The following is a 130,311-nucleotide window of genomic DNA, read 5'->3' on the forward strand; positions in this document are numbered from 1 at the left end:
CATTACCAAGTCCACTGCTCCATGGAAGATGTTGAAGGAAGAATTCCTCAGGGAGATTAGACAGGTCATAGCTTGGGAGGTAAAATAATTCTTGACTTTTACAAAAATAAAGTAATGAGAAGTTCATCGTGCTCTGCACACACAGTGAGCAACTCAGCTTTTAAAGTAGAATTTGTTGTCTTGGTGTCCTTGAGTAAAACCTTCTCAGCATGGCTGTCTCCAGCACACGTCCCATCTCATCTGAGAGGCAGCTTGCTCTGCTCTGGGTGAAGGACACGATGCGGATGGTGCTTGTCCCTGTGGCCATGGCAACCAAATTGTGCAGGGGCAGCTGGCTGTGATGTGCTGAGTCAGCAGAGCCTTGGACACCCTGGGTGTGCATTCCGAATGCTGGCAAAACGGGAAAAGTCAGACAAACTGTGCCACTCTGAGAAAGACCCGAACTTCTTACCCCCAAAATGCTGTGAAAAGCCTACGAAAGACATGAAACATTTCGTTTTCCAAGGAGTGGGCATTATTTAAATATTCAGAAATATGCAAGGAATTTTTTCGGGACTAGAACACACAATATAGACATACAAACAGATTGCTCTGACAGCTTCCCATGTCATAAGCACTCCACCTTTACTGTTCACTTTCATCCCTTGGTAAATGGGAGGTAATTCGAAGATATTTTCATTGCTCTCAGCGCATCGCTTGGGATATCTGTAGAATCACTCAGTGTCACAATTCCAAGAGATCTGCCAGGATTACGTTCTGAAGTTTGCTTTGGATAAAAAAGGCCTCAAAAGGTCCTAGATTATCCCAGGACATATCAAAACATGCATTAAACATTTCCATGTTCTTGAACTCATGGTAGAAGTCAGCCACATTCACTTGGGTTTGTTCAAGTTGAAACTCGAGGGACATTATCACTGGTAGCCAGTGGGGCAGTGCCTCCGGAGGGGGGGAACTGCTCGCGGGGCTCTGCCCGTGCCCTGTCGGAGGGGAAGCCAGCGCCGGAATAGCAGGGGGAGCATTTCGACTATGAAGCACTGGAAACCGCTGGCCCAAAATAGGACTCTGTAGCGCTATAGTGTTAATTAGCACAGAGAAGCAGCTCTTTGGGCATCATTTATAACCTTCCCCTATGGCAGTGGAAATCTGGCAGGAAATTGCTTCGTGTGTGGAGAAGTCAGACGTGCCGCGAGCCCCAGGCCAGGAGAGCAGGTGGTTTGCAAGGACAGCAGTCACCCAGGAGCTGAGCTGGGGGAAGCAGCTGCTATCAGCGCTGTGGGGAAAATGCAGTTTGCTCCAGCTCCGCTTTGCCTCTTGCCTAAAGGGATGAACATTGCAGTGGAGCCGACAGCACCAGCCTCACCCTTTGCTTTAACTTAACAGGATTTCCAGCCTTTTCAACACGTAGCAGATTGCCAAAGGACATTGCTGGTTTCCTTGCTGCCACCTCCTCTTTCTAGCTCTTACATTGGCATAACCTCTTTTCACCAGGAAGGTGAAGGTGATGCGCAGTGGCACGCCGTGGCATGAAGACGCTCCTGTTGTACCTACCAAGTTGGTGTCAGAGGATGCCAGCACAGAAATAGATGTCGCAGCACGTTGTGTGCTGACCACTCATTTAATTGCATCCGTAAACCCTGTCCACCTCTCTGTTTCAGACATGTTGTCAGAGGATCATTTCTAATCACAGAAGAATGGTGTTGAGAGGAAGATGAAATCATCACTGGGCAGAAGGTTACAAGCAACAGCGACAAGATCAGTCAAAGCCCCTTGGCCAAAACTATCTAATAAAGAGAAGTGGGCCAGAACGCCAGCATCGGTGACCCTGAGATTGTTTTGGTTTTTTATCAGCTTAAATAATCTTATCTGGCAACTGTGCTCTAAACAAAAGCAGGGTTTTCATGGCCATCCTCAATGCTTTTGCCTGTACTACAGTGGTAAGTCATGTTTCAGAGGGCCAGTAATGGAAAACAGATGTTTAAATGTGTACAACAAGAAGCAAAAAAGCAAATACTGCGAGCACAAAGACTGACATGAAACGGAGGGTATCTCTGAATTGTAATAACAAAAGACCCATGTTCATGAAACACAGGATTAGATAGAGCGCTATTTTTTAATTGTTGTGCACAGCTACTTTCACGGCTATAAAATCTTAGTCCTTGTCATCTATCTGAATCAGAAGGTTATTTTAGCGTAGCCTGCCCCTAGTTCACATAGGGATAAACTACTGCACAAGCAGTGTTGCAGGAAAGTGCTATGCTGCCAAAAAGACAATACAAGATTAATTATTTGCCCAGCACACTGCTGCCAGGCTATGAAAAATGCTTCTATGTATTCTTTTAATTAAGAAGAGATACTTCCACTGAGTAATGAGGAGACCTACTTTGAAATCTGAGAGATTCCAATATTTCAAAATTAGTTTTCATTCCAAGTTGGATTTCTAAAACATGTCTATTCAGAAAGTTTTTTCAGTAGTGTTACAACATTATGTAATACAAAATATGTATCCTCTGCAATATTTAAGCCATCCATGAACATTTAGAAATGATTACCATGAAAAATAATCCAAGTGAATAATGTTTCTTTTCCTTTAAACATCAATATACCCTCCTGAAGTGCATTACTTTGGACATGCTTCATTTTTGCATAGAAAACTATTTCTTTTTTTTTTTTTAAAAAAAACATCAACAGTAGCAATATCTGTATGAATTTCAGTTTTATTTCTCTTCATCAAAGGAATTTGATGTAAAACATGAAAACAAGTGATTCCCTAAAGTTGTTCTTATGGGATGCACATAAACACGTAGAACTACAGCAAGATGGTTAAAAGAAATATTGGAACTGCTCTATTTGAAATGATAAAGATCATCTTGTTCTTTTTCAGCCTGTCTCCCTGCTATTCTTGGATGAGGAATAAACGGTCTCAAAGTAAATGTTGCATTGAAATCCACTGAGAAAAAATTAAACTTTTATATTATTTAGTGGGAAAAATGATGATTCTGCAAGCTGACGTTAAGGGACAGATTTTCAACATTATTCAGCCATTGAAAATAGCTCCTATTGTTCCCAAGTTCAAAAGCCTCTCTGGTTATTGCAACTTTGTCCTAAATATGTAGCTGAACAGTTGGGCTCAGGCTCTATTTGCAAAAACATGTGACTTGTCCATGCAGTTACCACTTGTCACATGCAGGGATGGTGCTCACATCCCCCAGCGATGCCGCAGACACAGGATTTGTGCTCGTATTTAACAGGACCGTGCTTTGGGCTGCAGCAAGGTTATATGAATCCTCTTCACCCAAAGCTGGACCTTGGCATTTGATCATGTTTCTGATGAGTGTATCAAAAGAAATGTAGCTGCTTTGACAAAGCAGCCGGTGGTCGATATATCTGTTGCTTCGAGGCTCACCAGGAGACTAAAGGTCTAGGCAGAGTGATGCTCTGTAGCTTGAGAACCGGGTCTTGTTGGAGGGGTCCTTCCCCTCAGACCTCGTCTTATCTCCTTGCTCTGTGTTGGCATAGGTCAGGCGGCAGGGCTTGGTCGTGGGGAAGCTGCTGTGGGACCGCAGCCTTTATTGAGACAGCACAAGCTGGGACCCCAAAGAGGAGCAAACCCGCTCCGCAGCGTGGGGCTGGAGGGCTGGAAGAGCCCCCGACCCACCTCAAAGGACATGCAGGAGTCCATGATGGCCACAGCTGTGGCCAGCAATTGTCAGACCCTGGTAAAATTTCACACATGATTTCTCTGTGAAGTGGAAGCAAGAGAAACAGGATTTGGTGTGAATTTAAACATAACACTGGTTATATTATTTGGAACCAAAACTTGCATAATGCTGTGGCAAACAGGACAGCTGTTCGTGCCGGACTGGCAGGCCAAGAGGTGCGTGCTGGCAGTTGGGTCTCCTTCCCCCGTCCCGCACGGTGACACTTGCCCCCGTCCTGGGCATCCCGGGCAAATTTGCTAGCCCCCTCCTCTCTGGTTTCAGAAGTCATCTGCAAATAAATGCTTAAAAGACACGAAATGGATCCCCTGTGCTGCAGAGCCGCTGCTCTTGAATTGAACCGGGGAGGCTGGGTCTGCGCTGCCTCTCGCCTCCCTTCTCGCTCTCTGCCTGCGATAAATGCGCACAGCATGCAAATCCGATTTGCTGTGAGATTAGGGGAGCGTAATCTCATTAATGCTGACAAGCTCCACTGGTCCGCTCTGCTGCCCACTACACATCCCCGCACAGCAAGCAGGGGCTTTGATTAACAGCTTACTGCAAAGATAATGATCCTGCCAGCTACGCTGGCATTGCAGGGAGGCATACCCTGGATGGAGCCTTAGGAGTTGATGGACTTCAGCGCAATCCCACGAGGAGCCAGATCTACTTGTGTGTGGTGTGATGGTTGATTTAGGACTAGGTTTGGTCCAGTCCCCTAGACAACTGTCCCCATAAGTGGTAAAGGTTTCTGAAGGACCAGTCACTGGTTAACCCCCATCCTGGGGATGCTTATGGTCAGCTTTCCTCTGAATGGACCCGTTAGCACCTACCAAAGCTGCTCGGTGATGCGATAGCCTGCATGGGAAGGGTGATTTGGGATTGTCCCAGTCCTAGACAGTGTCCTTTGACACTGTCACACCTCTCCAGCTCACTTATCTCAAAGGGGACTTTCTACCATTAATGCTAGATGACATGCCTGTGTCTCTGTGCACAGAACACCTCCCAAAATATCCCATGGTGTTTTCCTATTATTTTATTTTCATTTTATTTTTATGTGCTAAAATTAAAATCTGGAAGGCAAATAGCTCTGATTTGCATGTGCAAAAGAAAGATTAACATGCAAATGGTGCAGGCACTGGGTCTTACAGGAAAGTGCTTGAGAAGGAAAGCCAGGACCCAAACCGTGTGACAGGTATTACAGGCAAACAGCGCTCTCAGTGACAGCAAAAAGAGAAAACTAATCCTACAGGTTTTCTGGGACTTCAGTTTTATTCACATTCCTTCCCTGGGTATTAGATGGAAATCCTTCTTTAATTAAAAACTGTTCCCAGTCCCCCCGTGTGGCAGGTGCTGGGCTGGGCTGTGCACCATGCTGTGTGCTTGTGCAGCACTGTGCTGCTCTGCACTGCAACGCCATCCTCCTCTTTCTATGAGTCCCGCTACCCTTGCCTCGGGTACAAGCCTCACACAGCCATTTCAGAACATGGGATCCCCTCATATAGACAAGAAAAAAGGCAAGCAGGACAGTTTCCGAGGTGAATGTGCGATCCCCGAGCCACTGAGGGTGCCTCTGCACGCTGCACGCGGCTGTACTCCGATGCTCTGCATTATTTCTTCCCAGAAAAGTTGCTGAAATACTTGCCTGAAATGCAAAATATTTTCGAAGCTAAAGATAGTGCAGCGGAAAGGCAGACATCTAACTGACATTGAGCAAATAAATACAAGTTATGAAGAATTCCTAGTGAAAATAAAACCCTGGAGGAATGGAGCTCGTTACCAAAAACAGGGTAGAAGACCGGGATGGTGGCAGGCTCTGCTGAAAACCATTGGCTCCATGCACAAGATCCATTTTAGGGCTGGGGAGCATCCACAGTTTCTGTTAACATTACTGAAACATGTTGCAGGTGAAGGAAATTGCAATACCGTCAGATGTTGCAATGTACCTGCTCTAGCCGTTACTTGTGAGCAACGCTGGTGGCTTCCACCGAGCAGCATGCATGGTCTGTGCTCTGAGTAGTACCCTGAATGGGGCCAGCTAGAGTTTTGCCTTCCATTCCCTCCCAGTCAAGCATTTCTGGCTGCAGATGGAGCTCAAGTTTCTTTCACAACCAAGACAAGCTGTGGGGCACACCTTTGCAGGGCACCCTCCGGGTCACTTTTTGGTCAGGTTGCTCCTAAAGCCTGGCCCAGCCCTTAGCAGTGTTGTTGCTGTTAAAGATACTTGTGATGGCGCTTTTCCCAACAGAACCAGCCTCGAGGCACTGCCTTCGGGTGTCAGAATTCCTGGGCTTCAATGGAGAAAGCAGCGGACAGAGAATTCACTCTACCCAAGGAATGTGTTTCTCCAGTATCTTTCCTGGCTTGCTCTGTTCTCTAGATTGCAGTGACTGCAGAGCACTAGGACGGAGACTAGTGTCCCTTCTTTAAGCTTTATAGCTATTGAGTGAGGATGTAACAGAATCAGGTGGAATTTCAGGAATAAATTAATACAGTTTGCAGAAATTACTCTTCTTTTAAACATACAAGCTTTTGTGTGCATGTGTGTGTGCCGATACTTTTATCTGCTAACGGAGCTGCACTGGATTGCTGCTGTTGTCACCCATTGATGGTGGTAGGACATTGAGGCTAAGAAGTTGCTTCTAGAAATACTTCTATTGAATTTTATGTATTTAAGAAAACTGTCATCAGACAGTGATTTTCAAGGGATACAAAGCAGAAACTTCAGAAGGGGCGCTGAAGTGTTAGCTGAATCGCCTTCAGCATCTTCACTTCCCAGGAAACTGTCAGGTCTTGCTGGTATTTAACGTGACTATGGTTGGGTATGGAAATACAATATCAGATAAAGAGAACAGAAGAGGAGTGAGAAAAGATACAAAGGCTGAGGAGTGGTTTTGAAGAGTGGGCATCCTCTTGTCTGATGTTTCACTTGTGAGGTAGTTCGGCCTCGTGGGTTGAAGCCTCATTCTTTCATGAGATCACTGCTCGGTTCCCTGCCATGAGGCTGATTTCCTTGCCTCAAGGGGGTCAAAAGCACTGGCTGTTGCTTGCAGGGATATAGATTCGTGGTAGTGTCAAGCTGAAAGCCTGTTTCCACAAACAGTGCAGTTAAGGTGCTTTCCCACCACGTGATGCCGGGGCACTGCACTGAGCCCCCTGGGGTGGATGGCTGCTCCCCTGGGATGGAGAGGCTGTTCCCAGCACACACAGCCTCTGTTTTAGGGAAGAAGGAAAGACTCCTTTTTACAAAGAACTGATGAAATGATGTAAAAGACTGGCACAACCAGAACAGAAAAATTCTCAACAACTTAACAGTGCCGATAGCCGCCGTTGTTTTCATTTCCTCGGCTGAACCAGGGCTGTGTTGCAGAGTGGGAGTAAATCCCATATTGAAATACCACAATGAGTATCGGCTATTGGAAATGCCTTGATAGAAACACTCGATACAGCCACAGCAATCAAGAGAAATATGCCAGAGATGATTTCACTGCTCCAGAAGCTGATGAGCTTGTTAGAGGAACACATTATTATTAGCTTGTGCAGATACTTTCAGCCTGCCTGGTTCAATAAACTCCTGTTTGGTTTCATGGGGCTTGGTTTCCAGCATGGTTTATTGCAGAGCACGGGGCCCACATGGTTTCCACCCCATAATGCCATCCTGCAAAGCCAGGGTAGGCGTCCTGGGGGATGTCAGCTGTGACATGAGCCATGCTGCAGGCTCCCCAGACACCTTCATGCACCCACTTAATCCCTTTAGGCTTCACCTTTCTGCCTCTTTCACCTGATACTGCAAGGGCTGGGGGTTACGTTCAGCTGTGCCCATGGGAAGATGTTGAGAAAAACCTCCTGCAGTCGTTTAATTCCCCAGACACCCCTGGGCTGCTGTTTAAGAGCGCTGTGGCCCCAGCTGTTAATCCAGCCTTTGCAGACCCAATAGCTTCCTGGCTTTACATTCTGGTGAGTCATGAGTGAGCGCTATGGCCATACTGGAGTCATGTCGGTGACATGCAGGTCAGGGAAGTCCACAGGGGTGAGCAGCACCATATGAGGGACATGCTCAGCTGGCAGGCACCGCTGGGCAACTGTCCTGCAATCTTTGACCACGGTTGATTTCAGGGGGGATGTGTATAATGGCTCAGCTCGACTTGAAAGCCCCTGGATGTGAGATCGTTAGCCGCCTCATTTGGGCAAGGTAGGTTCGTTTTTCTTAATGCAGCCAATGTTGCTGGGCAGGGCAGCCAGCAAAATAAGATCAAAGTTTGCCCGATGCCTTTCAAAGTGAAGCAGCGTATCTTCTGATTGGGCTCTTAAATAAAAGCCGCAGAGCTACCCTTTGAAAGTGCAGGGACCTGAGCGTAAACGTTGCATTATGCATGGGAAACCCCAAGAGCAAATGCTTTTATCAGCGAGAGCAATCAGGGCTGGCTATTAGCTTTAGGCAGCACTAAGAGGACAAAAATTGGGCCTGTTGATGGGGTTGAGAGAGGTTATGAGGTGTAATGAGTTTTCCTCTTGGAGAGGCAGGACTAGAGCAGGAACAGGGGCAGCCTCCTCCATGGGCAGCAGAGGTGAAATGGGATTTCCAAAGAGAGCCAGGATGCACAACCCAGCTGGTGTGGCTCAGTTATCCCCAGCACTGTCAGCACATGCTCATTCCAAGTCTGCTGCTGCCTCGTTCCTGCAAGCAGCTTCAAAAGCAAAGATGTGGTGCTCACACCAGCCTGGCCGGAGCCTCGCTTAGTGCCTTAATACAGCCAATACAGCAGAGCCTGAGCACCTGCGCGTGCACCAGAGGATGCTTCCAGCCCTTCGCAGGTCAAATAGTTTGTGTGAAACAGCTTGGCAGCAAAGGGAGCTGCAGCAGCTCTCGAGGCTATGGGAACCAGGAGAGAAGGCTGAGATGTTGGGGAGAAATTGTGGACCTCTGGAGGCTCTTCTTGGCCCTGCTACAGATATGCTGCATGACATTAGCTCTACACTTTTTTTGCTGAAGCAATGATTTTCATTTGCTGAAGATGGGGCTCTTCATCTTTTCTGGCCTGGGTTCTCTCTTGGTAGATGGAAAATGCTTCATTTTCTCTAAGGGGCTCTCAGGATGCATGTCTATTCTTACCGCTGAGGTGCTCACAGACCAAGGTGATGAGAAACCTATAAAAACAAATCCAGCTCTCTCAGAACTGAGGAAAATGAAATGGGAAACAAATGTTCGCCTCAGATTAGAATAAGTGCAGAGGGATCACTCTCTCTGTTAAAAAAAAAAAAAAAAAAGAAAAAAAGAAAAAAAGAGTAATTCCGCACATTTTGGTCTCCATTTGGTGTCGAACTGCACAGCTGTGAGTACTCCGGGGTGAAACGACAATCCATCCCCGAGGTCGCTCTTACGAATACTGCGCCTTCAGAAAGACGACAGTTATAAACAATTTGTTCCTAATTGAAAGAGGTCACATGAGACTGACTTTACAAAGTTTACATAACAAAGAGTAATTCTGTTAAGTAAAATGATTAATTCCTGTCATTGCACATCAAACAGTGCAGTTACAAAACAGTATTGTCTATGCTCGCATTGCATTGAAAGCCATTTTTTCTCCAGTTTCCCTTCCCATAACGCAACCTTTTGACAGAGCCTTAACTCTTTGGTGTTATTCAGCGGAGGAATTTGTGAATGGGAAGCAAGTAGGCTGCCATGGATGTGTGAGATATGTTACACTGGTGTGGTGGCAGGCAAAAGACAACAGCTCTTTAGAGTGGGCCCGGCTTACCCAGGGATACAGCGCGATGAGAAATGCTTGCCAGTACAATGCGTTGGTTGTTGCCCTTCCTCGGCACAATGAGGCATTGAGGGAGAATCACAACCCCAAAACGGCAGATTTTGCCTTTGAAATACTTCCACGGTGTGTTGCACAGATGTGTCAAGGACCCAGAACAGCAAACGGCTAAGGAATTTGGTGCTGGGATTGCCAGGGCAACGTGGGTATCTTCACATCCACCACACTGTGTGCTTACAAGTCTGTGGGGTAGCGTGCTGGCTGTTTAGAGAAACTGCAAAACCCGGGGAGTCCCTGTGTGATATGCACAGATCTGACAGGAAAGCCTTTGGCTTTGGAGCAGTTCCCTGTTACTGCTGTAAGGCTGGGTCCAGCTTCGGAGGGAAGGCTGTATATCCATGTGGCTGCATGCAGACCAGATGCACTACCCAGTGCATGGTAATAGAGGTCCTTTGCTGTCCTCGGGACAAACCTGTGTCTGCAGATGCTGGAAGACACCTTCCTGACTCGCTAGGCAAGGGGATTGTCTTTGCCCCCGCTGCTGCTGAAGAGCATAGGCAGACTGGGAAAAGGTTGGGGTGCACTGGGGCGCACAGTTTTGCTGGAGAACCGTGCTTACAGCTTGGGCTGGCATTAAAGCCCACTGCTGGATTTTAATATGATGTCTTCTGCACACCACAAATTTTTGTGGTACTCCTTTTCTTGCCTGCTTGTCCCTCTGCTCACCTTTTCATCCCAAAGACAGTCTCCTTCTTGCTTGGTAAGAGCCACACAGAAAGAAGGTGCTGACACTGGTGAGGGTATAGGGGACAGGGGACACAAATTAGTGCCTAATCAAGCCGTAGTTCTGCAGCACCTGAAATTCCTTGTTTGTTCAAATAGTTTGGGGTTTGCTTTTGTGTAAATCTACCTTTCCCCAGTCTATGGAGTATAAGTGGCTTTCCTGTAAGAACTTATTCTTGCTCTTTTATTCAATATAGAGTGCTTACTTGTTCCCTTTGTATTTTTTCTCATTACAGTCCCTTTCCTTCCCTTTCTCCAGCCTCCCCTTGGGTCTGTCCTTCCTTGCCTGCATTTCAATTCAAAGCCCTGTTGGAGTTTTCCATTCTCTTCTAGGGCTGAGTCACCAACTTTTGTCAGCCTCCCACCATGGATGGCAAAGGGGAGGGGGAAAAGAAAGAAGAAACAGACAGAAATTGCTTCAACACCAGCCAAAAGCTGCATAAAAAGGCCCAAATGTTATGGCATCTGAAATAAAATCAGGCGCAAGCAAGCCCTGCCAAATCTCCCTTGAAATGCTGGAAATCTGGAAGTGCTCAGCACAGCTGAAGAGCAGCTCTCTAGCCTAAATGCCAGTGGAGGGGTCGGGACACGTATCCTGCTTTGCAGGTGGGGTGTCCGTGCTCTCGGTCCTTTCCAGGCACAGCCAGGCTCTGCATCCCTTCCGTGTTGCAAAGGCATTTGCTTTGCAGAAAGATGATGCCATGACTCTTGCTGCAGTTTGGTGGCCTGATAGCCAACATGCCATAGAGCTTAAGTTGATTCCCGATGAGCACAGAGCAGAGCAGAGCAAAGGATGGCTGCCCACCTAACTCACTGCCAGCCCCAGTCCTGCTCTGGCATTCTGCTCCAGCCAAGGGAAGAAAGGTTTGGGTCTGCTGCTACATCCTAGTGCTGTCTTCAGCCTTGATCATGTGAAGAGTGAACTTTGGGCTCTGACTGCCAGAGAGTCCTCCCAACTTGTGCCCAGGCTCCAAGGCATGCAATACCGATATATCCCCTATACAAATCATCCAGTATGTCTTTCCCCCCATCCCCCTTTTTCATGGCAACTGATCTCGTTTCCAACGACTGAGAAAGCTGCCAAGTCTAATTAATCTGTCTGGGATGATGGCAAGTTTCCCCACGTTGAAATCAGACTCCTTTTTCTAGTAGAATGCCCTGGGCACGCTGAGCATGGCACCCACAGACACAGAGCCCATCTGTTGGCCACGGGCAGCTCTGCACCTCACTAAGCATCAAAATCATGGGTGCAAGAGGTGCTCAGACTTTGAAATCCCCACCCACAGAGCATTCAAAACTCCTGAAGCCACGCCATCGCTGCCCCTGTTCAGGTGGGAATGATGGAGCAAAAGTTCTTCTCCTTCTGTGCCTACAGTAAGACCCACCTCTCCCAGGTCTTTGCCTGGAGAGAGAAGGGTTGAGAGTTGCTCCACAAGGACACTTAAGCTAGATTTTGTCCCTGCCTTTGATTATCTTCTGGAAAAGCCTGCGATTCTCCACTAACTAGATGAGTACAAATTTTCTCACCGTCACACCTCCTACATTAAACACCAGCCCCCTCCGCACCCACCACCTTGCAATGTCTTTTGAAGGCGCCGTGACAGACCTTGCAAGGTTTGCTCTTACGGCACTCAGCTCCGAAAGCTTGCAGAGTAGGTGAAGGTTCACTTCAATGTATGTCCACTAAAATCTACTTCTGCCTTAAAAGGCTATCACTGGCAAGTCCCAGGCATTTTCTACACCTCTTGCTATAAATCTAAGCAATTTTAACTGTATTTACTTATTTATTTGTGCCACCAGCTAATCTTTTCTTTTGGGAAAGCAGATTTTGTGCTGTTTGTCATTTCGGAGACATTTTTCCATCTCTTTCATGTGCTAAATCACAAGCTCTCTAATGTTGCAATCCATTTTTCTCCAAAAAGTGTTTAATAATGATAGATTAGATTGGCCCTTCTGACAGATTAGATAGGTTTTTAGTTTTGTCCTTTGATGAAATTACAAGGGAGAGCACGAGGCAAGTAGTAAAAAATGTCCTCCTAGTGAAAGGCTTGACTTCTTATCTTCATAGATTAGCACCCTGCCTCTGCAAACAGCTTCAAGAAAGCTTAATGAGTCTGTGGGGACTGGCTGTTATCAAGAATAGTTGCTCTCCAGGGACTTGAAGGGCAAGGAGCAGCCACTTTGATTTAATGAGTAAAAATATACTGTGCTGCCCACTGCAAGGGCCATTGAACTAAGGAAACCATGGGCTTTCTTACTGCTGCACGTACGTTGTCTTCTCCCTCTGTCTCTCACATACACTTATTTTAAAACATTTTGAGAAACCCCAGCACAGCCAGTGTAATCAGGACAGGTAACGGCTGGCAGTTTAAGTACCCAGTTCTGCCTGTGGCTGGGCCCAACCAGCCAGGAAAGTGATGACAAGACCTGGAGTCTGGGATAGGACATGAATTGGCAAACCAGTGTGATTTCCATCTGATAAAGACAAGTCTGAGGACATCACCTGTCCATCTGCACCTCTCCCATGATATATATTCATGGCAGACCAACATGGGCTCTCTCTGCTTGTCTCCATGAGCTGGGTAGAAATTTCAGGAGCTGGAAGATGAACACACCTACTGTTGCACCCCATGCCTGTCATGAGCTGTGTTCCGTAGATGTCACTAGTATAAAAGGACACTGGGTACCAGAAGGATACCAGGTCTATGTGAAAGATGAAATCCAAACTCCTTAATGTCCTTTTCAGTTGCAAATGTGTTTTGGAAGGGCCTTAGAGAAAAAGTCCTTGCAGAGAGTCTATGATGCACAAAATATGCTCGGAGAATGACGCAGGGAAAGTGTTCCCAGGAGGAGCAGGGATGTATCTAATGAGCTTGTAGAAGCTGTGGGTGAGGTACCATTTGGAGCAGTTTGTATGATTTTGGTCGCCCATGTTCAAAGGCTTGTGGCTGAAAAGGGTGCATAGGAAGGCTGCATGACTGGGAAGCAATGAGGAGGCTGTCAGAGAAGAAGCTAGGCCAGCTTGTTTAGTCTGGCAAAGATGAAGGGTGAGAGGGTGGTCTCTATAAATATACATTTGCAAAGCAAAGGCCCGTATTTATTTATTTTTTCATTAGATCAGTTTAAAAATGGGAAACTGATTTTGGTTTTTGAAAAATAAATGCAGTAGAGTTCACAGACATTTCCACATCTTGGTATCCTGAAATTTCTTCATTTTACAGAAGTTTTCAAGTTTTCCCACTTAGCTTTTATCTTGTTTTCCAGAGGGCCAAGTTCACAGGTAGCAGGAGGTGGTGGAGGGACCAGAGAGGTGGGTCCTGTCAAGGAGGACCAGTACCCTCAGGAGCTGTGTGGGAAAACACATGGTCCCCAGGTGCAGCCTACGTATCTCGTGCTTTATGGTTGTGTTTGCTCCTTCAGAGCCCAGTTTGGTCACTCATGGGCATCTGGCCATTGCCGGGCCAAAGGAGGGTGTTATCTTCCTGGGTAGCCTTTTCTGATCCCCAAATCTGCCCATTGCTTCCTCCTGCAGCAAGACCATCACAGGGAATATCTCATGGCAGTTCCACCACAGGCTATCACTTTAATTGACTCAGAATGTCCTCGTTTCAATGAATTAAAGCCAAAAGGATGTCCTGGGCCTTTGTATTGTGGCTCAATGCCTTAAGGAACAGCCCTGTCTCGGAGGGGCTGCGGGGCTCCCTTCCCTATAGGGGAGGGGGCCCACGTGCATCTGGCTGTGTGGTGTGGTGCCCTATAGAAGTGCCATAGCCCCGGGGACCTTATATAGGGCTGAGCTGGGCACAGAGCTGCAAACCCCACGGGGGGAGCTTTATAGGGGAGCACTGGGATGTCAAAAGGACTCTTACAAAGCACAGTAGGTGACTTTGCTGAGTGAGGATGCCATCTCCCCATCTTGGGAATGCCAGCGGGGTTTTTTGTTTGTTTGTTTGTTGTTTTGGTTTTTTTTTTACCAAAAGAAAGAGAAGATCAGCATGAAGCATGTGCAGATTTCTGAAGACACTCCTGCCCTGCAGCTCCACCCATGGAAACACATGGGGTGTCAGGGCAGTATCGTTTCGAGGGAAGATGAAACACGTCCTGCTGCAGCAGAGCCCTTGTACATCCCCAGAAAAGGCAGATTCAGCCATCTCTGTACAGAAGTGCTTTTTTTTTTTTTTTTTAATGCAGCTGCTGTGCTGCATCCCTGGTCGATTCCAGCAAAACGACTAGCTGTTTGATTAGCTGGTTGGTGAAAAAAGCAGCTTAATGCCATCACCAAGTCCTTCTCTGAAACAAGCCAGCCTCTGGGTTGCAGGGTCCATTTCACACCCTGGCAGCAGCCCCTGCGGTGTGCGAGCGCTTCGAGGAACCTGGTTGTGAAGAGGGATTTGTGCCCTTCCCTCGTGCTCCCAGATTAATTAGAAAAGGCCTCAAACATCCCAAATGCAATGATTTCCCTGCAATTTTTTTCAAATAAGCAATTTATTTTAGAAATAACACCTCAGCCTCAGGGACCTGTTATCTATGCAACTGTTTTTTATTAACTGCGGAGCAGGAATCCTATGGGGCGAAAACACGAGCTTTTGGAAGATTGTAATACACTGCTAATTTGTACTTATTTATTTATTTTACAAAAGGCATGAAAATTGAAAGGCATCCCAAGGATTATTTTTTAATCTCCTTACCGTACTCTGGGTATTGTTTGTATTCTGGGGAGATCACTTGAAATTTCAGCGCCGTCTTCTCATACAAAGGATATGTTATTAACATGCATATTCTTTGGCAGCGGTTCCACATGTTTTTCGAACCAGGAAGGCATTTTTTATCTTGCTTGCATTTGAAAGGTGGAAAAGCTGTTTTTCCATTAGGGCAGATCATCAAGGGAAATACTTCAGGCTGGAAGAAATCAGTCACGGGAGTGTCAATTCAGCTGCACAGGGCCCCAGAGGAAAGCTCGGAGGAGTTTGGCTCCGTCTGGACTTTATCTAACACGACAGACTGTCCGGGCCTGATGGCTTTTTGGTGTGGAGGGTGATATCCAGGGAGCCTGTGAGGATCTGTGGTGCAGGGTGAGGCTGGTGCGACCGGACTTGGAATGGAGAAAGAGAGACTATAAAGCACCAGCTGTGCCGCTGAGGACTTTTAACTCATGACACGTGCTGGCTTCTCCCGGGCTGCATGAGATGCTTCTGGCAAAGGAAGGGGATCGCTCTCCCTGCCACCTGTAGCCCAGGCTGATACAAGCTCCCTGTAACCCAGGCCAGACCCGCAAAGGTCTGCTCTGCTTGAAGGCTTTAACACACTCAATTTGGGTTAATCTGAATTAATTCAGCTGCTTTCTCTATGTACGAGTCCATGGGCTTTTCTGCAGCCGCAGGAGGATAAGTGTGGGTGGAGGAGCCGTTTTCACCAGCGTGGCTGGATCTGGAAGGGAATTTCTGTTCGCAGGAGGGGTTTGGAGCAGAGATGTCACAGTGAGGTCCCCGCAGCACGGCCGGGCACCCCAGCAGAGGGTTCTGGCAGGGCTCTGCCCTCCCTGCACTCCTGGACACCCCGCTGCATGATTTTATTTTTTGGCCCACAAACGCACGCAGTTCGTTCACCGCTTGCTTTGTGCCGGTAACAAACATGCCTGATAACGCCCCACTCTGATTTTACCAAACCGTTTGCTGGGAGTGATCTCGTACATCATCTTGTACCGTCAACCTCATTTGCAGCCAACAAATTAACGGTCTGGCTGGCTCCATTTCTTTCCCTACAGACGGGGCACGGGTGAGGAGGGAAGGTGCCAGTGAATGGCCAAAATCGGGTGTCCCGGCAGACCCGCCGGAGATGCGTCCCCCTGTCTCTCACAGCGTGCAGGCAGTGCCCTCTAGTGCCGCTGCCTTTGGACATCGCTGGAAATATTAAAGAGAAAAACTGCAAAGGCAAAGCCCTGGTCCGAACTGGCCTGGTAGCACAGACAGCCGGCCATAAATCCCTGAGCCAGCACCCTGGGCATGGGGTGGCCATGGTAGCTCTTCTCCCTGGGGGAGCTGCATTGGTGGTGGCCAGTGGTGAGGAGACGCTGGGACTACTGTGGAGAAGGGAGATACAGAGAAAAGCCTATTTAACACCGGGATTTCCCTCTGAAGTCACAGGAAAAACTGGGATGCGCAGATGATCAGTGGTGGTACTGCAGGGATGTCCTCTCCCGGTGGTCCTCATATCCTCTCCATGGCGGCCAGGATTCCTGCAAGCTTGTGGCATGTTCATGTTGGGAAGCTCCTACACAACCCGTCACACTCTGCTGCCACTAAACCAGCACATTTCAACTAAGAGGTGATGCTTGACACATGCAGCTGAACTCCTGATGAAACAAGTGCCATTGGCATAAATGGAAAGAAAAGTTAAAATTTTGTTGAATTAAGAAAACAGCAACATTAATCTAGAATAGGGACTTCTTTTGTATCTTTCTTCCTTTTCTTTTTTCCTCGAAGATATGTTTTTTATTGTCTTGCAAGCACTAAATGCTTTATTGCTTCATTTCCATTTCTTGATTTCACATTGTTTGCTGATGGCTCCCAGCAAATCAGCTTCACTTTCCAGAAGGGAAAAATGCTTTTTTTCTGGATGCACGTATGTTTAATAAAGAAAAGAAAAAAGGAAAAAAAAAAGCCAAAAACCTCCATGTTACCTCTGGTTTGAAGGAAATTTTCATCAGTACTCTCGGGAGCAGGCGAAAAGCTTTTCTATTAAAACACAATGAGAGAGGAAATTTGATCCATATGATTCACTGCACAGCCTCTTCCTTCTTATTTCTGGCAGCATCCTCAGAGGATGTCTTTTATCTTCATATCATCTTGGCTGACACTAGCCACAATCCATGTACCGCTCTCAACATACTTGAGCACAATCTTGTTGCTGAAAATGCCTCCCATTTCTCAGCAAGGAAGATGTCATTTATTACTTCTACCCCCTTAGTCTCTGGGGACTGAGCAGAACACAGGTTTCTTTTGCATTAGTCACTGTAAATCCATACAATTAAAAAATTGCCTACTACTTCTTACAGATGGAGACGAATGGGAATGAACCTACCCTCGGCAGCAGTCCCTTAGGGCAGAATCAGGGCTGGAGGAGGCACTAGTAGCAGAGCTGTGCCATGGAGGAGCTGTCTCTTCTCTGCCTGTCTCAGCTATGGGCACTGTGAAGGCCACAGCTCCAGCAAATGGCCCCTCCACCCACACCCACACAGAGATGTCACAGGCAGGGCTGGTGGGCCCCAGAAATGTTCTTCTTTGAAAAGTCATGTTCTGAGAAGTGCCTTCATTCTTCTGAATTAACGCAAGCTCAGTGGTCAAGGCTTTTGTCTTCTCCAAGTTCCAGCTGACTAAATTGCCTCCACTGAGAGATCCTTTTTGACGCCAAGAGGACTAGACAACTCTTTGGTTGACATAAATATCCTGGCCTGATGTCAGAAGAACCAGAATCAGGATCTCTCTCCCTGGGATGCAGTGAAAATCTGGGCGCAAGTGTTTTCTGGATTCCTGTTGCAACTGATACCCTGATACTTGATCCCCAGGGTAGATGGTGCCTCATTAACACAAGAGTTTTAAGAGCACATGCCCATGCCAACACCTTCTTTGCACGGCTAGAAAGTAACTCTTCTTCTAGTGAGCTGAAGTTCTTACTTAAGACTCATTTTTCCTTAAATGATATTTCACTGCTACAGTAAATGATCAATTTCTGTTCCTTGTAGCCAAGGTCAGGTGTAAGAGAATAATAGTCTCCTACCCTAGCCTTGCATGCATGTAGAAATGATTTATTGCGTTTCTAAAGGAGGATGCTTGACATTTTGAAAATGCAATGTAGTCCAACAGTAATTAAGCAAAAAGTAGACCGCTGAACAATTGATTGCCACTGTCAGCAAAGCCTGATTAACTCAGATGCTTGAAGAACTGTTTCTGCCACCTATGAATTAAAGGTTAGTAATTAAATTTATGGGCCATGGCCACTGTCTCTGGCTGGTACTTCATTTATAAGGGTCCCAATGAAGAATAATCAGATGGAAAAAATGCAGGTTGTTAACACAAAGGCTTTTTATTGAGAGGCAGGGTGAAAAGTTCCTGAGGACTGTGCCAGCCTACACTCAGCATGATGCAGCAGTATCAGCCATCAGGTGATTTGCCTGAGGTGGCCAGCAAAGGCATGGCTGGCAGGACTGATGCCCTGATGGGGTGATGGAGCCACGTTCAAACTGAGAAGCAGGAGCTTGGCTTGAACAGGAATTTTACTTTGAAAGGGTGAGCATTCGTAATTTATACCCCACTCGTAGCCTTCAGCGTCGGTTCCTGATCCACCAGCCCAACTGCACAACGTTAAGCTTAACACAGAAGTCACAGGCTGAGTGGCGGGAGAGGCCAGAGGGTGACTGCAGGAGCCCTTCTGCAGTGCAAGCTGGTTACAAAACAGCTGGTAACAGGGAGCTTATTTTTGGTGCAAATGTGGTCCACCTCGCCAACGTGCAGAACAGGCGATGGACAGCAGCTGTTAGGAAAAATTGCTGAACTGTAAAGACAAGGGTCATCTCAATGTTACTGAGACCCCTTATTTCAGGTTCTCCCTTGTGCAGGCTGAGCAACTTGAAGGGCTCATGAGGATTTGCCATCCTTTCAAAGACCCAAATTTAGGGCTTAAGGTGTTCAGGGTTTCAGGCCCCGCTTTGGGCTGGGGCTGCCTCATCTGGGACCCACCGACCCCAGTGTAACCAAAAGGCAGAGCTCATACCCAGCCACTGGATTTTACTGCTAAGTGACAAACATCTCCATGAAAACAACACTTTGGGGTTTGGTGAAGCCATCATTTTTGTGCTAGATTCGTGAAAGCTGTGCTTTCACCAGAAAGGTTTACTGTGTGCTTGTTGAGGTTAAGCCTCCCTATTTGGATAAAGATGATACAACTGTGGTTGACAAATACTGACTTATGCAGGTTTGGGTTCCCTCCATCACCCTTCCAGGGGGGGAGCCTGGAGCTGGTTTGTGGTCCAATGCACTGAGAGTTGGTCGCTAAAGCGGGGAGTCTGTGAATAATTCAGTGTGGTGAAAATAAGAAAAATAAACTCATTTACATGTGGCTATCAACAGGAAAAGCTTGTGGCACAAATTTGCTGTTGGCAATAGAAAGCAATAGAAAGGTACTTCTGGAGCTGGTTGCTCAGCGGGGTTTGAGGGGTCTGTGTTGGAGGAGAGGGAGGGTGCTCCTGCTGTGCTGGTGGTGCCGCTGAGCCATGCTGGTGTGTGAGGTCAGGGAGGTTCTCCACCTGCCCCAGCACAATGCAGAGCATCTCAGGGATGTCCCATGCACAGGAGCATCCAGGGATGAGGGACCCAGACAACTGAGTTTGTTTCCACATTTGAGTGCAGATACCCAAATTCCGCCCTTTCAGGCACTGCCAGGAGCCTAAATGAACGTGCAAAAACTACAGCGAAGCACCTGATGGGCAAAACCCGAACCAGGCTTGTGCCCAAATCAGCCGTCCTCCTGCTACCCTCCATCTGCAGGGCATTGTAAAAGCTGATTATTTAAGGATATTTTAGTGGAGGCCTGAAGTTTTGTTCCTGCACAGAACTTAACGGGTGTTATTTGATTGCTTTGACAGTGTTAAGCATTGTTTCTGCAGCTTTTTTTTCCCACCACTGGGCTGTCATTCTTCATGAAAGCAACTTGAATTTAATTGAAAGGCTATGTCGGACTCCTGCAGAAGTGCTTTTTAGCATCATTTTGACATTACAATAAAATAATAATAAAAAAATCAATGCATAATAATTTCTGCAATCTGTCACCCTCTTTGGTCAAACTCATCCATAACAAACTAAATAACAGTAAAAAACCACTGCTTCTATGAAGACCCAACTCTGCTTGTTGCACGTTTAAGATTTCTGCAGCCTTTTCCTCCCATTCCTGCCAGTCTTGACAGATACATTTTAAATCCTTGCACTTCACTGACAGCAAATGGCTCCTAGTTTCAGCAGCTGAAAAGAGCACAGCGTGATCGAGCTCATGCTGCACCTTGACTATTGTTTTTCCTCACGAACACAGACCTGCAAGCCCTCCTGTGCATTCAGAGGCTGCTTCCAGCACGCACGGTATGTTTCTCAGCATGGTTTGGATTCACACTCCCTTGCTGGTACAAACATGCAGTATCTAAACGTGCCCATTGCCACCAGGTTTGCTCCAACACGAGTCGCCTCTCCCGCTAACCACATCTCTGTAGCTACCAGTGCTGTTTCTCAGCACGGCTGCCAGCAGCTAAGACATGAAGCATTTAAGCTGTTTGCAGGATTTGGGTTGTGTTTGCCCAGTGGCACTGGAAATACCTGTTATTTGTGAAGAGGCTGAGCTCATTCCTGTGTGAGCAGGTCTTTGCTGACATGCTTATATCTGGTTGAAAATAGGGTGGCCAAAACTGGAATCCAGAACTTATTTTTTTCCTGAATTTCAAAGAGGATAGGAGCATTGAAAATCCTGTCCAGAACCCAAAGTACTACTTCCTATGCATCTAAACAGCAGAATTGCTTAATGGGATCTCTTATCTCCAAAACAGCAGAAATCTCATGGGATTTTTGATGTTTTGGGTTTAAATATATTAGGGCAGTTGGGAATCTCATACCGCTGGCTTTCAGACTTGGTCCTTGCACTCTTCCTAACTGAAACCTGCACTGAACTCACCTTTATTCTGCATCCAATTAAGGGGCTGAACCAGTCTCCTTAAATAAAAAAAAAGGTACTTTATGGAAAAGAACAGAAAAGGGACAAGACTTGCCACCATTAACTGAACATGGTATGACTGGTTGTGCCCTAGTAAGTCTAAAGGGTAAGGATGGTTATCACACACAAGTAGTTAGGATAGCAAATATTCCTTAAAGTTTCTTCTTAAAATATATTTGGACATGCCAGGAAAATGAAGCAACGTGACCTGGATTGGGGGGTTTGTAGCTGTTGTCTATAGGATGGTTGAGGTCCATCTTATGGCACCTCCAGGACCACTCTGCCTGGACATATCACTGATGGAGCTTGATGAGGAGCACACACAGCGCTCATCTCACAACACAAGACCATGAAAGTGTCCCCATGGAGCAAACTGGTGGCCAGGGTCACGTGGCTGGGGCAGCAGCATTCACTCATGCAGTCTGAATGGGATAAATAGGCAATGATTCGTATTTCCATGGTTTTGTATATGTTCACACAGCCATACTGAAAGGAGAAGAAAGAGTTATTTATTATGTGTTCTGAAATATAAATTATTTCAAAGTCAAAGCTCAGGGTAATTGCTGCTGAAGTAGATCCAAAGGTTGGCATTATGATTAAATAGCGCTGCTGCCTTTTAGGGGAAATCTAGTTACAGACAAACAACATGGAGGTCAGCAACAAAATATAATTCAATTCTTAGCTATGAATTAATGAATGTGGTTTAGATTAATTTAAATCCACAAAGAGACTTTGTGTTGCAGAAATATTAATTAGGAAGTTTACCAGATTATTCCTCTGGCAGGGGTTCAGCTTTCTGCGCTCCTCCAGGTGAAACCACTTCTTGCAAAGCACAAAGAAAGTGCTGGCTACCCTTACAAAAGGCATCTGTTTCGGTTCTCTGATGCTTTCCCTCCTTTGCAGCTGACCTGTACAATGCCTGCTGTTGCCCACTGCACTCTGAATAGGATGTTTGTGGTGTGCACCAGCAGGATGAGAGACTGGGGGTTGTTTGAGCTCAGCTTGATTCAGCAGCAATGAGATAATGTTGAAATGGAGCAATAAAAAAAAAAAAAAAAAGGTTGGAAAAACCATCCGTAGACCAGTTATCTTTCCACCTTTTGCTCTGGGAGTGTGGCCTCTCTGCAGGAGAGAGCGCAGGCTTCAGTGAGGCTTAAGCATGCCCTTGAATGTTTTCTGGAATAATGAAGCTCTTCCCAAGCAGTGCTTATGGGTGTATGTGCAGGAAATCTTTTGAGGTTATTTGGAACCTCTTTTATGTGATGATAGTCTCTGGCCGCCTTCCTAATCGTGCAAGGAAAAGAGCTGATATAGCCAAGGACCATCCAGGGGAGGAAAATAAAATGCTTTCAGTGGTCACAAGAGGATGGAGTGGGGACAAGTCACACCAGTAGGTTCACAGCCCTGCCAAGGGGTGCTGAGCCTCAGTCCTGCCTCCAGGAATGGTGCTGGAGTGAGAAGGGCCCTCGACCCACTACCCCTTCCCCAGAGGGAGCTGGGTCTGTGGGGACTGTACTGGCAGGACATGAAAGCAGCTCTAACACTGCCTTGGCTTCGCTGTCCCTGTCACGGTGGTGGAGGAGGGAGGGATGGCCAGGCCAGAAGGCCACCCGCTTCCTTCCACCTCCTGTGAACTTAATTTTCTTCTTCCCAGTACTGGAGGGATTTGTGATGTGCCTTTACAGGGGCAGAAGGCTGTGCTTGACATAAGATGGACAAATCCCGCTGTCCTTACTCAGAGCTTCTATGGCTTTGGATTGCAAACCAAACCACAAAGAGTACGTAGGGCACAGGAGAAGAGAATAGCACCTCTCCAGGGTGAAATATTTGGATATTGAGAGCTGGGTCAGCTCACCCCCAAAAATAAACAGCTCTGAGCTTGCTGCCACCAGCTGCAGAGCTGCTGCTAACGGAGATGGGCCATCTGTGCTCAGCCCACGGTACCTGCTCATGGTGTGCCCAAGGGACTTTGGGGGTGGGTGGCTCGGCGGGGTTCGTTAGCTGGAGGGAGCTGGCGCTTCCTCCTTCCACCCAGACCTGCAGAGAGATGCCAAAAGGTGAGTTGTGGGGGTCTCTGGCTGTCCTGCCCCCCCAGGTCCCTGCACACTGAACACACTGCTGCTTTCCTGGGAGAGTTCACCTCCTGCGGCTCATTTGGAGCGATTAGAGTGGGTGGCTTAGGAAGCACCCACAGGAGGCAACTGTGGAGCCAGCCCAGCACCAGGAGAGGCAGACACAGCAGGGTGGGTGCCTGCCTGGACGGTCCCAGCAACGGGAACAACTATCCTCTGACCTGGGCATCCCAGCTGGACTTCTTCATGTTAACCTCTGAGTGTTCAAGTTCTCCTGCTTGCTCTTTTCACTCCTCTAACAGAAGTGGTACGAGAGGTGAAGGTGCTCTGACACCCTCCCTCATGGTTCCTTCTCATTCACCAGCACAGGAACAGCAAATTTAATTTCCTCCAGTCCCCAAATAAGTGAGACTTATTGTCAGATTAAGACACTTTCAACAAACCAAAAGTTATAAATCCTCCTCTGGATATTTCTCACTCTGGAGAAATGGTATTCACCTTTCTCTTTGCCTCCCCATCAGCTCCATCCACTGCATTTGCAGCAATGACAGCCTTTTCCCTCAGCTGTAATCTGGTGTTTGAGCAACGTCGCTTTTTAACTCAAGTACAAATTGTCTGAGCGATTTGCTCTTTGATTTCAGATCAGCTGCTCTTGACAGAAATGCTTTGCTTTTGTCGTACTCCTTGCTTTGTAAAACGTTAGTGGCTGAGGCTATGTGTATGTGTTTTATTTGAACATCTGGATTTTTATGACTTGGCATCCCGCTCTCTAATTAACAGCGATGTAATAGAGCCTTGTGCAGGAACCTCCAACACACAGCTACTGGCCACCACCCACTCTTGCTTGTGACATTGCTCGGTGCTCCCAAAGCACTGCAGGCAAAGCCTGCTTCCACCTCCACCTACCTACTAACATGAAACACTTTACTCCATGTCCTAAACATAGGTTGATCGATTTTTTCTTCAATGCAGTGCTGCTTTTTATGTTGGTTTTTCAGTTTTGTTTGGTTTCGTCTCGTTGGTTTTTTTTTTTAAGCAGAACAACTTTTTTCTTTTCCTGTGGCTTTATATGGTTTGTTTCAGAAAGCTGCCCTAGCCTTGGGTAGCCTCACCCTTCCCAGCCTTCTGCTCCAGATGGGTTTGCTTTCCTGCAACAGCAAGATCTTTGGTCACAGAGGCCGGCATGTAGCAATTCATAAGCTGTTTTTGGCTTCCTTTACCTCACAGTCAGAAACCAGGGTGGAAATGCATTTATTATGGACAAGTTTTAGCTATTAAAAATGGGACTCTGCCTTCCAAGCACCGCGGTAATTTCTCACCCCCAGTTTCTCTCTTTGCTTATAGTAGGGAATCAGCTGCAGCAGTTTAGGATGCTCAGGATGTGGCTTCCTTCACCCTTGTGCATGCTCAGGCTTCAGGGAGCAGGGGGAGACTCTTCCATACTCGTAAAAGGTGATTTCCAGTGATTGCCAATTCAGTCCTGGGGTTTCTGGAAGGCTCTCTCTTGGCTGAATATGGGCTTTTTTTCCAGGCACCATTTACACCATCCCTGAGGCCCCTGTACAGAGGTCACAGGATGGAAACCCCTGTCCTGGGGTAAAGAAGCGGGTGGACTAGGGCATGTGTATTCTTCTTGTATGGGAGCTCTGATAGCTGGAGTTTGAGATGAATGAGATTCATTGCTGGCATGAAATGGTAGAGATCAAATGGACTCAGATAATATCTGCTTGAAATGAGATGCTACTAGTTTCCAAGCAGCAGGAAAAGCAGCTGAACTGTTTGGGTGAAGTTTTTCTTTCTGAAGCACTAAGAAAGCAGCAGAAAGAGGATCGTGAGGGCAAGTCTGCTTATACTGCTCTTGGGGGTAACAGCCCAAATCCTCTCCTTTGAGATTTAATTCAGATTTAATTCAGTCATGAGTCCTAACCTCACTTTTTCTGGGTGCTGGCAATTATTTGTCTGTAACCTTTTTACCAGATTTCCTTTCCTAACCTAAATGCCACGATAGCATTTGAGCTGAGCACCTGTTCCCAGCAGAAGCATTTCACTCCACTTCCTAAACAATAATTTAATATTCTGGCAGTCCCCAGGACAAGTGTGTGTGCCTGTTATCAGCATGTATCTACTATCTATTACCTAAATGTGTTAAAGGGTCAACATATTTGTAACCCTGTCCTCTAACGGGCCCCACGCTGGAAGGAAGGGCCTGTGTTGACAGTGTTGCCAATGACTGAACTAGATGCTTGATTCAAACTGAAATTTCTTAAGACTCCTATAATTCTGAAGAATTTGGGACTAGACCCATACCAAGCAATAGAAAAAAAATCTGTAAGTAAAGTTTAAACCACAGTGAGAGGAAACACCAAGAGCGTGAATAACTTGAAATAAGTGAGTGTGAATACGTGAAATAAGCACCACACCATAGCGGGTTCAGGAAAGAGATGTTCTGGGCTTATGAAAAGTTCTCAAAATCCATAAAATTAATTGAACCAGGAATGATGCTAGTGACTCCAAGAAACAGATGCAGCAGGGAAACCTTGGCTAGTTAGCTGCTGCTATAAAACTGTAGCCCAGCTTCTCTTCTACTCCCAACCCTCTCTGGAGGGCAATCTCCTGGTGTCAGTGTCCCCCCTGCAGCACAGAGGCCACTGTCACCATTACCGAACATTGGATGTTGTGGCTCTTGCAAGTCAGTTAACTGGGAGGTAGAGAGGGAAGCGGAAAGACTGTTCAATGGAAAACATGTCAGTTTGAGACATCTCACCTGCAACCAAAGAATTCCCAAAGTGTTTAGTGTTTTTCTCTCCAAGGCAACTTGGCACCTGGAGACCATGGATGAGATTCACCTCCGCTGCTGCCAGCCCTAGCAGGACTGCACACTTAAATTTTATAGCTTGATTCCTGCATGTTTCAAGGAGACATTTTTATCTTGGATGATAATCAGTCAACTGGATGGGAAAGGCTGAAGCAGCTGCTGGTCCAGGGAGCACATCTGGAGAGCTTGCTAGGCTCTTATCAGCTGCCAGCTCCCCACCTGATCAGGCCATGCTGATGCCTTGGTGCATCCCTCAAAGGGCATCTTGCACTGACTCTGGTATCAGCCTTGGTATCGGGGGGCAATGCCTCCCATTTCTGGAGCCTGAAACTGCCAAATGTTTATTTTCCTTAAACGTAAGGGTTTTTTTTCCAAATTTGCAGATTGTGGGCTGTGTGTGTGTTCACTGACCTCTCCTGGCCAGACCCAGGATGCTCGGCTGGGCTGCACCAAGCATCTTGCAGAAACAGGTGCCCCTGAACACCCACCTGGGGAAGCATTCCCACTGGGCAAGCAGCGATGGGATTGACTTGCAGCTAAAAGGCAAAAAAGCGGCAGAGGCAGACCTTTGGGAAAATTCAGATCTTTAATTAACAAACTAAATGTGTCTGTGATTGTGAGTAGACCACAGCATGCAAGTGGTTATTATTGCAGCAATAAACCACAGTGTAGGACCCCAGACAAGGGAGACCTGGAAACATCCAAAAATCCATCCCAATCCCACATTCCTTACTGTGGAAAAATTAGGAGTGGAACTGGGGGCTGCAAAACCATGCCTGTGAGGAAACTGGGCAACCTTGGAAATAATGAAGAATTAAGTGTAAGGGGAAAAGGAGACTGTCCAGGAGGTTATCACATGTATCGGGGAGGGTGTAATCTGCCAAAGGAATCTGGTAATCTCTTAGCTGCACAGTGTGGGACCATTTGTAAAAACCTGTATGAAAACTACTGTTATTGTGCAGTTGTAGTAAGAGTTCAAATAAGCAGCAGTTATTTTCCTGACAAGATAAACCCAAAATTTCTCTGTTCTTATGGATTTCCACAATTTCCTCTTAACTTAGGTAACCCCCTCAAAATACCTCACTCAGCTGGAGTTTCTCAGCTGAATATTCCAACACCAGCCACCTTGCAGGCAGAGTACCATTGCTGCCAGCTCACGTTTGCTTTCAGGAAAAGGCTGCTGATGAAGTGATGCCTCTTAGGTGGCTCTCCAGCAGCCCCAGGGTACCACTCGCCCCTCTGCAGCTCCCTTGCATACCACTGCTCTGGGTCCAAACAGACCCAAACTTCCCTTCTTAGCCTGCTTCCTTTTTTTTTTTTTTTTTTTTTTTAATTTTCCCTGCTGGAAAACAAGGGGGATCAGCTAAGCCTATAGCTTAAATTTTATAATTAATTGGTGCATTTTGTTGTTTGTTTTGTTGTTTGGTTGTTTTTTTTTTTTATATGCCTTCTGCTGCTATGCTAAAAGTGGGTTTTCTTTGTGTGAGAAAGCCTTTGTTTGCCTGAAACAGGCTTTTCCCACCCCTGCATAAATACCACTTTGAAAAACTGCATCGCAAAACCCGCAGCATTGGGATTTTAGAAAGAGAGCCTGAATGGCTCGCAACTTCACATAGCTCTGCAGCGAGAGCATGGCTTTCATCTGACAGGCTGTTTAAGGATGGTTTGACCTCTCTCTTCCTTTACATGCTCGGAGTTAACTTCTCCTGTAAGTGTCCAGCATAAATTCTTTTAATGCAAATTTCCTTGTCAAAACTACAAACAGACATTTGATCAAAGGTCAGCTCTCCTTTGTGTTCCTGTTTGATATAGAAATTTCTATTTCATCTTTGACTGTCATGGTCAGTTAAGGGAACTGTAGCCTGATGGGAAATTACTCATGCATTTCATGTCATCTCTCCAACTAGGCACTTTCCCCCCCTTTCATATCTTATGGGTGTTTTAATTTGAATATGTTTTCATTTTTTAATGGAATAGTTAAATTAGCTTTGAAAATGTAGCGGTATGACACTGAAAATTGTCTGCTTTTTAAACTGAAGCTCAATTTACTGCTATTTGATACCCTGGGAGCTGATCAAATGATTATTATTCCCTTACTGCTGCCTTTATTTCATGCTTAACTTGTGGATCTTTTTTTATGGGGCAGTGCCTGAAGAAAAGGAATTGCAGCAAACGGAAGGTTTTAGAAAATTTTGTATTTACCTCTTAGGGTTCCTTGGCTTTGGTGGATCCAAGAGAGCATGGGGACCCACGTAGCTGCAGCACTGGAGCCCACTTGGACCTTGGCCAGCACACTGGGCTCAGCGGAGGGGTCAGCGCTACTGGTCCCGTCCTGCCTCAGCATCGGGGGCTTGGGTCCCTGAGCAGGAGACACTGCAGGGAACTGCCACACTGAGATTTGGGATGATGCAGAAAGCAGCTAGGGAATGAATGCAAAGCCCCATTTCTATCCACACTGGCTTTCGCAGGAGGTATTTTCTTCCTTTCTAGAAGCAGTTTCATGGTTTAACTAGTCTACACCGGGTTGTTCGGGCTGTTTGCCTTTCCAGCCTCCCCCAAGCCCATCTGCCTATTGACTTCTGGTCCCTCTTGCCCCATTAGCTTTGCACCTGAGTCCCACGATGAGATTTAACAACAGGGGACCTTTGGGAGGCAGAGAAATTGCAGTTTACAGCTGTGGCCCTCGGGTTAAGTCTCCAGGGATGCAAAAGAATGACTTTCATGAGGCTTCGAGGTGCTGGACCTACGTGATTTGCTCAAAACGGCAAAGGACGTTTTTGCCAAAGCAGGGAATTGAACGCAGCTCTTCCCACACCCCTAGCCAACATCCTAATCCCCATGTATCATCCTCTTGCAATTTTTTTGGAGCTCTTGACAGTGTATAAAGTCAAGCCCATGTCTAAGTCCTTGTAGGAATATACCACTGCTACTGTATCCCTTCATTTATGCCTATGCAAGTACACAGGTGTGTTTGTGTGGCTACGGGGATGGCAAAACCTTGGGGACAAGTGAGACCTGAGGACCAAACCCGCAATTACAATTACCGTACAGCTGTCCAAAACTAAGGCCTCTTTGGGGGTCCCTGCCTGTTGATGAGTTCTGAAACCCAGCCCCTTTGGGGTTTTTGCTAACATGCACCATAATTGCTACTTATAATAAGAACTGGAGCCATAATCACATCTAATGAGCAGGGTGGTATAACTGGTTATCACTGTGCCCCTGGGAAACGTGGACTTAAAGCAGATCTCTGCTGCAGGGGCTGAGACGGACAGCAGCCTGAACGACTGCCTTGGGACTTCCATCTGTGAAGCTGCACAGACCAGCTGCTGGGCCATGCAAAGGCTGTAATGCAGGTGTGCATCACTGCTGAGCAGCCTGCAAGGACAAGTGGGCATCCAGGAGAATAACGTTTAGGATACAGCCTTAAACTTAGCTTTATCGCTACCCCCAGGGGAGATCCTGAAGCATCTCTCTGCAAATCTGTGCCCTGGGTCTGTAATTGCTGGTGAATTGATTCAGCTGCTTTTAGTGCTATGCAGTCCAGCGAGAAGCTGTGGCTTTCCAACCTGTAGACAGCGAAAGGGACCATGGTGAATGAGTCCTTCTACTGCCATCACTTAAAAAATTGATACCTGGGCTTGTTAGCTTGATTCCCTACCAAGCATAATTGTCTTCTGAGGGAATAGGAGGCCACAGGCCCCCTCTCTTGGGATATTACCTGGGTCTTGAGGCATCCAGGAAAGGTGTGACAAGAGGCACAAACATCTCCTTTGTCAGTGATCCCTTTGAAATAAATCACTCCTTCATGTACCAGAAATACTTCTTATAAATCAGAAACACATCACCCCTGCTAGCCTGATTCTTGCCAGGGTTTAGCTCTCAGGAGTACCCAAGACTTAATAAGCAGACAGCTGGCCCTGGGGCCATGGAAACGGATCCCTGGTGATCCCTGGGGCCTGACCCTTCCCCCAGGCCCATCTTGGTGCACAAGGGGTAATTCCTATGGAGAAAGCTCTCACGCTGATGGCAAGTGCAAAGGAGCCTTTTCCCAGATCACCACTATCTATTTTGTTTTCCTGAGATTTAAGCTGATGAAAATATGCACAGCAATGCATCATTGTCAGGAGAAATTGCATGAGACATCTGGAGATGGTCATCTAATTAACACCGCTAATGCCCCCTAGCTGGTTCTGAAATAGCTCGGTGTTGCAGACAGTTGTGTGCATGCTTGCAGGGAGCCACGGTGGAGTGGTGGCACCCAGTGCTGTGTCCAGGCTCCCACAGCTGCATGGCCCTTTGTGTCCACTGTCCCCAGCAGCCAAGCACTGGGCTCAGCCCCAAATGCTATCTTGAACCCAGGCTTCTGCATCCCTGTATGACAAATGCTGCTTTGGCAACCTGGAGTCAGCATTGCACTGGGAAAGGGAAGAAAGCGCGTTTGAAACTTGAACTTGTCATGGTCAGCAAGCTGGGACAAAGGAGGGAGCAGGGCTGGCCCCTAAGACTGCAAAAGTGCAAAGGATATTTGTATGAATGCTGTCTTTTAGTGAGGGAGATGCTGTGGTTGCAGCCTAGGGCTTGTAGGGTACCTGAGGGTTGGCAAACCTGTGTGGACAGACAAAAGATAGATCAGGAAAATGCTGAAAAACAACACCAAATGGCTGTGGAAGAACCATCCTCTCTTCTAAATGGTTCCCCTTCCTCAGAAATGATGCATTTTAGCTTTAAGAGAATGTAGCTTTCATACAGGAGACTACTTAAGACCAAGGCTTGAAAGACCTAATCATGACTGAGCCACTGCATCTTCCTCCCCACATGGCTCCAGTTTGAACTCCCGGAGACTCGACCTTCTCCCTCTGCTCTGGAGCTTTGCAAGCCTTCCCCTTCCATTAGCATTTCCCCGTGGCTCTGCTGGAGCAGGCTGACCACAGCTGCTGATCCATAACTCACACTGCTAGATTAGGTCTCTTCTCAGCAAAAAGCCTTTTAAGCAATTTATCTTCTTTCTTATGACTCCTTCTGTTGGCTTCAAGTACACAAGCTGGTTCCTTTTAGACAGAGATGGACACGAGACTGCTCGGATGTGCAGAGCTGTCCCTTGCCAGGGAAGACTTTGTCCTTCCTCAATGTCTGGGGCCAAGTTACCTCTCGTTTATCCAGCTTGAGTGAACGCAACTTCAGCCTGCAAAGTCCCAGCTCTCCTCCATCGGGTGACAGTGACACCAGATGGCAGCAGTGGCCTTCGGATCCCAGCAGCTCTGCCAGTTCTGAGCAAAGATGCAGGCAAGTGTTTCTCCGCATCCCAGATATTTTGAGGACAGCATCTCTCTGTGCTCTCCTTCGCTGGGGCTCAAGCAGCATCCATATGGGCTGTCAAAATATAATTGCACCGAGTATCTATATGCTGTAGTTTTTTACTATGTCAAAATGACACACAGACTCCAACTTAAAAAGGCAAGGAAGAAAATTTGTATCTTCAGCTGTGCTTTAATTAATCATTTTGTCATGGCTTTGATGGCTTTAGTGCTGCATTGGCAGGTGAAAGCAAAGATCAGGATTTTTGAAGGTCACGGGGATTTTTGAGTGCCTGGTTAAAATGACTGCTAACTTTGATCATCTGTTTGCTGAGGGGCTTCTCGTTGATCACTCAGGACTTGTGGCATCCCATCTTTGACCCTCGCTCTCAAGAGGGTTTGGAAGACATTGGATGGTGCTGGCTGCATCATCGCAGAGCCTCCTGCTTGCTGTGCTACAGCATGGGTCCTGCCACTGCCCGCCCTGCCAGCAAAGTCCTCAGTGTGGTAGCATGAAAACCAGGACAGAGACCAAGGGCTGGCCCAGGAGGCCACAGGCTGTGTCAGGACGTGGGTTTTTGGCCATGCATTCGCCTAGCAAACCTCCTTTGCAGGTGTGAAATATGGGGCCCTGTGCAATGCTCCCCAGGCAGAAATCGCCTCAGCCACTGCAGACCAGGTGGGAGATGGGGTGCGGGGTGCGTGTCCTACGGGAGAGGCCAACTACAAAGCTGTAAAGGGGAGGAGAGATCCTCACAGGTCAGGTAAAGATGGCTTGATTTGGCTGCCTGCATCTCAGGAGAATTTCAGGACATGCGATGAACCATACCAACATGCAGCAAAGCAAAATATTGCTTACTCCACTTTTTTTTTTTTAATAAATAAATCAATTGAAGAAAGTTACATCAATTCTCTGGGCAGCAGTTTATTCTCTCATTTAAAACTACTGTGTTGTAGTGCTTTAATCTCCTGAATGAGTTTTGTTTATGATGACACCCAAATATTTATTGATTTTTTTTGTTGGCCTGGGGGCTATCAATTTACCTGTTAGCCACTGGATTACTCCAGGAATTAGGTTACTAACTGCAAACAGAAAAAGAAAAAAAACCAAACCCAACTTGGCTGATTGATTTTTCAAAAAAACCAAGGCTGTGTGCTTGGGCAGAGAGTGCCAGCAAAGAGAAGGAGCAGAGCTAAATCCCATTGGCAGGGGGAGGACTTGTTTCTGATGGACAAAAATGGAGAAAGCAAAGCGAGTGCTGATGGCAGCCCTGTCTGCACTGGACAGGCTGCCTGGCTGTGCTCGTTCTTTGGATTTCTGAATTACCAAAGCCCAATTAAAATGGTAGTAAGTAATTAGTAAGTAATTCACACTGGCACACTTTAAAATAATGAGTATTTTAAGCAGCCTGGCAGTGAGAAGAATTCCGTTCAACAGTGGAGATGGACTTTTTAGGTTAAATAAGAGAAATACTGAAACAGCGCAGGAATCCTGCTAATACGCTGTCTTCCTTCTCTTAGATACTTATAACTGCATTTTAGCCTCTGCTACTCATGTTGACCTGGTTTGTAAACAGAAATAAACCATTTCAGCTTAATTTATGCAGGGCAGTGACCCTGCAAGTAGCAGGACAGGAGATCTGGGATAAGCTTTCTCTCAACTTGTGGCCAAGAGCTTGGGAAAATTCAGATTTTAAGCAAAACCTCTGCAGTCAGGAAAATCTCAGAAATACCAGTAGTTGCGGATCACAGACTTAGTTTCTTTACCCACTTCCACTACCCCTGAGCAAACCACTGGATTGGCTTCTAGGTGTGCCCATCGCAGCCAGGATGAGCCCGGAGGGGCTGGGATGCACACTTCTCAAAGTGTTATACTGGAACACGAAGCCCCTTCAGAAAGGACTGGCAGTGTCTGCTACACACTAATACCTCGAACACCTGATTAAGCTCACTAGATACCTTTGCCATAGAAATAAACTACCATTTAGAGCAGAGGCCACATTATGGCAGCCAGGCTGAGCCGGCTGAACCCTGCTCTTGAGTTACCAGCACTTACAACTGGCTGTATAACCTGAAAGCAACTGGAAGCACGTGAACAAAATTGTGTGCGTTCCTAACTGAAAGGGGAGCTCGCATTAGCTTTGGATAGCAATAGTGTTTCAGTTTTGCAACTTGGGATGCTAAGAAGGTGCTGTAGCATATTGCCTTGTAATAACATGAAGCAAAAGCTCAGCAAAAAGTCTGTGAACCAGATAAGATTGATTAAACAATTTCTAACCAACGGGGTTGCACATAAAAATTTTATTAAAACCTCAAGTGCTAAATTTATTTCCTGGGTCTGTCACTGCTATTTTTTTTTATTCAGTAGTGATAATTACTACATTAGAAATTAAATGAACCTCATATACTACATCTTTCAGACCTCCTAGGAGAGTTGTGAAAGTGATTTAGGGAAGTGAATGTGCTATTGTGCCTAATCAAGTTACAGTAATTGTCACCTATAATTTTAACTTGACTGCTATGTGTTTAATTGGAAGCTTTACCTTTGGTTTTTTGTAACTGAGCTTCTCTGTGACTGTTTTTCTACTTTCTATCCTCTACCAAAACCCACTGACACAGAACAAATAATTGCATACAGCTGTGCAGTTAAGAGCATTGCTGTTTGCTACCGCATTTGCTTCTTCTTCACCAACCTGATGTGCTGCAGCATCTGATGATTCTCCTTGTGAGACCAGCACCAGGTTGCCTCCCTTGAGATTATAATCACAGCTGTATAGCTATCAGTAGCAATAAAGGGACTTTCTGGCCCTAGCTCCTTAGCAGGACTGCAAGTTTTGCAGTACTCTGGGGATCACAAAGTTAAGCTAAGTCCTGTGACTGTCTTATGTGTGTTGGGGTAAAAGCCAGTGCCCTGCATAGCTGCCAAAATATCTGTAGCTCTTTCTGAGGGTGCTGACTTCCAGCAGCATAGAGCCAGGCTGACATGGCTCTGTGTGGCCCCTGGCTCTGTATGTGTTTGGTCAGAGATGCTCCCCTTATCCTGATGCCCCTAATGAGGCTGCAGCTTGTTTCCGCAGTGAGCTCTGCAGGACAGCAAACTGCCCAGCAAGCCAAAGGGTTTACAGGACAGTACCAGGGGGCCTGCAGGTGAGTGGCAAAGTAAGATGCGCTGGAGCAAAAGGCATACCAGTGCTTCTCAGCAAGACCCCAAGCTACCTAAGGTTGGAAGCTGGGTCAAGGGTAGGCCTGTGGAGGCTGCTAACGCCTCTTCCCAAACACACGCATGGTCTGAGACTTGGGCAATTGCTCTGGTCGCTCAGCTTTAAAACAGGCCTGCTTGTTTATCTTTCCCTTTTCTTGCTAAAGGAATGTGTCTATGTGCATCCATATATGACTTCAGCATGCAAGGAGACAAGGTTTCTTGTGGATTTAGGGAAAATGGTGATGATTATGAGCATGGAAACTCTAAATGGTTCATCTGACTATTGATCTTCAGCCCTCTTGGATGCTTGCCCAATATCAGATTGAAGAATGGGGCTGTTTCTGACCATACCTATTCAACATCATGTAATACTTGCCCCGCTGGAGTCACATAATGCATAAACCCTGTTCAATTTAGATTGGGATCAGGCCCTCCATTTTAACAGAGTCTGCTATGAACCCTTAAAGATCAAGAAAGGCTATGTTATGTTGATGCAATTAATGGATGTTATTTGAAACTATTTTATCGCTGTAACACTCATAGAAATTATTGTGCTTGTGTGGCTTTGCACTCACATTCTGGAGCGACGTGTGTAGAATAGCAGTAACCTTGTCCCTGAATAATTCATGTTGTTTGTCAGCCACTTTTTAAGCCTTTCTGCTTAACCACAGTAGATTAGCATTTTTGTTGCTTTTTTAATCAAAGGTTTGGTGTGAGGGGAAGGGAGAGTGTCGGTTTTCTTTTTAGCTTACTTTAAACACTTCCCCAGGCTTTTCAGTATGCAACTTAGCTATTCAAATTGGGATATTTTGGCCTTAGAAGCATTTTAGCTAGCTCTTAGGGCTGCTACATTATACAACTTTCTAGTAAATCATGAATAAGTTGAAAAGCTATAGAGCTTTCTTCCTAATTTCTCAAGGGTCCTTTTACTACCCAATTTGTTTTCATCCCATGTTATTTACTGACTAGCTCTAATCAACTCTGGTATTGTTCTGGTCCGCAAGTGTGGGAAGGTTTGGCAGGTAATGTGTGGCAACACAGGGAGTTTGAAAGATCCTGGCCTTGAGATGAATATATTGTTTGTTGGAAATTGGACTGCATTCATTACATGCTGGAGTTCTCCTGAGCTTTGTCTTCCAGTAAGGATGCTCCACTGGTGTAAAACAGCAAAGCCCTGTTAGGGTTCTGAAGTGATGCTGAGTTGCACAGCTGCAGTTCAGAAATACTTAGCCTCAAAATCAACAGGATGAAAGTAAAAGCCAAAGGTCTGGCTCAAAGCAAAATGAGAAGGAAATGCCAGCCTTGGCAAAGGCAGGGCTGCGGGAATATTTTCTTTGCTTCTACCCTGGGGTTGTGCAAAGTAGCAGTTGGTTTTTTTTTTTCTTTAAACTAAAAGTGAAAATTTGAATTAGTGATCCCATTAAGCATCCACCCTGTATACCTCAGGAAAAGAGGACAACAGAGGTAAGACGAGGGGTTTGCAATACCACTAGCTGATGGAATGACAGTAGGAGGTAGCCCATTGACATTAGCCTGACACCTTGGCTGGGAGCTCCTTCTGTCTAAGAGGTCACTGAATCAGTGACACAGCTCCTCTGACTGTCTGTGGATCCACACCAGCCCTTTGTGTCTGAGTAAACTAAACCCACTGGCATGCAACAGCAGCCAAGTCCTGTTGGCAAGAGTGTGAAGGGGAGTGTGTTTGGGTTGTCGTGCTGACAGATTTAACAGAGCAGTGTTGACATGTGTGGAGAGCTCTATGGACATATTTGGTGAAGGAGAGGTTGGAGTGAGATCACTACTGTAGGAAACAAAGTCCCTGTCTCCACTGTTGTGTGTGTTCCCTTTATTTTCCATTCTCTTTCTTTCACACTGAATTTCCTCTGACATACCAGGCGAGGTCTGGCAGGGGATGGGGTGACAAGTCAGTACATGGCCACAGCTGTTTGAGTGTGGAGCACTGTGGTGTGACAGTCACAGCTCCTCTGGCACTTAGAATTAGCTTGTCTCCTTTTTGCAACTGTTACTTCTTTTCATTCCTTCTCTACGTCATAACATTTAAGAAACAAAACCAGGATGCTGTTGGAAAACCAAATGGATTTTGAAAGAGACTGCTGTGTTAAATCCCAGACTTTGTAATACAAAGTTTTCCATCAAGCTAATTTTCCAAAATGCTGGCACTGAGTTTCTCTTCCTTCCCTTATTGACACTGTTCAAGCCTCTTCTCCTGGAACTGCAGCTCATTCTGTCATGCACGGTTGCCAAGAGCCAGTCCACAGCTCCCACACTGACATGTGGTTGAAATGACAGCTCCAGCTTTCACACGCTGGTGCACTGTAGTCACTGGGGAGTTTCTCTGTTCCTGTTCCACTATTAGGTTTCAAACCTCCCTGCTGCGTAGCTGTCCTCAAGTCACATCAGGTAAGCTTAGCTATGCATTGAATTCAGAGAGTGGAACTAACCCCACATTTCAGCTTCAGATAGAGGAGAACAATGAGACGGGGAGCTAAGCCTGGCCTCTGCCTGAAAGGTAAGGTTTTTAATTTATTAAAAGAAAAAGGTGCCCAACGGTTGTGTGCTGTATCTAATTCCAGGTCTACTTCTATTTAGCTGAATGCCAGGCCTATATATTTGAGGCAAAGTATGGACAATACATAATGAATTACACATAGGTCTAAATTCTGTGTACTACGTTTAACGTGTATGTTTTGGTTCATTACTTTTGAATAGGAAAGCTATAATGCCAGAATCAATAGTCTGCATATAAATTCAGGAAGCTACAGAAAAATATTACCATTAGCAGACAGGAGCCAACCTCAACAAATACACGCTTTTGCTTTCCCAACTTTCTGTCACTGAAAGAATTAAGTTCTGCCCCCAAGTTTCATCTCCACCACTCTGTGGAGAAGTGACTGGCTCATGGTGAATTTCCCCCCAGCGTTCCCTTTGCCTCAAAGGGGCATTTATATTGACTATGATAGAACAGAGTTTACATTTTTTTTAATGATAAAAAGATGAATCTTTACTCAGATCTGAATTTATAAAATCTTTATTTATAAAGATTTGAATCTTTTAGCTGAAATGAGCGGATATGCTAGCTGCTAAGAATGGTACTTGGTTGTCTTAGAGGTCCCCAAAGTGCACTTGCTATTTTCTTTGGCAACTAGAGGAAAACTTTAATTTCCCCTCATTTGAAATGTAAAAAGAATGGTGAATAAGAGTGACTACCCTGAGATCTTGCCTGCATAGCGCATGCTAGAAATGAGAGCAGTCTCTGCAAGAAGAAAGTGGCGTTAAAATTACTTTCCTTTTTAGCATTTATACTATTGCTATGATTAGTAAAAGAACTGAGCTGAGTGTTCTTCATGCCTAGGATAAGCAAGCATGAAAAATCTGAAAACGGAATGAATGTCCTAACTCATTTTCTCTGCCCTTCAATTCCCATGTTCCTTGCGCTGCTGACAATGCTTTGCCTTCCAGTTCGTTAGCGGGAGCGATGGGCCATCTCCCAGCAGATGGAGGAGCACTTCCCCAAGGCAGGTCTTGGGAGGGATTGATAAACCTGCTCAGGAGCTGCTACACATGGCCTGAAGATTACACAAGGAGCCCATGTGCATGCAGGACCCTAGCTGGCCCAGCCACACCTGCATTCACGTCTGTAGGCTTGCTTTCTGGCTGATCAGCAAGCTCAGTTTTGGAGGCACATTAAGACTTCTAAATATAGTGCAGATGTAGCAGTGATGGATCCTCCACGGTGAATGCTTTCCTCCTCTCCAGTGTGGCTGTCTCAGATTTCCTATGGGAAATGTATGTCCTGTGCTTGCCTTGCAGGTGACTCAGGGCAAAGCCATTTAGTTCATGGTGAGTGCATGCAAAAGGCGGGGAAAAAAGTGGTGAATCAGGCCCTTGGGTCTTCTAGCTGTGCATGTGCTGAATGCCCTGTCCCGGGATGAGGCAAGTAACGCCTGCTGTATGGAGCTTCTGTGCACTGGTGGGCATATGCTATGCAAGTACTTAATGTGATACCACAAAACAAAACAAAAGGCAAGAGAGTCCCCATTAAGAGGGGCAGACTTCTTCAGCTAAGCATCTGACCTAGCACCAAAGGGCTACTTAAAAAAAAAATAATCTGTATGTGTGGTCCTTTGAGATGTAGTCTCTAAAGTAGAGCTTCCCATTCCTCCACATGCCAGATCATCATCTTGGCTCTCCTGCGGTGCAGTCTCTTGGCAGACCTTGCAGTTCCCTTCTTTATGCAACTGATGGATTTTGCAAGTGTCTTTTACCATGTGCTGTCCCAGTAATTGAAACTGGTCACAATCTCATCAAGATATAACTAATTCCAGATTGTTGACTTCTCATTTGTTTCTTACTGTCCTCCTAAGGAGGGCTGAGTGCAAGAACTCGTGTGGTTCAAATAGAAATGGTTGTTTGAAGCTCAAATGAGTGCTAAATACAGAACAAGGGGCTGGGGGGGCACCAGAGCTGGCAGTTTCAGCATTTCAGCACAGCACGGTCCCATCCTGAGCCTGACAAATAAGGATCCTGGTCTTCGACCCCAATGTGGCCTTTGGTAGTTGTTCTTAAATTTGTGTAACAGACCAAAAGGATTACGATTAATATGACTGGATGTTATGGCAGGATAATACAGGTGTCTATATACGAGCCTCTGCTTTTGTTTATATGTCAGTTTACCATCTAATTATCAAACAAGCCTAGGAAATTTCAGTAGTCAAGACAGTGATATTCAGTGTGATTTTTTTACATGGTCAGATAAGTGTTGGAAACCCTTCCCCTTCCCACCCAATAGCAATAAAATTGAATGCCTTGCTAGCTCCAAGTATCATATGAACCATTTTATCTTAACTATTTTTGCTTGGAAAGTTCTTCTTTATTCTATTAGGTTAAAGAGCAGGCATGTTGTCTCAGCACAGTTAAATCCCACAGCTTATTACCATGAAATATGTGAGCTTAGAGGATATGAAAGTGTTCCATCCAAGAGGATATGAAAGTGCTCTGCCCAGAGAGAGTTCAAGGCCTCTTGTATGAGGAACACGGTTCCAGGCTTTAAAGCTGTACCATGTGTCAGGATTTTCAAAAAGGCAGTTCTCAAAATGGCCTTTTAAGCTGGCTATTATTTTCCATATATCATCAAGACAGACTTTTAGAGGAGAAATCAAGACACCAGAAAGAATTCAGTTTGGAAGCGTTCCTCTGCTTCAGAGGTGCAATGGCAGGATGTGCAGGGACAGTCCAGCTAGCTGCAATCTGACTGGCCTAGGGACCCAAGCGCAGCTCAATCATTTGAAGCTTTTGGAGCCTAAATGGAGTGGCTGGTCTGTATTGCAGCCGGCATCACTGCAGCTTTACTGTTGCTAGTATCTCCTCGGGCCAGATTAAAGCTGAGTAACTGCAGTTAGATGTAGTCTTACTTGGCAAAAAAATTAGTGAGCAAAGCCTGTATGACCTTATTTGGGGGACAGTAGGGGTGAAATGGGAGGAAATCCTTACTGTCCATCTTACTGCTTTAGACTCCAGAACAGGTAGTCTTCCTTTTTCTGTTGTAATGCAGTATTTGCAATTTCTAGGAATCCACCTTCTGAGTTCCAGTTATCTGATTTATTCTGTTGCACAGAGTTCAGAGGAAATAACCTTTAATTCTTTCTAATACATAACCGTTAAATACACTTTTATAGTCAATAACAGACTGGCCATTCTCCCTGGACCTCAGCTCAGTGTCCCTCCATTCAATAATAAACCTATTGACCACAATGAGAAAAGAATTTAAAGCCATGAACGGAAAATAAAAATTGCCAGTACTCAGAAATGTATATGAACCGTTTACATAAACAGTCAAATATTCCAAACTGAATCCATAGAATATATATTATGTAATTGAATTTGGGTGGGTCAAGTAAATAAGGGCAAGTAATGAGACATCAGTATCACAGCCTGTTACTTAAAAGATCCCCTAATGATATTATTATGTATTAAACTTATTTCCTTATGAAAACTGACACATTGGGCTTTCCTCTTACAAAAATATTCATGTCATCCATTACCCTTTCAAGGATGTTAAGATTGTTTATGGTTGTTACCTTTCTTCGTTCAGTGAATAGGTTTGTAACACCACACTGTCCCATCTTGTTGTCAGATAGTATTGACTCAAAAATAGCCATTAAAAGTTAGATGTCTGAGACACTTTTTTACTATTTTTTTTTTTAAGCAGTAGGCTGCCTGAGTTATCAAAATGACTCCAGTGTATTAAGCTTCCAGTGTTCTTCAGGCTGAAAGTGTGAAAGGGAGAGATACTTTCCTTCTTGTTGCAGCTCCAGGGATTGTCTTTTCCATATTCAATTTCTTTACAACACAAAATAAGTTACTGAAGAGAGAAAGAACTGAAAAACACAGCAGCTCTGAGTGATGATTTAGGGATGGCCCAGGGATACAGGATGGTGTCGAGTGATTCAAGTTTACTGTACTCTCCCTAAAAAGAAACAAATGTGGCTGCAGCTATGCCAGCTCCCCCAGTTAAGAAGGAAAACTAGTTTGCTCTTAACCTTCTCAGCTTGTTCTAGGCTGAAGAGCTTTATGTTTTGCTCTCCCCTTTCTCTAAACATCTGTGCTCTTTGAGATGTTTCTGTACCTTTCCTGCGGTTGAATCACATTCTGACTAGCGGCTGGATCAGTTTACATCTACATTACCGCTTTAAAGTTCCAGCTCTTAATTGCTGGTTCTGGCTAGGCCATCAGTGACCTTTGGAGGTCTGTTATTTCTTTGGAGGTCTGTATGGGTTTTTCCATGCAAGCTACGAATTTTTAATAATGCACACACACATGTAGGTAGGAGCAGAAATGGTTGGAGGACATAAGGGGCAGCAATAAGTTATTGCACTTCTCTGTTGTTACCTCTTCCACCACTGCAAGGGTCTGTTTGATTTGGGCTGTCTGGAAGTAGAGGCAAGGTAGCCAGAAGGGTTTGGAGATCAGATTAAACTACTGCTGAAATCTAGTTCTGGAGACAAGGTCGGAAACACACCCCTTCCTGCTCTGGATGGGGCATATATTTCCCCTTTGTGTGTGTTGTTTTACAGAGTGGTCAAGAAGCCTGGGGGATATGGGCCATGTTTGCTGGGAATAGGGATTTCAGAGACTCCAGGTCTGACATGCAGTGTTTGTTCCAAATAGCTGGGAAGCTAGTTGTTTTTAAATCGGTGCTTTTAAACACAGCTTTTAGGAATACGAAATTAAACATGCACAGATTTGCATGAAATACCAACAGAAATACTTTACCCGCAAGAGGCTAGAGTTAATTCAGACTCAATGAATGCTCTGATAGTGCCACATTTTCTGTTGGCAACCAGGGCTCTGATGCACACCTCAGTAACACAGCCACGAGAAGCTTAAGGGTCCTGGCGTGTTAAGGAGGGATCATCATAAAAATACGATTAAAGACTTGACACATCGGAAGAGGGCTCATACACTCAGTCTGCTGTAACCCAAACAGGGCTGCTTCCTTCGAGATCACTGTTGAGTTATACCTGCTGAAAAATGAGGTTTCACTGGGATCAAACTCACTGAATCTCCTCTTTCTGTCCCCTGTGTAGAACAGATCTGACAGAGTACAGATTTCTCATCTCTACGCAGGTACCCAAGATTTCTCTGTCAGGCTCCTGGTAATCGCAGACTGCTCTTGCAAAACTTTATGTTGATGGTGGATGAATGGGTATTTTGTTCTAAAGTGTCTGCTCCAGAATACATCACTGTCATATCACCTAAGCAATGCCAGTCGCCCAGATTTTCAGTAGCTGCTGAGACTCGGGGAAAACAGTAGAGCTTGTCATTCTGAGATTAAGGAGGGATTAGCTGCGTGATTTCAGTCAGCCTTAAGAGAAAGGTTAAACACTTTGGGAGGAGGAAGTACATGTGCGTGCATGCACATGTGTCTTCCAAAACAACAGATGGTTTCAATAAAGTTGCTCCTGCTGCTAGGAAGTGGCACTTCTTGACATTAGCAGAGCCATATCTCATCGGGGTTCTTGTTTCTACCAGCCTGTCTCAGCAAGGCCAAATCCACTGTACAGTATGGGGTAATCAGAAAGGCATTCCAGTATCTGCCCCATTAATTGCCCCTTGCCAGTCTTCCCTCTCTTCTGATGTAATGCCCACTGTGCTCAGTGTGGCAGGATCGATTGACTTTGAAGGGCATATTTCCCTAATGATCCGCAATTCCTCCTACTTAAACTGCAGCAAGAACTGTCTTTTTAAAGATTCTGCAAGAAATGTGATTTCTTAGAACTGCTAAACAAAAACCTCTCTGCTTCAATCAATGTATCAATGTATTAAATTATTGTGCAACTGAATTAATGTGCCCCTTGGTGACAGAATTGCAGAAAATGAGCAGTGTTTTATGCATTAAAGACCTACTAGTAAAAGATTGTTTTTCAAGGTTAGATTGTTCCACAGTGAATATCAAGATTTTCCTAATTAAAATATGAAGGGTTTTCAAAATGCAATTGTATCAGCTGCATCACTTCTCACAGATTAAAATACAGTACAAATTAGCATGTACAAATAACTGAAGTATTGTAAATATTAGTAATTGAGATGTATTTGGGAGATAGCAAGTAATATTAATATTTTTACTAGCATTGTATTTAAATTTAATAGTTAAACAATGTTGTTGGAAATTAATGGTTTTTTGTGTTTATTTGGTTTTTTTTTAAGCTCAAGAGATTCATGGAAAAAGTGACCATTCAAAATGTTGCTGTAAAGGACTAAAAAGTCTTGTCAAGCTTCTGCAAACCTTACTTTCTTTGGAGTGTATGGCATGTGTGTGGGTAGGCTGGCCCTTCCTTTCATGTTGCCCTCCATTTTTCAGTGAAAAAACACCACACCGGGAGGGTCAGGAAAAAAAAGGAAAAGAGGCTGCAGCGACCTCTTCCTACAATTTTAAGCTAAACACGATAAACGAAATGAAAATGGAAATATTCACACAGATTAAAAAGTCTTCCCTTCTAAAGCTGCTTGAACAAACCCCTATTCATATTTTTCTTAATTTTTTTTGTCCAGTTGCACTAATTATCCTCATTTTGCTGGCAGGAGAAAACATTGACAGTCTTATCTAACACTGTGTAGCAAGAGCTGGATCCTCCAGAAGTGCCCTGTGCATCATCTCTTGTGTAGCAGGAGCACTGAGGATGGTTCTGACTGTTCCCTACCATATGACCCAAACCAACAATCTGCCAAAGATACGATGCTCTCTTGGTCCCTGTACTGAAGGTAGGTGAACCACAGTTCTCTAATTAACTTGTCCTGTAGGTGTAATGAAGGGAAACATTTTCAATAACTTCATTGTTTGTTCAAACTTTTTTTCTGGTACCTTCTAAGTTCTCAAATATCTGAAAAAGTGTGTATTTTGTTCATTTTCTCCTGAAACTTCTTCCTTCCCCTCTTTTCTTTCTTGGGCTCATGACAAAGACATTCTTTATTCTGAAGGCAAGAATCCCAGAATAAGCAGTGCCAGTTCTGAGTTCATAAGGGGGGCAATGTTTCTAATCACTTATAAAAGACAGACATGGACTCTGTGTTCCTTCTCAGCCCATATTATTTCATTTTTATTTTTGAACCTTTGGAATATCAAATGCGAAAACCCCCACTTTCTCCACCGAGTGTTTTCAGCTGTATGTTTTCAAGCTGTATCTGCAGGAATGATAAATTAGGTGTGAAATTAAACCATAACTGAAAGCATCCCAGTCCCTCAATTACCAGGATGTTTTGGATTCTTGCAAAATCTTAAAATGGTATCATCAGTTTCAGGGCACTGCTGACCAGAAGAATTAAAAAAAAGAAAACAAATTAAAAACATAAATAAAATAAACCCCACCCCCAAACCCCCAAACCACCCTACTAAAAATTATTACAATAAAGATAAAGGAATTTACATCAATATATCTATTCACAGCTCCCCGTGGTCTCCTGGGAAGCCCAAATCCATGAAATAAATTGATCTGATCAACAGCATGCAGTAATTTAGTATCAGCACCAAGCCAAGAAGCCGATTTTCTGACTTCCAGTTCTATGCTCAAATACTGGGCCTGTATTGCTTTCCAGGCAAAACAATGACAGAAGAGAGAAAGAAAAGGATGCAGAAGAAAGGAGCTGGAACTCATTAAGCATCTTGTAATTTCTGAAATAACTGGTTCTAATATTTGTGTGTAATGCAAATGTCATTTATAATACATTTAACATGCTAGGTGACTGCCATGGATTTCAGGGCAACTTGCAGAGGCAACATGCTTCTCATTTTGCACCTGAGAGATCCAGCAAGTAATAAGCAGAGCTGGGTGAAAAAGCCAGGTCCCTGGACTTCCATGGGAATGCTACACTGAGCTAAATACTCTGAGTGCTAGGGAGTGCTGATAAAGGTTTCCAGAGAGGGGAGTGGGTAATGGTGTATTATACTTGAGAGAGACTTCAGACTAAGAGAAAGTGCTGATAACAATGCCTTTTAAAGAATATTTACACCTGATTGTATGGCAATTTACTTGCTTCACCAAAAACCTTACAAAGGTAAGCTATTTCATGAAAAGCTTGCACTCCAAAGTACCGGTTCAATGCGGTATCTATATTAAAAAACGTTCTCCATTTCACTTCTGCATTTTGAACACTAATCCAGCCTGGCCTAAGCATCCATACCAAAGGAAATGAACCGTATCAAGCAATGTCATTTGCTAAAAGGTAAAAGTGGATGCATTCTCCTTCCCTTTGTTTTATATTTCTAGGGACAATTTCACAGGCCGTGCCACTGCTGAACGGGGAAATTGGAAAACTGCAGAATCAATTTGCAGACGTGAAGTTCTATTTTCTTTTACACCTCCTTCATCAGAGTCTCTATTGTTCCTGTGTTGTGTAGCATTATTATCGACAGCAGCCTGGACACCACTGATAATTGCTAAACTAGGGAAAAGCTATGCCTTGCAAGTGAAAGAAAAACCACACAAGCAGTAGTCAGATGATACTGAATGGTACTACTGCCTTTAAACTCATCTACTTTAGGGCATTGGTAATGTACTCACACTACTATTTCTGAGGGAAATGTATTTTTTAAATATTATTTAAATTGGGTTTGGTTGCAGTTTTTTTCTTAACAAAACATCCCAGCTAAAAGCTGCAAAGTTCTATTAAATCTATTTTGATGACAACCAGAAAACTATACTGGACTTCATAGTGCTTCCATTCTTTGCCAATTCTTTTTTCATTAATTGTGTTTCACAAAGAAGAAAAAAACCCCAAACCTCTTCCACAGCAAACTTCTGATGATGACTCAGTCACCAAGAATGAAGCCAGTGGCTGCCTGCTGTAGCAAACTGGAAGAGCTGGTGACTATCAGCCACTTGATCTCCAGGACAGGGAGAGAAGTGTGCTTTGTGATATCAAGAGGCCACTGGCAACAAAATGGCTGCTTGTCTGCTGGAGTCATTCAGCTACTCTCGAAGAAGGACTCCTACGGCTGACCTGGGTGGCCACAGTCTGCTGGCTGGTACAGACACTGGGAAAATAAAGTCTCTCAGCACGACGAGCTTTCAGTCTAATTAGCCGACTACAAATTCTTCATTAAAAGTGAATTCAGCCTTGCACAGCTCTGGGTCTTGCATCCAGACGCTGCCCTGCCCCTGACCGCATCCCCTCAGCATCAGGATCGCGACAGGAATTTTCTTTTCCCCTTTTGCCTGTTTTCCAGCAGTGACCACGGCGGCTGTTCTGCCCGGCCTGCTGCGCACACAGCCTCTGGGGGACAGCTCCCCTTCAGGAGAGTTTGCCCCGGGAGATGCAGGTCAACACGGATGTGAGGGAGGCAGTGCAAGCCCTGATGAAGCAGAAATTTGGGGCGGGGTGGGGAGTTTATTTATGCGGAGAGGCCATTTCTGTTGGGTGCCCCTGCAGAGGAGAGTGCTCCAGGCCAAGGTGCCGAGAACTGCCCACACACCCTTTGCCTCAGGCGCCCAAAATGGCCGCTCCTTCCTGAGGCGCGCCCTGCCCCCCTCGGTTGCTAGGCGACGCCCAGAGCGCGCGCCCCCCAGGTGCCTCCTGGGAGGGCCAACCCCCCCGGTTTCCCGCCCCCGCGGAACTACAGCTCCCAGCATGCCCCTCGAGCTCGGGACGGCACGCCGGCGGCGGGCCCCGCACTACATTTCCCGGCAGGCAGCGGGGGCGGCGGCCAATCCGCGCGTCCCAGGTTGGCCGGTGCGAGGAGCGGGGTTGGCTTCCGCGGTAGTAAGCGGGCCGCGGAGAGGGAGCGGCGCAGGGGAAGCAGCGCCGGTGACATTTCCTTTCGGGTCGCTCCCCCTCCCCTCTCCCGCTGCCGGAGCGGGGCCCCGAGAATGGCAGCGTTAGGAGGTTGGTGCGGCCGGGCCGCCGGGGCGAGGGAATGGGCTGCAGGCGGGGGGCGGTCTGTGGGGTGGGTCGCCCGGGGAGGGGGCGCTGCTGAGGGGTGTTGGGGCCTGTGTGTTGAGCGGTGAGGGGGGCGCGTCGGGCGGGGTGGTGTTGGGGTTTGAGGGGTGTCGGGGTGGGCGCTCCGTGGGGAGCACTGTGGGAGGGAGGGGGCGCTTGGGGTGAGGTGGGCTGAGGTGGCTGTGAGGGGTGGGCCCTAGGAGGCCCGGTGGGGCAGGGGTGCTTGGGTGTGGGGCCTGTAGTGTGGGGTGTCGCTTCCGGCTGGGGAAGGTGATAGAGGAGGGCGCCTGGGTGGTGTCTGTGGGGGATGGGGTCAGGGCTGTGAGGCAAGAAGGCGCCTGAGTGAGGGCCTGTGTGTGGGTAGAGAGCAGCACCGCCTGAGGGGAGGTGTGCGGTGGTGCTGGGCTTTGTTAGGGCGAAAAGGGTTTTGGTGAGGGACACCCCCTACATTCTGGTCTGCGTGAGGGGAGCTGAGCCTAGAGAGAAGTGTAGGATTGTCCCTGATGAAGGACCCCCATGAAGGTGTGTATGTGGGGAGTAGTGGAGAAAGAAAAGGTGTCTGAGAAATTAATGTGGAGAGTATTTTGGGGTGCTATCTAGGAGGAACAGAGTTAAAATTTTGAAGTGCAAGTGAAAGGAATATTAATAGAGGAAAACGATGTTTGGGACAGGAAAGGGAAAAGGAAAGTGATGAAAGTGACTGGGCAGGTTTTATGGGGTGAAAGCGGTAATGTAGGTCGTGCCAAGGATTAAATAAAAAATCTGGAATATAGAGGTGAGTATTCCAGCACTGGAAACTGCCTTCATCGCATGTGCTTATTGCCCAAGTGACTGGCAGGGTCAGAGAAGAACTATTTTACATCCTTTTCACTGTTAGAAAGTAACTTAAACTCTTCTGCAGTGGTAGTTAAATCAAAGTTTTCATGTACATCAAAGCTTTGCTAGGTAGGAAGCCTTGGAACTGATCTATCAAAGTATTATTTACTTGGAATTTGCTCACTAGTGATTAATGTTGTTTCTAAGTAAGTACAAGTACAAATTCCCCCCTTCCCTAATGATTGGTTAGTTTTGAATGCTGGAGCTCAGTTACTATGTTTAAAGTAAACTCTCCTGTTGTAAATACTACCTTTTACGTATTTACCGTTGTATTTGAGGAGGGTGGGGGGAAAGGTGTTTTGAAGACCTTTTTCCTACCAGTATTTTGAAGAGACACTGACATTATTTGGCCCTAAGCCTGCCATGGGAAATGTATGCCCAGCAGCAGATCCCTACTGATTCAATTGTGACTGTGTTCAAACCTGTGTCTGAATTCTGAGTAAGAGAAATTGCAACTGCTGTATGTCACCACGAGTTAGAGTTTAAATCTCCTATTCATCATCAACATTGTTTGTTATCCTCTTTGCCCCTTTGTGTTGCCCAAAATTTGTTGGACTCATTCTCTGTTGCAGTCAGCAGCTTTACCTGATTTGCAGCTCTTACCCCCAATGATTTTTTTTTTTTAGCTCTCCTTTGTTGCTGTTGCGTAAAAATTTTGTTGCTATTACAAAACAGATTTTTGTGCTTGAGATATTGCTCAATTTTCACTTTGGGATTTACTTTGTTAGGCATATCACATGTTACTTAGAAGCATATGCTCCACTTCATGTGTTTTCACAATGATACGTGAGCTCCTTCATACCTGAAAATCTCAAACGGTGATTGTGTTTTATTTGTAAAGAAAACCACGTAAACGCATATACAGATTTATGTGAATTTAAGTTTGCTGCCCGACATACTGCAGGGCTGTTTCTTCATGAGTCTGTGCTATAAACCATCACTTGTGTAAGCTGGGAGCCTTTCTCGATGAAAGTACATACATACAGACTTTTGTAATGGTGATGTAGGTTAGGGGAATATTTTATTCTTCTGCATTCTTTGCTTTTCCCTTTTTTACAAGTCACTAAGCATCATGATTCTTGACTTAATTCCCCCCTCCCCAGTGATATGTCGTAAATATGTGAACTATTTATATGGGTTTTTTTCTTTAAATTAATGGATATAATTTTATAGGTTAATGGTAATCCTACAGGTATATTGGGAAAAGAAAAAAAAAATAAATATTTGAGGTATCTTTATATCTTTAGCCTTGAAAATGTTAGACTTGCTCTTGATGGATGGTGACATTGAGGAAGGTATAGAATAATAATTTGTGCTAATTCTTGTTCACGCATAGATTTTTTTTTTTGGTTTGTGTGGGTTTCCGGGGGCTGGGTTTTTTGTGTTTTGGGGTTTTTTTGGGGGTTGTTTTTTTTTTTTTTGGCTGGCTGGGTTTTGTTATTAAACAATTTCAATTTTACTTTGTAGAACCAAGTAAGTTTTCACAAACACTGAACGGAATTCCTTCTTCAAACACAGTCAGCAGTGGAATGGACCCCTTCCATGCTTGTAGTATTCTTCAACAGCTGAAAACCATGTATGATGAAGGACAACTGACAGATATTGTAGTGGAAGTGGATCATGGGAAAACATTCTCCTGTCATAGGAATGTTCTTGCTGCAATCAGTCCTTATTTCAGGTACAACAGTCCATTGTTCTAGTGGTTATCAAAAGCAGAGCTATAACTTATTTTCATTAAATGAAAATTTTAAAAAATCAAGCCCATACTAATATTCCATGTAACTGACGAGAATATAGTGCACCCAGTAAGTAAAGATTATTGTTCACTTAACGTCAATGAATTATCAGTGTCTGTTTTATCAAAGGAGTGTTTCATTAGAGACTGTCACATGATTTTAAAACCCAAACAAAATATAAATGCTTCCAGTTTTGAGGGTATTTTAAATACAGTAACAGGGTATTTAAACTACTTGTTTTCTTTTATATTTATGAAATAACATATTGAAAGTTGGATATGTCAAGAGCTTTTCTTGTAAACTCTGTGAATTTTAATATGGGGTTAGTGAGATAATTAAGCAAGAAATTCCAGCTTGCCACTTTTCTTTCAGTAAGTATAGAACTGATTTTGAATTTAGGTACCCAAACAGGACAGTGTAAAATCAGTGATAAATGTATTTGTGCTGATATAAGGGTAAAAACTGGGATTAGCTGTGCAATATAATTTCATTTCTTATACCTGTAGTTAGAAGGTAATTACAAATAAACTGCTAAATATTTTTCTTTTGTAGATCTATGTTCACTAGCGGCCTTACAGAGAGTACCCAGAAAGAAGTTCGTATAGTTGGTGTTGAAGCAGAGTCAATGCATTTAGTATTGAACTATGCATATACCTCCAGAGTAATGCTGACAGAGGCCAACGTTCAAGCTTTGTTCACTGCAGCTAGTATCTTCCAGATCCCTTCCATACAAGACCAGTGTGCTAAATATATGATCAGTCATTTGGACCCACAGAACTCCATTGGAGTGTTTATCTTTGCTGATCACTATGGTCATCAGGAACTCAAAGACAGATCACAAGACTACATTCGTAAAAAGTTTCTGAGTGTCACCAAAGAGCAAGAATTTCTTCAGTTAAGAAAAGACCAACTGATAAGTATACTCGACAGTGATGATTTAAATGTGGACAAAGAAGAACATGTTTATGACAGCATTATAAGGTGGTTTGAGCATGAACAAAATAAGAGAGAAGTGCACCTTCCAGAAATATTTGCCAAATGCATCCGTATGCCTCTGTTGGAAGAGACATTTTTAGAGAAAATCCCTCCCGTGTTTGCACAGGCTATGGCCAAAAGCTGTGTACAAAAGGGACAACATAGTGCCAATGGCTATACACAACGGCTTGGAATGACCGCTTCTGAAATGATCATATGCTTTGATGCTGCCCACAAACACTCAGGAAAGAAGCAAACAGTGCCTTGTTTAGATTCGGTCACAGGGAGAGTGTTTAAACTATGCAAGCCACCAAATGACTTGAGGGAGGTTGGAATTCTTGTGTCTCCTGATAATGATATTTATATTGCGGGTGGTTACAGACCAAGCAGCAGCGAGGTCTCCATTGACCACAGAGCAGAGAGTGATTTTTGGATGTACGATCACTCGGGCAATAGGTGGATTCCGAAAGCTCCTTTGTTGCGAGCCAGAATAGGCTGCAAATTGGTTCATTGCTGTGGTAAACTGTATGCAATAGGTGGTCGCGTTTATGAAGGAGATGGGCGAAACTCACTCAAGTCTGTGGAGTGTTATGACAGCCGAGAGAACTGTTGGACGGCTGTCTGTCCAATGCCGGTAGCAATGGAGTTTCATAGTGCTGTGGAATATAAGGATAACATCTATGTTTTACAGGGTAAGGTGATTTGACTGATGATATGGTGTTTTGTCTCAAGTGGGGGTTGTTCAATGTGATTGTCCGTGCTCTCTTAAGCAGCCCAGAAAACCCCAAGTTTCCTGGACATTAAAACAGTGCCCTGGGAGAACAGGGTGGGAGGAAAGCTAGGGAAAGCAGTGGGCGAGGAAGAGTGAGGTTGCTGCTTGAGTTCTCATGCTTTGGGAATGTGTCGCTAAGTTATAGTATTGAGTTATTGCACAAACAGCAATTTTGGTGGTGTTGTAAGTCAACAGTATAGTATTAAATTTTACTGTGAAAATTCTTTATTAAATCTGGGTGAAATGCACTAACATTGAAGAAAATATATTGTCCTATGAAAAAGCACTTTGCATTTTATTTAGCTAAACCAGTGAAAATTCCTGGTGTCTGTGTTCTTGGTGACTTGTAAAAGTCTATTAACCACTGTAAGCCTTTGTTTCCTGCCCTACCCTGCTTTTTGAGGTCATCCTGGTAACTAAGAAAGATGATGTATCTCCTTCTAGTTAGCTTTGTTTCTTTGGCCAGTAATTACAGTGCTACCTTTACATCCTTCTGGTGAATTATGAGACTTATTCTTGTATTAGATACTGATTCTTAAATGAATAAAAACAATGATTATGGGAATGGATCAAATAATTTATTCTTCCCTTTTTTATTTATGAAGTATGTATTTATATGTATGCTTGAGCCAGATAGCAGTCTACAGAAGTGCTGACTGGTCTATGAGGCTGTAGTAAAGAGTCCCAAGAAGTAGAAAGAAAGGAGGAGGTGGTATCTTGGTTATGTTTTGCTAAGGGCCATGTCTGTAAACACCTGCAGAAGTTGGGGTCTTAGATTCATACTAACTCCTCCTCTGGATCACTCTCCATACAAAGCTGGACCACGGGAAGGAAAAGGGATAGAGAATACTGTAAGGTCACTGTTACTTACTGGAAGAAGTCAACCTGATTTCTTGACTTTGCATTCCTGCTACTCAGTAGGGGTGGTGGGCTTCCACGTGATTTGCAGAGAGCTTTCTTCTATTGTTTCTGTGTGAGGTTTGACTCATTGGTTGTGACTTGAGCAAGTTCTCTCCGTCTGTCTCTTCTGTTGGGTCAGACGTCTGCTTTAGGTGGTTAAAAAGGAATGCTGAAGAATATTTGACTTGGTAGACTATTTGTTCATTTTTCTAAACATGTCCTAGAACTGCTAAAAAGTGGGTATTACTACAACCTGTAGAATAGGAGCACATCTTCATTACAACTTCTAGCTGTGCTGATTCTGTGCTTCAGTGGTTTAAACGACAACCTTATGCTCACATAAACAAGCAAGCTACTTTGCTGTGCTAACCAGCAAATTATAAATATTTGTGTTATGGGAAATAAGCAACTCTTCTATTTGAGGTAGATAAAACCTTGATTGAGTTGTGCTGAATTAGTATAAAAAGTTAACTTTCAATAATTTTTCTAGAGAAACCTCATAAGGTTGGGAGTAGTCAATAAGGATTGATGAGAGTGTTAAAATGCCAATGGAATGTAAGCATCAGTCGTAGGATATTACACCGTGGAGCAAAAATGAATAATCAAAAAATGTGTTATCTGTAGGACTTAATCTCTTAAGCTATGTTCCACCCATTTTTCTGTATTATTTCTGTATTCTTTGTTATGTTTGAGGTGCTGAATCACACAGCAGCTTGGTTAAAATTCCTAATACAGCTGTGTGAAATTATATATGATTTGAATTATGCTAATATTTGGCAAATGTTAGGCCTTCCTTCCCCCGGGCTTTACAGAAGACAAGGTGGTCTTTATCCATGTTCTCTTCATCAAGTTTGCGGAGCATGAGCTTTCAGTCATCTGAACTTCCATTATATACAGTCTATAGATCTGTGCAGTCAACAGAAGAGGTGTTTTATAATCTAATTACAAAATGAATGATGAATCAGTAGCTTCATCCAAGTTTTCACCTGGCATCCTTTTAAGCAAATCAGCCTAAACGTGTAACCTGGCCACCTGATAAAAGTAGCTTCAAAATCTGTGTGTAGTACAAGACACAGTTATTTGCTTAGATTTAACAACTTTCAAGCACTGAATTCTGAGACTCCACAGTCTGTAGATGATTCGTTTTGAAGATGTTAAAGAATGAAACAAACACTTCAGACACTTCAAGACTGGAATCTTGAAAGGTTTTGACTCAAATTACTAAGCATGTTTTAGAAGGTAGTAAAGGATAGCTAGGAAATGTGTAAAACACGATTTCTGATATGCTTCAAATGTCCATTTCTTCAGCTGGAGTAGAAACGCAAATTAGTTTTTACTCATACTGTTAATATTTTTGTAATGCATTTGGAAGAAGGCAGGCGATGGTGCTAGGTTTTCTGTTATGGAATCAAGGCTTTTAAAAACTAGTAGACTGCTTCTGTCTGTGGAAGAACATACCTGAAAGTTTAGTGGCTGCACAATTACTGTTCTGGAAATGAAGCATAAGTTATGTTTTGTTTTTCCCTCTCTCTTTTCAGGGGAATTTTTTCTCTGCTATGATCCTCAGAAGGATTACTGGGGATTTTTGACCCCAATGACTGTGCCTAGAATCCAAGGCTTGGCAACTGTATACAATGACTCCATCTACTACATAGCTGGAACCTGTGGAAACCATCAACGTATGTTTACCGTAGAGGCCTATGACATTGAACAAAATAAGTGGACTCGAAAAAAAGACTTTCCATGTGATCAGTCCATTAATCCATATATAAAACTTGTACTCCTCAAAAATAAACTCCATCTCTTTGTCAGAGCTACTCAAGTCACTGTTGAAGAACATGTTTTCAGAACCAGCAGGAAGAATTCACTCTACCAATATGATGAGATTACTGACCAATGGCAAAAAGTATATGAGACTCCAGATAGGCTCTGGGATTTAGGCCGGCATTTTGAATGTGTTGTTGCTAAATTGTATCCGCAGTGTCTTCAGAAAGTTATTTAATTTTTTTTTTTTTTTTCAGTAACAGGCCTTAGTGATTTCAGTGGTAATCTGATGCTAGAGAAAACATGTCTTAAAAGAAAACAAAGAAATTCTGTCAGTATTTATTGTAAGCTGAAACAGACAGTTTTTTGTATGGGGATGGGTGCTCTTTAAAGGTTGCAGTCTGGGGAGGGATTACTGGTTCAGTTTCATATTTTCTGATATTTTCCTGGGAAATGAGAAGGAGGTTACAAAGTGCAATTATCAGCATTTTTTTTCTGGTAAACACTTAATCATGTCATACTAGAGGGGTGTTTTTGAGAGCAAATTAAGTGGAAGAGCCAGGATAACTATGCACTACAGTAAAAGAAAATCTAGCGTTAATAGCTAAGGATGTCCAAGATGTTTTGAAGTGACTTTTCTTTTTTTTCCTCTCTCTTTTTTTTTTTTTTTTTTAATACGGGTAAAATTTGAGGCAATATCACTAAGGTGTTTTTTTTTATATGTTTTAGATTGAAAGTACATACAGGAATGATAGATCCTGATTCATAATGATTTTTTTGTACTGTTTTTGAAATCTGCTAAGATGTTTATAATGATGTTTGTGCACTACAATTTGAGAGGAAAAACTCAAGTCAGAATTGGAACATGGAGTACCTTTGTACTGAACAGAGGTCTGTTCAGATCGCTGTACCACTTCCAGTCTGTAGATTTTTGTTGAAATTGAGCTTAATGATGGGGAGGGAAATCCCAACACTATTTTCTGCCACACAGATGTAGTGCTGTAAAAACATTTTTTTTTTTTAAACACTGCTTAAAACCTTTTTTTCATCCCATAAAGGGCTTTAATCCAAAAGTTGATGGTGCTAGTACATTTATACTACTTGTTTGTCTGAAATAGGCTAGCCTTATGCTACTGTTTAAGACTGCCTGTTATTTTTCATGGAGTATGTGTCTGTCTTCAGGCCCTGTCCTGTCATCATATTGTCTTTTTTAACATAACATTTTTACTGCAGTGGTATTCTTGCACAGAATGGTGACAGGATATGGCCTTAATAATACTGATTTTTTTTTTTTTTTTCTTTTGTGTGGACTGTTCATTCTGTCTCCACTGAAGTACAGTGCTATGTGCAGAGTTGGCATGTGCTGTAGTAATTGGGAAAAGTGTGGCTTAACTTTACAAATTATTTTTCTTTTCTCCCCACAATCAAGCCCTCAAATACCTTTTATGTCATTCTAATCTACAATGTGAAAATTTGCACTACTGAGCTGTCTTCATTATCCAGTGTATTACAGAAAAATTGACAATGTGTCCATGGCTTCAGTAATCTTAAATGCAGATACACAATAGGAATCCAATATATTGCAACACTTCTCTGTATGTATTTACCATTTAGCTTATTTTTAAGATTTAAATAAGGTCAAAGTTCAGCCTCTACTACAGTAGTGAAAACTGGATTTAAAAGGGAAAAGATGAATCCTAAAACTGTCAGCTGTAATTTCCCAGGTTTAATTTGTTACAGCTCTAATTTTTGCAGAGCTGTGAGTATGTTATCTTACTCTTCCCTATTTTCTCAAATTGACCTAAGTAAACCAGTTAACTTGAAACGGCAGTGGCCATCACTGGCTGTAAGTGCTTACCATTATCTGGTTTAACAGCTGATACTTCAGTAAGCCAAATATTTAGCTCATTGTTTATCCCCCTGGCATGGCTGAGGATTTGGATAATGTTTGTTTACTGTGTGGTCTTACTGTTCCCAAATGGAATTTTTCTAATACACAAAAAATACTCGCCTGGTTCTATTTCTTAATTCTTGCACAAAATGTTTAAAAGGCAAAAACAAAAAAACTGTGAAATGAATAGGAAAAAAAATATGCCTCTCTGCATTACATACCTCATTTTCCAGAGATTCACCAAACCGCTGCTTTGAAATGCGAGCGCCTGAATTTTTTGTCTGAAGTTGAAGTTGACAATTCTTGCTAAGATTGCATTTTCCAACAGTGTTGAGGTGTGTTGTTTCTTTGTGTAGTTTTCTTCTGGCTACTGATTTATATATAAATTCATAGCCAAGAATAGGAGTTTGTTGTTTGTTTGGTTTTTTTTTTTAAGTACACTAATTTTAGTTTTAAAGTTATCCTTAGTCCTTGGCTAGCTCTCTGCGCTGTTGTAGGCCTCTAGCTGCAAGCTTTCTGAAGCACCCTCCCTAACAGTGTTGCATTTGTGTGTAAAACCATTTTTTTTTGCGAAGTGTTATGTAACTTTTCTTGTTTTTTGTTTTTTTTAAGCTTGGTTGAATATTTACAAGACTTCTTGCTGCTTTTTGACAATCTTCTATATTTATTTAGTAGAACAAATTTCAATATATTACTTGAAACTATGAAATAGGATTGAGTTAGCAATTGACTGGTCATGTGATGTATAGAAGTACAATATGCTGTGGTTAATTCTGCAGTAGGTTTGTTAATTTTGTTTATCTGCACTAAAGTAGGAAGATCTCCATTCTGTTTAACCATTCAAACTGAGGGCGTGATCCAAGTCTGTAATGTGTTTAAAAGCTAAATCCTGGAACTTGCTGTGGGAGTAGAATATACTAAATCTTTTGCATGAGGAGTTTGTTGAGACAGTAATGTAGCTGTGACATTTTGCCAATTCTTACATGCTTTTACATTTTGCTGAAAGTCAGATTCCCGGTAAAGTTTTGCTTTAGAGTCGGGCTTAAGTAAACTTGCACAGCACAAAAAAAAATAATTAAAAATAATTGCACCAAAGGTACTGAGATTTAAAAAGTAATCTGTACACTTTCCCCACTTGATATTTTTTCTGCATTCATTTATTTCCCTTTATTAAATGAATTTCTAGCATTGTAAGGACTTATGTGAGTGTAAATCTTTTTTCCAAAATTATTAGCTTCTTTGAAGGGAAACATTTTGTGATTTCCGCTTGGTTCCATCAGTAAAATTTCTAATAACTAAAAGCAGTTTTGGTGCACCAATCATGCAGCGTGTGTATGTTCTACAAGAAATCGAAGAGCTCCCTATTCGTAAGGCTGTTTAGAAATGGCATCCAACATTCAGTGCTCAGGTATGTTAGTAAGAAGTACTGTAGTCCTATGAGGGCAAATGTGTGGATTTTTAAACATTTTGCCATAATTGCACAATTTTGCATTTTTACTTAATGTCATGTTATGTTTCTTAAAATAAACCTATTGTTGAAATACAATGGAGTTCAACTGCTTTTGTGATAAATCTCTTGCGTGCATTCAGGAGAGTAAATCAGTAAATTCAAGAAAATTAACCCAGTTATATATTTGTTCAGTTCTTCTAGTTCTGCACTTGTCTGTCTTGGCCGTGTGTAATGTCACGGTTGTTGGTGTTTTTTTTTTAAGGCAGCACTATGCCCTTGCTTGAGGTGGAAGGTGCTTTGTTACGCTTTTTTGTCTTGTTCCCTGTGGCTATTCAGGTCTTAACTTCTTACTTGCAACATTGTCTTTCCCCTTCTCTTTCCTCCCTGCCTTTGGCTGGAGCTGACATCCCAGCAGGAATGTCAAGCAGGGCTTTCCAGTCTGGTAATACTGTATATAGGGAAACCCTGAAACACTTTGTACTGAATTTCCAGGCTTGCTTTCTTAGTAGGGAAGTTACTGCCCGGGTGGTAAAAAGGACAGAGAGGGCAGAGTGATGTAAAGGAGTCTGCTGCAGAGCCGAGAATGAGAGGCCTTCTCACCCCTAGCTGTTTAAGCAGAACTCCAGTGTTATATGCGGCTTTTGATGTAGTGATAGCGCTTCGCACATCCGCTTGTAAATTACTTCTTTTTGAGAATGCTTGTTCCCTTTCAGAGACTGTAATGACTTCAGTGGTGACACAAAGTCATGGCAGCCTAGGAAAACATGAAGTTCTCTTGTTTGGAAAGGCGTTCCTGTTGTCAGGTTCTCACAGGCGTTATTTCCACCCTCCCACCCCCTCAGCCCTTCTCCCCCAGCCTGTAGACTTGTCTGGGTGTGATTTGAAGGCTGTTCACCTGGCAGTTTGGTTACAGCAGAAGCAATTCAGGAGTCTGGTATAGTGGTGGTTGTACAACTTCAGATGTGCTCTGCAATGTGTGGTCAGGAAGTCGGAGGGGGCTGGCTGCCAGGGCTGGCCGCGCAGCAGGCTGAGGTGCCAGATGGTGTGGTACCCACCTTTCTGGAGGGTGCTGTATGGTGATACTAACCTGGGGTGAGTTTGTGCAAACGGATCCATGCTCCCGGTTGCTGGTTCAGAATGGTACCTGCCCTCCAGCCAGACTGAATAGCAGCCTGCAGCTCTCCAGTTATGGTGCTCACGGGTCCCAGCCTCTTCGTGTGCTCACTGGTTTATTCTGTGTGATTGTAGCATTGTTCCTTGTATAGTTCTGTTCCTCCAAACTACAGTAACATGTACTGGGCAATCTTGATACCTTTTCTGTTTGCAGCCTTCCATTACTGGCAAGACTTCTCCAGAGAAATTAGCCATCGGAGCGAAGGCTCTGCCTGCCTTCCTGTGTTCCTGACCAGATCTGCAACTGCTCTGTTGAAAACCAGGGATGTGTCCTTTTGAAGACCTACCAGAAAAAGTGAAGCCAGCACCGAGGAGGTAGGCTTGCTGTTTAACTTGCTTTGGTGTGCTGAGTAAATCAACAACACACACTGAACTATATGCATTCTCTGCTTCCTCCTACATCCAAGGACGTGGCTGGGGCTATGTAATAGTAACGGCTGCTGTTAGGCAGATAGGTCTAACTAGATTTGGCTGTATGTTCATGCTGTCTCTGGAGTTTGCTAATAAAAGTGAGAGTCCAAATTGTCCGTCCCTAATATGGAGTCTGTAGTTGTAATTACTGAATACCTGAATGGTAAAAGCATCCTAACCCGAGTCTCCCTGTCTGCTGTCTCCTTTGGAGCACCTTTGCTCTGTCCAAAGCTCTTAAGAACTTTCAAGGGAAGATCCTCTAGTGCCATGTGATGGTTTCGCAACATGCGAGTATGTAATGAACTGTTGGGACTTGAAATCAAGAAAGAGCTGAAGCTGACAAGAATAAAACAGGGAGACCTCCCTCTGTGATCTCCAAGGGGAAAAGTTATATCAAAGTAAAATATTAAGAGACTGCAAGAAAAAAGATAATCAAATTGCATTGGCTTCCTGAGGACAGATCAAATTAACTCAGGGCCTGCAGTTTGGACAAAGCTAAAACTTCAGAAGTGAACTGGCATTATCTCCTTATGAGTTTGTTGGTTTTTGTTTTTTTTTTTTAACCGGAGGGGAAAAGAAACTGAACTGAGCAGTTGTAGCAGAAGCCCCTGTGAGTGCTGCGCTCTCCAGACACAACTGAATGGTTCTTGTGCTTTGCTGCATGGCTCGTGACTTCTTCAAAAAGATGTTGGTGCATCTATGGGTTAAGTAGTAACTGTTATCTGGTTTATAAAAGATGTTTATGGAGATGTCTGCAAACTTTCAGCTAAGTCATCAAAATCATATCTGGAAGGCACTCTGGGTTTATAACTGCCAGGGAGAGGGACCAGAGCCAAAACTGGGACAGGTGTAGTTTGACCATGTTGTTTGATTCTCTTAATTTCTCTTTTGCTCTCATGGCAAAAGAATAGATAAATGAATTGGCCTCCAGTGCCCCAGATTTCCTAGTAGCTCTTGTGAAATTCTCTTACCGCTTGGCATGCACTGTAATGTGAAATAACACACAGCAACGGATGAGATACTTTGCATGGTCAAGGTAACCTATTCAGGTGTCAGGAGGGCTAACAGCTAGGTTTGCTGCAGTTTTGCAAATGATGACACCCTCTGAGCATTCAAGAGGATTTTCCTTCTTTGGATACCAAAGTAAATTCTATGTATTTTTTCAAGAGAGAAGTAGATGGACACTTAAGAGATACTTTCTGTCCTGAGGGGGTGGAATCCTTTTCTGGACATGCTGGTTTTCCTTTCAGATGTCCTTTGGAAAGCAAGGCACGTTATTTTGGAAGCATTTGCTGGAGGAATGGAGCACACACACCTCCCCAAAACAAAGTAAGGTTACTTAAATGAAGTAATCCACCAGGTTTCTCCCATGGCAGTCTGCTTTCATGAACCCATGCTCTACTTCTTCATAACCGCAAAGCTATGAAGAGGTACGCCTGCACATGCTGCATGTGGGGAAATATCTCACAGTTGGGCACTCCTGTGCAGTCAGCAGGTGGAGAAATAACCACCCAGCTGTTGATTTCTCCTTATCTCTTTGCAACACGTACTCCCTTCTGCCTCTCAAAGGGGGAAGAGTTACAGCCTTGGAGTGGAGCTTGAACCTCCACCCTTAATATCTAGTTAAGGGCTCATGTGCCTCACTGCTGATTTATGTATTTCTGTATGCAAATAATAATGCAAACATGCACTGTAAGAGGCAGGTATTTATTAACTTAAGCTTATGTGATCAAGCTATGGTTTAACAAGTCATTTCAGGAGCAGCAAAACTAACTGATAGTGTATCTCTCCATAGTGGATTTTCTGAAGCATAAAAAAGGTTGTGCTTGTCTGCTTTCCCTTACGGGAGGTGGCAGTGGCATTTCTTTCCTTTTTAGCCAACTAATTGCACGTGAAACCTGTACAGGCTCTTTACATCTTTGACAGCTTTGACTCTTCACAAAATGTAATTTATACCAGACGCCATCTCAGAGGTTGAGGTGTGTGCAGTAGTAGGTAGTGAAAGCGACTGAGCACATGTACAAACCCCTAAATATTGTGTTTCCTCGTGGGAAAAAATGGTAAAAAACCCCACTTGGAGAACATTTGTCTGGGTTTGATTGTTTGTGAAGGACTAGGCAGCTTCCTGCATGTGATAAGTTTTGAGTACAGGAGGCATAGATCTGCCTGAAGAGGAACAAAAGGGAAATAATAAAGCGTGATGTCCTACTCCTCATAGTACCTGAGTCGTAGTGAGACTTCCCAGCATAGAAGGACCATTGCTGCATGCAGCTCTATAAAAGAGGGTCACAGGTTTCTCCTGTGTCCTGCCACTTTCTGTAGCTGTGGACCAGGACGCAGCCTGCCCCCACAGTCACACCAGGTTATTGGGACAGGAGTCTGTGTGCCCCGACAGCCTCGCTTACCACCTTTGAAGTGTGGAGTCTGACCTGTTAAAAGACAGTATGTGCTGCTTTAGATCTTTGTGTCACTGATTGCTAGCAATGATAACATACCTGTAAAACATCAACCAAAATAAATCCATTTAAAGGAATGCTCTCTGTGTTCCTGTGTCTCCTTAGACCTGCATGTGACCTCAGCTCTGCAGCTTTTGCTGTCACAGAAAGCTGGCAGTGTCCAGTCCACATGTAAGAAGTATGAACTTTGGTTTGTGCCAACTTTTGATTCTCTTTTTTTCTTTAATGATACCTATATAATTTTTTATTATCTGTTAATCTAACGAAATTTACTTGAGTTAATTATTTTGAACTCAAGATGGTATGTGATCCATCAGGTGCAGAAAAATATTTGCAGATACATTTGGCTTTATACCCTTCCAGTTAAATTTTGTTCATATTTGTTCAGTAACAGATTTCTTTACACATTCTGAAAAGTTCAGGGGCAGGAATATTTGGTGAATATCAAATTACCCTCCTCCCACAGCCAATAAATGAAGTGCTTAAATTGTATTTACTCTGTAAATTGGCATTTTGTTTTTCTTAAACAAAAGGAATAAAAGATGCACCACGTTTTACGTCAGAACTAGTATATGGAGAGCAAGTGTTAAGAAGAAAAAGCCATCTGATTAGTCATTGAAATTCAATTTTTCATAGGCCAATGGAATAGTAAAGGAGAGTTTCTGCTGCTTTTGTCCACCTCAGCCACCGATGGAGGTGACCAAGGTTTTCCAAAGTGAGTTTGAAAAGCAGCCTCATTAGTTTGAATTGCTATTGCATCTGAAGCTCATACAAATGGTCACAGCCCAGCAGCTATCAGCAGAACACCTTTATAATTTAGGTAATTGGTATTAATGCAGAGGTGGAAAGAGGGACAATACAATATAACAAAGGCAAATTCATGTTTTGATTTGATAAAGCATCAGTCTAAAGTGGCTTGGAGCCAAGGGAACTATCAAGTGTCTGCAGGCAAAGAAGCAAGGACATTTTTACTAGAAAAAGACCGGCGGTGTAGAAGCTACTTAATTCTAAAAGTCTAAAGGAATTTCACCTTTTGCAGTGTCATTAAGTTTTTGCAATAACGTTATTCCTAAAGGTGTAGTGTTGAAAGAAATGACTGCCGTGAACTCTATGTCTGGTGTGATTACAGCCTCTTCAACAAGCAGGTTCTGATGACCTCCTATGGGACAGAGCGCAGAGGACCAGGTGCGTCTCGAACAACCTGTAATGAATTCTCATAGCACCTATAACTGCATTTAAGGATTTGCTCCTTTTAGGAGACAGAAAACCACCAGATATGCTTGTTATATTTCTGGTTGTAAAACAATTTGAGAAAATAACTGGTAAAAGTCAAGACCAGTGAGACAGAAAGAAAGAGCTGGACCGTAAGACTGATCGGACCAAGGTGTGTCCAGTTGGCATTCCTTCCCTGTCAGTGAATTAACGGTGGATACTTGGGGAGACAAGAAGAGAGCTAGCTGTCAGTGCTCCCCAGTCTCCAGCAATTTGCAACCTGCAATGCCAGCGGTGGCGTCTTTGTATTTAATAGCTCCTGAAGGACTCTCCCAAGAATTTATCTTGCTGTCTTTTGACTGTTGGAGGCTTTTTTAGCATGCCATTACTGTAGCCTAGTAGAAAATTATTTTAAATGGGAGGTGTGTATTGTGTGTCCTGTGTTTGTGAGAAGAACATCTGAGCTGGCCTGAGTAGCAGCCTTTTTCATTAATGTAGGCGGGGTGCTAGCGTGTGGTTTTAAGCATTTGTTGTGTACTTGCAAGGAAGATAATTTGACTGGGGCAGTGTGAAATAGCGTGGCTGACTGCATGTGGCTACAAGGCAGGAAATACGGGCTACAGTAGATGCTGACTTGCAAAGTTAGCTTGGATGAATCATTTTTCTCTCTGGCTGTTTACCTTTCTGCTGAGTTTTCTACTCGGATTGGATAAGAACATTACCCTGGCCTGCCTACAGCCAGCTTTTCCCCTGTTTTCTCTTGTGCTTAAGGAGTGCGTTGTGGCATCTGGATTATAAACACGGCAGGGGAATGTTTTAAATCCCCCAAATGGGGATTTGCAACATAAGTCTTGTGGAAACATTCCTACTGAAATTGGGTTATATAAACCTCCGCAAAGCGTGGACTTGCATTGCGGACATTGCTCGTTCACTAGTCCAAGTCAACCATTTGGTTACTGGCAAGAAATTCAGGAACTTTCTGTACCCCCTCCCCTCACTTCCAGGGTGACAATTACCCCTTGATAAGTGTTGCCGCAGCCTGTGAATCCCTTCTTTTGTTCTGGAGTGATTAAAATAAAATGGACGTGGGATTTTAGGTGGCCCAGAAGTCATGCAAGAGGATTTCAGCTAGAAGGTTGAAATTGCTATAGCAGGATGGGTAAAGACAGGGGTTCTCTGTGTGGAGATTCCCATGGAGGAGACTGGGAGCAGAGCCTGCAGAAACGTGTAGAAATAATAAGTTAATATGTACAGGGAAGAAAAGGGATATCTGACAAATAATTTATTAACATCCACGGAGATCTGAGAGAGGCCAGCACTCTGAGCACTGCAAATGGGGAGTTTGTCCCTGGTGGGCAAAGGGCCATCCCTGTTCAGGAAAAGTTAGCTAACGTGGGATGGAGTTGCCTTTGGATGTAACTCGAGGGGCTGGGTGGTAGAGGGTGTCGCAAGTTACAGAAAAGTCTTGCATCTGAGGATACAGCCTCTGATCTCAACCTTTGAGCTCGGCTGTGTTGGGGTGGGGGAAGCATTCAGCAGATGGCTTTAAAAGCTGAGCAGGTTGCTGCCAGAGGAGCCAGCAACTGAAGTGCCACAGAGAGGGGGGTGCGAGCGGTACCCCCCTCTGCCGAGGGAAGCGCAGTCCCAACGAATGGCGGTTAGTGAGCTGGTGTATCTGGTGCGTGACGGCTTGCTTGGGTTGGGGGAAACTTGGCACCGGGGAGTCCCTGGATCAATGGGTGAAGCTGCGTTAGACTTGGTTTTGGTTTGTCGTGGTGCTCTCATTTAACAGCAACAACAAAAAACCCCAAACCAACAAAATGAATGTATAATTGTATAGTCCAAGAATAGACCCTAGCTGATTTGGCTTACGGAATGGAGGACTGTAATTGTGTACATTGGTTCCAAAAGACAAAAGCTCAATATATTAAGAAAAGATGTTGGTAATATCAACTGGATTAATATGTAAGGGTCTTGATTGTGCAAGAGACTTGGAATTTCTTTATTTTGATGCTGTTGATAGCCTTAGGCACTTCCCTAAAGACAAGGGAAGAATAGTGGATAAAGAACATTCAGATGTCACCAACAAATAACTAACCCTAAAAAAGAAATAAAGCAGGAAGCCTATAGGGAATGGTGGATGGAGAAATGGGAAGTGCAGACATGTGTAACTTCACAAAAAAGAAATAGAGGTAAAATGATAGAGCCTGTGAACTTGAGTCACACCATGGCTATACAAAGGCAGCTCTCATGATTTTCCTCTGCTGCAATAAAAGGAGAATAAAGAGGTGGGGGTTTTGATGCTCTCTGAGTAAAGCAAAGATAAAACCTGTCAAGGATGGTGTGAGATGGGATGATCTCAAAGAGCTGACAAATGAAATTTCATGCACAATGCAAGTGGAGATCAGCAAATGAAATATGATGTCTTTGTTCATTTAAATATGACCTGGAAAATTATAGGTCTGTAATTTTACTTTGGTGATGTGACAGGGCCTGAACAATATTGAGGGGAAAAAGCAAATGTGGTCCTGGAGGTAAATGGGCATTGACATAAAACAAGGGCTTCCCAGAGGACATCAAACAGTTTAGAGAACGGTTATTAAAAAGGAAAATCAAAATGTAAAAGATTTCCTTGGAGTGGCTATTGGAGAAGGAGCTGCTGTGATGCCATGTGGAAATTAAGAACAAACCTGTAGAGGATGGGGGGGCTGGTGCAGAGAAACTTTCCAGGTGACAAAGACCTGGCTAAGAGGGTGGTAATGGAAGGGGCAGTGCCCCATGAGAGTGGTCCTGAGCCCTCCTGGGTGCTGATGTCCGCACAAACCATGGGGGCACCACAGGAGAAATGAGGGCAGGGTGTGAGTTTCTGTTCCCACGTCTGTTCATTGCTCAGGCTGTTAAACTTTGTTAAAATAAGCCTTAAAGTTCTGTTCCTCAAGTCAGCCTCTGAAAGCCTTGTTTTACAGTCAGGGAAGTAAGAGTCAACTGATGTGATTTTTATTTTTTAGTGTGCACTACATTTTCATATAACTTCAGTTCCTCTCTTTGGTTTTCTGTATTATGGAAGAATTTGCCTTGATATAGAAAAGCTGGACAATGAAGCTGATAACCATAATCTGATTTTATGCTAATGTCTTCTCAATAAATCTCCCATTAAACAGAAAATGAAATTAAATGAACAAATATATTCTTCATGTGAGACTTTTAAAGGTGGTGTACAATTAGTCACAGTTTTATAAGCAGGATGAATTGGTGGCCATAAAAAATAACCTTTTTCTTATTCTCTGAAAATATATTTCAAATTCAGGCTCAACCTTTTTAACGGACTGCCAAAAGAGATTAGGATTTGAGGGGCCTGAGAATTTTTACATATCCTAAAATTTGGTAGATTGTGAATGCCAAACATAATGTTAAATAAGGAAATGTCCTCACTATGTTCATCCCTTAATCAATTTTATTTTGCCTAATTTTGGAACCACTAGGATATGTCAATATGTTTGGGAGATTGGTATCTATTTGAATGGCCTAAATTGGGTAGAATAACCATAAATGAAAGAAACAGTGCAATCAAATGTGTATTTGATAAGTAATAAAAGCTCTTCAACAGCTTGTCAACAGACAATCCTTCCAACATCACCACTCTTACTTATTAGCTTGAGTTTCCTTTTAAAATCCCACCCTACAGCAATGAAGTATAGTTAATGTATTTCTGAAAGACAATTCTTTTTTTTGATGGAAAAACTCAGATGATGGGGGATAATAGATTCAGCATCAGAATAACCTGTTCCATATATTCTGGATGCCTGTAACAGAAAAATAACATACCATGAATTTTTATCAGGCGATTTTATTACTTAATATCAGAGCAGGAGAGAGAAACTTTGCTTGAAATGATGAAGTAGCATCCCTCATAGTGTAACAGGACATTTTCACCATTAATTATGACTTTGTTGTTGTAAAAGACTTAGTTGTTCTTCTTTTGATATAGCAATGAAATCTCAGAAAACCCTACAACTTGCCACCCTGGATGGAATTCAGGTAGAAAAGACAGTTCTTAAAAGACTGGATTGATTAAATATTAGTATTTTGGACTAATGTTTCCTCCAGTTACAATTGGGTTTTGCTCATGTGCTTTAGACAAAGGTCTAGGGCTGTGGGGGGCTTCCCTTATGTTAAGAGTTCAGTAAATACGTGTGCATTTACCAGGCGGGCCTTGGAGCAGCTAAGCGAAGAGTACAGCTGCTCTGGCACACGCAGAGAGCTCTGTCGAGCGTGGGGCAGACAGACATGGGTTGCTCTACCTGCCGTGTCCGTGCACACCAGACAGCGTGCTGGCCGGAGCATAGATGGCTCTTGCGGCTGCACACCTCCTATTCCAGACGTGCACGTGGCACGAGCAGCAGTCATGACTGCTTGGACTGGTCTGCACAGATGTACCTGTGATAATCCCAGACAAGCGAGGGAATAGACGGGCTTTAATTTAAAGGCTAATTAGGCGAAAAGCCTTCTTCCACCATACCTTCCTCTCACTTGCCAGTGAAGGTCCTGGGCTGTCAGTGACAATGAGTCCTGACATGGGTCTCGGTGGAGCGAAGCCTGCAGCCACACGTGCCGTCAGGCTGGTCCTGACCACAAGCCCTCGCCCACAGCGCTGGCAGTGGATGCCAAGGGATGGGACTGAGGATGAGGCTGACGTGTGGTGGCCTTTCTCCAGCGTAACCTCTTGCCCTTTGAGGGCCTCCAGAACCAGCAGAGATGTCTGAGCATGGGTTTACATAAATTTCCTTAAATATAGTGTAAGTGGAGCTGAACAGTCTCGATTGCTTGCAAAAAAGACAGTGAAGAAAGGTTCTGAGAGGAAAAAAAGCAACGATTATCATTTGGGGCAGGGGTAGAAAACTTTCAGTGAAGGTCTGATGAAAAGTATTTTGCAAAGGGATTCCTAACTCATCCCTGCATTTCCTGATGTATCAGGAAATTTCTTCCAAAAGCAATGCAGTATTCCTTTTGGTTTGGGCTGTTTTCTCTTCCACAACCTTCAGCTGCCACTAAAATGATGGGCAGTGTGGACACGGGTAACATGAGGAAGGTAGGCTCTCTTTTCCCGTGGTCCTTGTTAAGGAGAGAGGAAAAAATACAGCTTTACCTAGGTGAAGTAAAGGCTAAAAGGGATATGGTTGCTCTCAGTAAAACCAACAGGGGATAACACCAGGGAAGAGAAGAAAGCCTTTGAGCTGTATAGCACCATCAGCACAGAACAATTATAAAATAGAAGTGGATAAACTTGAGTTAGATGGCATGCTGCTAGCGAGGAGATGTGGGAGGCTCTGGGACAGCATCTTCACGAGAGGAGCAGGGAATAAAGGCTTGCAGCAGTTAGAGTTTACGAAGCGGATCTCATTACATTTATATGGTGTTCTTGAACTGTCTTTCAGCTCCTTGTCTTAAGGCTGTGCGTTCAATTTGCAGTCTGGGGGTGCCCCAGCATGCTGCTGAGGTTGGAGAGGAGATAACATGTCTGTTTACTGTGTGTGCGACAGTTGTCCAGACATAGGGGCAGCTTGAAGCCTGTAGTGTAAGGGCCCCCACGCTGGTGTTACCACTTAACACCTGTAAAAGTAGATGAAAGAAGGCATGAATTCAGGAGTATGTCTATAGGCACATCACGAGCTTTTTTTTTTTCCCCCCCCTTATGGTTCCAGTAGCATCCTCCTCCTTACACTATGAATCCAAACTACAGCTCTCAAGAGGCAATGGACTCTTCAAGAGATGCAAATTACACTGCACTTTTCCTAAGGTGGTTTTTTTTGGTTCCGCCCCCCCCCTCCACCTTGAGATACTCAAAGGTCCCTCTCTCCCCAGCTAGCTGACAGCTGCCTCTAAGGTTCAGCAGAATGTGTCCAGCTGATATCTGTGCCTGTTCCTTCCCATTAGCTCTGACGATGCCCTTTCCTATCAGCTTAACTTCCTTCTGAGTATGCACTTTATAAAGGCAATAAACCACCTTTTATCCGCAAAGATGCACCTACCAGGCACCCTTCCCTGTGGGACCTACTCCTTTCCCCTCTGGTTTAATGCCTTGACCTTGACAGGAGGCTTGTGGGTTAACTCTGGAGAGGCACGGTATGAGTTGTACTGTTTTTTCTTTTTACCTTCATTTTATTTTAATGGCCGGGGAAAATGGGAAGAATGCAAATGAGTGAATGCCCTCTTTGATCTGTGTTGCTTCTGAGTATAATCTCCTAACCTGGCAGGCACTAGGCACAAGTGGAATTGCTGCCCCTGAGTAGAGAAAGACTTCAGCCACTTTGCAAGCCGTCGCTTGCAGTTTGCTTCTTGTCTTGAGGGACGCGAGTGACCAAGAGATCCTTGTCCCCCTGCAGAACAGAGGAGCTGGACACGCTGTGGGGCCGCTTGCCCCACAATGGTAATTATTCTTTTAAACAGGGATAATCTGAAATCGTAAGGTTTTCCACCTGCGTCTGAAAAATACACAATGAAACATTTACCCTAAAAATGGTTTGGCTGCAGCAGATGGTTCTCTTCAGGGGGACTGAGACAGGAGCAACCTCCCAAAGCCATCCTGAGGTGAGACCCCGGAGCTACCGGCTGGGTGTGGGAGAAGAGAGAAAATGGAAGCAGTAACTTCGGCTGTGAATGAAGTTTGTCCCTGAACACAAAGCCGTGCCAGTATTTTGAGGGTATGTATTTAAAATATAGGGGGAAGGGCCAGACTGGATTCTTGGAGAGGGCAGGGTCATTTTGGTTGTGTTTAGATGGGACAACAGGACTGTTAACGGCCAGCAAAAGATCAAGGCTTGAAGAGTGGGTGATCCTCTGTACCTCTATGTTACTTTACTATGCTTTAAAATAATGCCTAATTACATGATACACATATTCTGTAAAAAACCACGTATCCGTTGCTCTGCAGGACACCGCAAAGTGGATTTTCTGTGAAATCCAGGTTGACCATGTCTCCTCCAGTCCCTTCAGACCTGGGCTACGTGCCCCCTGACGGCGGATGGGGGTGGGCAGTGGTGTTTGGAGCTTCCATCTCAGTTGGCTTTGCATATACCTTTCCGAAAGCTTTCACAATCTACTTTAAAGAGCTCCAGGCTGTTTACAGCATCTCCTACAGCCAGATTGCCTGGATAACATCCATCATGTGTGCTACCACCTACGGAGGAGGTAAGTGAAGCAAGACAGTGGTTTTCTTTGGAAAAGAGCAGGTTGGATCTCTACATAAAAAAGGGGAGGGGAAAATATATTTCTTTGAGAAAGTTCTTGGAAAGCTCTAACTGCGAGTTAGGCTTTCTGTTTTCTGATGACGTACATTGGCAAAACAAAACAAATACTGCTGAGTAATTTCTCGATAACTTATATGCCATCAATTCTTGTCATTTCATCACAAGTCTTGCTGTGTGTGGGTGGAGGCTTGGCCATGGTGTAATCATCTGAGTCTTGGACAGTTGTTTCAGCATATTTAGTATTATGTCTTTTGTTCTGTTTCTATTCTTGGCATTCTTTTGGAAACAAAAAATATATTATTTGCACTCATGATTGTAGCGAAGATGCTGGAAACTCAAAACCTGAGTCTGGCTGATGAACAGCCATCGCATACATACACGTAAATCTTGAGATAGTGTGTAAATCTGTTCTTCCCTAATCCTGTTGCTAAAATTTTGTTGCACGTAATTTATTAAGGGATGATGTTTTAGATTTCTCTCTGCAGACGCTTTCTGAAAGAACAAATGTGTCCACCAGTTACTTCAAGTTAAAACGATCATTGGGTACTTGCACCTTGGCTGCAAAAGTCACTGTTGTGCAAAGGTTGTGGGAAGGTGTTGCTTGTCCTCATAACAAAATCATCAAGTGGATATTCTCAGAGGGATGTTTTCCTCAGATACTGATGCCAGGTGTCAGTCTGCCACTTTGATCTGAGTAGCTGGTGTGTATCTTGCTGTTAATGGTTAGTAGAGGACCATTTTGCTTTTAGGTTGCTGCTTCCTGTGAGGTGCGGCTGCTGGAGGTTACTGCGGGGCTCTGAGTTCTTAGCTTGTTTTGCAAGGGTGAGAGGTAAAAGGATTGAAACTTAAGAACACAAGAATAGCCACGCTGACTCACACCTGCCCAAACCTGTATTCTTCCTCAAAGAAGGTCACGAATATACACTTTGGGAAAGACAATTACAAAGAAGTTGGGGATGGAGGGATCCTCTCGGTACCCCATCGCCTTCAAGACAGTGCAGTTTGGGGGCTTCCTGGGTCACGCACACTCATCTCATGTACTTTAGCAACTGGTTTTACATGATAACAAAAAAAAAGAGCTGATTTTTCATCCAATATGGGATGGATGTATTAAGGTGAAAGGAGAAAATTTCTGTAAGGCTCACCTGGCACTCAGGACAGTGATACATGTGCCCTGAGCAATGCCTGTAACTCGGTGGGCAACCTGTGTCTTTACTCTTTTGATAGCTCATGCCTCGTGCTATTGAGCATGCGACGCCCAAGATGACTGTGTGCCTTGCAAAGCTGGCACAGGAGCAAGTGCCTCTTTACTTACCAAATCAAATCCAGCCCTCGTTAAGGGAGACTGGAGGCTCCTACTGCCGCCAAACCAGCAGCCGGTCTCAGCCCAATCCTGGCAGGCAGGTACCGGTGTTGCTCACCCACCGGGGCTGAGGGGCACGCTCGGGGTTTGGGATGTCCGTGACCAGAGAGGTGTGAAGGGTGGCTTCCTCCCCTGCTTGCAGAAGGAGCCTTGCCAGGCCTGGCTGGGGCAGCGAGGAGGCTTCGCTGGGCTGGCTGCGCTCTGGTTTCTGCTGCAGATGGACCAAAATGTTCACCTCCAGGGTTATTAAATCTGCTGAGCACCCATTTCCCCTTGAAACAATGAATGTGTATCCTCTGGCTGCTGTTTGGGTCTGGTGGTTTGATGTCAGGAGCTGAGAAGGGCTGACGGAGTCTGAGCGAGAGACTGAAGAGGGGTTCAGGCTGCGGTGCTGTTAGACTCATTTTCCCAGGTAGTGGCTGTCCAGGGCCTCTGAAAACTGGGTGTCTGGAACTGAGCGCCAAATGTTAGACGTCTCAGACTGGTTGAGATTTCTGGCTTTTCATTCCCTGAGGTAGAGCCCTCGCCACCCAAAGATACAGAGGTGGCTACAGCAAGGGAACAGCTGTCAGTGATCTTGACGGAGAAAGAAGTCATTACAGTATAAAACTTGGGGGTTTCGTTATTGATCTTCCCATCTTTAAATACAGACTTCTATGAAATCTTCTTGCTGCAGAGCTGTCATTATAAACTACAGCCACATGTGCAAGCGCCTGACTTTCCCAGATGTCGCATGTAATGACAGGAGGGTGTCAGCATAAGCAGGAAAATATGAGATGCTGTGAAGCAAGATGACTTTTCCTTTCCAGCATTGCATTTACCTTTACGCAGACTTTGGGCTCAGAACTCAGTGCTGGCAGGGGGGGTCCTGTCCCACCTTTCCTGGTGCTTTCAGACACCTGTGTTCATTGCTGTAAGAGCAACTTTCCTTCCTGGGGGTCTGTCCTGTGGGCTGGTAGCTGTTGCTCTTCACCTCATTCTGTTTTTAGATCACTGTAGCATCTGGGTTAAAAAAACCCCAACAACCAAACAACAAAACCCTATGAAAGAAATAAATCGCAAAAAGAGTCTTAGGAAGAATCCCTATGTAATGATTATAGACTCTTCTATAATTAAGGAAGATCAATTATGTCCTCTGTTCTTGTGAATGATTCATAATTCTAAACATTTCCCTGTCATGTTCTCATCTTTCAGTTGTTGTTTCCAGTAAATGGTGTTGACATCTCCATAGATCTGAAAGCAGCAGCATGCTAATAGTAATAGAAAGGAGAATGGCAATAATAACAGATTTAGGAGTTTCATCTCGGGGAATAAATATCTTTGAGTGCATAAGTAATTGAATACTCAGTTTGATCTTCCTTTCAGCTACACCAGCGTTAAGTCTAAGGCAATTCTGTAGCAGCCAGTGAAGCTGCACGCTGTGTTTGAGGGAGGGGGAAAGCACCAGCAAAACCTGCCCAGAATGGTTGAGGGCCTGCAGGGGCTCTCTTCCAAGAGAATTACACCTTTAAACCTCAACTTTAGTTTTACAACGTTCAGAAATGCTACAGCTAATTGTATACAAAGTTGTCGTTCAGGACAGCATGTGTTTCTGTGCACTAGAGTAATTAACATAAAAAAAAGTTTCAACATTGAATCTTGTTTCTGGGTGAAACTTGGCTTTGCTGAAGTCAGCAGGCACCTTGCCATCACCTTTGTTGGAGCCAGGATTTCATCTTTCAGCTGCAAAGTCTGGTCGTCTGATCTATAGTGCTAGTGGCAGATTTCAGCCCCAAGAGTGGCATTTAGGAAAAGGGGCTGAGAACTGAATGAAACTTTAGAAATTAATTCTGTGCCTGTAAACACTGGGATTCACAAAGTTCTCCGGGAGTGTTAAGTGATGGAGTGCCCTATAAACAAGACCTGCATCTTTGAAGCCTGTCTTATGAGGAGTCGTTTCTGTGGCACTTAGGGGGCTTTTGGGAAGGTCAGTCTGTAAACCCGGGATTACAGCAAGCTTGAGCAAATACTACACTTGGACCAAAAGTCTCCTCTTTTGATCTTGTGGGGTAACATGGATGTACAGTGTCAAAAGTTCAACAAGCTCCTAAAGAACAATCTGTGTAAGGCCTTGAAAGTTAATACTAAAGCATCGTGCTTGATCTGCTGGACAACGGTCAGCCAGAATAGCAAAGCAACACGGAAAATGCAGGCACAGGAGCCCGGCCGAGTTTGCCTACAGTAACACTGTGTATTGCATCACTTTGTGTTAAGGGCACAGACTGAGCAGCCTCGAGTGATGTTACACACAGCTATCCACACCGTGTGATGCAGGAACTAATCTCTTCCCATGTTTGAGTCTGTTCCTTGTTTCCGTGTCATGGCATTTAAGTGAATTTGAAAGGTGATGAAGGAGCTTGCTGGGTTTCCTCCACCCCGCGAAGGGGAGCTGGTTGCACTCAGAGCAGCTGCAGACTGGATCCTGCACTCCTGCTTCGTCACCCGCTGTTTTGCAGTGTCCAGCAGCCACACTGGTGACAAGCTTCTGCTCGGTGCACCCTTGTTCTTGCAGCAGACCAAAGGTGCCCTACATACGTGCAGCAAACAGCAGTATCTGTTGATACTGATGTTGCTACTGAATGCTACAGTCCTAGAGGAAGATTTCTTGGGGGAGCTCACGTCGAGAGCAGAAGCCTCCATGGAGTGATGATCGCTTGTCACAACAGTTCATTTGATGGGGGAAAAAACCCCCAACAAACAACAAAGCCCCAGCTGCCTCCTTATGACAGTTTTCTGTAGCTTGAATTGATTGTCCCTCTAATACTTTAAAACTTGGGTGAGGTGGGGTTAATATTTTTGGAAAATACCTGCGTTATATAAAGGCTCAGGGTACTATGATCTGCAAACAACAGTGTCCCAGAGAGTACCTGCACACCCGTGTGACGTCCTTCTGTTCCCAAGCCACTGACCCTCAATTCAGGCTCAGCCAACATTGTGCAGTTCCAGCTTTTTGCTGTTCTGGAGTGGGAATTGCTCTTCATTGTAGACTTGTAACATCTCTCCTCTCTCAAACATCAGGAGGGTTTAATGAGATCTAAAGCTCTCCACCTTGTTGCAGAGTTATTCAGGCAGCCCTGAGGCAGGTCATCCTTTTCCTCGCCTGTCGGCAGCTACTTGAGAGTTTATTTGTGGCAGGATAGCCTTGGAGATGGGCTGGAGACAGCAGTGGTCTTGTGGACCAGCTGTGTCACAACTGCTTATGGCCATGCCTTGGAGAGGGTGCTTGTGGAGGGCCTCGATGTGTTTGGACCCTGCAGTCACGAATCATTGGGTTAGTTTTGATAGTCTAAGCTGTAGATCTTTTCTAACCTGGTTCCTTTTCCCTGAAGTGAGTAAGGAAACTCTCACAAAAATGTTTCCATCAGCAGCCACAGGAGACCCATGGGCTCAGTGGAGGTGAGCTCAAGCCCACATGCTTGGGTTACAGTGCAAGGTGGGTGCATCCACTACCCAGAAACTCTGTGTTTGTGAGTTGTGACTTTCTGTAGATCAGCTAAATTAATCCAGGGTGAGAAATCTGGTGCAGTAGTTTCATAAGCAAACAGGTGTAAGATATCTAGCAGGCAACATGTGGAGTATATGTTGGGGTAACTCAAGGGAGGGGCAAACACTGCCCTTGCAAACAACTCTGAAGGTTTAGGTGGATTCTGCATTTCTAGTACGTTATCATCATATCACATCTTCTTAAGCGAAGGGATGCACAGGAGCACATGAAAATAATCATTTTAGGTAAAACTGAGATTACGCAGTGACTAAATAAGTTGGCTGAATGTGGCAGAAGATACTCTGGGGTGGAGGAAGCTGCTGACTTGGTCACTGGTGCAACCAAGTACCCCTGGTAGGATCAGCTGCTCTGTGAGAGCACTGGGGATCTGCGAAGTGGTACCTGCGTGGCACAGTTCGTGTCTACCGGGACTTCCCATCCTTGATAGGGCAGAGACATAGGTAATTTTTTTTTTTTGTGTGTGTGTGTGTGCTTTTGCTTCAAAATAAGACAAGCACGTAAGGCAAACTGGAATAAGATGGGCTATAGTGCTGATTTTACTTTGACAACACTGAAGTGCCTTTGTTCATGACAGGTTTACCTTGAGCAAAAATGTATGAACTTGTTATCCTGTGGTAAAACCTCACAGCAAGGAAAGCCAGGCTTGAGCCTGGGAGTGGAGAGCCACAGGGTGGGAAGGCAGAGGTTTCCCTTTGCACACAGTGTCCATCAGTAAAGCGTCCCCTTTGCTTTTGGTACAAATGAAAGAGTGACCTGCTCTGCTCTGGTTAATGTGTAATTACATCTTCAACACAACCTTCTGACCCAGCTGTTTGTTTGCCTCTGTGTGTGTGCACAATCTGAAATGCCACCAGGCTCTGCATTCAGCAGCGTTTGGAAAAAAACACAGCATTTATCCTAATTTTCCATTGTTCAGGGCTTGGCATAGCCAGACTTCTGCTATAAAAGTTAATAGCTGAATTCTTGATGCATCTTTGAGTACTTCAACGGTGTTGTTTTTCCCTTTCTATGGAGTTATTTTCCAAATATAACAGAGAAAGATCCGACTGGGATTAAAATGTAAATGAGACAAAGATACAATAGCAAAGGAATAATTTGTTTTAATTCCCCAGTTAAAACATTCCAGTTATTAGATTTAGATTAATTGTAGCCATCTTTTTACCAACACAAATGTTTTGGTTTGGGCTGCTGATTAAATTCCTGCAACAAGGGAAAAACAGAAGTGATGTCACTGCTCGGTTTCTTTTATCATCTCCAGGAAACCAGCACATCCAGCAGCGATGCTTCATGCACCTGGCTGGTTTGACAGCATGGCCGCAGGGCTGGAGCCATCTAAGAGCTTTGCTGGCTCTGGAGAAGGTTATTTCATGTCCTATGAATCCCTCTGCCTGCCTGGCCTCTGTGCTATTAATACTGGGGTTTAGCAAAAAGCAACTTTGACATTTCATAACTTTCTGTTTTGACCTTCCCTTGACCCCCTTGTAAAACGTTATTTGGTGGAAAGCAGAGCCATGAGGCTCTGCCAGCATCCTAGGTGGTTCCAAGCTGTGCCAGCACTGATGTCCCTTGGCTCTGCGCAGTGTCACCCCATCGCCAAGCACAGGGACATGTGGGGCTGGTGGCTCTGCCCGCAGCAGAGCATCTCACGCAGCGGTGAAGAGGCTGCGTGGAAATTAAAGATGCCCCTGTAATAGCCACAGGGATGTCAAGGGCTGCGGATTGACCATGCGTGACCCACAAGCCCCATTTGGAGCATGTGTGGGTGCCGTGTTGGTGGGGCTGCCCGCATCCCTCCCACTGCTCAGGGCTCTGACAGCTGCCAGGCAGAGTCAGGTTCCCTTTAATTAAAACCTCGAGCATGACTATACTGGTGGTAAATCCCTGAATGCTGGAGGTCTTGTGGCTAGATGTTGAGGAATGTGTCGTATCAGCCCGCTCACGCTCAGCAGCGAGGACAACGTGGGGGTATAAGGGTAATTCTGCACTCGCTGGGGAGGGAACTATCGATCCGTCCCCAGGCTTGTATCTTGTGATTGCATCTGGTTGGGGTCCAGAGCTGAGAATTTTGCTGAATTGAAACCTTTTCCCAAGTAATAACCTATATTAGTATGGATTGATCCCTTGGAAGAAGTTAATATTATTAGGAACATAAATGTGTGGGCCTGTTTTTGGAGAACTGGGATATCTCTCTCTGAAGAAAGATTATATGGAGGAAAGTAACGGTATCACATCCTGGGCCACGGGGTCAGCCCTTCGGTTTGGCAGACAATTGCTAGTTATAATCTCATTCATTAATTCAGAAACTCCATTTTAATTGTGGCTATGGATTAGATTTCACTGCTAGTGCATTTTATGAGCAAATGGCAAATGACAACAGAATGGTTTTGAAAAATATGGGTATGACATGGAAGTGAGAATCACAGATGCTTTAAAGAAGTGCAGTTGCCTCTTCAGATGCTCACTTACCAGATGCTGTTTTCACGCAGCAGAGCTAGGTATGGATTTTTTTTTTTTTTTAATGTGGAAGCAATTTCTAAAGCCTTTAATTCGCTTTCAAAGACTCAATGAAGGAAAAACATTGTTGGGGTTATAGAGTTGTAGCTCCTACCTTTGGCTGCAATCAAATGCCTTGCGTAAAAGGCTTTGAACAAAATTCTTTCCAAATACCAAAGTGGTCCACTAAGAATAGATAGAAATGCTTTCCATTCTCAGAGGAGCCTAAGGTTTTTTTCCTTGCTTTTTTTTCCAGGAAAAGATAAAATACTCAAGTTGTCAACACTGGTCACTTTTTCTTTGTGACGTTATATTCTTTACTGTGAGGGCGGCGAGGCGCTGGCACAGGCTGCCCAGAGCAGCTGTGGGTGCCCCATCCCTGGCAGTGCCCAAGGCCAGGTTGGATGGGGCTGGGAGCAGCCTGGTCTGGTGGAAGGTGTCCCTGCCCATGGCAGGGGGTTGGAACTAGATGGTTTTTAAGTCCCTTCCAACCCGAACCATTCTAGGATTCCATGATTCTAGATATTATTCATTAAACCTCGGGCTTCAGTAAGTGAAGGTCACTAGTTAATTTAATTTAAAAATCATTACTTGAAATATCTATGGGAACTGTCACAGAAAGCTTTGCAAAGATTGGAAACTGGGCCCATTTTGGGGAAAGAGGAAAAATGTCAGATTCTGCCTTGCTCATGGCCCCTTTTCCCTACTTTGCCCCCCTCCTTTCAACAGCTCTGGAGTGGAGCGCTGGGAATACAACAGCAGTCACTTATTTACATGGAGGACTGAGATAGGGAAATGAGTTGTTTGAAAAGGTATTTAGCAATTTTAATCAATTTTGTTGCCGCTTGCCAGCAAATTAAAAAACCTGCCCTGCAGGAAGAGTCTGCTGCTGTGGATGAGTAAGTGGAGCCCGGCCCTGGGGGGAGCCTGTGCTCCCGAAATGGAGGGGGAGCAATCATGTCAGCAGCTCCTGCGAGATGAGCCCAAGCCTCCCCAAATTGCTAGGAAGTCCTTTTTGACCTAGTGAGCCCAGGATTTTACTGTCAGGCCCACCCCCTGCCCTCAGGCTGTCGTGCTTTGCTTGCGAGCATCTCTTCAGAGCAGCAACACGAGGGCAAAGACTAATTGTTTTCAGACATCTTTAGAAATCATTTGTTTGCCCCCAGTATCTCGTGCTGCCGCTGGTTTTCTGTTCCAGTTTTGAGTGTGCCACCAGTTTGTGTGAATGTTTACCCAGAAGGTGTCACACCAGGGTTTGCTGCAGAGGATGGTCTTTAACGTGACACCAAATTTAGTATTTCTGCAGAAGGAAACTCCCTTCTTCCAGCCAAGGTCATGGCTGGAGATGTACCAGCTTCTTCATCCCTCTGCTCCTGCAGGTTTCCATCTGCTCTCCCTGCGTTCCACGCCACTGCTAAGGATGTGCCCAAGTTCTATCTCAGGTGTGTTTATTTAGATTTGGTCCAATTTTTTATTTTTGGCAGAACACAGAAACTACCAACTGAAACAAACTTTGTTCCCGTTTACTAGAAAATCTCCACTAACCCAAACCTCCCACCATGGCAGACCACCCGCCGCTGCACCCTGCACCTTCGTGCTTGCCGTGCTGCACGTTGTAGAAGCGATGGAGTAAGAGCAGGTGCCCTTACGGCACATAAAGCGGGTCTGGGCGGTACCAAAGCACAACATGCCAGGTCACCCCGCTCCTGAGAGTAAAGGTCTTCTGGTCATTTTAAGTTTACTCAGTTTTATAGGAAGAAGGGAGTAGTAGTCATAAAACACCTTACAGACATGCTGTAAGGAGATCTTTAAAGCTCTAAATTAACTGTGCCAGGAAAATTACTGAGCACAGGACTGATTTTTTTTTTTCCCCCCCTCTCCATTATTGCTTAATTGTGTTATGTAGAAAAAATGGGGTTTTTCTACACACAGACACAGGGTCTGTTTGGGAGTGTTGGAGGGAGGGTGGAAACAGCAGGGAGAGGAGCTCCTGCTCATTTCATCAGGTTGATGTATTTGTACCTGAACCAAAAGTGATACTGCTGTTACAGTCGTGGTGTTAATTGGAAATTAGAGAAGGAACAGCAGCCCCCAGCAGCCAGCTTTGTCTCCCCTTTCCGTGGGGAGGGAAGAGCTGTGTACTGGCCCAGCAGCAGCGGCAAAGCCCCTACAGAGCCCCGGGCAAGCACAGGGACTTTTCCCTTCCCGAACTACCTGGGAAGGGCTCCCAGCACCCCCGTGCAGAGGGTGGGGGCAGGCAGGGACCTTCTGCCACAGGCACAGCCCCCCCCCCACCCCCGACATTGCTGCATGCCTGGGGTTTGGCTTGGAAAGAGAAGGAAAGAAAAATGTGTTTAAATGCAGATATCAGCACCAGATGATTTTTAGGCACCTCATTAGTGTGACTTGGTTTTTTGAGCATTAGGCTGTCTCTTTTTGAAAACAGGCTGAATCCAGCTTCAGAAGAGATTAGGAAAGAGTTGGTCTGAGCCTTAACAGGGAAGCCAAGGGGGAATGGAAGCTCTGCTGAGAAGAACAGGGAATGAAAGGCCATACTTGCAATGCAAGTAGTATAATTCATTTGCAGGCATTTTATTTTATTTTATTTTATTGCCAAAATGATTTGTAAAATCTGCCCAAATAACAGAATTGTTTAGGTTGGAAAAGACCTTTAAGATCATAGAGTCCAACCATGAACCCAGGACTGCCAAGTCCACCACCAAACCATGTCCCTAAGTGCCTTCATGGGTACACACAGGAGGAAGGTCACAGTCTTCCCAGAGTCTGGTGGCAGAGCAGGAGGTGACAGGGTGCCGGCACTCACCTGCCATCTCTGTATGAAATTCCCCGAAACTGAGGCCGGGAAGGCAGGTGGCTTTATTCCTCCAAGACCCACGGGGCTGTTCCTTAAGCCAGGGGGAGGCAAGGTTGAGCAAGGGGCATGTCTGGTAGTGAAACTGCAACTTTCCAGCAAAAGCAAACACGGCCAATGCTTCCCCAAACGGACTTCGACGTAAAAACTAGAAAATACAGGGAACGGGGAGCAGCAGCACAAGGGGCAGCAGCACAAGCGTGTGACCGCGTGGCAGTACGGGGCCAGGAGCACCGGCAGCTTTGTAAGGAGGAGAAAAGCGCTGGGATGCTGGTGGAAGCAGAGTGGGGGGGGAAATAATTCTGATTTAAATAACCGAGGATGGTTTAATTAACGCCCGTGGGGTGGCTGGGTGCTGCTGCCTCCCGCAGTGTCTCGGGGGGGGGGGGGGGGGGGAAGGAAAAATAAGGGGGGAAAGGGAAAAGTGGTGAGGGAGGTGGACCCCGGCGAGCTGCGGTCCGCACCGCGGCTGCGGGGGTGGGAGCGGGGCCGGTCCTGCGTGGGGCGGTGCGGACGGCTCCCCCCGCCCCGGCAGCCGCGGGGTGTGTTGCGGGGGGGGGGGGGGGGGGGGCAGTGGCCGCCGGCTCCGCGCTGCAGCAGGTGGGTGCGGGGTCCCACGCGTGGGCGGGGGCTGCAGGGCGGCCCGGGCACGCATGAGTGTTGCGGGTGGGAGCCGCCGTTTTTAATGACACCCACCCCCACGGGGCACTCCTGGCAGCATCCCGCTGTGACGCCCCCAGCCCCAGCCCGGGGACAGCTGCCAGCCGCCTCGTTAAATGGCAGCGCCGCGGCGGGGCGCGCCGTCGGGGCTAACGGGAGGTGGGCGCAGCGCTGCGGAGATGCTGTGGCTGCAGCTGCGGGGCCGCACCGCCGGGACTGACCCTGCGCCTTCGCACTTTGTGTTCCAGGGCTCCTCGGCAGCGCTGGCCACCCGCTCGCCCAGCCCGGCCATGCCACCCCTGGCTAACGCGGGGCGAGCCCCCGGCCCGCCCGACGGCGGCTGGGGCTGGGCAGTGGTCTGTGGCGCTTTCGTTTCTATCGGCTTCGCGTACGCCTTCCCCAAAGGCTTAGCCATCTTCTTCAAAGAAATCCAGGATTTCTTTGGCACCTCCTATAGTGAGGTCGCGTGGGTCTCCTCGATCATGTTGGCCACGACGTACGGCGCAGGTGAGTAAGCCCGCAGCAGCCCCTGCGGTGCGGTGTGCTGTAAAAGCAGAAATAAGCCAGAAATCTCCGCTCTGGGCCGGTGGAGAGGGAAGGTAGCAGTGCCCATCTTCATCGGTGGTATCAAGAGGTTTCTTTTCTGATCATGTTTCCAGTGTTGTTTGGGGAAACAAGTCGTATGTGGAGCCTAAAGGGTCTAAGGGGAAGGTTTTGGAGGTAAGTTGGTGCTGGCTGGGGTTTTCAAATAGGCCAGGCGCTTTCCATGTTTGTCGCTGGATCCAGGCATCTTTTGACCCCTCTGGGTGCCTTTTGGCCCGTGGGGGACTCCACGCACCTTTGAAATTGTGGTCTATGACCAGGTCTGTGCTGCCAATCCCTTTATTTCCAGGTGGGCTTGTAGCACCTTTGTAGCTTTTCAAAACGGGGCTTATTTCAATAATAATGGCACAGTGTTATGCAGGAGCCTTTTTGAAGGACTACAATACCCTCTGTGCACCAGAGGCAGAGCTGCACAGTGTGTCCCATGGCTGCATCCCCTTCCCTGGCCACGCTTCAGCACAGGCTGCGTCAGGGGCTTTCTCTGACACTGCCAACAATGTGTGGCCTTGGCCCTGTCACACAGCACCTCGGTTCCCCCAAGGACAGGCAGCACCAGCCCTGCTGCTTGTATCTGAGTAACGAGGGGATGGGCAAGCTGTTTTGAAGAGACTCTGGCATCCTCCTGCCTTGCTTTGACGTAAGTTGGTAACTGCACCCAAGAGGCTGTGAAGTACTGGCATGGCCCAGACCTGGCATGTTGCTGAGGGCAGCAGTGGTGTTCCCCTACCCAGAAATCAGGTTACCTACAAAAGCTTTCCATGGGCATCAGTGAAAAAGCCCCGAGAATAAGCTGGTGTGAAATAGCTAGGTCTGTGTTTCAGCCAAAGGTGAGCATGTAGTGGAGCAATAAAGGAAGTAGCTGCTTGTTTATTGTGGCAGCTTATAATTACAGCAAGGAAATTGGTAGAGTCAATCATTCTTATAATCTGCAAAGTAGTGCATATAACTTTGCTCTTTTTTATGATTTTGATATCACTTTCATGACAAAATGAAAAACTTGGGCAGACTTTGATTAAATCTGCAGGGGGAGGTAGACAAGAACCACGCCCTGTGATTGGAAGAAACTTCATCAATATTTATCCTGGCAATTAAAGCAATTCTGAAAATATTCTTTGCTTTTAAAAAGGGATTTTTTTTTTTCCTTAATAATGCACTGTAGTGCTTTTTGGAGAGCACAGTTGGTAATGAAAGTAAAGATGCTTTGTAAAGGTTTGTAAAGTGGAAGTGATGCTCGAATCAGAGTCTATTGTAATGCGCTCTATTGTAACTGCTGCAAAGGCTTGGTCCCGCAGAGAGTAGCTCTGCAAGGGCTGAGTACCTATTTGAGAACCCACAAATGTGAGCATTTCGAGGGCAAAACCCAAGCAGTAATTCAGAAAAAGAAATCCTTCTCTTAAGCCAGGGCTGTTGTCCCAGGGCACCCCCTTGCCCTCCCTGACAGGGTACTGAGCCTGAGCCCTGGAGACTGCTGTGGCTTTGGGATTGATTTCCAGTAGGGCTTCTATTAAATGCAGAGAAAAGCACTTTTGTCTCAGCCCCAGCAATAGAAATAAGCAGTCTACAGTGAAAAGGAAACAGTCAGGCACTGTACAGGCTGAACAGGAGCAAGTAGATTGCAGCAGGGAGGCAGGCGAAAGGACTGCTTGTCATTTAAACGCTACTTAAATGCTGTTTTAAAGGTCTGGGGTAAATTATGTGGAAGGTCTCTGAAGCAGTCAGGTGGGAAAAAAGGAAAAGTTGGCAGCCTATGCCTTTGGTGTGTTTGGTTGCTTGCAAATAAGTGTCTAGGAAGCTGCATGGTCTGGAAGTCAAAGAGAGATGGCTAATGTTTGGTACCAAGGCTACGTGAATGAGTGGAGGCTGTTGTAAATCTCGTGGTCTGGTGCTAAAATTAGGACATCACTTGTTGGGAAGGCTGTGGTTGGAGTTTTAATACAGGTGACTGTGCTAAATATGTCCCATGGAGAGCAGGCACTGCAGCTCTCCCCGATGACTGGGTCTCTAACATGTCTCTCCAACTTCTCAGTAGCTCAGGACATCGCACAGTGTGAGCCTTGTTCCTGGGGACATGCTGTTCTTCCATTGCACTCAGTCTTGTGTAGATGTTAGCCAGGGCCGAAGGCACCATGGTGATGATCTTATTTCAACCACCATCATCCACAGTGAAACAGTGGGAAATCCTGTTCTGCCGTGGGATGGTGGGAGACCTTGACGGAGTGGCCCCCAAAATCACGTCCCTTCCACAGATGCCATGTGCTGAAGCAATACCCCATCGCCTGTCCTGTAACGCTGCAATAAATGCACCAACACCTGTAGGTTAGGGTTTCCCTGGTTGCTTCTGTGGGTCATTGCCAGCTCTGCTCTGTCTTTCTACAAAATCGTGTCCCCCACCCTCTGCTATGGAAAGACATGCTTCATGCCTGACCATGACCGAGTGAGGAATGCACTCTGCAGATTAACCCTGCACCTGACAGCATCTGAAGTTGCTCACTGGGGTGTAGTTGGGGGCTTGAGTGCAGGTCATGGCCAACGAGCTGGTGCTGGAGCAGATGAAATGCTGCTCTGGTCACCTCTGCCTTCTGTTCGCAGACTTTCCAACCCACTTTCTTCTCTGTCCAAGTGTTCAAGCCAGTGCCATGTGCCCTGTACCTGGGATATTGTAGTAGACTTTTATCCCAATTAACTGAGCATCTCCTGCGTTTTTGCAAGGAGCTGTAACTTCACCCTCCCTTATGCTGTTATACAGTAATATGGGGGATGACACAGCTGGGCACTGTTAGGCTTAATTGTAGGTGATTGCACCTTTGTACCTTCCCACTTGCTTTGCAGTTGCTGGGAGTTATGTCCATTTAATAGTCCTCCCCTCCTCTGTTCTGCTACCGAATAAGATTTATGCCCGTTTGATCATCCTTTTCTGCAGCGATCTGGGCTGAGACATCGAGTTGCTCAGTGGCTGCAGACGGGGCCGCAGTGGGAGTTAGCAGAACATGGAGCAAATGAAACGCACGTGCCCAAGAGCGTATTTAATACGTCTAATTTGATTGACTGGGCATTTAATGCCAGAGCGGGTTTGACTTATGAACAACTTCAGTGATTCGGAAATTCTCATTAAAGGAACGGGGCGCCGGTTTCCTGTAAGCTGCCAAAGACTTGCTCTGCTGTGGTGCCTGTTAGTGCTGTTAGGATGCCTGTGTGGCAAGGCTTGATTTACTTTGCTGAAAAATGAGAAAATAGTTTAATTCTGAATTTTTGCTCATCTTTCCTGAAAAAAAAATAATTTTCTAAAAATGCTAAAGTAAGCTTTCAATATAGTCCTGAGCAACTGGTAGGGTTACTAAACCAGGTAATTATTGCCATGGCTTGTCCATTCCTTCCCCTCCTTTCCCAAATCCGCGGTGAGGCAGATCTGTTGCAGGCTGGTGGAGGTGCAGCAGGGTGCAGCCTACAGCTGGGTGGGAACCGTGTCAGGGGTGCCGAGCATCTCCTACGTGAGGCATTGGGTCCGTGTCCTGGGGCGCTGGGGGGGCCAAATGGTGCAATTGCTGGTGTCAGGTGCAGGCATCACAGCCACAAAAGGAAAGCCACAAACTTACCTCGCCTCCACTCCTTCCCCCTGCTCCAGCAGCAGTAAAGGGCAGTGATTTGGAGGGTGGCCATGCAGATCAAAAGCTTTCCTCAAACAGGCTCCGCTGTTTGCTCAGTTGGCTTCAGGGAAGGACTGTAGTGTTGCTGTCCCCTCCCTGGTGTTCGGCCATGTCTCTGGGCTGTGCCATGGCTTTTGGAGCCAGGACTCAGGGCAGCGAGGCTGGTGTCCAAGCACAGGGGTGTCCCCCATGAGGAAGGACCTGGCTGGCCGGGTGGGCTCCCTCCATCCCCCGGAGCTGGGGGCAGCCGTGCCACCCGGTGCCTTGGCAAGGGCACGCAGGGTCTGATGCTCTTACTGACAACAGCTTTTGTTTGCAAACATCCTCAGGAAAGAGTCTTTCATTTCCTTGGCATGGTCCTTGGTGTGGGGACTTGTTTTTAGGCTGTGCTGCTTACTGTGTGACAGAGCTGATGTTTGCATTTTGTAAATAATGCAAATTAAGTGTATTTTCTGAAAATACTCACATGAACTAACCCGAATCTCAACTGGAGTAGCTCTATTGACTTTGACAGCATGGATGCAGATTTACAGCGACCACCTGAGGCTTTGGCTTGTAGCACCAGAGCAGTTCCAGTTTTTCAGACTAAAACTGAAAATCGGCAGCCGAGACTGTTTCTGCCCGTCACTTTTTGCTTAATTCCCCTAGGAGGCCGTTTTATATCAGCCGAGGCTCTGGCAATATATATTGCAGAAGTTTTAATGTGTCTTATCCCCCAGTTTCTTAATCTGAACTAGGTTGCAGAAAACAATTCTGTCACTATAATACAAGCAGTAAAACAGATTAGTGTGCAGTAAAGTGGATAGCCTGGACTTTATGATCGGGTACTTGTAGTTCTCGCCAGTGTTCATGTGCAGCAATTCCATGTTTCCAGTTGCAGAGGGCAATCTGGGAGGTTTGTGAGTGAGGAGCATGAGAGAACATAGCTTTTCTCTGACTAAATCCTGCAGGGTGAAACCCTATCAATCCAATAAAGAAGGATTTCTGATTTGCAGTGTTCCTACTTTTTTTATTCATGGGTGAAGAGCTCATTCCTTACCCCAAATGAGAAAAGTATTACAGAGCGGTGTCTTTACAGATGGAAAGAAAAGGAACCAGGATCTGTCCATAAGGGACCAGGCGAGATGTCGTCATCTATCCCTGAAGGTGCTTTCAGCTGCACCTCAGCTCTCAGGTATCGGGCTCTGGGGGTGACAGGGACATGCCAACATTGTCAAGGTGTGGAGCATCGTAGGGCACCTGTTGTGCTGCTGCGTGTCCTTGGCAGGGTTTCCTTTTGCAAACTGCCTCCTTGGACTTTGCTATGCCAACAGAAAACTAAGGTTCCCAAGGTCTTGCCTCACGTACAGGGATGATTTTTGTTCAGGAAGACAATCTTAAATAATATAACTGCAAAAACTAAAGCCTTTGGCCTTGGCACCCCCTGACTTGGGCCATGTGCCCATGTCGTGTTCACACCACCACACTGAGCTGCCCTTCTGCTTTTAAGGGTGACACATTTCAAATGAGGCCACAGATGAGTCCCCAGAGATAACCATTACTCAGGCAAAGCAGGAGGCAGTTGAGCTCCCGGGAAAGAAAAGATAAGCAATATTAATTTGCTAGTAATGTAGTTGCCCTATTCAGCATCAGGGGAAGCAGCCAAACATTCAAAAAATAAGAAATACTGATGCCACTAATTTAATAGCGGCAATGTTCTTGTAGCTATTATGGTCTCCTCTAAGGCTGTAAGAGTGGTAAGGATCGTGGGAACAAGTAATGTCTTTTATTACGGCCAACTGTTAGAGCTTGAACAATGAGCTGGCTTTCTGGCACGTATGCCAGAATAGAGAGAATAATTTAATACCAGGGACAGTATCTGCATTTTCAGTTTGGTGGTGCTTTGTCCTTTTTTTTTTTTTTTTTTTTAATGGTGACTGTGTGGCCAAAATGCTCCCTTCATCATTGTAATGAAACAACAGAAGTCATCTGAGTGAGACTCAGAGACCAGATCCCGACACAGAGTCATTACAGCTGACAGGCTTGAATAGCTGGGGCTAGAGCAGGAGACATCTGACCTTTTTTACCCCCAGTTTTGAAGAATCTCACTCTTTCTTTTGTAATTGCTGTGCAGCTAAGCCTCGTGCATGTGTACAGTTTGTAGATGTAAATATGTGCTGCTTTTGTTGTCCCTTAATACGTAAAAAGCTGAGCTGCATCAGGACCACACATTGTTTTTATTCAGTATGTAGTGCAGTGGAGTCTTGGTCTTGGTCTCGCTATTTGCTGCTGTAATACTCCCTGCAAAATCTCCAGGATGCTGTTCTTACACACCCAAATTTCTGTTAAAATTAGGGAATCACCTTCTGTTTTGCAAAGACGGGAGCAGAGAGCTACCTTTTGCAAACACAAGAAAAATGAGAGCATTTCTGAAGTAAAAGCCTTATCCTGAAGCCAGTCGGTGTTTATTGCCGTGGTTATTTATTATTTATTGTTTTGTAATTGGATGAAAAGTCTGAAGATTTAATTCTGGAGATGCTCCACAACTGAGTCTTTTCTCCAAAGAAACCTTCTCCCAGAGCTTGTAACTGCTTAATAGAGCATCTGCTAAAGCAGCAAGGAAGAGATTGGGAAGTTGAAAGTCGACCATTGACCTTGAACATTTAATCCAAAATTTTATAGCTGTATTTTATTATACTGCTAGCGTGATAAATTGCAGTGACAGGTTTAGAAAGCACCTTACAACATGCAGTGGTGTAAAGCTGTATTAATAATGAGTTCGATTCTGCAGTTTTTAAGTTAATCAAAACTGCCAATGTTCTCTTCTGGTCTGGTCCAAACTTCATCAAAACCTTCTCTGCCTCCAGAAGACCTCAGCCAGGGCTCTCCACCCATCTCAAGTTCTTGCAAATAGTTGCGAAGTACCACAGCACTAAAAGGGGAAACTGAGGCACAGGATGGGAGGTGTGGGTTTTATCAAGGACAGGTAGCAAGTGGGTTAACAAGGTCGTGGCCAAGCCTCAGTTTTGGCTCAGGCATTGCCTGATGGACCAGAAGCACCAGGGCAGGACGTGCCCTGAGGGGTGGAGGCTTTACCTGCTCCAAGCTCGGTGGCAGGAGTGCCTGGCGGAATTGCATGTTGTGCATTGCCCGGCAGTTTGCAGTGGAATTTGTGTGTGTGGAGTCCCCAACGGCTGGGCATCTCCCTCGCTGCGGGAAGAGAGCTGCTTGCACAAGAGCAGGTTGCTGGTGTGGACAGCAGCAGGCTGTCGTCGGGTTTCAGAAATAATCTCTGCGAGGCATGAGTCTTTTTGCACATGCTGTGCTCGCATGCTCTTGCTGCAGTTTTCATCCCTTGCTGCTGAGAAATGAGCTGCCATGGCATGTGCTGGGGCTTGTTCTTGTTCTTCAAGCAGCCCAGAGCCCCAAGACTGTGAATTCCTGCACGAGTGGCTTCGCTTCTAAAAAGCAAAGGGGTTATCCTTGTGCCTTATGCTTGGGTAGGTTCACTGTGGGCTTTCCATCAGTTTCTATAATGTGGGCTTAGCAGCTAAATAAAAGGGTCAGTACCTGGGCACAGTTTGCATTTGGAGATGCTCAGCCCATTCAGTGGCAGCATGGATCTGCCAGATGCTCTCTGGTCTTTCCAGGAAATCCAGCACCTGGGTCCTCTGGGTCCGGTGTTGTGTCTGACCACCCTGGGGGATGCCTCAGTTACCCAAGGGTGTCCAAAATGACATGAGCACCTCCTTATCAGCCCTTGGTGCTGAGCAGGGGTTATGAGAGAGGAGAGGGAGGGGAGGGAAGGACAGGCAATATTTGTGATAAGGTATCATGTCAGCTCTCTCCACTTAGATGCTTTGGTTCAACAAAAGTTCTCAAGCAGGGCTTTCGCTAGGATTTCCCTAGCCATGTGCTTGCCACCTGGATATTTTGTGTAGGCTGAAACAAAAGAGATATCTCTGTTTATCCACAGCGGATATCCAGCACTGTGCCATCGTGGCCGAAGCCCAGGCAGGTGCTCCCTACGTACCCACGGCTCAGCTGCCCAGTGCTGGATTTCATCCTTTTGCTTGTAGTTACCAGCTCTTGGAGTCCCACCAAGAGTCAATCAGCCTCCCCGTGTCATTGAAACAAGATGTCTTCCCATGCTAGGGCGATCCCTGGGGTAGCGGCCCCATTACAGTCATGGATTTTGCTAAGAAAAGTGGATGAGGGATGATTTGATTTCCGTAATGAATGGTGCTGCGGATTCATATACTTCTCCCGACTCTCAAAAAGCACTCAAGCCCTGCAAGGTCACCATGTATGTGCTTATATTTTTTATTTTTTTAAATAGCCCTGTTCTACTTAAAAGCGATAATAGCACTATAGGTTCAGGTGAAATATTTCTGTGTTCGTGGACTTGGTCACAAAGCTTTATCATTTCGCCCTTTGTTGGAGCTAGCAAGGTCACCAGGCAGCAGTAATAGAGATGTGATAGACTTAATAAAACCTGAGATTAATAAGAACTACGAAGAAGAAAGCAACAAGTTTTGGTTGGAGGGCTGTTAATGCTTCCCAGGCAGGTGTTAAGCCCAGGAATAAGTTATAATCCACTCCGCCAAGTGAAGTTCAGACATATGCAAGCTTCTTGCCCTGGTCAGTACCGCGTGCCATCTGCGTGCTGCCGTAGGAAGGAATATGAGAGCTTTGATGCCAGCCTGTCCCACAGCATTGCAGCTTTTCTGCCCCTGGATGGCTCTCCAGCATAACTGGTCTCTCGGTCAAATTATGTAGGGCTTCTAGGAGGTGGACAAAGAAAGCCCTTTGGCCAGCATGGCCAGGTAGGGGCCAGTTTGGTTGTAGAGCAGTGTGCTAAGACCGCTAAGGAAGGGTTGCTGACCTCAGGGAATAGGTGTTTCAGCCCATGCAGAGCTCATATTCTACAGCTGGGCTTGAAATGACGGAAGGGATAAAAGTCTGCAGTCCTGCCAAAGCAAAAGGTTAGCTAAAAATTAAAAAATCATAGGAAAGAAATTAAAAAAATGTGAAGTTGTGACCTTCCGAAGGTCAGCGGCTGTGATCTGCTGTGTGGGTGAGATCCAAACCAGCAGCCTGGGGAAACCACCGGGTGCAGGCAGCCGAGTGCTCAGCACCTGCGACGCCATCTCCTCGCAGGAGCCATTATTTAATTGCCTAAATATGAAGTGACACAAAGGACCTTGGCTCCAGCCCCGGTTTTGGAGCCATTGGCCTGTGGCTTCCCTGCGTGCTGCAGGAGCAGCGCGTGTCAGCTGTGTAATCTGGAAATTGAAATGCTGAAGCACTGATCAGATAAGATTGCTGGATAAGGAACAGAACACTTTGTCTTTCTGAAGCTTGGACCTCATCTGCTTTGTTTTCCTTTTCTTTTTAACATCAGGATGCTGCTGTGGCAGATGCCTGTGTTTCTGATGGGAGGTCAGGGTCCCTGGCTTCCCCAGGAGGTGCCTGGTGGGTGCAGGGGTGGGAGGGCTGCCGCAGCTTGGTTTCTGCAGCAGATCATTACACCCACTGTCTTCTCAGCGGGATGTAGTGCCAATCCTGCCCCAGCAGAGCCAGCACCACAAAGCCCAGACCAGTCTGATGGCCAAGTAATGCGTGTCCACACAGTCTCTCCCGTGCTTGGCTTATGCACCTCGCAGGAGTTGTGCTGGACCTGCAGCCACTGCCCGCTTTAATGTGCAGACCGTTTGCCTCACCTGCCAGGGAGAAAGAGAGGTAGCTTCTGGTGACGGGTTAGCTGTTGGGGCTGCTATTGCATACGCTGGACGTCATCTTCCTTATTTAAAAATGATTATTTGCAGTGCAAGGTAATACTAACAGAAGGCATCAGGGCAGTTTAGGGGGGGGTGGGTCTGTGGAAGCTGCCCTTTGGGGGCTGGCAGAGGAGTGTATGATACCTTGGCTGTCTTCTGGGGTGTTTGCTCACTGCTGCTTGTCCTGCAGCACCAGCGTGCACGGCCATCCCGTGTCCCGCAGCACTGCTTGAGGACACACCAGTGGTGTGGGGGCTCCTCAGCCATCGCAGGTGCAAAATAAACCATGCAAACCCAGCAGCTGAGACTAATAATACGTTATATTAGTAGCAGGTACGACCAGTTCTCTGGTGACCTGGAGCAGGCCTGTGCAGGGCTGTTACCGTGGGTCAGCAGGTGAGCAACAGTTCTCCAAGCCCTGGTGACAAACATTTAAGAGCATGAGCCATCCAGGTCCTGGACCTTGAACTTCTCTTCTAACAAGGCAAAAGACTGAAAGGCTCCAGATTTTAACCCTCTCATTCCTTTCCCTCTGCCTTTGCAACTGTGTCCCATGTTTTCTGAGGCTACCTCCCTTTCGGGCTGAGCATCATTACGGGGTGCTGATGGCTGGCGCTGATCCCCTCCGCCTCGGGAGGCTGGTGGGTTCTGGCAGCGTGTTAATAATGCGGAGGCACTTGCTTTCATTTGCGGGGTAATGAGGAGGTTGCTCTGTTACAATGGGCTGGTACCCTGGTGGATAAATTATGAGGCCAAAGGCAGTGTTGTTATTCCACCGAGGGAATGAGATTATTACCGAGGAAATTGCAGGCCTGCTCCTGCCGTTGTTTTACTACTAGTGTGATAATAGACTTTGTTTTATTAGTATAAATGATTTCCCCCGCTTTCCTCCCAACTGAGTATGCTCCGCTCCTTATGTCCCTGGTGACTCCACATAGTCAATGCCAGTCATGTGCTGAGTTTCTTAGTATTATCTGTGTTTTCACAGCAGTTTGGAAAATATGAACTATCTGGGCAGTTCTTTCGGTGCTGACCAATGTCCCTGTGCAGAAATAGCTCTTTAGAGCCCCTTGTCACTGCAGAAAAGTGGGAAAAACTGAGCTGCATGTTGCAGTGATGCAACTGATGGTCCCAAATCTGTCAGCACTGGGGTCCCTGCAGTGGGCTATTTTAAAGTGTTGCTATTTTATCATCTGCATGGCCATCAAATGGTCTTACCAGCACACATGCACCATTTGCAGTGGCTCTGTGCCACTTTACACTGTCAGAAGGTCAGTCTTGTGAAACCTGGAAAAAACCCACGTTTCACGGAGGCCTCTGGGTTACAGGATCAGTCTTTCAGGGTCTCAGCTGCTTCTCTGAGAGCCCTGCACAGACATGTTTCAGCAGAAATTAATCCAAGCCATGTTCAACCAAAAAGGGGGAAAACTATTTCTGTTAGTATTAGGTTAGGTTAAAAAAAATGACAAACCAAACTTTACAAATAAGGGATATATCTATATCTATAAATATATATATGGTCAGAGGTATCAGAGAGAAGAATGTTTTAGTCCTTGTTAAAGATACATTGGTGTTTTGCACCAACACTGGAAGTTTTGCAGCTCATAAAAAATTCATAAGGCTTGTTGAGGAAAACAGAAAGGCAATTCAGGTGTCTATTTTTTGAGCACTGCCATGCTTGCAAGAGTTTAAGCTAGTCTGGATTGATATTTCTTGTTAAATGCCATCTCTGCGTTATGATCCTCTCTGGATCATAGTTCAGCGGCTCAAAAAGAATAAATGACAAGATGGCCTGGCTTTGTGGAGAAGGAGAGAGGAGAGTCCAGGGTATTTTGCATTTTCTTTATGGTTTTACAATCTCCTCTTCAGGGTCCTTTTCACTTCTGCGAACACAAAACTCAAGGTGAAAAGTAATTGGACAAGCTAAAAAATGAGCCGGGGCTTGCTGTATTTCCCACCGGCGAGTGGCTGTGTTTTGCTTGCCACCAAGATCAGCTTCTCTGACATGGCCTTTCATGTACCAGGTTACAATGAATGGAAATCTGCCACAGGTGTGAGAAAAGAGAGGCTTTATCCAGGACAGGCACTAAACCAGCATGATTTATATAGGCTGAGGATAGTGCTTTGCATTACATCAGTCTTCCAGGAGTGCTGTGATCCTGGCTGCATCTTTGGGGGATATTTGGTGTAAACTGTTGCTTGCCAGACTGTGGAGTTTTAACTGCAGGCAGACCCCCCTTTGGGTGCACCATGCTCTGCAAGGGCTTGGGGTGTAAAGCGTGGCGTTTCTGCACGGGTTTTCCTTGCTCTTACTCAGGGGATGCTGGCAGCTCCACTGGCGAGCGAGTCCCCAGCAGTGCCCTGTGAGCCAGGGGAGGTGCAGAGCCACATGCACTCTCTGGGTGAAGCCAGCAGCAGGATGAGGCTGAGCATCCCCGCTGTGTCCTCCGCTGTCTCGTGTCCCCCTTGCGATGGACAATAAATGATGGCTGCGGCTGGAAGTTCGTCAGGAGGGAGGGAGCCACTTGCTGGGTCGTGGAAGGGGCAGCCTTGTTCCCGAAGGCTGGCTGCGTGGAAACGCCATCCCTTCCCGCAGCGAAGCTACCGCCCCTGTGTCGGCAGCCTTGTCCTTGTAATGTATCGGGGGGCAAGGGGGTGATTAACTTTTACTTCAAATTTCCTTGTTAGAAGTTGCAATGGTGGTGGCGGTGTGAGGACAGCTGGCTAGTGGCACTAGCCCTGGCTGCTCCGGTCCCTGAGAAGCCATACATCAGGGACATGCTCAGCGGCTGAGATGGCTTTTGCTCCTTGCTGTGACTTTTCAGGGACTTAGAATTCATGTGGCTCCTTCTGCAAGGTCAAGCCAGGTAAATGGCAGCTTTGCCAGCTGTTTCTCTTGCCCTGTCCTCACCTGACTCTGTACATGAAGAGGCAAAAATCACCCTGATGCCTGTTAGCTTCTCCTGCCGTTGGCTCACAGGAGGGAAGAATGATTTAGTTTGGATGCCAGGACAGGGAGCCACTGATTCCTGCACGTTCGACCAGGCAGGCATTAGCAAGTGAAGGTGCCTTGGGATCTAAGCTGCACACGTTGTTACCGTAAATGGCTTCTGTGCAGTAATATACAGCATCTTTATTCTTTTCATGCTGGCTGAATAACTGGGAAATGACAGGTCCTGCTTTTCAATTCCACCGTGTTTCCAGGGGCTGTCACACTTTTAATTTTTGCAATAGCTGCAAGCAAAGCAGTAATCGTGTTTTCTATTTCCCACAACTGCGGTGCTGGCTTTGTTATTCCCTCAGCTTAATTCCTCTGCCCTGACTTGAGCTATTTGATGTTTTCTGAAGCTCCCCACAACACTGCTGTTAATGTTATCTAACGTTTGATGGCTGATCAGCCCCCTGTGAGAAGCACGCTGCGGGTGGCATGTGGCAGGGCAGGGTGGGAGAGGTGCAGTTGGGTCTGTTGGGTGTGATGCTGATCACAGGAGACATCTGGGCAGGGTGAAGGGGTATGTGTCCGTGCTTCGTGCACCTGCCCAAACCAGCCGGGTTTGCGTACTGAAGTGTGCACAGCTATGTGACACGTTGTGAGCGCTGGTTTCTGCGGAGAGACGGGACAGCTTTTGAAAGGCTGCTCCATTAAAGCCTATGGACGTTTCTGCAGGTCCAAATGACTTAAGTGGAAGTAATTTTGGGGATGTGATTTTGCATGTGCTTCAGTGCGTTTGAAGGGTCTGCTCAGGACCGTTACAAAACCTTCTGCCTGCGAGCAGCAGCTCAGAGAAGTTTGGTTTTCCAACTGTTTGAAGCCTTGGACTGGATTCTCTGATGTCTCGTAAAGTGTAGATCTGGCTGATACTTTTGCTGCAGGTTGAGTGCTCATCATGGCCTTTGCTGTGGATTCTCTAGTGGCTGAAAGGGTTTAGTCCAGATGCCCTGCTTCTGATTTCTCCTTTAAATGGCTGCACTTAGTATCTCAGAGGTCTCTGACCCTCTGTCCTATGTGGATGAGGCTGGTCAGGGAGATCAAATGCTGTTGCTCACAAGTGCATGCTGTGATCCTGTATGCCATGCTGCTTTAGCAAAGCACGTTCGCAGGGCCTGGACTTAAGGTTTCAGGCTGCGAGGGAGAAAGGCTTGTGCTGCTTCTGAAGATCATCACAGTTCCCTGTGAGCTTGGCACTGCCCAGGCAAGTAACTCCTTTGAGACCACTGCTCTCCCACCCGGACTGGCAAAGAAGTGGGGCTGATTTTCCCCCTGTGAAACTGGTAACGCTGGTTACAGCAGATAAAGGCAGTTTGCTGAAGGTCATGCAGAGCAGATGTAAAACATTGCTGAGAGATTACACAAGGCAAGAACAGGGAACAATTGCAGGCCTGTGGCTTAATAAGTGATGGCTGGGAAACTGGGATGCGGCTGAGGACACTGCGCATCGTGGAGGGTGCCCCAGGGCAAAGGAACGGTCCTCTCATTTGTAAAGCCAGTGGCTGGGATACGAACTTCTGCTTTCATCTGCTTCAGCCTCTACCCCGGGTTGCTCCCACAGCCAGGAGGCAGAGCAGAATTTGTCCCATCCTCACCCCCTTCCAGTTCATCATCTGCTGTTGTGGTCCAAACCCATCCTTACAGATGGGTGAAGTCAATACGGCAGCTGATGGACTGGAGTGAGAGGGACATGGATCCGTAGTTCCCTTCTCCCAAAGTGGATGCTGCAAGAGTGGGACGTATGTGAGCATTTTGTTTCACTTCTCATACCAGGGGCTTCTCTTCCTGGGAGCTGCCCTGAGCCAGAGCAGAAGAGGGGCCTTAGCAGCAATCCTGTGGGGTTTAAATGCTCTGCTCTGTGGTACGACATCCTGTAGTTTTAGGGCTAATGTGAAAGCCTTCTTCCAGCAGGAGAAGGTAATTGAAACCACATTTTCTTAGTTGAGTAATTAGATTGATTCTGGAGAAACGCGGACATGTGGAAAATTGAAAAATGGAAGAGTTGCGTGCCCTTAGGCTGCAGATGAATATATTGTGCCTTTCTGAGGAATGCTGGCTTGATCTATTGAATTACAGGACATGCTGAGACCAGCTCAAGCATGATGCAAGTCCAAGCCCTGACCAGGGGAAACAGTGAGAAAGGGGTCCCTTCCCTGCTGTGCTGATCTGACATAGGTATCTCTTTCCCCAGAGCTTCTCGTTCAATTCTGTAGTGCTCTGTGCAGCAAAAACACGTATGCATGTGAATCCAGTTGCAGGATTAGGAGAAAAAACTCTCCGCATAATTATAGACTCACAGAAATTTGAATTGAATGGTGCATTCGATGGGACCAGGTCACAGATCACACAGTTACAGGGGTGCTGTTAAGACTCTGCTTGTGTGTATTTTATTTATGAGTGTTTTGACCTTAGACATCTAGTGGAAAATATTTTACATGTCACAGATGTAACCATGGGCTTCATTCCTTAGATTAAACCAGTCATACCTACTGTATTTTATATTTGCACATTTTAACAGCTGAGAACTTGTTGGGAAGCTGTCAGCCATGCTGAGGGGATATGGGGTTTTGGGGGGTCTCACTCCTGTGTTCAAGTGTGCTGTGGTTTGCAGGGTCTGAAAAGAGCTCTGGCGCTATTCCTGGCTAAGAAAATTTTAAGCAAAGGTAAATATCCTACCAAATGGCTCTGCGGTGAGGTAGATCCCACAGTCAAACTCTTCAGAGATGCCTGTAAGCTTTAAATACCTGTTTCCAGTAATCTGTGTGTGGATGGTGTGGGCTGTCTGTAACAGCTGGAATGAAGGCAGGCAGGCACTCTGGGCTCCGAAACACCACTGCTGTGTGCTGAGTAGCCCCAGGAACAGGTAAGATAAGATACTAAATGCTGCCTGTATCCCCCTGTCTCATTCCCAGCGTCATTTTTGCAGCATTTTGGTTCAAGGTTTTTGAGTAATACAGACTCTTTTCCTTAAATGTCATAGCTTGACTTCTGGACCACTTTCCTGCTCTGTTTGCTTTCTCTAGTTTTGTCTTCTCAGCCTGATCTAACTTCAGAGTTGGCTTTGCTTTGAGCACGAAGTTGGTCCTGAGATCTTCAAAGTCCCTCCAACATATGTTATTTTTGATTCAGATTCTTACTGGTCCTCCAGCTAGTTGAGACTTCTATACACAAGATCTCCCATCTTTCCTCCTCCACCCAGAGCTAATGGCATGTTTCGCTTCCTCAGATTTCAGTGCTTCCTTTCAACATCCACGGTCTTTCTTAAACCATTTCCCTCTCTCATAATTTTGCACTTTACTGAACCACATCTTTACATAAATGCAAGACTGAACTGGTTCTTTTGAGCTCTGGCTAATCCATCATCCCAACCTGTTTCTACCTACATAGACTGCTATTAAGATTTAATTAACAGCTGTTCTGCTGGAGCTTCAGTCCTGGTCAGCAGTATTGGAATTGCATTAAATAGAAGCATTAAAAATGCAACAGTATTCATGCTATCAGCCTCGTAATATGAACCACTGCTTTGTGTGTATGGTTTAGCATTATAATAAATCAGGAAGCTCCTATGCTGGGATCGTGTGTTCACCTGATTTGTTATTGCCATTTACCTTCTCTGATGACACTTTGAAGTCCTGAGGGCAGGAGCTGTCACTGCGCAGCCACTGCATGGCATGGGACACGCTGCCATCTCTGCACAGTGCGGAGCATCTTTCTCTCTTTTTCTATTTTCTTCCTGAAGTCACCCTAGAAGGTGTCAGCAGCACCTCAAGGGCACCGATATTGCAGTTTTACCTGCTTTGTGTCAAACGTGCCCTTCGGTCAGAAGGTACCTGCCTCAAGGACCATTTTGCACTCTTTCCCCAGGTCCCATTAGCAGTATTTTAGTAAACCGCTATGGCAGCCGACCTGTGGTTATATTCGGAGGCCTGCTGTGTGGCATTGGGATGGTCTCAGCCGCCTTCTGCACCAGCATCCTGCAGCTCTACATCTGCGTGGGCTTCATTACAGGTAAGAAGAAAGCATCTCCTTTCCAGCCGCGCTTGAGGTTAATTTCTGATGGCTTGTGGCATCCACGCTTGGGCACCTCAGCCAAGTGCAATGGGAAGCTGGTGAGTTAAAAAGCTGGTGGGACAACTGCACTGTGTGAACTTTAGCAAATAGCACATCCCCCGCTAAGCCCTGTGCTCCTGGCTGAACATCGCGTGCGTGTGGGACCTTAGCGGGGGGCTGCTCTGTGCAGATGAGTGCCCTCGGCCGGCGGCGATGGTGAGGATGGCCATCGGTGCCCTCAGATCCCACTGATGTGAACACAGATTAACTGCGCTCTGCCCTGGGCAAGGCAAGCCCTTCCAGATACTGGTGTGACTATGAAGAAAGCACCTGTGTTCCTCTATTACTGTGTGTTATCTTCCCTCTATGAGATATAGGAAATGAGATTTCAGGGCTTTGCTTTGGTTTACTTGCCCTTCGCCTGCTTGTGAGGTTAGGAGGTCCTTTATCTGAAAATAGTAACTACTGGAGTTGATTGAAACAATGCACTGTTCTCCCTGTTGAGAAAAAAAACCCACCCTATATTTCCTTATTGAAGTTACAATTTGAATTGTCTGTATTGAAATACGAATTTCCATACTGGAAACTCAAACAGGAGAAGGCATAGGCTCGGTCCAGCATCTTTAAAGCCTGCAGGTGCTGTGCTATTGCTTTTAAAGGTAAATGGATTTGAGTTCTCCACCTGTGTGAGCATAGAAGCTTATTTGTAAGCATTTTTTGTTTATTGTTTTGGCTAAGGTACAGCAAATGTTTCTTTCAGCACAGCTAGGACATCTGCCTGAAAACATGACACAGTAAGTTCAGAATTGGCTTTTGAGGTTGCGAGGTGTATGTTTTAATGAATGTTCCCTATCTCTCTGCCGCTGCATTAAGTGCTGCTGCTTTCTGAACATGAAAAGTGTGAGCTCAACATTTAAAATCAATAAAACCAGCCACTAGCAAAGTAAATTGGGACAGCAAGTTTGTCATCCTGTTCTTCTACACCAATATTGCTTTATTAAATCTGCGCAGCAGCGAATAATTCCCCATGTAGGGATCCTCTCTCTCAAACCTTGCTCTTTCTAAGGAGAGTCACTGTAGTTAGGTGAAACTGTGTTATTACTGATTGAATAGATCTTGCAGATTCCTTGAAAGAAATTCTAGAAACAAAGGGATGAGAAGTAGAAGTAACTGCTGTCTCCCATGGATAAATTAAATATTTATTGATGCATGAGATTGCATAATTCCCTGCTCAACAAATATCCTCTAGCTAGTTGACTAATGCTGGATTAGCACATGGAAACCATAAATCCTTTGCTAAAAATATATGCATTTTGGTGAGCAGAAGGGCTTAGGCAAGGAACAGTGCTGTAGGAAGGCACCAACTCCTATTTTCAAAGGTACTTCTCTAAAAAGGTGGCAGGAGGGAATGTTGTGCCTGACCCCGATGGGCCTAGGATTTATGAAGACCCCACTCTTTTTTGGTCCTGGAATATCTTTGCAAATCTGGTCCATTGCCCACCCCAGCGACCTGATGGTACAAGCTGTGCTCAGTGCACCCGTGTAACCTCATGCCAGCAACAGGGTACAGGGACAAACTGCCCCCATAGCTCCTCGTTGTTAGTGCCATGACGTTTCCTCAGAGCTAAGCACATTTTTTGTGTTGTGTACTTTTTTTCCTCCTGCTTACTGAATGAGGGCAGCTGTATGGATGAGGTCTTAGCTAATAACCCATCATTTCCAGGCACGGTGTGTGTGCTGGGGAAGGAATATTAATTTGACAGAGAAGGGAAGATGCTTGTAATCCTGCTAACATGCTTGATGCCTCTAATTATGCTTGAAGTGCTTTCGCTAGTCAGGCCTAACATGGAGGCATTCAAGTGCAATTATGAAGCTGCCCGCTCGTCACGCGACTGAGACAGCATTACTGTACGAGGAGAGAGACTTCTGTAAAGGAGATTTACAATGACTGTAAAGCAACCTGTAAACATCACACTCTTTCTAGCCTCCTTCCTCCCAGCCTGAAAGGGGAACAGACCGATGTAAAAGACCGTGTTCATGTAATTTGCAGGGGATGGAGGTAAAAACAAGGTAGCTGGTACTAGGAGGTCTCTGCTACAGTCCTGTGCCTTCGGCATATTAATAGAAATCTCTTCAGAGCAGCAGAGCAGGAAGGATCTGTTTACGGTGGAGGGATTAGACACGGCAATCTCAATTGCTTTCTTGATTATGTCTTTTTCCATTTGCATGCAGAGCAGGGACCGGGCTCTGCGTCCGACGCAGCTCTGAAGCTGCTCTGCCCTTGATGGCACGGAGCTGTGGGCTGCACCAGGCACTTTGCCTATGCTGTAAAACCCGTGTTCTCTTCCTCACTTGTCTCCCTATAGCGCTTAGAAAAAGAAATAGGGTTTGCAAGCTGTCGACCTGGATAGATGCCAGCCTGGATGCATTGAATAGGTATTTAAGCATGCAACCTCTTCTTCAAGCCTGAGGTGAAAGCAGCGAATTTCAAAGCTAAATACACAGCAATAACAACTGGTCAGAGTTCAGTTCCATCTGTACCAATTAGACCACCATGAAATAAAATGGGATCTAGGGTGAAGCATGTTGACTAATGAGAGTCTTTGCCTCAGCTGTAAATGTTGAGTATTGAAATACCTGGTAGGATCCTCCCTTGCTAATAAAGTAAGAACAAGATCAATAGCTCCACAGCTCACTCCTGCAGCACCATTTCTTTCCTTTTAATATGAGGGAGATGTATCTAATCTAGGGAAGGATGTTCCTTCTGGCACAGGCTTGCCTCTGTTCATGCAACACCATGAACATCATGCCTCTCTGTCATATCCCTGGGGAGAAAATGTGGTTATTTGAGTAACAATTTCAGCCATGGAAAAGCTGCTGCAGTTTCTGAAAACTGGAATAAAATAGATATAAACATTTCCAACTAAAGTCAGCCAAAAGCTTAAAGTAAATTGAAATTCCAGCCTGTCAATTTGAAACTCTCCAAATTTAATTAATGGGAAGAGCATGAGGTAATATTAAATTAGATTTGTCTGACTGGCAAATTAATGTTCACATAATAAAAAAATTAAGTTGATTATTGTTTAAGTGGGTAGCTGGCATCCAGTCTGATTTTCCTTCTCTGCACGCCATGTGGTAGGTCCCTAATGAAAATGATGCTATGGAAATGATGGTTCAGCTTCTGCCCTTACCTACCAGCCTGGGAAATACGGAGTTAAAGCAAACTCTAATCCACTGTGTTGCATTTCCTCAGGTGAAAAAAGATGAATTCCTATATCTGAGCACCATCAAAGGAGTTCTTTAGCCAAGGCTGTGTTTTGCCTCTGTAGTTCTCAGGTCAGCCCCCTCAAGGGGATGAATTTGATCTCTTATGCGTTATGAGAAGGCTGTGCTTCCCAAAGACGTGCCCCACCAAATATAGGGACTATCCAGAAAAGTTTATGCTGAGAATGTGTTTCCATTTCTATTTATTTTTAATGTGGTAAACTTGCAAGTAATTTTAAAAAAAATGAATCGTGAACTTAGCAAAAATCATAATTTTGTAAAACGGATCAAAATGAAGCTATCCAACGTCAGTTGAATTCTGCTGCCTCAGTTGGATTCTACTTTATCAGCAACTAATGATAGTGTTCCTTAATTAATTTTGAGGACCTTGACCTTTCTAAATTCTCTTCTGTACCTAATTATGTACTGCACAGTTAAACAAACTAATTATATAGACTAATGAACAAGAAAAAATCTGCATGACCCTATTTTCAGGATTCATGTTCTCTGATATAATCACTTCAAGGATTACATTTCTGCTTTGGTCTAATGTGGTTCATTCTTTCCTGATGATAGGGTGGAAAATATGTGGCATGATTTTTAGTCATTTTGATGGAGTTCTGAAAATTTAGCTTCTAAGGGAAGTACTGCATATCGTAGAAATGTTTGAAAAGAAGCCATCATTGTGTTCTAGTGCTCTCAAACAGGACCACAGAAAGTTGAGACCATCTCAGTGTTTGCTATCTCTGCCTTCAGTTTTCACCTGCGCAAGAGAAGCTGGCTAACTGAATTAGCAATGCAGATTTATAATGCCAATTTATATATCTAAATGCAATAAAAATAAATTTTAATTAAAAGAAACACTCTAGGGTCCTGTTTAATGAGCATCCTCAGTAGCTGTTTTGCTGTGTACTTGCAGACCTCTTCATCTTTTGCATCAGACCTGAATTGCTCACACCACCAAATTAGCAGCAGCTGAGAAGGGTGATGCTGTGCTCCACGCAGGTCTGTGTGCTCCACGCAGGTCTGTTTGCCCCGCGGCGGTGGTGGGCGCCCGCCACCCATGGAGGGGGATGCCAGCCCCAGCTGCATCTGAGAAGGATGTGCTTTGGTGGTTAGCACTGTCCAAGCCAGCACAACCCTGCTCGAACTGGGAGTTGTCTTTTCTTTTTATATAGTTCCATCCTCGCCCCCAATACGGCTGCTGTTTCTGGATAAAACCAGCCAGCGTTCACTGCGGGTACAGTTTTGATTTATTCTAAAGCAACCTCTTTGTGCTAGGGTTGGCACCTGAGAGATTTGCAGTGCAAATTCTGACTGGAAGTGTCTTTCTGGGGTCTGGTTACCCAAAGGTGGCAGCCAGAAGCTTAGAGGGATATCTTGAGCAAAGTTTGCATCCAGACTATCATGTTGAAGAGCCACCAGTAGACCAGTTGTCTATGAATTTGCCTTAAACAATGAGCTGAGGATAAATGGGTCCAAAATCTTTGTGTATATCTCAACTGTTTTTCTCTGTTCCAGGATTCGGCCTTGCTCTCAACCTCCAGCCGTCAGTGATAATCATAGGGAAATACTTTTTGAAGAGAAGGCCCATCGCAAATGGCCTTGCTATGGCAGGGAGCCCCGTGATGCTTTGCACCCTGGCTCCTCTCAACCAGTTCCTGTTTGACAATTTTGGCTGGAGGGGAAGCTTTTTAATTCTTGGGGCGATTTTATTACACTGCTGTGTGGCAGGAGCTCTCTTCAGACCCATCGGGGCAGCCACAACGCCAGTCAAACCCCAGGTGACTGGGAAAGGGAAGGATGCTCTGAAAGAAGAGGTCACTGAAGATGCCATGGAAATGGGTAGTCCCACCAAAGTCCCTATGGAGGACAAAGTGGAAGAGGAAGGAGGAAAGGCATGTTGTGAAAAGATCAATCAGTACCTTGATTTTTCCCTCTTTAAGCACAGAGGGTTCTTGATTTACCTGATTGGAAATGTGCTTATGTTCCTGGGGTTTTTTGCCCCCATTGTTTTCCTGGCACCCTATGCAAAGCACATCGGCATTGATGAATATTCAGCTGCTTTCCTCCTTTCGATCCTTGCAATCGTGGATATGATTGCCCGACCTACCACTGGCATCATTGCAAACAGCAAGTGGGTGAGGCCACAGATTCAATACTTTTTCAGCTTCTCCATTGCTTTCAACGGCACCTGCCACCTTCTCTGCCCGCTGGCTTCTGGCTACATGGGACTCGTCATCTATGCCATCTTTTTTGGCTTGGCCTTTGGGATGGTTTGTGCCATGCTCTTTGAAACACTTATGGACCTTGTGGGAGCTGCCCGGTTCACCAGCGCTGTTGGCCTGGTCACCATTGCGGAGTGCTGCACAATATTGCTGGGACCACCTATTGGAGGTGAGTCTTTTCTTCCTCTGCTTCCACTGGGTTATCACTTATATTTAGACTCTTGCAAGCATGGTTTGCAAGAAGGGGTTCTAAATGTGTTTTCTCTGCTTCCCATGCACCATTTTTCCACTAGAAATTGGACAGGGAGGGCAAGTCCTGCATTTCCTCTTTACTCCCTTCTGTGTAGTCCTCCAGTTGAAGTCAGCAGTTTAGGGAGTGGTCTTGTAGTCCCTGATGCCTTCAAGCACTTGAACTGAACTTGCAGTCTGGGACCACCTGCAGCACCAAGAACCTTGCACTTCACACGACTCCTCCTGGAGACTCCTCCTGTTGCAAAAGGCTGGAGCCCACCACAATTTAAGCACAGTACACCACAGCAGTTCTTGTTGATTCAAACCTAAGCCTTGCTATCTGTCTCTAAGGCTCCGAGTACTTCCACTTATGGGGTTCAGTCATCTTAGTGCAACTGATGATTGATAGATTTAAGGCTGTTCCAAAAATACAAAAGAAGGTTTATTTTGGATGGTATGGTTTGAAATAGCAAAAGGTAGAGAGCCTGACAATATTGACAGGGTCCCTGCTGACAATATTGAACCTCTGGCAGGGCTTACAGTCGTCTGAAGATAAGTGGGAGCGGTGATCTGTGATTTTAACAGCCTCCGCTGCTTTCCCTCTATAGCATGTGTTCACTTCTTTTTCTACAAGGAACACCCCACGTCTGGAAGACACCATATTTGAATCTGGAATTTGGCCTAAATATAGTCCTTATCAAATCTGAGTTGGCAATGGATTAAATGACTTTATAGATGACATCCCCTCAGTGTATAGATACCATCCTGCCTATGTGCCCTGCTCTGCAATTTGCATTTCACCTGTATGCAAGCTTGAATAACTGCTTTGGAAACTGGCCCCCTTTAAGTATGCTGAAATATTTAATTAGGTTGTTTGTGATCTCTGTATTCAGATGTATAAAAGTTAAACTCTGCTAATTCTTTTGGACATGACAGTATCATAACATTTAAGGAATGCACAGAAAGGCAGCAGTTTAAACCCATTTCCTGGATTCAAACCGGAGATCTGGCGAATACTCTGCACGGCACATCTTGCTGAGCCATTTAATTCTTTGTATTACCCTGTGGCTCATACAGTGTGACAGAAGCAGCTGTATCCTCTTGCTGTCTTGGAGATTCATTATTTAATTAATGACAAACAAAATAAAATACAATTTTAAAATGACCGTTTTCTGAATTATATAATTTTCTGTGTGGAAGATTAAGTTAATGACCAGAGACTGCTAATGAGGCTAAAACAGTTCTATGTAATAATCAGTAATATTAGTTTTGTAGGGTTTCCCCCACCATTTTAATATGCAGCAAATTTATTGGTTCTTTGGCATTTTAATAACCTACTGCAGGGTTCTGCTTTAATGAACTAAGTAAATTGTTCCCAGTGTGTTTTATGACTTTATCTTACTCTCAAAGGAAAAGAAGAAAGACTGTCCTACTGTTGAATTTTCCAATACTCATTAAAATTCTCATTGAAACCTATTTAGGAGACCTCTAGGTCATCCTGATTAGCAGAGGAGGAAAAAATATTGCAATTAGCATTTGGCTGATGTTTCACCAGTAACGTGAAAAACACAGTGCATTGAAAATGGTGTACCAAGACATCCAGGAATGATTCAGGAAGAACTGCTGAGCAAAACCTGTTAAAAAGCATTTTTTTTGTCATCAAGAAATTTATATATTTGGTGACCATAAACCCCCATGTCAGTGTAATGCAGTGGAATAATTAATCATCAGCTTTTCAGCATTAGGGGTCAGTCAGGAAGTAATTAAAGGTCCCTCTCTTTAAGGAGGAGAACATATTCCAAGAAGTCAGGGAGCTAATGGAAGATGGGCCACTTTCAAGGAGGACTAACTGTACTGCGAAGGCCAGGTTAGGACTGGGTCTTACTTTAATTAGGATCTGGGATGTTAAGAATGGTGTGTTTTGCACCAGTAAATGGGAATTAATGCTCAGGATCATAATCCCAATAAGATTTGCATTACATTTTGACATAATGGAGAACACTGACATTTCAATTAAGCCGTCTCCCTTCAGTTACTCTGTAACTCCGTAGCAGAGGCATTAACCTTTGAGAGGAACCTGTCACATTTGTCTTGGCATTGAAATTGTCTGACATTGACAGCATCATCTTTGCTTTCCCTGGAACGAATGTTTTCCAGTTCCGCGCAGTGCCCTTTCATCTTCAGATCACGAGTATAAATGCAGAAGGGGCAGCGGTGAGCCCCCTCTAATGCTGGTGAGTGAACCGGGGTGGAATCGATTGGAGGGTCTTTGTCAAGAGTCTTGAGATGAGAGCCAGTGGGTAGGTGCCATCGCAGGAAGGTCTTCCTGAAAGTTGTCGCTTCTGTTGGCAGCCTGAGGACTACCAGGTAGAATGGACATCCTTGTAGGTGATCACTGAGTCAGTGCAAAGGCTGTCTGCAGAGTCTCTAATCAGAGGGCTCAGTTTCTGCATGGGAAAAAATAGGTGTGCCTGAAAAGTCCAGACTTTGCAATGTAGGTTCTCTGTTCCCTTCTACTTCACTGTACAAATTATTGGTAGTATCACCAGTATCAATGTTAACTACCCACAGGCTATATGGTGGAGCACATGTGAAGTATTTGCAGGGTCAGAGTATTTGTGGAAGAGATCAAGAGAATGTCTTATTTTATCCTGAAGCCACAGGGGTGTCCTTATGTATTTAGGATCTGAAAACACAATATTCTTGCCTTCATCTCTAAGTTTCTTTTTTTTTTTCTTTTTTTTTTTTTTCTCTAATATATGTTTTACAGGAACTCTTATTGATACCTTTGGGGACTACAAATATATGTTCATTAAATGTGGAGCTGTGATGGTCCTGGCAGGAGCCTTCCTGTTCATCATGAATTATTATAATTATCGTATGCTTGCCAAGGAGGAGAAGGAAAGAAAGGCAAAGGAAGAGAATCCTAAACCTGTAAGGACAGAAAATGAAGGCAGAAATAGCTGGAACAAAGAAACCACACGGGATGGGCCTGAGCTGGAACCTTTGAGCAAGGAACAAGAAGGACTAAAGGAGGAAGTGAATGGCATAAATGAAGTTTAAACCTGTTCTTGTGGACTGAACGGGAAATTGCTTCTGGATTGCTTAAGTGAACACCAGCTGCAAAATCACACTAGGTTTTTAAATTTTGCTCTGTGCTCTGCCATGTGCATCCTCTTCTTTGTTGCAGGAGAAAACTAGAACAGAAACAAGTCTAGCTTCTTATAAAGTGCTGGGACACAGTGCAGTATCCATTTGTATACCAAAGGTCCTGCAAGATTTTTCTTTCCATATTTCCCATTTCCCAGAAGGGGCTGAGTAAGGGTGTAGCTGATACCCTACTTCTATTCCCTCTACTGCAGCTCTACTCAGTGAAAAGGCCAATGGCCATCAGAGTCAATGCAGAGCACTTCCAGCAGCCTGAATGGGCTTTGTATTGAGTACTGTGGTGGCTAGATTTTCTCACTGTGCTATCAAAACTCTTTGACTGCAGTCTCGGAATTATCCCAGGGATTTGGTGCTGCCTTCCACTTGCAGCTGCACTGTGACTTGCACCTCTGTCTCATGGAAATGTAAAATAGACCTTATACTCACCTTAAATACAAGATGAGCGTGCTGCTTGGCAGCAAGGCAGCCTGTCCTTGTGGCTGGAGCATGTTAGGAAGGAACTAACTTGGGGTGGCTCATCATGGCTTGACCAGGGACTTTCTCAGAGAATTCTGCATTTAGCAAAATCTCTTGAGAAAGGTGGCATTATGTGGGGGGCCAGCACAAGGCTGACATGCTATAGGAGCCCTTCTTCCATGTCTTTTGTCTGTGTGAGGCAGAAATTTGGCCTTAAAGGGCTTAAAATTTGGTCTATGTTCAAACACTGCAAATTCTTTAAAATTTTTCTTAGGGGGCTGCAAAGTCCTTATTATCCAACATCTGAGCACCTTACCATTTTTAGTGTGTTTTTTCTTTACAACATCCTGGTGAGGCAGTAACCGTTGTTACTGTTAATTAATTAATTGTACAAATGAAGAACTGAGGCGTGGAGGAGCTATAGGCATCATTGCATCAGAGAATAGAGCTTAGCCGTGCCAGAGCTGAAATGGGATCCTCTGCCCCACATTAGGTGCCTGAAAGCCCTACTGAGCACAGGTATCCCTGTGCTAGAAGACAGAAAATGACATGAATAGTCCTGCATTAACCACAGCCCTCTCTGCAGCACTGCCTGCTTACTTTGTGCTTTATATTACTCAGAATTAATGATTTTAAACACTGTCTCAGAGCTGTGACCTTGTGCCATATTTTTATAATCTGGTTAAGTTGCATACAGCCTGGAGGGAATCCATACCCAGCTGCCTCCCTCTGGTTTGGGCTGGGTTAGGGACCTCCCTGTTGTTGGCACCACAGTACCTGGTGGTCTCATGTCATCTTGTATGAAATAAAGTTTCTGCAAGTCAGTGATGCAGAGCTGGAGCTGAGGCTATGTGAGAGGCTCTCATCCACTAGTGATAATTTTTTTGCTGGGAAGATCTGGACTCTGACAGCAAGCCCTGATGTATTTTATAATAAGCAGCTGTTGCCCAAGAGCCCTGGATGCTGAGCATGGCATCATGCAGTTGAATTATGAGCCTTTTGTGGATTTGGCTCCAAGTGACTAGATAAAAACAAGGACTTTTCAGGCAGATACCCAAATCCAAAGCTAACACCAGTCCAAAGGCTAGGTCTCCTTTTTCTTTGCTTCAATGGTACCATTATGTGATCGGACGGTATTTTTTCATGACTTTGTCACTGAGGAACCATACCAGATTATCACTTATGAAGAATGGCTTGTAAAAATACTTTCGTAAATACACTATCCTCTTAAACTTAGATCATTTGTATCTTCTTGTACAAAACCTTTTCTGTGAAATCTTTTGTTCCACTAAAGAGTAATGATCTTTGGCCATTGACTTCAGTAGGACTTACATTTTATCCTTACAAAGTATCTTGTTTTTTTCTCTGGAAAAAAAAAATATCTAGACAGTATACTTAGGCTTTTGTTGCTGTGTTTTTGTTACTCTGTTAAATACATCTATAGTATTTCAGTAAAAAAGGCATTGATAGAAAGTCCTGAACATTTTCCAATATGCATTCTGGAAACTCTCACATACATAATAATAATCTTTTTAAAAAATGAAATTAGTTTACATTTTTCTATTGTGATCTGTAGGGTAATGCTGCCTTTTTGTTCAGTAAGGAATTTATCCTCATAGGATTTCTAGCCCTGGCTTCATGTACATGGTAACACAACTCTTGGTCTTGCCCTCTTATTCCAGGACACCACCAGGAGCATCTTGCCACACAGTTTCATTGACATTTTTAGTTGTCTGGGCCAGCCTGACTCACATCTCTAGCTGTGTGGACCCACGAGTCCGAAAGCAGCGGAGAATGACCTGGCAAGGATCTAATAAGATGATTTTCATACCTTCCCACCAGGTCGTATCAATTAATTCTAGGAACAGCGACCCAGATCCCCAGCTGTCCTTATGGCAGGAGCTGATGCTAAGGCTCTTTGTCTAGCAGAAACCCAAAGGAGGCTTTTTAAATCATAAAACTTTGTTAATACATTTTCAATAAAAAGGCTTTCTGTTCAGCTGTCTATGAAAATCCTCTGGAAAAGGGACACCTTTGTTAAACTGTCCCTGAGGACAAAAAGTGCTACATTGGATACGAAATTCTTTACAGCTTCAAGAAGTTTTCTAACATTAAGCAGCTACATCATTTAACCTACTCAACCTCCTGTCATAGAAACATATACTGTCTTTAAGATTATGGCACTATTTCTAGCACATAGGAAGCCAGATTATTTTACAAATACAATGCATTTTACAAATACAATTTTGGTGATTATAGCTGGTTTTCAGTGGTGGGTGGCCTGCCTCTTCCCTGTTACCCTGCCTGCTGCCCCCACCAAAGGTTCAAACCTCTGAGCATAGATCTTACTCATCATTGCAGCAAAGCAATGCCAGATAACTGTGTAGTTTTAAGCATGTGAGTAGCCCTAGAAATGCTTTGCTGAATCAAATCCTGTGGATTCAACATCTTGCAGGCTCAAGCTGTAATCCAGGCTTGGAAAAATCTCAAACTTTCCTAAGAACATTTTCAGTTATTAAAAATGACTGGTGCAATATGAAATATCCATTAGAAAAAGCTCTTGTGAAAGAGCAGAAGCTGCCTCTGCATCTAATTTAGTGATTTGTGTGGCAAACTGAACACAATATTCATATTTACATGCATGGTTAAGTCTGGAAAGCACCTGTGTGGGAAAGTCAAGAGATGTGAGTGTTGTACCATAAACACATGCACTAGGCACATGGGGCATATTTGGGATATCAGACATGCAAGGATGATATTTAATAATTGCACTCCAATGGAAGTATTAGCAGTCTTTTATATTTCATTAGCTTGTGACCTTATTAGAAGCAATTGCCCATTGTTTCCAGGGTTGCTTGGACTTCTGCAAGAGCCTGATTTTGGTGCTGAAGCATCATTTCTAACAACCACAGAAGAAGCCACCAGACCATGCAGCAGCACAGCCCTGCCTGCAACCATGGTCTGTGGGTGAGGCACGAGTGCTGTTCGATGGGCAGGTGTGACAAGTACCATGGATTGGATTTAGATGTATTCCACGTGCTCATTTCTTATAGTTCCCCCCACTTTTTCCCTCCCTATGTTTAGCTTTTCTGATTGAAAGGACTGGAAGAGGAATCCAAATATTTCAACGCTTACTCTGAAGTGGCAAAATTTGTACACCTGCCTCCCTCCCTTTGTAGCAGAATGATAAAGCTGTGAGTGTACCACATGATGGAGTGCTACACTACTAAGAGGAGACATCTTTTGGCGTCACACATTGTGCCAGGTGCTGCTTTGCCACACACGGCATTGTCTTGGCCTGGGAAAGGAGCAACACAGACTGCCCGAGAGCAGGGCTGATGGGCAAGGCTGGGGGACACAGCTCTGCGAGGTCAGCTGTAGATTTAAGCTCAAAGAACAGTTTCAGTGCTTTTTATTTTCTACTGTTAATGAAAAACTGTATGAAAACTTTCATGTAGCCACGACAGCACCCATACCCAGCACTTAGGGAAGAGAGTATAAAACCAGGCTGCCTTACGTGAGCACAGGAGGCTGCCGTCTTCAGTCTTGTAACCATTCCTGGTGGGTATTTCTGCTGCTCGGGGCTGTCCTCCACATCTGGCACACGGAGGGGCTGCAAAAGGAAAGGATAGTCACTGGCGGTATGTGCAGCAATAGAGCAAAACATGTCCTTTTCCTAAAGGAATGAACCATGTTCAGAAAGTGCAAAACACACGAGGAGACCAGAGAAGTCTGGAACCACGGATGAGTAGAGGTGACTTGGCAGTACCTGTGTTAAAAACAAGCAAGCAATCAAACAAAAAAATGAAGTGCCAACCTATATGTTTGAAATATGCAATCATTTTAGACAGCGCAAGAGATTATTCAGAAGGACAGTTCCTGTGGCAGCTGACATCAAATTTATTTGGCTGCGTTCAGAAAACACCTGGTAGACAATACAGGTGTATTCAGATTATATTAAGGAATGAATTTATAAGGCGACTTTTCTGCCCTCTGCGGTGACGGTGACATTGACTATAAAATAGTACTATTTAGACTTATCAGAACCCCGTGAGGGTGCTTTGATGAGTGACATTCACAACTGTCAGGAAAGCTTCCCACAACGGCAGTGCAGCTCAGAAACAGAGACATGATCTGCCGTCTGCTTTGGCGCTCACGAAGGTATCGCTGTGCTTGTCTTTGTGTTTGGAGAGAGCCTCGTTTACACCCTGATACCAAAAACCTGAACCTGTATAGGTAAATGGGATCTTCTATGTCACCATGGTCAAGACCCTGCTGTAACAAGTTAACAGCATCATATAATTTTCTTTTAAAAAACGTACAACCCATTGTCCTGTGGATCCAAACACCTGTGACATCTGTGCCTTCCACTTCGGTGTGTCTGCAGAGGGCGAATCTCCACATGTCTAAGAGAGGCTTAGACAGACATAATCCTATGTGGTTTGAGATACCCAAGCCTTTAGCCCATCAATCAAACAGTTAAAGAGGATATGTTTGTAAGGAAAATAAATTATGTTCCCTCCCTCCAAAAAGGCATAAATTTGGATGATATTTAAAAATAACCTGTCTTTTTTTTTTTAGTATTTATTTGTTTGTTTATACGTTACTACTTTCTGAAACATGCTGCACATCTCAACTTTAGTATTACTGATGCGTTTGGACTGAAAATGCTTCCTTTCATGACTTTCCTTCCTTTCCTCTTTTTAACCACCTTATTCAGACACACTAACTTTACACTGAACTTGGCTGTCATAGACTGCATGTTTCCCCCTATTCCAACATTTTTGAAACACTGCAAAGTCATTTAGGAATTGCAGATCATATTTTAGTCGGAAATTCAAGATGCAATTTTCCTGGACAGGCTAAGAAACCTGTTCCAGTGCAAGCCAGACAGGGAAAGCTTCGGAGGAGCAGCAGCATGCCTCTTGCAGCAGGGACCGGGCAATTCATGGACAGTCCAGCCCACACACCGAGGTTTGTACCCTCCAAATATAACAGTCCTTGCCGGTGCTCAAAAGATGCATTTACATTTTGATTTCTCAGAATTCACAGGTAACTCAGTGACAGATATTTGGCCATAAGTGCCCAAGGCTGTCCTGGTCAGCTGTCTTTTGCAAACTGAACACGGCAAAGGATGCCCTCGTCGGTGACTGCGTGTCCAGCACTGCAGGAACTGCTTCTCTGCAAAGGCTTATTAACCTAATCACACCAGAAGCTTTCATTTAGCTGAATTAGTGTTTCCCAGCCGGTGCTGTGGGAAAGGCTAAAGGCAGTCCCAGCAGGCCAGCACATAGGTTAAAGCCTTTTGGTGAATGCAGCTCTGGTTTGTGTCTTACCTATTAAAGCACACGCGGCCAGCAGATTTTAGGAGGGGTAAGAAGGAAATACATCTGCTGCTACAAAGGCAGCTGAGAAGTATCTGGTACTGGAAAGGATGGGGGTGTCCCTCATGCATACACAGGACAGAGTCCTGCACCTTGCCCATAGGAGCTGAAGTCTACTATCAAAGCTTGACTTTCAAAGTTGATAGTCTTCAAACTATCTGATAGTCCTAACAGTGCAAACACCTCAGCTTCTACAGCCCATAATCACACCATGATCACCCCTCTGAATGGTCCATTTTTCACTGCCAACTCTCCAGCCCATGAATTTCTTATCTTTCACACCAGACTACATTCATAGGAAGAGAAACACAGAGAAACGCGGCTTCCCATAGGATCTCCAGAGTTTTTTAGAATTCTGTCGCATAGTGTCCCACCAAAACTGTGTTCCATGAAGAATTTCCCACCTTCTGTGGGAAATTTGCTGTTTCAAGTAGGCACCAAACAAGAAATGTGCTTCTACACTTTCCCAATCAAATCCATCGGCTTCTCTGCAGGGAAAGATATCCATTCGCCAAAGGCATCAGCTTCAAGGTCTAATTCTGACTAATCTTAGACACATCGGATTCCTTATGTATCCCGGATTCCCTTTGATGTGCAAAGCAGAGCCTTTCTGTGCCTGCTGCTAGCGACAGCTGAACTGGTACAACTGAAATGAAATAGGGACAAGCACTTCCCTCGTACTGCAGGGCTTGGCGTTCCCTTTCGGGACGGATGAGATTCTTAAGCAGTTTTTAATCAGTATGTAATCAACCTCAGACATTAGTTATGCCATCTGATCACAAAGCACAACTCCAGAGAGAGATCTTTAGAATATCTAGGAGGATCCATGCATTATTAAGTGAAAAAAACACAGACTCTACCTACCACCCATTAATACTATGTATAATAAGTGCTTGTTGAGCAAACTTGCCAAGTCTAATTGTTCTCCCAGCAGACTGTGGGGTGGGTTTTTTTGGCACTTCTACAAGTCTAATGGAAACCACATCTGGCCTGCTTCTGCATGGGGAAGGAAGTTTCTTTGATGTCCTTCAGAGTTCTGAGATACAATCATAGACTCATAGAATCATTTAGGCTGGAAAAGACCTTGGAGATCATCAAGTCCAACCATTAACCCAGGACTGCCAAGCCCAGTGCTAAACCATGTCACCAAGCACCACATCTGTGCATTTTTTAAATACCCCCAGGGACGGTGACCCCACCATTTCCCTGGGCAGCTCGTTCCAGGGCTTGGCCACCCTTTCCGTGAGGAAATTTTTCTCAATCCCCAACCTGAACCTCCCCTGGCACCACCTGAGGCCATTCCTTCCTGTCCGGTCGCTTGTCACCTGGGAGAAGAGACCGATACCCCCCCACCGCCCCGTCAGGCACCTGCAGAGAGCGATCAGCCCCCCCAGCCCCTCCTCTCCAGGCTGAACCCCCCCAGCTCCCCCCGCCCCCCCTCAGCCTTGTGCCCCAGCCCCTGCCCGGCTCTGGACACGCTCCAGCCCCTCAGGGCCTGGCTGGGGCTGAGGGGCCCAAACCTGAGCCCCGGCTCCGAGGGGCGGCCGCACCAGCGCCCAGCGCAGGGGGACGGGCGCTGCCCTCTCCTGCTGGCCACGCTGCTTCGGACACCGGCCAGGTGCCGCTGGCCGCCTTGGCCGATAGATAGCCCCTACCCTGTGTGCAGGTGCATGCACCGGTGTCCCAGCCTCGCTCCAACAGATTGGAGGGAAAATCCACGAGCTAAAGCCTTGCACACAGAGACTGCATTCCTCGGTGATGTCAGGATCGATGTGTTAAAAGGCTGCGAGTCGCTCAAATCTGGTGGCAAAAGGGATCCTCAAAGCATCTTTGATGGTGCTGGGTGGGTCTTAGCCAGGGGCCAGCCGCAATGTGAAGTGAGAAGGTTGCTCCTTGCAGCGCTCGCTCCGGACCCCAGACCACAGCTGGGGACTGAGGGGGCAGCCCAGCTTGCTCTCCATGGCTGGGCTTTCCTTTTTACTCTTCCAGGCAGGACAACACACACAAAAAGTTTGTTCACAGCTCATGACCTGGGACACAATATATGATGATTCATATTTCTACTTTCTTTGCGTGTTTGGGGTTTTTTTTGAGATGTCTTAGTGTTACTCCCAAAAGTCAACTTAACCCTGAGATTGTAAGTATCTATGTGGAATGATTTTTTGAGCACATGTGCTCCTTCATGAGATGTGTTCTCCAAAAAGTCTGTCAAAAGTCTGTTGGACAACAGTGCTAGTGGGTTGATATGGGCAAGGTGAATGAGTCCTCATGGCTCATCCAAGAAGTTAATAAACTGTGCTAATTAATTAAGACCAGAACCAAAACCTCCCTGCTGCTCAAAGGGTAGGCTACAGCCATGTTGGGCTTTTCCTGCATGGAGTGGAAACGTGTCATCTGTATTATGATACTTAAACAGAGGTCTACAAGGAGGAACCATCATCTCTCTAAGGATAAGCCTCCATTTGGAGACCTCCATCATTGGATTCATTTAGATAATCAAAAATATCCAGAAGGCTGGTGTCTTTCTTACTAAGAGCTGAACGTTTTAGAAAACAGCCTGACTGTTTGGGTTTATCTTTTCTCTTTTTGATAGCAAACCATTGCCAAACTTTTTCTTTCTTTTTTTTTTTTTTAAACAAAAAAGATAGTGAGTGCAGTGGCTAGAAATATATTGAACTACTTTACCCACTAGGGACTTACCTCTTACAGATATCCTTCTAAATACAGTATTGCGTAGTACATTCCAGTATGAAACCTGAGGGTTTAATGAAATCATGATTTCAGCTTTCAGCCAGAGAAGATAGTAATTATACATTGTATAAATAGAAATGCAGCAAAGCAGCTTTGTAATTACAGTGCAACTAAGCTGTAGCTAATTTACTTGTATTCTGAAGTGCATCTGAAGTTAGCAATTAGAGCCAGTACATGATGAAACACTTTTACCTTCACCAATACCAATATATATACCAATATACTTACCTTCACACTGTGCATTATTTTTCACTCGTATCTACCATGAACCTAGATTTTTTCCAGGGATTAATGACAGGCTGCAAGAAGTTGATAGCCTGAAGTTCAGCAGAGAGCCATTAAACTGGCCTGGTCATTAATCCCTAGAAAATACCCTGCACCAAGGTTGTTATAAGGTGAATATGGAAAATAACTTTCCCCTCATGTTGACTTTTGTCTCGGCTGATATGACTTTGACAGTGTGTAGAAACAACACCCCAAATGCAAGTGACTCCCTCTCCCTTGTATTTGGGTGGGCTGGATGGTGACAGGATGAATCCTCCCGAAGTTCACCCTTGCACATCACTGAGGGCTGCCAGTAGAAGACCCTGAAGAGATGGCTGGTATTGCTGCAAGTCTGTCTTAGCCACAGCTGTCTGACAATGCTTGGAGGGTAATTTTAGACTGAGCCTCCATTTTCTGAAATGTGTAGTTCCAGCTTCTCTGAGCTGAGAAACAACACTGGCGGCCAAGTAAAAATATCCATTACCAAGGGAATATGTAAAAACACTGTTTCATCAGTCATCCTGCTCACACGACTCCCTCCCAGAACTGAGGGTGGTAATGAAAGTAATTTAACATACATCTATAATTAATTTACTACATTCTTCCTGCTGATGGCAATCATCTTACCTAGGAAAGTTCATGAAATGGATCTTAATGCATAAAAATGGAGACAGAAAAGTGTTAAAGGCAGCTAAATGTGGTTTACTTCTAAGCATGTCAGCAGTTAAGCGCTGTTTGGAGAAAAGTTTTCGGGCTGATTTAGCAGGAGCTATTACCTGTGAGAAATGATGGCGAGCACAGAAGCTGAGCGGAGCTTTCCCCTCAACTCACGCAGCTTGCGAGCACGGAGCAGAGCAGCAAGTCTTTGCTCCTGGAGGGGCTCCTGTTTTGCATAACGTGAACAGAAACACGAGTGGAGCTTCAAAGAGGCTTTGCAGAAGGGGGCAAAGCTGCTGGCCAGTTAGAGGCAGCACCCGGGACGTGAACTGCACCAGCTCATGGCTGTTAGCCTAGTGCTGTTCTAAGCCATGAGCCCAGGTCCAGTTGGAAAGACAACTTTGGCCAATGTGCAAAGCATCCAGATGTGCAGCTGTGCCCAGGCGCTCTGTGCACCGTGCATACACTTATCTGTGCACACCTTGCATGCATAGAGCAGGTATTATACGTACGTGACAGATCCGATGCACACCAATGAGCCCTACACTCGGATGGGCTGGTGCCTCCTACTCTCCCAATACCTCTGTGCTCCTAGGGCAGCAGAGCACCACTTGGGACTGTCAGCCTGATAGGAACTCATGTCATACGCTTAGCTACAGACCATGATCTGCACTTCTCAGAGACCCTGCTTTAAAATGCAGGTCATGACATTATGGCTTCAATATGAGCTGGAAAACCTAGAAGAGCAGAACCTCATAACAACAAATACTTCAACAGTCCTGCAGCAGCGATATAAATACGCATATAAATAAGTAAGAAGGCTTTTAGGTATATCTTCCATCACTGTGACCTCCAAATGCCTGAGTACAGTAGCCTTACATGGATGGGGGTCAGAGGAGGAAGAGCCATCCCTCCCTTTGGTGCCCCCTGCAAGATGGAGCACAGCCTGTCTTGCCTGCACTGCAAGGGGGAAAGGAAACCCTGCACGGCAAACAACACTGCTCTGGTGGAAGACCCCCAACCAGCACAGAAGTTGGGCAATTCTTCCATTCTGCTATGCTTGCTAATGCAGGAGAGCCCACCGAATGGACACTTGGTCCCTGTAGCCGAGGCTGCTCATTGCAAGTGTGGCTGGAAAAGGAGGATCTCCCAGCAAGGCTCAGCGTGATGCATTTTTTGCTGCTTCCGCCGAGTGCAAAGCTGTTGACTGGCTTCTCCTTAATGGCAGAAAGAGCAGGATGTGTCAGGCCCGTGCTGCCGGAGAGGGGCATGGATCAGCCTACGGGGCCGTACAGACGGCAGCGAGTTGCTGCAGGAGTTTTGTTGCCCATTGACTGTCACGCAGCTCCTCATCACAGGGCAACAAACGCTTTCAGTGCTGGCTGCTGGAGCCATAAGAAGGACAGCCAGTGGCAAAATGTAAAAAAATGGCTCGGAAGCCAGCAGAAAGCATTCAGAGTTGCTTTGAAATGCTGGGGTGTGAGCCCTGAATACCTGCTTTTCACAGTGCGCTGATGGCAGGTGCCTGGGAAAGCGTCTGCCCCACTAAAACCCTAACTGCTCTCCAAGGAGCTACAGGAAAGATGCCAAAATTAGGGAGCTTCCTCTGCATAGGTTTGTGCTCCCAGTTTATGCTGGCATGAGCATGGCTGTTTGCCCTACCCTCCTGGGAGAGCCTCCAGAAGCCCCTGCCCAGCCTGGCCCTGCCCAACTCATGGCATGAACTACTGCATTGGGGAAGACCTGCACACCTTCTTCTCTTTAACACCAAAGTGACATTAAAACCAAAAAAACCCTATAATAAATCCGTTCATTATAGACATTCAGAAAATTTCAGGACACAGGCACCCCATGAAAAGGCTGAGACCTGCCATGGCTTGGGGGTGGATGGGACTTGCCACCCCTCTCTGGAGGAGCAAGGTCTCTTCTTCTCGTAGGTACTTGCCACTAGTGAGGCACTGCTGCAGGGGACAACCCTGCTTTTGCCAACACGGAAATATTTCAGCAAGAGGCAGAAAAAAAGAGATTCTCTGGGCTGGAAGCACAGTCTGAGGAGTATAGCTCTATCTCCATCCAAAATATGGACATTGGCTATGGCCGCACAGAGGTCAGTGAGGAGCACGGGGTGAGCCACTGTCCCTGGCCAAGCTCCACTACCAAGTGAGAGATGCCTTAAGACATGCTAATTACAGAGATTTTCAAATGTGAGGAACATCAGAGGGATTGCACTCACCTAAGAAAGGGGATCTTAATGGTGCGGTTGTTGGGAGGAGAATTATACCAGTGTTGGACACTTAAAGACAAAACCAAACCCTCCCTTTCTATAAAATCCCATATTGCTCAGCTTGGCTCCTTCCCTCTGCATTACGGTTATGTGCTGATTGGGTGTTTCTGTCTTTCCCTGCAGTGGTTGTGGTTTTGGTGATAATATTATTAGCTGTTGTTGTAAGATGCTCGGCCAGGGAATAGATCACGGGGTGTTAGCTGCTGTATGGGCAGAATGAAAATTGCCCAGGATGAGAAGGATGTGATAGGCAAAGCATCTTTGAATGAACTGTGCTAGATCAATCTGAAATATTCTTAATCATATCTTCTTTAATTAAGGAAAGGAAAAAAAGAAGCCTGTTTCAAAGGACAGTGATGGATGAAATAATTTTCTGAAGTTTGTAGACTTTTCTCTCTATATTTACGCAATATTAATCAGCAAATGTTATTAAGCAACGATTGCTAATGTTATTAAGCAACGATTGCTAATGGAACATACAAAAATATACAGCAGTGCTGCGTGTTTTATCAGCTAATAAAAGAAAGCCCTTAGATTAAGGATGTGTGAGCATATATAATCACATAAATGATGCGCTGAATGTGTGGTTTCTGTTTCAGTGACTTGTCAGCATTATGTAGAACACAAATATGTACAGTGATGGAAAAAGCAATAGTATTGTCACTATTAGTCTTGCAGCTTGAGAACAAATTAGTGGGTTTAGGTACAGCACAATCCAGAGGGACATGACTTGCCTGAGAAATCCAATATTATATAGCCCTTTGGAGTACACAATGCTCATCATTTTTGTCTAGTTTGAAATGTGGATTCCATCTTTCCTCCTGGTTCCTATGAGTGATGGCTAAAAGGTGTCTAATTTTCCCAATTGCGCTTTCAAAGACCCTGCCTGAGAAACCAGAAAACATGAACCAGGCACTAACTGACCGGTGCACATTTGAGCAAGAGTTGCTTTGCTTTCTGGCTGATGGCATAAGTGTGTGCTTTGCCTGGCGAGGAGTTGTATTTTCCTATTGGAGAGGAACCATCCTTTTTTCTTCCAAGGAAATAATGTATTTTCTTCTTAATAGCACTGCAAATATTATGCATGAAAGGCCATCACTACTTTTTTTTTTTTTTTTTTTTTGTTAGAACTAGGAAGAAAACGATTTCAAACAAACAGAAATTACTTCACTTCTGGCTTTTACCTCTCCTTTTCCCACCTTTTCTCCTTCCATCAGTCATAGGAAAAACAAGATCGGACGCCACAGAGCAAGTAAAAAGAAAACAGGTATTCAACAGATAATAAAAAAGAAACAATGGCTTTGAACCAGAATCTAAAATATTCTATAACGATCTAAAATCAATGCTTTCCTTTTTAATCCAAACAATTTCACGTTCAGAAACCCAACACTGCTCCAAGAGACGCACAGCAGCGGCTGCTTAGCGAGAGAAAAGACAGGCTGGTGTGTTATTTAAAGGTGTGTGTGTGGGGAAATAGAATCCGGGCAAATTGTCCCCCTGCCGTGGGTGGCGGTGCTGGCAGTGGCACCCCGGGAGGTGCCCCCCCCCACCCCCACCCCCCCCAGCAGGGGTGGGCGCGTTCCGGCAGCAGCCGCTAGAGATCAGCCTTGCCCCGCTCTTGGGCGCCCGCTGCGCCCCTCGGGCTGCCGCCGCCTCGCTCAGCCCCCGCCGACCTCTGCCTTTGCACATCCGACCTGTTCGTTTCTTTCTTTCTTTTGAACATGCATCCTCTTTCCACTGCATTTTCAGGTTCCCCTGTGCTTTCTTTCCCCGTCACTTTCACCTTGGGTGGCACTAATTAGCCAGCTTCACTATAGATGCGGTTTACTTGCAGAGAAATATTATGCGTTTCTCTGCAGCAGAAATGCAGAACTCCCTCTCTTTCCCCAGGCCGTTTGCTTTGGTTTAGCTGTTTCTTGTATACTATGATATAAACTTTTAGAGTTTTGTTTCCCCCCTCTCTTCTTCCCCCCACTCCCTCAACTCCTATCTGTTGTCAGACAACAGCGTTAGTGCTTTGCTTGACATTTTCCTTTCTTAAACGCATGCAGATCTGGGAAGTGGGGATACAAACAGACAAAGAAACAAAATATTTTACTTTTCTGCAAGTGTACTCCCATCCCAACGCACTGCCTGCTCTCTGAGCTTGGAGGCAGCGGGCACCACGACAAGCCCAACGCTACCCTATATTCTTGGGGCAGGGCTGGTGGGGACCTATCGTCCATCCTGCCCTGAGCCCACACCACTTCACTTACACACTGGGGATACTGGGCACAGAGATACTGTGCTGCTCAATAACCAAAGCAGCAAAGCAGTGTGCAGTGGCCCTCCATAAGGAGCAGCTTGGCAGATGATTCCCCTGGAGCAGAGCTCTTCCAGCTCCCGCTTAGTGCCATACACAGGCTTAAAGCTGCAATTAAGCTCATAGTTTCCCTATTTCAGTTTTTCAGAACTTCAGTGATCATCTCTCATTTTGCACCTCTGAAATATTTTGAACGTGATGTGACGATGTAACCAGCTGTGACAAATTGCTGCGTAGACGTGGGAAGCATGTGGAATACAAAAGGATGCCAATTGCCAGGAACTGGGCTTCAGCTTTGTTATAGGACCTTGGTTATAAGTGTGTCTCAGGCAGAACTGTGTTCACCCTTGGGATTTGTCCCAGTGCTTTATCAAACAGCTGACATCATCAACCTAAGTGAAGAGCATCAGAGTTAATGCGTATGCCTGTGTGTGCACATTTATGTTCACGCCTGTGTGATGCACATGCATCTCACATGATATGCATACATTTTGGCTGCATACCTCACTGTTAGAGTGAAGTAGTTAATCCTTAATAAGTGTTTTTAGTTAACTACAGCCTCTTCTGGAAAAAAGTATAGTTCTCATTATGCCACACTGCAAAAACCTACCTATGGGTTGGGTTAAACTGAGGCAGCTGCTCTCCTGAGTCTCCAGCTAAAATGAACAAACTGAAAATGAAAGCTAAAATAAGCAATGTGACAGTGTGGTGTGCTGTGGACAGACGTGGGCTCAGCCTTTTCCTGCTCTAAGCTGGCCAGATGTGGCAGCCCTGGGGAACATGCCTCCCTGAGGTCACTGCTGCTCTGGAATGCAGATGTGCAACTACCTGAATGGATGAATTGGGAAGTGAGACTCTTCAGGAGCTGGGAACTTTCCTCCTCCTGCTCATCTCTGGGAAACAAATTCAGAAAGCATAGGAAGACGGCCAAAATTAATTTATGAATTAATTTTGAAATAATCTGCAGAGATTTTGGTGCTTACAGTTTTCTACAGCTGGTAGTTAGAGTATACGACATCAAATGTCTCTTTTTGTACTAGAAGGACAGTTATTGGCCAGCCAGAAATTCAGATCCCAACACCTACCTCTACCTCAATCCTGAAAGCCTAAAGTGCTAATATCCACAAATTAGACTTGTGATGAGCAGGAAGGCTCTTTGTAAAGTCAAAAGTGAGAGCACCTGTCCGCTGGGTGATGGAGAGCAGACCAGAAGAGGAGCCAGCCATTCTGCAGGAACCACAAGCTGCTAACCCAAAGTGATCCCGGCAAACTGGGACGGGAGCTTGAGTCAGAGGCAGAGTGGGAGGAGAGAAAGCTGAGAGAAGAGGGAACAGTGCAGGAAGTGTCAGTCCAAAATAACCTTCGTGGCTACCCAGACTGAGAAGTTTTTTCTGCTTTCACACATGGTATGTGGGCACATGTTATTCTTCTGCATTCATTTGGTGTCACCAACCCCCTTATGTCTGCAGGGGACAGGAATGGACGTGGCATTATAATATCCATCCCTGCGTGTGCACAGTACATAGGATTCTACAAGAAAGATGGGCAATATCTGAGAACCTAATCTCTTTCAAAGAGAGACAATAACCAGGAAACACTGGAGTGAGTCCCAAAAGAGATGTCACTGCATTTAATGTGTATTTATGCAGCTATTTAGAGGCAAACGAGAAGCAGTGATTATGTATAGAATAAAATGGAACAACAAATTGAGATTGTTTTCACTTCCGCTCTATCTGATTAGTCAGGAAGAACAACAGACTGATACGCTCTGAACAAACAAGAATACGCTAAGCCTAAATGCTCTGGTCCTTGGGGGATTCATTTTTATTTACTGCATGAAACAAAGAGAGAGGGGAAAAAAAAGAAAAAAGAGATTTGTTTCAAATCAGCTGGGAGCCTTGGCAGCCCAGGATGAACCTGTCCTTCTGTGCACCTATGTGCTGCTGGAGTTCATGGGACTTCTCAGTGCCACGTCTCCTCTCCTTGGCTGAGAAGCCCTCAGTTAATTGTAGCACCAACAATTACAGTTTTGCAAGTCAGCCCTGGCTATCTGTGCAAATCATGTCATGGGAAAAGGGCTGCAGCACAAGGTATTCCTCTCTAAAAATATTTAACAGCAGAATATTAGGTTGAATAGCTGAACCTGATGCCTCAAGGTCCCCTGGCTCAGATGTCTGCTCGGTGCTGTGAGACACGAACCAGATGCCAAGAGAATGAAAACCCATTACACATATAGGCAGACAGAACGGACGGTGGTGACTACAGCGATATTTCCAACCCTCACGCACAGCTATCAGGAGCAGTGAATCCCCGAGATGGCTGGCGTGGTCACGACACAAGATGTAACTGGGGAGACTTCCAGTAGCCAGGTTTGAAAGGAGGAAGAAAACTGCAATTAGGCTTGAGGTCCCCACTAGATCTGTAACAGGACATCTCAGAAGGACCAAAATCACCAACACATAACTTTGCTCTGGTGGACCCCTGGCAGGCGCACAAAAGGGATGTGCTTGGGTTGAACAGGGGCTGCTGGATGAGCTCTTTGAAGTTACATTATTTTATTCATCTACCTTTAGCAGATACCGTGGGATCACAAATCGCTAATGAGCATCATTGCTCAGTGCACCAGGTGATGTGATATTACCAAGGCCTAGGAACCACATTAGAAGGGTAACATGTCTCAGAGTAGCAACAGAGTGGCTGGAATAACTAGTTTAGTGGTAAAGGTGAATATTTAGAAGTTTTTTCACGCAGCGAATAAAATCCTACATCAACAAAGTCCTCATAACTTAAGTAATAAGTAACACTACTGGAGCAGGCAATAAGATTGCAAGGAATGAGTCTTTTGTGCACATGCAGCCTTCAAACAAACCTTTTATACAACTGGTATGTAGCTCATACAAGCTCGATCTTGTTTACCTTCCATTCTCTCATAGGGCCACGCTGGTGTGGGCACTCATCAGGGCACGATGCAATACAGCAGCAAGACATCTAATTAATTCATCCCTGCCAGCCATCAGAGCCCTGCTCTGTGGGGAAGCGGTGGTGCTGTGCACGAGATAGGAAGCCTGAGCACACCCTAAAAGCTGCCAAACAACTGAAATATGGCTTAATGATAGATTTTGTTCTCTCTCATCAAAATATAGGACACCGAGTGCTTCACTCTATTGACCTATCCCTGTCTCCTTAAATGTTTTAATAATATTATTTCAGTTTATCCATTATGTTTTATGAGGAATGAGAAAGTGAGGTTTCCCCACAAAACATGTTATGCTATAAGTACCGTTACAGATGTACTTAAGAAATAAACACAGTGATGTAGAATAGGAAGAATTGTTCCTGCTTGGAGTCAATGGTATGATTTTCAACTTGCAAAAAGATCTTGCTAAACATAAAGAAAGGTCAGCAGCATAATTCTTTGTTCCTTTCACCAAAAAGGGACGATTCATCAGAAAAAAAAAATAATCTATGCTTTCTGCAAACACATTTTAACAAATTTCTAAATGAAGAATGGCAATAGTTTTACAAAGCCTGGCATGGAAAAGGTCATTCGTGGAAAGGAGAGCCAGCAATGCAAAACCTCAGTGAAACATAAATGACTTAATAGAATATGTCAGAAAGGACTGTTCAGCTGTGATAATAACAAGGCTCCTGTATTTTACTATTTTTTAGCCTATTTTCCCAAGCAAGTGAGGTTTATGCAATTGTACTCCACGTACCTCTTTGTGTCTGTTCTCACAGAGTAATTTTTGAATCCATGGGTCTGTCTGCACCACATTTGGAAGAGAACAGCAGTTTCAAAAGCAACTGGGATCCTCTAGCTGTCATGAAAACAGGTGCTGCTATCCCTGCTGGTGTAAAAGCTGCAACCAGAGCTCATCCTTGCTCAGCCATAGAAGAGTCCAGACAGGGAAAGATGTTATCAGCACCCCAAACCCAGGAAAATGTTCACCTGGAGTCTGCCTCTTCCTGGCTACCAGAAAAATACAAACTACAAAACTGCAAGAAATTAGCTTTTATTAGTCCCACTGCTGAAGGAACTACTCACTTAAAATTCAACTTTTCTGAGCAAGTTTTGTAAGAAGAAAATTTTTATTTCTGACTTTTATATGCTGATCTTAAGGGCCATGCAATAATTGGTTTAGGCAGCTTGTTGCTGAAAGCCAGATCTGCAGAGGACACTGTGGGAGCGGTACAGGCTGTGAAACAGTTTCTGCGACTCGTGGAGCCCAGGGAGGTGTTTCACCACTTGAGCTCACCGAGCAGACCAGCCCCAGGGAGAGCTGCAGTCCCTCCTGCACCGAGAATTTGGGAACCCAGGATGCCCCTGTGCGACTGTCCCCACGATGCCTTCAGAAAAACTACGAGATGGTCATCCTTTATCTTAAAGGTGTCTGGAAGATTTTGAGCTAGATACTTCATCTCTGTGATGGGGCAAACCTTTGGTGGAGCCAAGGGAAACCCTATCATATGCTAAGCTGGGGGTCAGCGTATGGTGTCTCTTCTAGGCTCCAGGACCCAGGCAACTGTCTTTCAGCATTACGTGGTCTTGCCCTTCACTGGGCAGTCGTTGGTCTTCAGACAGGTATGGACCCTGATTTTGTACGGAGGAAGGATGCTCTAATTTGTGGCTTTGGATAGCTGTGTTCAATTTTCCCTTAAAACATGTCACTTACTGCCCAAGCTTCCTGGCAGATAAACATTTGTATCTCACTTTTATCTGCACTGACACTATTGAAGCTACTCTGCCATTACAGCCAAACCCTGTGATCACTCAGCTTTCTACCACTTGATGCAACTCAAAGTGGAAGGTAAGCTCAAAGCACAGCTGGGGACACACGTCTCCTTCCCAGCGGGCTGCGGCTTTGTGAGCATTTGCAGAGGAGGCTGCGGAGGAGAGGTCCTGGCCTCTCTCCCCCTCGTTCTGAGCATCCCTTCTTTGTTTCACACTTCACAAGCACACAACGTGCCCTTCTCAGCTGATAGCTGAGGGTCTCCACTGTGTGACCCTACATTTCCCCATGCCAGCAGGCTTTGGGGTGTGCAAGAGTTGGATGCTAACAGACAGGTAAAGCAAAGTCTTTCCCTAAAGAGCCTCTGTCTCCATTCCTCAGGTCCCAATCTAACATGTGGGGGTAAACACATGAAAGACAGAGATGTTCAAATACCACAACTCAAAGCAGAGATAAAATAGGTAGACCACAGACCTCAAGCAACTCTGGCCTTAAACCAGTATAAATCCCAGGGCCACGTATGGGAAAGCAAGCGTAGCCTGTCCTGAGAGACCTTACTTCCAGAGCGGAGCCACCCTTTCCACAGGGTGCTGTACAGCCCTATATAAAAGTTCCCATTCAAGTCAGTGCTAGGTTGGGTTTCACGGATATGTCAGGATTTGTTTTATGCTGTGAAGTACAGATATCCCTGACATGGTACACTTCGTCCCGGCTTCAGTGACACCTCACATTGCCCTCCCAGATTTTGGAAGGATGAAGGCAACTATCCTATTAAAGCATGACACTGCTTCTGTACTATCCTCTGCAGGTCAGGGGAGAGGGCTAGGAGTGTTGTTTGGATGGGTAAGGAGGAGGCTGATTGAACTGCAAAGCAGCATTTGTAATATCCATTTGAGGAAATGCCTGTGTTTATCAGGGCATTATACCCCCCATTTATCTGTCATCTCTTCCCCTCTTCAGCTGACCAGTGAGGTTTTACATTGGCCAAATCGGGCAGGCTTTATTTTGTGTATTTACTTTTTCCTTGTCACGCTTGCAAACAAATGCACATACCACACACGGACTAGTTTATCTATATAGCGCACACAGACTATCATCTCTTATGAATGCACCAAAAAGGTCAGAGTATTCAGCTTGCATTGCAAATCAGCACCAGTTATGTACTCTGACAGCACCAGATGTCAGCTCCAAAATGAACTGCATCTGTTCAGCAGTACACGAGGAGCAATGCATGCGAGGATGAGACCAGACTCTGGAATGGCCCCTAGAGCCAGGGCTGTGGGCTTGCATTGCAAATGCAGCAATGAGTTCACCTGCAAAGATAGGTTTGGATTCTCTCCTAGGACTTGTTGCTCTGCTTAAGCTGAGTTGAGAATGAGAACTGCAGGTAAAATGACAGCACTCAGACAAACTGAACTTGGTGCCGGCCTGAGCGAGTCAATTCCCTTCCCTGGCTCTGAGCAGATCAGGTCTCTCTTATTTTTCCACCAGCTGTTTCCTACTCCAAATCCTGCTCCCCACCGGTTAGGTGGTGTTACAAAACACTCCGCATTACATCTGCTGCAGCCCCGTGCTCTACCTGTTGGCTGGAGCAGATGACTTCTCTTGCTGGCCTTTTGGGACAAGGAGGGCTTATCCACCCAAGCTTTCCAACCTACTGTGCAGGTGCCTCATGCCACATCAATGGGTGGCCAGGTCCAGCTGAAGTTCAGAGACATGGTGTGCAGCAGCCTTTCCAGCTCAGATGCTCGTCTCCATAGTCCTGCTCCTCCAGAAGATGGCTGTTTCCTAACAGGCTACTAGAAACATGTTGGAAGGACCAGTCCTAACACAAACACTACTGATAAGCAATCCAGAGCATCTTAGTCCATGGTGCATTTGGGGTCAGGTGGTTGAAGGGGCATGTGGGCTACGCTCTTACTCATGTGCGGGAGTCTGGGCTGGTTTTTGTAGTGCGGAGAACCTTGTTTACACATAGTTTCATGTCTGTTTCAATCAAGAACTGACCTGACTGGGACTACATCAATGGGAGCAGAGCCAGGGTTTTAGGTAGAGCTACAAAGCTCTGTGCTTTGCCAAGTGGCTCCTCCAATTAAAACTTTTCTAGTATATTTACAAGCCGAATAATTAGCACCTTCAGATATCCATAGATTCCCAACGTCTACATTTACAGTAAATTTCTAGAAAATAGGTTAAAGCTACATTCAATGAGCATTTCAGAACAAATGCAGTAGCACAAAAAAGGGAACACATTACCTGTTTTAATGTTCATAAGGATTAAAAAACTTCATGCATTTTAGTAGCTATGACAGGCTTCCTGCTACCCTTCAGAAGAGGTATGAAGTCATAGACTCAAAGTGTCTTCCTTCCTCTTGTCAGGCTCTCAAGTGGCATCTTCCCTCCAGAGTGCCAGTTTCACCAGTGCTGAGGGAAGAACTGGGCTGGTAGCGACAGCTGGGGCAGGGCTAGCTGCCCTGCCCACAGCATCCAGCCTGGAAGGGCTCCTCAAAGCCACTCCCCGTGAGTTAATCATGCCCCTTGTGAGGCTTGGCAAAATACATCCTCACTGAACATGATGAGGATAATTTGGTTTATTTTGTCTATTTGATTTTTTTAAGGCAAGGGCAAGGGAAGGTTTTCCTTTCCTCCCTTGCACGTTGCACCTGACATGATAAATCTTAGAACAGTAATGAGAACAAGTTAATATGGGACTATATTTTCTCTTCTCATAATGAGCTTTGTCATGGAAATGGATTGATTTTATGTCACTTTCTTTTCTCTTTATAATTTTTATGGGTGGAACGAGGTAGCAAAATTGTATCTCCCATAAATTCAGTATAAATTTGCCTTAGCCTACGTAATTCTCTGTTTGTTTTGGCTACTTATTTCACTGTTCCCCTGTTTACAGCCTTAGAAAGAGGGAAAATGGCCAATCAATCAAAATCTGGAATACTGAAAAGGTCACAGCCATCCATACAATACCACCGTCCCTGCAGCATTAGGCGTTTCCCAGCTGTTGGATCGCTCCAGATGTGCCTCGCTCTTTTTTCCCCTGCAGTTTGCTCAGGCCTTGGAGGAACTGGGGGGGGAAGGCAGATCTTACCTAAATGAAACCTCGGCACAAAGAACGGGAGCGAGAGGCTTCTGCCTCCCCTCCAACCAGAGCAGATGTCCCGTCTGGCACATGGCGAGCAGCGCACCGTGCTGCGATGAGCCACCGTGCTCACGTATGGCAAAGCTCCCGTCACGCTGCTGTTGTCCTGTCACTAATATTGTTAGCCCCTCAGAGGGAAAACGTATTAACTATTTACCAGCTTCTTTCCAACTGCTCTTCCCTGCAGCCCCAAAGCTTGAGACCATGGATCGATTCTGAATCATTTCCCCTTGAATGCTGCATGGCTTTGTCCACGCTCTCCAAATTTCTTGTGTACCACTTTTTATTAATCCTCTTTCCCTCCAATTCAACAGCTGCCACTGTGGCACAGAAGCAATTTTCTCCCAGGTACACACAAATAAACAGGGGGCTGAACTTTAGGTATCCCTTCTTGTAGGGATGAACTAGACACCTGTCGATCCATTGGTGCTCATCTCTCCTTGCACAGACTAATTGAAACTTGAAAATCCTCATTAAAAAATGGAAGCATGGAAATAAAAAGAGATTTTCACTTGGTGCAGCTGACTATATGCAAAATCAGTGGTAATGACTGCAAATAGGACAGTTATCTTCTGCTGCCTGCAACAGAAGGGCAGAATGTATGGATGGCCGGTGTGTACCACGACAGCCTCAGCGTGTACTAAGGAGATGGACTAGTTCCTCTTAGGTAAGGATCTGGACTCTAGAAGTCGAAGTGGATCAGTAATTTGGACTCATCATGAATAGGCACAGAGTCAGAGGCTAGTTCAACTCTCTGAGAATGGTAACCCTTTGCAGTAAAACTGCATACTCCCATAATAAGAGGCAAAACCATTGCTTAATGGTTTTTGGATAATAACTCTTTTAAATGGGAAGACTGTATAGGAAAAAAATTAAGCAGGGGAATTGCACTTTTGCATTTTATGTGATAAAAACAATGGGAGGATAAAGGGAACATGTGGCTGCTATTTTGCAAATTGAGTTGTGGAAGCCAGTCTCCAGCTTTTCTCCCATTAAGGATTAACATCTGGAGATAAGAGTTTAAAATCCAATATTGCCTTGAAAATGATGCACAGACACAGCTTCAAGTCACTGTCCTGGCTGCACAGTCACAGCTTACCAATTTGATACCCCTTGTTTCCCACTAAACTATTCATTCTGAGCATCCTTTATGTTTTCTTTACATCATGTCCCAGCTGGAAAAGGAGGAAGACATCCTGTAAGTACTGTAGCTCCTTTTGTCTCTGCTTTCACTCTCCAGGTGCAGCACATTCCCTGCCTCCTTTGCTTCCCTGTGACACCACTGCTGCCGGTTTGAGGTCCCTGTATCTTCTTAAACAGAAGAATTTCATACCTGTCACGTTAAGGTGGAATTTAGAAGTGGACAGGTTCATACACAAATAGTTGCAGAAGGGAATGAATATGTCCTTGTGATCAACCCAGGAAATCAAGCACGCTCTTACTTCAGCTCCTCTCCAACCTGCATTGCTCTTCAAACAGAAATCACAGTCCACTCCAACAGAAAACAGCAGCCCACTTGAACTATGTCAAAGACTCCTCCACTTGTGCGCAGCACCCTCATTAACCACTCCCTGCTAAACCTCCAGGCAGTTGTTTCTGCCGTCTTGCAGTTATATCCAAGAAGTGCTTCCAAACATCCATCAGAAAGAGAAATTCAGGGTATTCCCCTGAGCTCCCACGTGCCCTGTCAGGATGCACAGTTACTGTAGGCACTACACAACTGCTTTGCTAAACAGCCCCAGCAACCACTGCAGAAAGGGAGGGAAAGCT

The 130,311-nt window shown here is 45.2% G+C and overlaps 2 protein-coding genes across 7 annotated transcripts; both read left to right on the forward strand.

Annotated features, from left to right (window-relative positions):
* Nucleotides 1-46,617: 46,617 nt before the first annotated feature.
* KBTBD8 (kelch repeat and BTB domain containing 8) lies at nt 46,618-57,288 on the forward strand. 2 transcript variants are annotated; one of them, XM_055708994.1, is made up of 4 exons: nt 46,618-46,774; nt 49,172-49,382; nt 49,993-51,107; nt 53,626-57,288. In XM_055708994.1, exons 1-4 carry the CDS (start codon nt 46,759-46,761, stop codon nt 54,087-54,089), a joined length of 1,806 nt encoding a protein of 601 aa, XP_055564969.1. In that variant the 5' UTR covers nt 46,618-46,758; the 3' UTR covers nt 54,090-57,288. The 2 variants fall into 2 exon arrangements, with proteins under 2 accessions (XP_055564969.1, XP_005432618.1); XM_005432561.4 differs by lacking the exon at nt 46,618-46,774 and adding an exon at nt 47,154-47,603.
* A 12,112-nt stretch (nt 57,289-69,400) lies between these two features.
* LOC102049506 (monocarboxylate transporter 2-like) lies at nt 69,401-108,409 on the forward strand. Of its 5 annotated transcripts, none has more exons than XM_055708663.1 (5): nt 80,791-81,130; nt 85,949-86,044; nt 97,483-97,626; nt 102,454-103,329; nt 106,162-108,409. In XM_055708663.1, the coding sequence occupies exons 1-5, from the start codon at nt 80,803-80,805 to the stop codon at nt 106,452-106,454; spliced, it is 1,737 nt and encodes a 578-aa protein (XP_055564638.1). In that variant the 5' UTR covers nt 80,791-80,802; the 3' UTR covers nt 106,455-108,409. The 5 variants fall into 5 exon arrangements, with proteins under 5 accessions (XP_055564640.1, XP_055564638.1, XP_055564641.1 ...); XM_055708666.1 differs by lacking the exon at nt 106,162-108,409 and adding an exon at nt 105,176-106,155; XM_055708665.1 differs by lacking the exons at nt 80,791-81,130; nt 85,949-86,044 and adding an exon at nt 69,401-69,632.
* Nucleotides 108,410-130,311: the final 21,902 nt, after the last annotated feature.

The sequence above is a fragment of the Falco cherrug genome, chromosome 4 (assembly GCF_023634085.1).
Source record: "Falco cherrug isolate bFalChe1 chromosome 4, bFalChe1.pri, whole genome shotgun sequence".
Lineage (NCBI taxonomy): Eukaryota > Metazoa > Chordata > Aves > Falconiformes > Falconidae > Falco > Falco cherrug.

Bases quoted from the DNA above. Each gene is read 5' to 3' on its own strand.
- KBTBD8 (XM_055708994.1), top strand. The intron at 49,383-49,992 runs GTACAACAGTCC...TTTCTTTTGTAG, and splicing joins GCAATCAGTCCTTATTTCAG to ATCTATGTTCACTAGCGGCC. The intron at 51,108-53,625 runs GTAAGGTGATTT...CTCTCTTTTCAG, and splicing joins TAACATCTATGTTTTACAGG to GGGAATTTTTTCTCTGCTAT.
- LOC102049506 (XM_055708663.1), top strand. From the start codon at position 80,803: ATGCTGTGGCTGCAGCTGCGGGGCCGCACCGCCGGGACTGACCCTGCG. The intron at 86,045-97,482 runs GTATCGGGCTCT...CTCTTTCCCCAG, and splicing joins AGCTGCACCTCAGCTCTCAG to GTCCCATTAGCAGTATTTTA. The intron at 97,627-102,453 runs GTAAGAAGAAAG...TCTCTGTTCCAG, and splicing joins CTGCGTGGGCTTCATTACAG to GATTCGGCCTTGCTCTCAAC.